The 118,625-nt window shown below is 38.2% G+C and overlaps 6 protein-coding genes, 2 long non-coding RNA genes and 2 pseudogenes across 14 annotated transcripts; all 10 read right to left on the minus strand.

Annotated features, from left to right (window-relative positions):
* Positions 1-9,588: 9,588 nt before the first annotated feature.
* Positions 9,589-13,128, minus strand: LOC131527001 (polymeric immunoglobulin receptor-like). Of its 4 annotated transcripts, none has more exons than XM_058755790.1 (8): positions 13,045-13,128; positions 12,551-12,868; positions 12,108-12,435; positions 11,866-11,928; positions 11,542-11,639; positions 11,357-11,409; positions 10,530-10,589; positions 9,589-10,305 (listed from the first exon to the last, which is right to left on the minus strand). In XM_058755790.1, the coding sequence occupies exons 1-8, from the start codon at positions 13,103-13,105 to the stop codon at positions 10,246-10,248; spliced, it is 1,041 nt and encodes a 346-aa protein (XP_058611773.1). In that variant the 5' UTR covers positions 13,106-13,128; the 3' UTR covers positions 9,589-10,245. The 4 variants fall into 4 exon arrangements, with proteins under 4 accessions (XP_058611773.1, XP_058611786.1, XP_058611795.1 ...); XM_058755803.1 differs by having other exon boundaries at positions 10,530-10,603; XM_058755812.1 differs by having other exon boundaries at positions 10,530-10,608.
* A 2,939-nt stretch (positions 13,129-16,067) lies between these two features.
* LOC131528709 (polymeric immunoglobulin receptor-like) lies at positions 16,068-23,266 on the minus strand (annotated as a pseudogene).
* On the minus strand, positions 17,486-19,632 carry LOC131527037 (uncharacterized). The gene is made up of 4 exons (XR_009267597.1): positions 19,049-19,632; positions 18,041-18,105; positions 17,785-17,886; positions 17,486-17,597 (listed from the first exon to the last, which is right to left on the minus strand). It is a non-coding gene; the product is annotated as an uncharacterized LOC131527037 (long non-coding RNA).
* Positions 23,267-24,061: 795 nt separating the features above from the next.
* LOC131527015 (polymeric immunoglobulin receptor-like) lies at positions 24,062-27,121 on the minus strand. Of its 4 annotated transcripts, XM_058755842.1 has the most exons (7): positions 27,039-27,121; positions 26,634-26,951; positions 26,512-26,528; positions 25,072-25,131; positions 24,931-24,990; positions 24,748-24,845; positions 24,062-24,639 (listed from the first exon to the last, which is right to left on the minus strand). In XM_058755842.1, the coding sequence occupies exons 1-6, from the start codon at positions 27,097-27,099 to the stop codon at positions 24,786-24,788; spliced, it is 576 nt and encodes a 191-aa protein (XP_058611825.1). In that variant the 5' UTR covers positions 27,100-27,121; the 3' UTR covers positions 24,062-24,639; positions 24,748-24,785. The 4 variants fall into 4 exon arrangements, with proteins under 4 accessions (XP_058611825.1, XP_058611833.1, XP_058611815.1 ...); XM_058755850.1 differs by having other exon boundaries at positions 24,062-24,842; XM_058755832.1 differs by having other exon boundaries at positions 24,062-24,845.
* A 2,705-nt stretch (positions 27,122-29,826) lies between these two features.
* Positions 29,827-36,043, minus strand: LOC131528718 (polymeric immunoglobulin receptor-like). Its single transcript, XM_058758042.1, has 10 exons — positions 36,037-36,043; positions 34,764-35,075; positions 33,024-33,332; positions 32,885-32,933; positions 32,087-32,122; positions 31,916-31,996; positions 31,274-31,374; positions 30,974-31,020; positions 30,679-30,741; positions 29,827-30,480 (listed from the first exon to the last, which is right to left on the minus strand). Exons 1-10 carry the CDS (start codon positions 36,041-36,043, stop codon positions 30,400-30,402), a joined length of 1,086 nt encoding a protein of 361 aa, XP_058614025.1. The 3' UTR covers positions 29,827-30,399.
* A 611-nt stretch (positions 36,044-36,654) lies between these two features.
* Positions 36,655-62,639, minus strand: LOC131528957 (polymeric immunoglobulin receptor-like). Its single transcript, XM_058758442.1, has 7 exons — positions 62,570-62,639; positions 58,050-58,355; positions 57,629-57,953; positions 57,091-57,191; positions 56,894-56,946; positions 37,047-37,106; positions 36,655-36,962 (listed from the first exon to the last, which is right to left on the minus strand). The coding sequence occupies exons 1-7, from the start codon at positions 62,628-62,630 to the stop codon at positions 36,843-36,845; spliced, it is 1,026 nt and encodes a 341-aa protein (XP_058614425.1). The 5' UTR covers positions 62,631-62,639; the 3' UTR covers positions 36,655-36,842.
* Positions 62,640-79,044: 16,405 nt separating this feature from the next.
* Positions 79,045-80,209, minus strand: LOC131528726 (polymeric immunoglobulin receptor-like; annotated as a pseudogene).
* A 1,270-nt stretch (positions 80,210-81,479) lies between these two features.
* LOC131529009 (uncharacterized) lies at positions 81,480-85,066 on the minus strand. The gene is made up of 3 exons (XR_009267973.1): positions 84,953-85,066; positions 82,301-84,323; positions 81,480-81,883 (listed from the first exon to the last, which is right to left on the minus strand). It is a non-coding gene; the product is annotated as an uncharacterized LOC131529009 (long non-coding RNA).
* Positions 85,067-85,097: 31 nt separating this feature from the next.
* Positions 85,098-87,176, minus strand: LOC131528967 (polymeric immunoglobulin receptor-like). The gene is made up of 5 exons (XM_058758451.1): positions 87,055-87,176; positions 86,564-86,881; positions 86,149-86,454; positions 86,011-86,047; positions 85,098-85,626 (listed from the first exon to the last, which is right to left on the minus strand). Exons 1-5 carry the CDS (start codon positions 87,113-87,115, stop codon positions 85,566-85,568), a joined length of 783 nt encoding a protein of 260 aa, XP_058614434.1. The 5' UTR covers positions 87,116-87,176; the 3' UTR covers positions 85,098-85,565.
* Positions 87,177-100,798: 13,622 nt separating this feature from the next.
* LOC131528738 (polymeric immunoglobulin receptor-like) lies at positions 100,799-115,436 on the minus strand. Its single transcript, XM_058758079.1, has 10 exons — positions 115,405-115,436; positions 115,093-115,237; positions 112,067-112,166; positions 105,872-106,207; positions 105,493-105,771; positions 105,376-105,420; positions 105,264-105,297; positions 104,987-105,070; positions 102,124-102,212; positions 100,799-101,970 (listed from the first exon to the last, which is right to left on the minus strand). The coding sequence occupies exons 1-10, from the start codon at positions 115,434-115,436 to the stop codon at positions 101,942-101,944; spliced, it is 1,173 nt and encodes a 390-aa protein (XP_058614062.1). The 3' UTR covers positions 100,799-101,941.
* Between the last annotated feature and the right edge of the window lie 3,189 nt (positions 115,437-118,625).

Here is a 118,625-nt window from a genome sequence, read left to right on the forward strand (position 1 = left end):
TCAGCAGGGACCACATAGACCAGCCGTTAACGATCTGCATGACTTCGCCAATGTGGATATTTTTTTCTGCGACTAAGCGACTAATAAACTTTTGGTCGACCAAGCCTCTTCTGGTCGACTAACGATTAGTCTACTATTAGGGGGCAGCCCTAAAATGCACAAAGAAAAAACAGCTGCCACATATGAACTACTGTAGGTAGAGCAAATAAGTTTATAAAAACAAATATAAAACCTTGTTTTGAGGGTAGAATTTATTTTCTGTGTCCTACCTGTGGTATGAAGTAAAACACCAAAGAGAATCAGAGAATAAGCCATGTGACGGTTGGTTAAAGATGAACTTTTCACTTCCTGACTTAGGATAAGCAGATAAGCTGTTTCTATTTCTGTACTGATGCAATAAGAACTGAAGACAGCAGAGATGTCACTCACATTTGTTGCGCTATGCTCTTGTCTTGTTTTAAACATTTATTTTGTAGTTTTGCTTGGTTCTTGTTTCATGTGTTTCTCCTCATTTGTCTTTGATTTGTTTGTCACATGACCTGCAGTAAAACTCTAGAAACACCACTTTTTAGATATGAGGTGACATAAAAATGAACAAAACAGACAACCTTTAAGATTAGTGACTTAACTTTTCACGAAAATGTCCTGAAAAGGGATATTTTACATACACTGATCAGCATTAAAACATCAACATTAAAACCATCTGACTAATATGGTGTAGGTCACTCTGCTCAATCAGATTGAGATCAGGGTAATTTGGAGGCCAAGGCAACACCTTGAACTCTTCATCATGTTCTTCAAACCTTGAACAATTTTGCAATGTGGCAGGGCACATTATCCTGCTGAAAGAGACCACTGCCATCAGGGCCAGATAATATCTGCATGAAGGCTCAAGGTTTCCATACATAATATTACCAAGTGTATAACAATACCTCGACCAGCCTGCCTGCTTTCCATAGTGCATCCTGCTGAACTCTCTTCATTTCATCTGATTCATTTGCATAGTCATATATTTTCTTTTTCCACCTTATCAAACTTTTTCTGCAGCAGCAGTGTTTATTCCTGCCTTGTAAATGCATTTAAATTCATTGTATTTTTAATAATGACATCATAAGCAGTAAATTGTGCCAATCATAAGTAAATGTGGCGACTCTCGCAAGAAGTGAGTCAAACTGTTGCTCTCCATGTTCTACATGATTGGCTGTTTGCTCCAGATGCAAACTCTGGATAAAACTCTGAGTTGACAGGGTATGTTTATATCAAGCATTGTGAGCCCCCTGAACCTGGGGGGTATTCCAGAAAGCAGGTTATGTGACATACCTGGGTATGTTTAAAGAGGTCATATGACGTTGCTAAAAAGAACATTATTTTGTGTATTTGGTGTAATGCAATGTGTTTATGCAGTTTAATGTTCAAAAAACACATTATTTTCCACACACTGTACATTATTGTTGCTCCTCTATGCCCCGCCTTTCTGAAACGCGACGATTTTTACAAAGCTCATCATTCTGAGAAGCGAGGCATGCTCTGATTGGCCAGCTATCCAGTGCGTTGTGATTGGCCGAATACCTCAAGAGTGAGACGGAAATGTTACGCCCCTTAACGTATTGTGATGCTGTGTCCTGGTGCGATGACACAAAAACAATAAAACCCATTACAAACGAGGCATTTGTTGCCTCCAGTGGGGACATAATTACTGATTATAATGACTTATACTGTCTTTTTACGCATCGCGCCGTGTAAACATTACCATGTCTGCATGTGTGATCGGAGAAACGACAAACAACAAGCACTACTCTACATAGCTCAAAACTCGCATTTGAATAGTCAGTGGCAAACTCTTTAAATAAGAAAAAATACTTACAGGCTGTGAGTAAGAAGCGCCAGACTGTCCTTGCAAAGTTGGAATTGCCCCACTTTATAGAAACAGTCTTTGAGCACAGCTGGCAGGCTACTCCCAGGCTACTCAGAGTCTTAACTTTTATAAAGAATATCTCTTTGGTTTTGAGACTTTAGTCTTTGCAACTTCAGGGATCTTATCTATGCACAAACAGCTTGTAACACTCCAAAGAGAAAGGAAAACTTGAAATCGCACCATATGACCCCTTTAAGGATAAGTTAAGATAAACTCAGCTTTAGGTAACATAATGATAAAAAGCAGTTGCAAATGTTGTACAAAATGAATATCACCACTACTCATCAAATCAAATTTTCTATCAAATTATATAATATCTAATTAGCCTACTATATTAATATTTAACTTACATTGGAAAGGTTTCCGTGGCTCTCTGCAAAAAGTCTCATGTTTTATTTCCAAAACATGATGAATGATGGGATACACTAAGCTTCGAATAGCACTCCGGAGTGTGAAGTTATGGTGCGTTCCAAATGGGATATATTGCCCTCCGAAGGGCACTTCGGAGTGAAAATAATCATGGCCGCCATATCACTGGCACCCTCAAAGGAACCTTCAGAATGAAGGATTTCGAAGGGTACAACTGATGGACACTTCGGCTCTCCTTGATTCTTTGTGCTGAATCTTTCCATGATGAAGGCACCTCCGTGTGGGCACAGAATGATGACACAGAAGGGCACTTCAAGAAACAGTTGTTTGGTCCCCTGCACCCTTCAACCCTTCAAAGCTCTCACTCCGGCGGGATGAGGGATGAGCCCTTCCAAATTTAATGCAAGGCTAGTGTGCGTTAAGGGCACTGTACTTTGGCATTTTTACAGCCAAACCGGAAGTGTTAGCTTTAGCCGTTAAGCTTTTTCATCTAAAGGTTGCAGGCTTGCCTTCTAGTGGCTTTGGCTTTTCTTAGCGTCTGTTTCCATAGTGAATCATCGATTCGTCGCACTGTTGAGAATGTCTTGTGTGTTAACCGTGAACATACTCTGGGTTGAATGAACTTACTCCTGGACGTGTTTTTGGAACCAGCATACCTCGAGCAAGCAAGGTTTGGGTTAATCAACCGAGAGTTCAGGGTTTAGCAAATGGTACATTTAACCCACAGTAAAATATTCTCAAATTGTGTAGTCACAAAGACTTGATAAATATATATTATACAGCAAAAAAAGCATTTCAAGTTTAGATATTGTTAAAGAATCAGTCGTCATGATGAAACTACTAAAGTGTGCTCCTCAGTGCTAGTTTGTGTTATCACAATTTCTGTCAAAAGTAGAAAAAGAACAAGCTTGTTAGGTCTTGTTTTGTTATCTGAATGCAAAGCCTTTACAGTATTGATTATTGATTGAGCTTCACCAGGTTTTGCCTTCGTTAGAGGTTGGACTGGAGCCTTCGGATCTCCAGCAGAGCAGAAGTACCAGCCAGAATCAGTCAGTCTCAGTCCAGTCATCAGCACAGTGAAGGACCTTCTCCCATCATCACTGATCTGGACTGATGAATTCTGGGATGTGTTAGTCCTCCCCACTGTGTAACAGCTCTGTGTGACGAACTTCAACATCTGTACTGGCCATTTTAATCATCTGACCTGAATATTATTAAACCACTGTGGACAGTTTTAAAGAAAAAAGTGGGAAGCTGATTCTCTTCTTCAACATCTCTGAAGCAACTGGCAGATTATAGACAACTACTATTCAGAAGGTGTACAGATCTGTTCTAAGAAGCAGTTGGAAGCGGTATTAAAGGCAAATTGAGGTAAAACACCATAATAAAGAAAGAGAAGTGCCTATTTCCCAGGTGTTTATATTATTTTGTCCCACTCCTGTATATTTATCATACTGACCCTGCTGTGTCTTTAAGTAGTAAAATCAATAAAATATGCAAAGAAACAACAGCTGCTACACATGAACTCAGAAGAGCAAGGCGGTTTATAAGCACAAATATAAAACCTAGTTTTGGGTGTTTCCCCTCATTTGTCATCCAAGTATGTCTTATTAACATAGTTGTGTATTTATTGCCCTTGTCACCCACAAGCTTACAGTTAAAACTCTAGATACACCACTTCCTAAAATAATGTGAGGTATCATAAAAATGCACGAAACACAATTACAGTTTTCCTCGATCGCTAACACACAATTCATGAAACAATTCATCATTTTCTCACAACTATAAACACAATCTCTAAACTATACACCAACTTATACAAACCTCAAACTTCCAGTTCAAAACCAAATATTCTAATCAAAAACATACTATCTTACAGTTTTTTACAATCACTAGGACACATCTCTCAATACTAAAGTCACTTTTTCAAAACTCTTCACACACTTCTCCTAAACAACTTTCAGCTTGGCACAGCAGTTCATTCCACATTCAAAATGCACCACAACTATCAAAACACTTCATACATGTCTCAGACCAACTCATTCTTTCATAACACTAGCAAGGGTTGTCATTTAACAAACACACTTGGTCATCTATAAAAGTAAGACCTAAAAAACACTAACAACAGGTGACATTAAACAATGTTTTCTTCTGTAAAAGAAGGACACCTACTTAGGACTACTGTTTACAGCAAATTTTATGTTACAGGAATGAATTAGACATGATGCTATATGTTTCAATATATATATATTTTTTTTTTACTTTTCAAATTTATTCCAAATGCAAGAATTTGTATATACATTTGTATATATTGTATTGTAGGAATCCTAATCAACTCTACGTACTGCATTTGGCCACAGATTCTCATCCATCACATCGTATGTCATCTAGGGCAATACACCTAGGAAAGAATATTTTGGCATGCCTGATCCATCCCTGGCAATCTTCTGCTGATACACTATATTGCCAGAAGTATTGGGACGCCCCCTTCTTTAGAACAGAAAAAGCACTTCCAAAACTGTGGCAACGAAGATGGAAACATAATTCATTTACAGTTTTTTTACAGACGCTAGGACACATTTCTCAATACTTAGGTCACTTTTGCAAAACTCTTCACACAGTTCTCCTAACCAACTTTCAGCTTGGCAAAGCAGTTCATTTCACATTCAAAATGCACTACAACTACCAAAACACTTTATTCAGGTCTCAAATCAACTCATTCTTCCAGAACACTAGCAAAGGTTGACAGCCGACAAACACACTTTGTCACCCACAAAACAATGACCTAAAAAACACTAACAACATGTAGCATTATACAATGTTTTCTTATGTAAAACAAGGACACATCTCTGTTTATAATTCACTGCAATATATGTTACTGGAATGAATCAGACATGATGCAGGATTCGTCAATATTTTATGTCGTTTATTTATTTTATAAGTAATTTAGTAATTTCAAAATACAACAATTTGTATACACACCATCCACTGATACAGATACAATAGTAACGCTAATCTACTCGGTCTTCTCCATTTGGCCACAGGTTCTCATCCACATCACATCTCATGTCATCTAGGGCAATACACCTAGGAAAGAATCTTCTGCCATGCCTGATCCATCCCTGGCAATCTTCTGCTGATATGTCCAGGCATCCAGCATTCATTGCGTCCAGGAGGGACATTTGATCATGTGGATGGTGGTCATAAACCTTCCACCTCCATGAGGAAAATAATTCCTCTATGGGGTTGAGGAATGGAGAGTAAGGTGGGAGGAAAAGTGACTCCATTCTGGGATGGGCAAACCACTCGGTGACTGCATGGGAGTGGTGAAATGCCACATTGTCCCATACAATTATAAATGTTGGCTGATTCCTTCTCTCTGCATCCCTTTCCTCACCTAGCACAACCCTTCCATAGAGATCATGCAGGAGCATGAGGAGGCGTTCAGTGTTGTATGGCCCAATTAGTGGTTTGTGTAACAGCAGTCCATCAGTGGATATTGCTGCGCACATTGTGATGTTGGCACCCCTCTGGCCCGGGACATTCACTGTGGCTCTCTTCCCAATCACATTCCTCCTCGTCGCCGTGTTTTGGCCAAGTTGAAACCCGCCTCATCCACAAAGATGAAAATGTGGGGTGTTTGCCTGCCTTCAATCTCCATGACTCTCTAAAATAAATCCATAAGGCAACATAAGCTGTTACAGTAGTAAATTTGTAAAAATGGTCTTTGTGTGTGTTTGGTTTTGTTCAAAAACAGTTCTGTATTTTATTGTGATCTTACCTGGACATATTGGTTCCTGAGTTGCTTGACATGTTCAGAGTTCCTCTCAAAAGGCACAGTGTACAACTGTTTCATCCTGACCTGATGTTTTTTCAGGACTCTAGAAATTGTTGTTATGCTTACACTGTGAATATTTGCAAAAGTAACATTGTCTGCCAAGACTCTGTCTCGAATCTCAGTGAGTTTTATCCCATTGTTTCTGATGACCATATCAGCAATGGCAGTTTCCTGCACATCAGTGAGCATCCTCCCTCTCCCACCTGTGTGAGGTAACCGTTGAGTCCTAAGCAGAAATGCAAAACAATTACACACAAGTTTATTTACTTCTGTAATGTGCAACTCAGTCAAATGCCCTTGCAGAATACAAGTTACCTGTTGGTTTGCCGGAAAACTCTAACAATAGATGCCACTATAGAGCGTTGCAGATTTGGCTGCACTCTCTGACCAGCCTCTCTCATTGAGAGACCATGATTTACTACATGATCAATTACAGTAGCTCTGATCTCATCTGAGACTACAGCCCTTGATCTTCCTCTTATTCTCCTTCCACCACGCATACGTATTCCTCGCCTCCCAGCCACTCTTCTTCCTCTTTCAGCCTCTTCTCTATTTCTGGCTGGGTCCATGTTTACATCACAATACAAAACTATTCAGAAGTTGTCTCCTTTTGTAATGAAATTGAAAGAGTAACACCTGTGTAGATGTTCATCTACAATGAGAATCAGGTGTGGCTGGTCCAATTGTCCAATTGTTTTTATAGCATTTAATTTTAAGATTTAAAATATATTTCATTAAAATATTACTGTAGGAATGTAGCAAATTGCTGTCTTATTCAGTTTTGTACATAATAGTTATTGTTTTGAACATAAGTTTAACAGTTTTGAAAACAGTATGTAAGCATGTGCAAATTGGCCTGTACGTACAAAGAGTTTTGGCAGTTGTTGTGTCTGAGTGAGAAAAGAATTCATGAAATTTGAGAGATGTAGTCATTGAATGCATTTTGTGCCAAAGCAATGATAATTGATCCTCAGTTTAGCCCACATAGACTTCTGTTGTGCTCACTGTGTGAAGAGTTTTGCAAAAGTGACCTAAGTATTGAGAAATGTGTCCTAGCGTCTGTAAAAAACTGTATTTAAAAATTGTATTGCAACAGTTTTGGAAGTGTCTAAAATGACTGTATCCATATGTACAAGTCATTGGTGTTTAGTGATGAATTGGCTGCACTCGCAGACCAGCCTCTCTCATTGAAAGACCATGATTTATTACACGATCAGTTATAGTTGCCCTGATCTCATCTGAGACTACAGCTCTTGATCTTCCTCTTATTCTTCCTCCACCACGCATACATCTCCCTCTTGCTCTTTCAGCCACTTCTCTATGTCCGGCTTGGTCCATGTTTACATCACAATGCAAATTATTCAATGCAAATACTTTTTATAGATGATAATGAAATTATGTAAAGGAGTAACACATGTAGGTCTTCAGCTACAAAAGGAATCACCTGTGGTTGGTCCAACGGTTTTGATAGCATTTCATTTTCTTTTTCTAAATATATTTTAATGAAATATTATTGTAGAAATGCAGAAAATTGCTGTTTTATTCAGTTTTGTATTATGTTATTGTTTTGAACTCAAGTTTAACAATTTTGAAAAGAGTATGTAAACGTGTGCAAACTGGGCTGTAGGTACACAGAGTTTTGACTGTTGTTGTGTCGAAATGAGAAAAGAATTCATGGAATTTGAAAGAAGTAGTCAATGAATGTATGTTGTGCCAAAGCAATGAAAAATGATCCACAGTTTAGCTCACACAGACTGCTGTTGTGCTCACTGTGTGAAGAGTTTTGAAAAAGTGACTTTAGTATTGAGAAATGTGTCCTAGCAATTGTAAAAAACTGTAAGTCAAAATCAAACTTTGGCCTCAGATGATGCACAAACCTGCCAAATACACAGACTGCTCCACTGCCTAGAAAACACAAGTGAGATCAATTCAAAACACTGTTACCAAAACCTCCTTTTGGGAAATAGGAATCCTTTTGATAGTCAATGTCTGTTACAGTATAAAACATAAATAGAGCGGTGCAGATACAGTAAAATTCTGCAATAAACTTTAAGAAAAGTTTACTTTCATTACACAAATGTAAAGAGATCTTACAGTAGATGAAAAGCACTACAAGAGAAAAATTCAAAGACCAAACAACAGAATATACCGTAAATACATATTGGAATATACTGTCAGTTGTTTTACAGAAATAAATAAATAATGGATAAAAGAATAAATAAATAAATTCATTCAGCATCCTCTGCCAAACTGCATTACAGTATTGGCAGTATCCTTATTTGTTATAGCAGTTTCTTAGTCTTCTGAGAAAAGACTTCTCTGCCTCCCCTAGACAGTCGTCTCTCAGTTCTGCACAAATACAGTAAGGACTACTTGGCTGCAAATCAATTCAACAGTAATTAGTTTGAGGGTGTGTGCTACAGTATTTACTGTATACAGAATAATGAAAGTTCTCTCATCTGAAGTACTGTTGCTATGTACTGTAATTATATTGTATGTGTCAGTAGTATTGGAACCTTGTAGATGAGCCTGTAGGCCAACTTCCCTCATGGTCAGTCCATGCAGAAGAACATGGTCAACCATAGTGCTTTGTATTTCATCAGGAACCAATGACCTTTGACCTAATCCCCTTCATTTTTATTTTCTCCTCCTATTCCTCTTTGTCTCCCACAACCAGGATTAATGTTCCAAAACACATAATCACTTGATGTAATCACACTTCCTGTGCATATCATCCTGAGATTCTGACCTGTGTGTCATCAGTTTTGCTATTGAATGTTCACACATGGATAAATGTGTGCTGTTTGAGATCATTTTTTGATGCTTGAGTTAATTATATTGTGTGTTTGTGTTTTCTGAATGAGAACATGGTTAAATCTGTGCAAAATGATGGTGTTTTTGTGTAGAGTTTTGCAGAAAACACTGAGCAAATTGGAACATGTGTGAAAACAGGTGAAATTTGTTAAACATTTTGAGAAACGTGTCTTTGTTTTGAGAACTGTATGTATGGTTTGGAAAACTGGGCTAAAGGAATCAGTTATAGTGTGTTAGCAATCGAGAAAAACTGTAATAATCCAATAAATGCATAAAAAATGAAAGCCTTACTAGTAAGCTTACTGACTGTTAATTTATCATGTAAATGTTTTGAAAAGAGATTTTTTTTTTTGCATATATTTACTATATAACTACTAACTACTTTCAACTTTAAGTAGAGTTCTAAATGTCTTGTGGCTGCATTGGTTTCTGTAGCGTACTAAACTTGTGACCAAAAAAGGAATGTGATAAAGTGCACAGTCAACCAAACTATAAACCACAAAACATTGAGTGATTAAGTCCGCTCTATTTATAATGTTATTCATATGGAAATCAGCAGCAGTGTGCAATACGTTTATACTGTACAGGCAGACCAGAAACATCTCACTCTATTGAGAGGTCATGTTTACAAAACAACTAAAGTACACTGAAACAAAGTCAATGGATTTTTTTATTTTTTTTTTCACAACTGCAAAATATGTTTATTAAATTTCAGCTTTTTTTTTTTTTTTTTACATAAATCCAGACACAAGCAGAATTATATATTCCATTTATACAGTGAAGAAATGAAACAGAGACACTTAAAGGTGGGATATGTATTTTTTCAAAAACGCATTAGAAAATGGAGTCGGGCCGAGTACCAAAACAAACTTGTAGCCAGTCAGCAGTAAGGGGCCTGTCTGCTCATGATGCAGAGGAGAGAGCGCTCAATGCACATGATGGACATTAGTTGAGCCAAGCGACGACAGAAAGAACAAAAGAAGGCTTACACGGTGTCTACACCGGACGCCGTGCCGCAACAGCTAAAGTCTGTCTACACTGGACGCGACAAAGCAACGTTGAAAATCATTTGAAATTTGTGTCAATACGTCATAAATAGAACGCGGCAGCAGTTTACTGTCGGGGATTTGTCGTGTCGAGCTGTGCCGCATCCAGTGTAGACAGCATCACTGATTATAATGAGTTTTGCTTTGTTTCACAGAACTAATCGTTGCCTTTCAAGTTTTGACCCTCACATGTGGGTGTGATAACATTTCTCTGCTGCTGATTTTGTTTCTCTTGGTCAGAAGGATCTGTTCCTGTGTTCTTCTCACTGTTGCTGTTGGTGTGGAGCCACAGTGCTGTATATTGTTCCACCTGCTGGAGGCTTCTGAAAGTGTGAGATCATTTCAAATTAATTGCCAGTACCATAAACACATGATATAAAATGCCAATATTTCTGGAAAACCTATTGCTTCACTCCCAGGAACATGATCAATACTACTGTAGGTGGTTATGTCCTTGTTGGGATCGTGTGGAGAAAGAGATTGGAAATATGCAGGATATATTCATGTCTGATATTTCATTATATCAGTGCATGTCTGGTCTACTTACATTTGGGTTTTCATCATTTATAGTGCTGTATATCACAGGATCTTCAGGTTTAGAGTAGATCTGCATTTAACACACAAAACAATACCAAGAAACAAAAATATCAAGAAATGAACATATGACTCATTTAATAAAAGTTAATTTAATACATGTTCCATGGGTAATATGAGAAGATATATAAAAATATTTTGCTCTAAAATTGGTTTTGATGATGACATCTCTCTAGATGGATCTTAGCATTTTCTAACCTCTGTGTTAACCAGAAGAGGGAGACAAAGTGAGTTTTGTATATTTCTCAATTGCTTTGGCTTGATTCTTGAATATTATTATTTTTTTTCACATATCTGAACTATCTCTGCACACGTTTTGGCACATGTACAAGAGAGCAAATACTTACTACATTTTGCAGAATAACTAAATGCATTTGCTTACTTGATTCTCAGTGAAATTGTCACACTCTTTGCAACCTTTAAACATTCTTTCTTAGTGTGAGCCATCATATGCAAACTGATCCATTCAGTTATCAAAATATGCCACACACACATATATTCCATATATATCTATGACACTGAATGTGTATTATGTCTGCTAAAAAGTGGCAAGTGACCTGTGATGAAACAGGAATCTTACCAAATCAAACTAATTTGGAAACACGAGTATGGAGTGTCCTTGAATGTCATGCAATTTTCTCTTCACTACATGTGACTTCACTTGAAACAAATGTGTAAAATGGACAAATGCAAATGTGAATTTTCTGTTCACATGTAACACAGGGAACTGTTATACATACATCTTCATAACCAAAGGTCTCATAAAATTAAAGGACTTACTGTGTCAATGGTTCTGCTGCCATTTCTCTCTCTGATTTGCTGTTCATCTTGCTCTTAAAAAAAAAAAAAAGGAGAAACAATAATATATGACATTAACAGAATTGGTGAGTGCAGTTGAAATAAATTATAAAATGGCATGGAATTAAATGAATTTTCAAACAAATAAAAATGGAGGTCCAACTGACTGGGTCTCCGTCTCCATCTCCAGATGAAAACAACGAACAGAAAAAACAACAGCAGAAGCGCAGCTGAAACTGGAAGCCACACATTCAGGTCATAATTTCTGTGGGAAATAAAGAAACATTTCAAAATCTTCTCATTCAAAGAGCTCCAAAATTATATGGGACTAATTCAGCTGCATAAAAGGCACCTGAAAATAAGTCATATCTGAAATAAACATTCACCAGAACTTAATTGAACTCTGTTAATGTATTATTTAATGAATGTATTTCAGCCTAATAATTACAGAATTAAGCTTTATTTTATTTTAAACAACACAGATGTAGTACTTTTGTGGATTGCCAGTGACTTCAGTTGTATTATTATTATTCTTGTGATGTCCTGATTTACTTCTGCAAAGATAAAAAAAAAAAAAAAAAACACAGAAAAGAAAAATCAAAGGCACTGAGGAAACGATTGTTAGAGTAAAAGGCAAAAGAAATCAAGGAAATAGTGCATGACAACAAAATGCAGACAAATACAGAGTAATTCTGAGAGGAAGTATGGCAATGAGAAATGTTCGAATACAGACGTGTTTTTCTCTTTGTCTGATTCTGCCTCAGTTACAGTGAGATGAACAGGATTCAGTGCCTCTCCAGCAGAGCAGAAGTACCAGCCAGAATCAGTCAGTCTCAGTCCAGTCATCAGCACAGTGAAGGATCTTCCCCCATCATCATCACTGATCTGGACTGATGGATTCTGGGATGTGTCAGTCCTCCCCACTGTGTAACAGCTCTGATCTTTATATCTGCACCACTGTTTGACTTCATTCTGATATTCAGAACTGTAGAGACACTGAACACTGATATCACCACCTTCACGTCCAGATACACTGCTGTTCACCACAGACACATCAGGAACTGAACACACACACACACACACACACACCATTTATTTGTAATTATAAAATACATATGTGTAAGGTCAGAGAATTTGACATTAGAATTTGATTAAAACAATTGCAAAATGTCTTACCAGACTGAATCTTGAGATAAAGCTTGTATATTGTATTTATCGGTGATTGTTCTCCAGTCTCCAAAACACAATAATAATCTCCATTCTGATTGTTGTGCAGGTTTCTCATAGTCACAGTAAAGAGACTCTGATCAGGATGATCAATTACTGACAGATTCTCCTCTGTTGTGTTTGTGTATGTATTAGATTTATCAATCTCTGAGAACCAGTATTTCTTCTGCTGTGTGTATTTCTTGTCATAATGACATGGGATGGTGACAGATCCTCCAGTCTGAACAGTTAATATATATTTTGACCAACCGCTGTAGCATTCAACACCTAAACAAACAACACACAAACCATTATTAAGTCCAGAATTAACAATGATTCACTTCTTAATTTCTTTAGTCTTCACATAAAACACAATAAAAGCAACACAAACACCATAGCAGAAAATGTGGCATTATAAACATGATCCATTAAAAAACAAACACAGCACAACATTAAATACTCACCTAAAATGAGCCAAAACCCGATTGAAATGTAGAACATTTTTGTCTTTGTGTATGCGGCCATTGTGTAAGTTTCTCTTCCTGTATCTTGAGTTGTTTGACTGTGTTTAACTGCTGCACTTCCCTTTTTCATCCTTTTTCACTTAAACATCTTGAGCCACCTGGCTAAGAGCTGAGAATAGACTCTAGGGGTCCTATCATCAGTGTTGGGCAGTAACTGCCCCCCCCCCACTGTAGGTTAAATCAGATATCACACATAATTTAGTAAGCAAAGTGTTGCATATTTTATTTTGTGCACGATGAGTGTGTATTTTGTAACTTTTGTCATTTTTGCAACTGCTTTTTGTCACTTAATTAGAAGCAGCACAGTTACTAAATGGTGTTGTCTGTTACATATGGACTACTGAACAGACATGCAGAAGTTTATTTTTAAACTGCAAAGTACTGCTGTGCTAGAGTAAATTAATTAATATTAAAATGTAAATTAAGATTTTTCTACCTAAGAACGTTGAACTAAACAACTAAACAAGACATGACAAATCATGACACAAGACCGACATCACACACAATGTACCGATCCCTCATGAACAAATATAATACCTGATGTTTGCATAGGTGCATACAAGTGTACCATTAGGACATCCTTCATGATTCATGGATATGATACGTATAGTATATATCAATATACCATTGAGTCACACATGCAAATAGTTTCAAATACAGCAATTTTTTGGCTGCTCTGTGCGTGTTGTTCCGTCAACACAGAAAAACAGTGCGTGTTGACGTGGGCAAATTTCTTGCGTTCTGTTTAAAGACTTTTGGTCCAGTCCACCTTCCATGGTGTAGGTATTTGGACGGACCCACTGAGAAACACTGAAATTTCTAAACATCATGAAGTAACAAATCCTTGTTTACTGAAATCATGTGACTTTGGCAGTTTGATATGCACTCTGAATCGCTGGCTGTAAACAAAAGACTCTCAAAGGTTTCAAAGCTTCACAAAGCAGTTTTTTATTATAATTTATTTATTGCTGGAAAGAACATACAAAATATGTAAACATCAGTACACACTATGAACACATACCAGGAGCAGTGGGCAGTCCTTATTGCTGCAGCGCTTGGGGACCAATTGGGGGTTCGGAGCTTTGCTTACAGGCACCTCAGTCATGGGTATTGAGGTGGAAGAGCACTGATCATTCACTCCCCCAGTCAGTACTGAGAATCGAACCCATGACCTTCAGGTTACAAGTCCGACTCTCTAATCATTACACAACCAAAGCAAATGCTTATTTAAGCAGGCATCTAACAAATGACAGTGCTGAAGGCCAGCTAGATCTTCAAATATAAATTAAAAGATATCTAACATGAACATGCATGAAAATGAGACACTTATCTTTAAAATACAGAACATAAAGCTCTTACATTGTCAATTGACCCTTTCCAGGAAGTTTGACTGACAGGCGATCTGACCAATCATAATGCTGAATCTGCCAGAGAGTAGATTAACGTCAGTGGACTTGAACTTGAAAAATTATGTGTACTGACTTTCCGCGATTGAAACAAGATACCTTCTGATGTTCATTCATGTTTATTTTGTGCTATAACTTGTAAAGAGGAAAGGATGATTGGTTCATGTACCACTTGAACTGAGGCGCTACAATGATCTGTCACAACACATTGAAGAGCCACAAAACGGTATTTATTGTTTGAATTTCTTAAAAAATGACACAATTTCAAAGCTGAGACTTTGTTTTATAGCAAAAGTAACCTGCTGTCTTGTCTGTTGGTGTGTTGTCAGTGTTCTCTTTACTCCGCAATGTATTTTTCACTGCGTGAGAACATGATGTGTGAGAGTGCCATAGCTTGTCGGACACAGCAACAGTAACAAAGGGGGGCGGGGGCGGGCACACAAAACTACAGAATACATAGAGTAGAGATCACAGTCCTCTGCATGGTTCAACATACAAGAAAGAAAATAAGAAAATGCCCAGGTGCCTTTAATAAGTCCTGTGGGATTGTTCTGACTGGCATGAGATTGGGTGGGTGGAGCTGGATGCTGCCAGGAAAATGAAGGGGCTAAGAGGTGTGTGGCACATGCTCTGAGGAAGCAGCATAGAAACAAAAGGTTTGTTCGACTTCATGCGGCGCTGCGCAGACTAATCGGTGAGAGAAGACATTAATTCGGACACTTTCTGCTTCTTGTATCAATTCATATAAACTCTAGAGCTTTTTTTCAGTGTTAAAGCCTGTTTTATCATCGTTATAGGCTAAACCCCACTTTTAACCATGGAGGTTGGTTAGAAGTACGTATCACATTTATAAGTGGGTTTAGCACCGTTTTTACCCTAAGTTATGAAACAGCGTGTTGTCTAAACAGTGGTTTCAGTGTTTGAGAAGAATGTTACAGAAAACACTTGAATTAAAGTGAAGAGATGGTTTTATTCATACCTTTATAATGCACAGAAAGGAACATACAAGAAAAACTTGATAGTACAGTCAACAATATATCTACGAGGACACATAAACAGGTCGCGTGTTGTGTTCATCCAATCAATGACACTGACACCACAAATATGCAAATTAGAACGCTAACCCAGCTTTAGGAATCACACAGTGTAAAATGTCAGTTTATGAATACCCAGGATTAATCAGGAATAAATTATGAGCAGTGTGACAGGTGAAACAAGATAACCCATGAGTCAAATTATCCAGGGTTTATTGAGTCATGATTAAATATTTCAAGTGTGAAAAGCCCTTCTGTTTATGTATTTTAGAATTAAACATTAATTTTATTTTAAACAATACATGTAGTACTTTTGTGGTTCCTTTGTGTCTTTTGTTTCGTTATTAATATTCTTGAGAATCACTGTTTCATTTCTGCAAAAGCAAAACAGAGGAGAAAGGGAGGAATATCACCAGAGCAATGAGGAAATGACTGTTAGTCATGAAATATACAAAACATAGACAAATAAAGAATAATTCCACAAAGATGATAATGAAAGGAAAGCCATTTTACAAAGAACAGATCAAATACTAACACTGTCACTGACTGTGCCTGTGGACAAAAGTAGAAAAATAGCAAAACAAGTTAATTTGTGTTTTATTTCATGTGTAGTAGCAAAATGTTTATGAATTATTGAAAAATTGTACCTGGTTCAGCCTCAGTTACAGTGATGTGAAGAGGATGCATCATCTCCTACAGAGCAGAAGTACCAGCCAGAATCAGTCAGTCTCAGTCCAGTCATCAGCACAGTGAACGATCTTCTCCCATCATCACTGATCTGGACTGATGAATTCTGGGATGTGTCAGTCCTCCTCACTGTGTAACAGCTCTGATATTTATTTCTGCACCACTGTTTGACTTTATTCTGATATCCAGAACTGTAGAAACACTGAACACTGATATCACCACCTTCACGTCCAGATACACTGCTGCTCACCACAGACACATCAGGAACTGAACACACACACACACACACACATACACCCCCCAGTCATTTGAGATTATATAATGCAGGAGGAATGAGAGAGTATTTAAAATGAAGAGGATTTGACATTAGTATGTGATTAAAATAAATGCACTTATTGGTTATTGGTAGTTGTTCCTCAGTCTCCATAACACAATAATAATTTGGCAGTGGCTATATTTGCACAAAGTGTATTTGCACTAGCGATAGAGGCTATTTACACTAAGAGCAAATAGCATATTTTCTTAGTGATAGATGCTATTTACATGACGCACGTGCGCATTTTCCCCTGAACGTAATCAATGTAATCAGCATCGTTTACATTTATTGAAAAGTGTGCATGCGTTGTGGTACTCTCCAAAATATCGGAAAACGGTGATGCGGGGGAGAAGAAATGTTGAATAAAGTCGTTACCTTTGTTTTCTTTGCGCACCAAAAATATTCTCAAAAAAAAAAAAAGACGTCTACTAGCCGTCCAAACACAGCCCAGACGTCTAGGCTAAAACAAGGCTGAATTTGGGCTGTCAGTGAAAATTTAATAGATGTCTAATCATAGCCCAAGAATAGACTAGTCATCAAATAGACAGCTAATGAATGCCTACATATATACATCTAGACAACAAAATGGCAATCCATCCAAACAAATTAAATATACAGCTTTTATTAAGAAAATGTCATTTTTAACAACTTAGACAATACAAAATGACAAAATAATTAATGACAAAATAAAACATTATAAATACAATACACTTAAATATAAATATTATGATAAAAAATCTGAAATTTAACAACTTAAGACAGTAAAAATATAAAAAATTAACTTTAATAACTTAAGATATTTAAAAGAAAAAAAATCTAATACAAATCAAGAGAATGTTATCACACTTAACATTAAAACATTACGGATAAATGACAACATAAAAAAAAGATTAACCCTTTTGTTGGTTTACTTATTTTAACAAATAAAACAACCAACAGTGAACTTAAAGGAAATTATTATTATTGGTTTTATTTCTTGTTTAAAATGCTTCCCAACTGCATTCCTCAAGTCCAACTCTGTTGCTGCCGGGAAGTTGGTCATCACAGCATCTGCCAAATAATAATAAAAAAAAAATAGCATAAGAAAAGCTTTTTTTGACATAATTTTTTACTGTACAGGGAACCATTCTCTTTTGCTTGGATGCCTACTAAAAACAAAAACAAGATATATATTGTGTATCGCCATTCAGTGATAAAAGAGAGAAGCTGGTAAATGTTGTGTGTTGTATATACATACCTCTAATGACCGAGAACAGTGCAGTCTTTTCAAATGCCTCTTTCTGCAGCGGACCACCCTCCTTCATGTTGACCTCAGGACATGAGGGAATTTTTTAAAACCCTAAAATATAATACAGATTGAGGTGGTTAACAATGGTGGACAAAGTTTGACATTGCAAAATGGCCAGTAAATTTAAATTTCCAATTTGCGTTGTAACTTATTGAGTATTGACACCACAATGTTTGATAGATGTTGCATGTTTTGTAGGCTTTACCTGTTCAGCATCCTTCTGGCACTGTCTTTGAGGTTCCTTCCTTCAATTCTGCACAGCTTTGACACCTGAAAAACACATGCCAATGTCAGGCGGGTAGCATTATGTGTGTCAGTGTACAAGTGTTTATCAACCTTAAACACTGATGCCCATTGACCTGCAAGTTCTCCATCAGTTTTTCCCTTTTAGTGCCCACCCACAATCTGTCTCTGCCTCCAAAACTGAATTCATAACAACACAGTGATAGCTGCTGTAACTAAAAGGTAGCCCAGTACACACATTAACCTCAAATGTGCATTGAATAATAAATTCACCCCTACCGTTTTTATTGCAATATGTTTTCTGTTTATACTGTTTAGGATTTAATGCTGCATTGCACATCTGAGCTAATTTTAATATTGCTGAAAACTTTTTATAATTGATAATTTTATATTGCCATTTTAAATCATTTCTATTTTGAAGCTTTACTATCAATTTGGAAGTTTCAAAATAAATCTTATTTTACTTGTACAATGACAAAGATATTCTATTCAATTAGCTCATGCTCTCTCTGTATGTAACAAGCCAATGTTCAGTCAAAAATTTAATTTAATTAAAATTATGGACTTTGTCAAAGATGGGAGCTTTAGTGAGGAAATGTTGTTTAGGAGAGGTTTTATTATAATTTTTTATTTATTTATTTTTTTACCATTTTACCATTGCTCCTCAATTTCCAACTGCTTTGGAAATTTGGCAAAGCAGTATTTGTTCTATTGTTTGCTCTTTCATCTCTTCTTGCGCTGCAAAATAGCTTGAGTTTGTAAACACGTACAAATGATAAAACTTTTACTCTATTATCTATAAAATTTTGCAATTAATCCTCTGAACTGCATGCTGAACAGTGGGCCTAGTCAAGGATCACTATCAACTAAGATCTGCTCCCTTCACTAAAATGTCACTGTTCCTAAACATGATAACAAATAATACAGATAAATAATGAACACATGTAAAAACGAAACGCAGATACTTTACAAGACCAAGCAGGAATGTCCTTTATCGTTTGTTGTTTGCCCGCTGCTCTCCGACAGGTAAACTTAGGCTGTTTCTCAATTCCAAGAACGCAGAGAACGGACTTGTGTTCTCGTGGAGACCGGTCTTGCAAGGCTTCCTTTGAAGAACGAACTCGGAAGGACGTGAGAACACAGAACGCATCCTTGTGAGAATTGAGACGTGCAGCGTTCTTGCTTTACTGACCGCAGTCTCAGCATAAGCAGCGGCCAATGAACAATAAATATGACATAACATAACATTACACACAAATGTCATAATTATTAAAACATTTCATACTATTATAGATATTATTTTAATATAATTGTATATCGTTTTATTTTACAGCGTTATATGACTATGTTAAGATTCATTTTAATATGCCAATAAAAATACTGCAGACTTTCTCCGGGTCTTACCACTTTATTAAAATTAAGCAAAACAAAACGATAAATGTTTACTTTCAAGAGCCGTCAAGTATTTGCAAGAGCGAGTTTAAATCTTACAGGCTTCCGTACACTGACCGCCCGCAGCGTCTTCTGGGATTTCTAACAGCTCGATTCCCTCGAGTCTGCACTCGATGCATCTTCGATATCAAGAACACATCCGGGAACTTTCATGCGTCCTCTGTTCTTGCGTTCTTGACAGTGTACAGCAGGGGTCACCAAGTTCAGTCCTGGAGGGCCGGTGTCCTGCAGAGTTTAGCTCCAACCCTAATTCAACACAACTGAAGCTGCTAATCAAGGTCTTAATAGGTATACTTGAAACTTCCAGGCAGGTGTGTTGAGGCAAGTTGGAGCTAAACTCTGCAAGACACCGGCCCTCCAGGATCAAGTTTGATGACCCCTGGTGTACAGATACATTTTCTACCAGGCCTACATGTTTGCTTCTTTATCTTTTGCTGGTTTGCGTGGCACAGGCACATTTGTTTAGTTAAAAAAAAAAAAAAAAAGACTCGCTTATAAAGAGTTCTGCGTAATGAAAACGTGTGCATTGAATTAATTAAAATATGTAATGTCATAATTATAAAGTTTTGACAATTTAGGGTAGAGTGGGGGAAAACGCCCCCCTACTGTTTTTCCCAAAATAAGCACAAGATAATGTCAAGATAAATTTTTATTGTAACTATGGACTACGTTGACAAGAGTGATGTGGAAGGTTTCACCATGAAGCTTACACTGGTGATGTACTGGAAAGAAAACGGATTTCACAGTAAATGATCTCATTTTCAGCAGTAAGAAAAAGTGTTTTAAAGCTTGTTGTTTAGTAGAACATCACAGTTATATATGATGTGAGAACAGTAGGGTCTGTAGATAGGGAGAACGTGTTATTTAATAAAAATATAATTATATTTTCATAATGTAATAATTTTTTTTTTCCTCAAACATAGTCTGTGGGGTAAAACGCCCCCAGGGTGCAATGGGCAATTACTGTATTATTCTGTTCTGAACATCAAATCCTTTGTTTTTCCATCAAATGTATTCTAAATAGTTGGTTGACTAAAATATTTGGACTTTATATTTAAAAATTACCTCAAGTTAGCATCAAGTAGCTAATTAGCTAGCCAGTTAGCATCAGCTAACTTTTTTTTTTTTTTTCAAATAGACTATTATAATTTTGTAATTCATAATTATTGATTATATCCTTTTTTTTTTTTTTTTTTTTTTTTAATTTTAAGCTAAAGCTGCCTGTACTCTGATTTTGCTGTAAAGGTTTAAAGCAAATTGCTTTGTCAGACCGGGGGGCATTTTACCCCACCCATGGGGGCGTTTTGCCCCATAGGTGGGGCAGAACAATTACGTATGTAATTGTTGCATTAGGCTATGAATTAATAATCGTTTATTGATAAGAACTATTTCATGTCTTTTCATTTACAGTAGCATGAACCACGAGTAGTCGAGTACTTGAGTATTCTTTTAATAAGAAATCGACTAGCAGAAATCAGTAGTCGTGCAACCCCGTACTATATAGTGCTACACTTGAAAAAGACAAGAAAACTCCAAATGATTTAATAGGAAAAATGCATTAAGTGTTCATACAGATCCTTTAACTTTAGTCTGTTGAATAAGCATAAAGCAAATAAAGAATATCATTTTTTTTAATCAAAACTTTTCTAATCATCTGATCCTTCAATGTGGATAAAATTCCTAGTTCTGTGACAGACAGAAACGCTCCACATGCGATCTGAAAGATAAAATAAAAGTGCACACCATCAACAGACATATAGGCCTATGAGAATATGTTTCAATCTCGCCTTCATATAGATTTGGATACATTTAACCCACATAAAAATATTCACAACTTTTGTAGTCACAAAGACTTGAAGAAATATATTATACAGCAATAAAGCATTTCAAATTTAGAGATTGCTAAAGAATCAGTCTTAATAATGAAACTACTAACGTGTTCTCCTCAGTGTCAGCTTGTGTGATCATTATTTCTGTCAAAAGTAGACAAAGAACAAGCTCATTAGGTCTAGTTTTGTTATCTAAGAGCAAAGCCTTTATGATATTGATTATTGATTGAGCTTTACCAGGTTTTGCCTCAGTTACAGTAAGTTGAACAGGAACCTGTTGATCTCCTACAGAGCAGAAGTACCAGCCAGAATCAGTCAGTCTCAGTCCAGTCATCAGCACAGTGAAGGACCTTCTCCCATCATCATCACTGTTCTGGGCTGATGAATTCTGGGATGTGTTAGTCCTCCTCACTGTGTAACAGCTCTGATCTTTATATCTGCACCACTGTTTGACTTTATTCTTATATCCAGAACTGTAGAGACACTGAACACTTATATTACCACCTTCATGTCCAGATACACTGCTGTTCACCACAGACACATCAGGAGCTGAACACGGACAGCAAAAAATTTGAATTAAATAAATACACTTTGTTAGATCTAAACAGGTAAGTATAAAATCACATATAAAATAATGGAAATGTATAAACTGTTGCGCCACAAAAACCTTCTTTACCTTGTTGAACAGTTAAATACAAACGTTTTTTGTCATCTGGGTTTGCACGAGAGCCGATCTCCACAGCACACCAGTAATATCCAGAGTCTGAGGATGTTGGATTGCTGAGTTTCACAGTAAAAAAATTGTGGGCTGGATAATCAGTTATTGTCCATTTTCCTGTATCGTTTCCACGGGCTGTAATTTTGCAAAATTCCCACGTAAACCCTTGACACCAGTATTTTGGGTTTAGTTTATACTGATTGTCATACAGACAGGGGACTGTAAAACTTCCTCCTTCTGCAGTGGTTACATGATCTAATGTCTTCCAAGTTACTGTAGACACACAGACACCGATTTCATTTGTTATAGGAGACATTTCAGATCATTTCATAAGTGATCAGTGATCCAACCTCATGGTTGTTGAAACTTTTTTTTTTTTTTAAGTTGAAATGAAAACAGGTTTCTTTTGTGTTTCACAACACAACACCACTTATGTGTTAAACTGAACAGCTGGAGTTAGACAAAATAATGAGAACACCTGTTATTATAGGAGTTAATGCAATTATATTTTATTTAGATTTTCATTGTCTATATTCTCTAGTTGTGATCAGCAGTGTTTAGTACAAGCAGTAGGTGAAATGGGTGACTTATCAGACAGAAACTTCAAAAAAGGACAACTCATGGAAGCCCATTTGAGGAACGTCTGTCACCTTACAGGCCACTTGTTTGGTGTTTTAAGAACAACAGTCTTTATGGTTATTTCTGCATACACAAAGCATAGCAAAACTGAAACTGAATGTTATGGACATTAAACACTAAGAGGGATTGTGTCCAAACCACTGTGGACAGTTTTGGAGAGAAGATGATAAACAACATTCAACTGGAGACTATTCAGAATGTGTAAAAATCTATTCTAAGAAGATCTGGAAGCTAAAGGCAAAAGGTGGTAAAACGTCATAATAAAGCACATTATTTTGTCCAACCCCTGTATATTCAACATTCTACTTACTGACCCTGCTGTGTCTGTAAGAAGTAAAATCAGCCAAATACACAAAGAAAAAAAAGCTGCAACACATGAACTCAGAAGAACTAGGTGGTTTATACACACAAATATGAAACCTAATTTTGAGGGTGGAAAGTGTCTTACCTGCAGAAAAAACCAAAACACCTATGAGAACCAGAGGATAAACCATTTTTTGGACAGTGTGAGTAAAAGACAGACCTGAAATGCCTCTTAGAATAATCAGATAAAAACAGTCTGTTCTTAGTACCTGATGCAATGAAAACTGTAGTCAGACACTGTTTTTTGTTTCGTTTCCCCTCATTTGCCTGTCAAGTATGTCTTATTACCATATTCACACTTGTGTATATAGTATAGCTGTTGTCACCCACAAGCTTATGATAAAACTCTAGAAACAACACTTCCTAAAGAAATGTGAGGTATCACAAAAATGTACAAATCACAACCAATAAGCTTATAAAATCATAATAATGAAGGCCTTACTAATAAGCTTAATTTATTGTGTTAATAGCCTGAAAAGAGATGTTTTGCATATATTTATATGCACATATATAACATGTTTAAGTACAGTTCTAAATGTTCCATTTGGTTCCTGTAATTAGCTAATGTGCTAAACTTGTGACCGAAAAAGAAAAAAAAAAAGTGATCAAGTTCACAGTTGGGTGCATGTTGGACAGAAATCAACCACAACAAACTGAAGTCTAAAGCAACACTTCAGCATTCAAGTAGACACTGACTTCCGCTCTGTTTGCAGTGTTAATCATATGGTAATCAGCAGCAGAACACACTTAAAAAACAACCAGACAAAAAAGGGTAGGAACCTTGCTGCCTATGGAGGGACAGAAAGCTCTCGGATTTCATCAAAAATATCTTAATTTGTGTTCTGAAGATAAACGAAGTAGATCAATAGGTTGGCTTTCTCAAGGCAACATGACTGAAGTACATTGAGAGAAAGTCAATGCATTTTTTTCACAACTATAAAATATTTTTATTGAATTTCAGCTATTAACACAGAGACACGAGCAGAATATTCCACAAATGAGCTGAACGTGATTTTTACAAGTGAAAAAATGAAACACACTTAAAAAGAAATTATAACTATACATAATTTTAAAAATAATCCCATTTTTTCGAGAGAGGTCATTTAATACACAATAAAACAGCAAAGTAGGCTAGTTATGAACTATAAAATTCATTTACAATAATCCTTTTAATTTTTGACCCTCGCATCATCTCATATGGGTCCTATTGAAAATAAAATATTCGGTCAATTGGTCACAACCAATATGCAATGAAAATGTCAGTCCTCTGTCGTGTCTGTCATGTGTTCCCGCCTCTTGTGTCCATATTTCGTCTTGTTCCTGTCCTTGTTAAGTGTGTTTATTAGTTAAGTCTTGTCCAGCTGTGTTTTAGTAATTATCAGTGATTGTCATGTGTATTTAGTTCCTGCCTGTTTAGTTAGTTTTTGTCTGGTCTACTCATTATTCTGGTTCCTGTCCGTGTCTGCCTTGCCTTGCCTTGCCTTGCCTTGCCCTGATGTCCTCATTAAAGACTGTTATTTTGAAGTTACTCCTCGTCTGCGTGTTCGTCGTTTCTCCCTGCTGTGTGCACCGTGACAGAAAATCAAGAGGGAAAAGTCAACTGCATGAGTGGATTCATTGTGTTTGTGAATTTAAGCCAAAAAAGAAAGGAGGGAAAAAAAAAAAAACCCTTGTCTTGGTCAGAAGGATCTGTTCCTGTGTTCTTCTCACTGTTGCTGTTGGTGTGGAGCCACAGTGCTGTATATTGTTCCACCTGCTGGAGGCTTCTGAAACAGTGAGATCATTTCAGATTTACTGCCAGCAGTACCATAAACACATGATATAAAATGCCAACATTTCTGTAAAACGTACTGCTTCGCTCCCAGGAACACGATCAATAGTGCTGTAGGTGGTTATGTTCTTGTTGGGATCCTGTGGAGAAAGAGATTGTATTATACATGATATACAGTATTCATGTCTGATATTTCATAACATTATGTTTGGTCTACTTACGTTTGGGTTATCATCATTTATAGTGCTGTATATCACAGGGTCTTCAGGTTTAGAGTAGATCTGCATTTCACACAATACAATACAGAAAAGAAATATAACGAAATCAACATGTGAAATCAAAATGCCAATGCATTTGAGAAGTACGTAGTAGTAGTATTCTTGTTGATTTTTTTTTTTTTTTGTCATTTTCCTCATTTTATTTATTTTTTGGGAATTGCTTCATGGTTGATGACACCTCTCTATGGTGGATCCTAACCCCTTGTGTTAACCAGAAGAGGGAGACAAAGAGAGTCTTGTATATTTCTTGATCACTTTGGCTCAAATATCTATTATTTCTTCCAAAACAATACCTTCAGATCTCTGAACAATTAGTTTCTTGCCAGATACCAGATTTGAAATTCTCTTTCATTTAAGCGAATTTGTAAATGTTTTGGCACATGTGTGCAAACGTGTAAGTACAGTTTACTATTTGCACAATAACTACTGTAAATGCACATTGCTCTCACTTTTAAACATTCTTTCATAATGTGAGCCATTTCATGCAAACCGATCCATTCAATTATCAAAATATGTCAGACATACATGTACATTTCATAAATATCTCTGACATGGAATGTGTATTATGTCTGATCAAAATGGGAAAATTACCAGCCATAGTAACGAATCACTGTCTTACCAAATGAAACGTTCAAGTTTGGAAGCAGAGCTTCCTTGCATGTCATTTTGTGGCTGTTTTCTGTTCACTATATGTGAGTTCACGTGAAAGAAATGTGTAAAAATAAACATACAAATGTGAAATTTGCCTTCCTGGCAACACCTTTAAACTGACACCTGCCATGATGTGTTTCTGATTTGCATCTTCTACACTGTAACACTGTACACCTGCTTCAGCAGATTTTTTAGTTTGCTCAACTTATTTTTGTGGGAGATTCTCAAATATTTGTTGTATAAGCTTTAAACGACAAGTTGAGAAAACTCAAAAATTTGCTGAAGCTGGTTGCCTTAAAATTTTAAGTTGGCTCAACTTTTCTTTTTTTTTTTACAGTGTATAGCAAAACTGACATGTTTGTATACTGTTTTTTTAGTGTAAAAACATCTAAACATTTTGACCAGTACAGGATGACAAATAAACAAAATCATTTTGTCTGGTTCTGCCTCAGTTACAGTGAGATGAACAGGATTCAGTGCCTCTCCAGCAGAGCAGAAGTACCAGCCAGAATCAGTCAGTCTCAGTCCAGTCATCAGCACAGTGAAGGAACTTCTCCCATCATCATCACTGATCTGGACTGATGGATTCTGGGATGTGTCAGTCCTCCCCACTGTGTAACAGCTCTGATCTTTATATCTGCACCACTGTTTGACTTTATTCTTATACTTTGAACTGTAGAGACACTGAACACTGATATCACCACCTTCACGTCCAGATACACTGCTGCTCACCACAGACACATCAGGAACTGCACACACACACACACACCATTTATTTGTGATTATAAAATACATGTGTAAGGTCAGAGAATTTGACATTAGAATTTGATTAAAACAATTGCAAAATGTCTTACCAGATTGAATCTTGAGATACGGCTCATATGTTATATTTATCGGTGATTGTTCTCCAGTCTCCACAACACAATAATAATCTCCAGTGTGTTTGTTCTGCAGGTTTCTCATAGTCACAGTAAAGAGACTCTGATCAGGATGATCAATTACTGACAGATTCTCCTCTGTTGTGTTTGTGTATGTATTAGATTTATCAATCTCTGAGAACCAGTATTTCTTCTGCTGTGTGTATTTCTTGTCATAATGACATGGGATGGTGACAGATCCTCCAGTATGAACAGTTAATATATATTTTGACCAAAAGTCGTAGCTTTTAACTCCTAAACAAACAACACACAAATCATTATGTCCAGGATTAACAATAAATCACTTAAAGTAACAAACACAGCACAACATTTAATTCTTACCTAAAATGAACCAAAACCTGATTGAAATGTAGAATAGTTTTGTCATTGTGTATGCAGTCATTCTAAAGGTTTCTTTTCCTGTATATGAGTTGTCTGACTGTGGTTGTAGTAACTCCTGTACTTCCCTCTTTCTTTCATATAGCACTATTATCATATTACTAATGTACTGCACCACCTGGTTGAGAGCTGAGGATAGACTCTAAATCAGGGGTTTCTCGAGGTCACTTTCCTGCAGAGATTAGCTCAAATCAAACACACTTTAACAATCTAATCAAGGTTTTCTTCAGGATTACTAAATTACAGGCAGGTGAGTTTGGAGCTAAACTCTGCAGGAAAGTGGACCTCAAGGGCCAGAGTTGAGAAACCCCTGCTCTAGATTTCAAGCAATGTTAGGTTCTGGTCACAGTCACATTTCTGTTTTCTGTTTCTCTATTCTCTATTCAATTCTTCTATGCCTCTGTTTCACTAGTACGGGGATCTGACTTTTCGAGAAACTTTATTTCTCAATTAGACTAATTCTATTTGCATTATGTATCAGCTATACAAAACACTGATTTTGATAAATATATTTTACATATATCCAACATTTTTCATGCTGTCAGAAGTTTTGATGCTTCTGAATTTAAATGATCTGTTTTGTCTGTAAACCATGTTGTTGGCTATATGTTAAAGCCACACTATGAAACTTTGTCATATGAGCAAGAGCCATTAATAATGGGAGAAATGAACCTTTAAATGATATGACACTTTGAATCAACAAAACCAGTTGCTCTGCAAAATGATTCACATTTCAAAGTGCTCAAAACACCACATGCTGGTGATGCATGCTCTAAATGCAACCAAAACTCAATCCAAACATGCATAAAACACCTTTTACCAACCAGTTGCAAATGATTTACTGAAAGTGTCATCTATTAATTAACTAAACAGGCCAACAAGAGTCTATTCATTACCTGAAAGCGTGTGCACAAAGCAGGAAATAGTGCGCAAGACTGCCCCAGGTGTTGCATATTTTATTTTGGGCAAAGATGAGTGTGTATTTTGTACAACTTTTGCAACTGCTTTTTATCACTTAATTAGATGCAGTACAATTACTAAATTGTATCGTCTGTTACATAGGGACTAGTGACCAGACATACAGAAGTTTATTTTTAAACTGCAAAGTACTACTATGCTAGTGTAATTTAATTAATATTACAATGCTAATTAAGATTTTTCTACCTGAAAAAGAACGTTGAACTAAACAACTAAATAAAACATGATAAATCATGACAAAAGACAGACATCACACACAATGTACTGATGCATGATCCCTCATGAACAAATATAACACCTGATGTTTGCATGGATTGAGTCACATAGCATATGCAAATATAGTTTCAAATATAGTGTGTTGTCCTGTTAACACAGACAAACATTGTGTTGACAAGGTCAAATTTCATGGCATGTGTTCTGTTTAAGGACTCTTGGCCCCATCTGGCTTCCATACCCATACAAGTGTGTGACTATAAGGGATACAGTTACGGCTGGAAACTAACAATAAATTAAATTTCCATTAGATTGTGTTTTATTAACGTCTACACCTATATGGTATACCCAACCCTAAACCTACCCCTTACAATAATGCAAAAAGAGTAATTATTTTTGTACAGTGTGACAAAAATTACACAGCAGCAATGACCAACCTTCCCAGGGCAATTGTTCAGGCATTTGACGACATCTGCTGATTGACTGGAGCCATATGATTAAACAAAACAGTCTCTCCCCATTACATTTTCCAAAAAGCAGCATCTTCAGTGAAGTGAGTCTCGTGTAAAAAAACACATACGGTTACTCTTGCTTTTTAGAATGCACCCTGGAAGCCTCGCATATTCAAGTTAGTTACAAATGCTGCGCTCTTTACGATGCACATTCTGAAATACTAACCTTGAAACAAAGTCTTCTGAACTTATAACAAACCTTTTTTATTTCTGAAATATAGTTTTTCGATTTGGGACTCAGGATCAAATGAGCTGGATGATTTGTTAAATCAGCTAACTCTCTGTGGACAGTATCATCTTCATAAATACAAAGTCACTGATTCCAATTTTAGGCTTTTCTGTAGCCTATTGATTTAACAGCTTCTATGACTGTTTGCTAATCATTTAAATAGAAAGCTGCTAAACCTGAACTATTGATGAAAAATGGGTTCAGTGGTATCTGTGATATAGGGCCTACTGTATGTTAATTATTATTATTATTTATTTGTTTTTGCATTGGTTAAATTAAACGTAAATGGAAAAAAAAGGCTGCACTGCTCTTACGTCAAAAAAGTTGACTAATAGGCCTACTAATTAATTAAACTTCTAAACTATGCAGCTATGGAAATCTATAAATACATTACATATGAAATAAAGCATAAATGAACTCATTATTAAATTGATTTAACCTGCAACCAGCATTGGTTACTATGGCAAATAATGAAAGGAATTATTGTGCAAAAGTATGAATGAAAGTTCAGGATGTTCAGGCATGACAAATCCATTTAAGAACTAAAATGTTAGAAAATCTGCTAAAAAAAAAACAAAACTGAGATATTAAAAACTGACAATGACAATATCACACATGTGAGATGATTCTTGGACATTTCTAGACATCATAAAAGTTGCATATACCGTGTTAATAAATGTTGATATGGATTTATCGAACAGACAAAGAAATACATAAAAATGATATCGCTCATGCTTTATTTATTTATTTTTTGGGTGTGTGTGCGTGTGTGTGTGTGTGTGTGTGGGGGTAGAGGTAAAATTGTCCAGCAGATGGCGCTACACATACAGAAATGTATGTGGATAAATAAAATATAAGGAGAGTGTGTAAGGTATAGGCTATAAACTATTTCAAGTAGACAATTTTATGTGCCATTGAAATGAATAAAATTTATTTAATATCAAAAATAAAATTATTGAAAAAAATTATTTCATTGCAACAACATAACAAAACTTACTGTAGCCATTTACTGTAGGCTATGTAACCCTAAAAATCATGTAGGACGGATGTGGACTTAAAAGAAAGCGTGAGAAGAAGCATTACAGAATATTTCAAATCTTTCTAAAGTGTTAATTTGGTCATGAATTAATTTTGGAATATACCTGTAATATGCAAATGTACTTCAGAAATGTACTTCAAAACTATGTACAGTAAGGCTTGAATAATTGATTTTGTTTTCACAGTATTGCCAACCAGCATATATTTAAAAAACACTGACTCACATGTTTTAGTTATATACGCTAAGCATTGAACCTTCACACTGTCTAAACTGAAACTTTAGAGATGGATTTATTATCAATTTACAATTATTGACTTTCATTTTCTCATTACTTCATTCAGAACTCACAGCCTTGTGAGTTTGTTTCAGAGAGCTGTAGATCACGTCAGAGTCTGAATTCAGTGATGATGGAGGCTGTGAATAAACAAGATCAGCTCTGAGAATCTCATTTCTGCATCACAACCCTTAGTGTGTCATTTCAGTGCCACAAGTGTCAGATAATGGATATGCAAAAATAGTGATCATTTACAAACAAATTTCCCTTTTTGACTAGACAAACATACAAACCAACTGCACATCACTTTTACAAAAATCTCAAGAGGAGACACTTACTGCTTTACGAAAGGTAATCACAGAACTGTAAATCACTGAATTTTCATCCACTGCGGCAGAAGACTGTGAATAAACAGAAATGATGATGATTCATTTGGAATCAGCATCTCAGTCAGTGTCTAGAGACAGTTACACACATGTGGACTGATGACTTACAGTAGCATCTGGACTGTTGGATGTCATTTGGTATTCACACATTTAGATGGTACTGTTAGCTAATGAGTTTTGGTTGAATGTATTCTTCTCCAAAGTGTTCTTTTCCATCAATATGTTAATAAAATCCTAAAATACTTACTGTATTTCTGGTGCTGTTAAAATGTCCTTCTCTAATTTGACCCCTCGCTGTCAAAGTGAGATATGAAGATTAAATCCCATAATGTTTTACACTATTAACATCCACGGAATCGTTCCATTCCACAAAAAAATTAAATAAAATAAATAATAATATTTCTAGTGTTCTATAACGTTCTATAGATTTTTATGTTCTTCACACTAAGAAAAAAAAGGTTCTCTGTTTACTGATAGGTTATTTGTGTAACCAAAATTAGACTTAACAGGGGTTTATGAATAAAATACACAAATAGTCAAATCTCACCAGGCTTCTTTCTCAGCCTCCATGTTACTATGGCAACAAGAGTGACAATCAGTAACAGCATAAACATCGTAATCAAACACGTGACCAGAAACACATCAGACCTGTAGTGATGAAGAGACATATTTGTTTTTATCATACAAAACAACAGCAGATTAATCTTATAAAGTTTTGTTTGTAATTTAGAGATATCGGGCCTCATTTATAAAGCGTGCGTAGGCTACACTCAGATTTGATCTTAGAGTGTGCGTACGCTTAAATCCACGTCAACGCTCATATTTGTAAAAAATGGCTTTGACGTGGAAAAGTGCTTAGAGTCAGGGTCCGAGTACTGCAGGTTTTAGAAAATGTAAGCTCAGCACGCTGTTCTAAATGAAAGAATTTGGATGATGACTGGTGATCTTTTACATGTTAATGGCATTAATTAGGAGTCATTTATAAGCAGAGACCTGAAACCATTCATTTGCGATTCATAGATTTCACATCTGAAAGAGATATGTATAGGCTACGTGCGTTTTCTGTATGAATCACCCTTATGCATATTTGAGAGATGATCGTAAGATCAATTTTAGAATGTTTCTGCGCAACATTTTATAAATGAGGCCCATCATTTCAAGCAAATGCACATGGAAATGTCTTAAATACTTGTTTTGCTCATCCATGCAGCTGTGTATTTCACTATTAACAGTCTCTGAGGCTGCTGTTGGAGATGGATGGGTTTCAGCTCTGCAATTAAAAATAACATTACCATGGTGCATGTAACAGTTTGGCAGTAGTTACTATTATGAATGACTGAATAACAATGTTTACACTTACATGTCTGTCTCAGGTTTTGAATCGGTAATCATAGCTCTTGGAAATAGCAGAAATGGAGAAACAAGTTTCTTAGCTTGAACGTAATGTTATCATTACAGCTGTTTGTTATGGAAACCCATTTCCAAGAAAATACACTCTTTGGCAAATCAGAATTCTGACATAAAAAGTAGAACTTTTTATCTTGAAACTTTGACTTAATTGTATAATTGTAACTTTTAATCTCAAAGTTATGACTTACGTATGTATGATTTTCAAAAATTTCAACTCAATTTATTTTTGTCAAATTTGAATTTGAATTTAGTTTTAGATTTTCAGTTTTATCTCATAACGTTGACTTTTTACGTTGACTTCTCATCTCATAATTTTGACATTTTATATCATAATCATAATTATGATTTACCAAAACATGATTTATTATGTGGCGGAATTGGGTTTCCATAGTATATTACGTTGCCTTTTATGGTTTTTCAGATAAATAAATGATTTTATACATTTCATATCTTAATTAGCTATTAAACACGTTATTTCTGTTCCTGAGCAGTCTGAAAGACATTCAGTCTGATAAACTCTGTGTAACGGTTCCTTACTGTATATTATTCATTTTAGGTAAAAAAAATAAAATCAGAAGAAAGTTAAGTTTTTATTAAAAAATACTAATTAACAATCTATCACTATAGAGATTCACAGCATATAAACGGAAAGTTTTTGCCTTTTTACAACCCCTGGTTGTGATGTGAAATTAAAATGTTCTGGCTAGAAAAGTATTTGGATGTGAGTGATTGTCAAGTTTACACCTACATGTCTGTCTCAGAGTCAGATGGTGCAGCAGCTGGAATAGTTGTAAATGCTTGAAAAGAGACAAAAAAATATGTTTGTTTTAAGAAAATGTTATAGGCATTATGAATTTCACCATGGCTAAACTGGTTTGTGATTTTACCTCTTTTGGGTTTAGTGACCGTGAGTTGAACAGGAACCTGTTGATCTCCTACAGAGCAGCAGTACCAGCCAGAATCAGTCAGTCTCAGTCCAGTCATCAGCACAGTGAAGGATCTTCTCCCATCATCACTGATCTGGACTGATGGATTCTGGGATGTGTCAGTCCTCCTCACTGTGTAACAGCTCTGATCTTTGTATTTGCACCAATGTTTGACTTTATTCTTATACTGAGAACTGTAGAGACACTGAACACTGATATCATCACCTTCACGTCCAGAGACACTGCTGCTCACCACAGACACATCAGGAGCTGAACACAGAATTTTTTTTTAAATCAAATGGCTCATTGTTTCTAAAATGTAAATGTTGATATGTGACCCTGCATGGACCACAAAACCAAGTCGCTGGGGTATATTTGTAGCAATAGCCAACAATACATTGTATGGGTCAAAATTATCAACTTTTCTTTTATGCCAAAAATCATTAGGATTTTAAGTAAAGATCATGTTCCATGAAGATATTTTGTAAATTTACTACCGTAAATATATTAAAACTTAATTTTTGATTAGTAATATGCATTGCTAAGAACCTTATTTGGACAACTTTAAAGGCAACTTTCTCAGTATTCAGATTTTTTTGCACCCTCAGATTCCAGATTTTCAAATAGTTGTATCTCGGACAAATATTGTCCTATCCTAGATCCTATGCTTGATGCTATCTCAATTTCGAAAAATTGACACTTAAGACTGGTTTTGTGGTCCAGGGTGACATATCATAAAGTATTTACTACAGTTGGGAACCCTTCATTTGAAGCCAGTAATTGTTTTTAACCAATTCTAGAACTCTGTCCTTACGAAAATTAACCGTGTTTTTAATACAAAAAAACAAAAAACAAAACAAAACAAAAAAAACACATAAAAACATAAATGGTTATAGTTAAACTAGCCATGGTTTTCCGAAACTAACCATAGTTTAACCACAGTATTTGTAGTAAAACTGTGGCTCTAAAAATGCAATTAATAAATGCAATTAAATTAAATTAATACAATGCAAATTAAATTAATTAATTAATTAATACCAAAAAAATAATAAAAATACATCATTCATTCATTCAACACAACAAAAAAACAAAAAAAAACAAGGTTACAGCTATCCAACTGGACGTGCATTCTTCCGCCGATGCGCACTGAACAGCCTGTTAAAGACACACTGAGGTTAAATTCGAAACAGTAGACCTCTATTTCAATTTGCCATTCTGATTTCAGACAACGTCGCACTTGTACCACAAAACGCCTATTTAATCTGCATCAGATTAATCCGATCCAGAACGAACGATTTTTACGAGTCAGTTCTGAGTTAAAAACAGAATGGTCCGAATAATTCTTAATTTAGTGGATCAACACACTGAACCATTCGCCACGGTTTCTGTGATCTGATTCACTGCAAACCGGAATCGTTCAGAGGAATTACAGTTTTAATTAGCGTTTATATTAGGTAACTGAAGAAAAATAATGATATCTCAGTAATTAAACACAATTATGGCCTCATCGGTTCACATTAGGCTAGTCATTGCCCTGTCAAGTTCTCACTTTTTTAGTTATTCTTTTTTTTTAGCTACAGAAATAAATATCTAGGCTATCACACAAAATCCAACAACAACCTTTTACATAATTTATAACATTACTTAGCTACATTATTTGTTAGGCCTACAATAATTTGGAATTTGGAAAGATATTCTTACCTGATTGTACCGTCAGATACAAATAATATCCGTCGTCTGGGGCACCTCTGATCTCCACAGCACACCAGTAATATCCAGAGTCTGAGGTCTGCAGATTCTCCCATTGCACTGTAAAAATACTCTGGGCTGGATAATCAGTGAGGGAATATTTTCCTGTCTCATTTGTATATCTCAATATACTGCAAGAGACCCAGTGTGACCCTTCACACCAGTATTTACGGTTTTCTTTATGTTTTTTATCATAAAGACATGGAATAATTCCAGGTGATCCAGATTTCACTCCGATATCCAGTGCATTAATTCCAGCTTCATCTGTAAACGAGATTAAATGTAAACGAAAACATCCATAAACTGCGCATGGCTACGAAACGTGAGAATTAAAAGCTCAAAGAATTCAAGTTAAACAATTTTAAAAATGCAAGTTTAACAAAACACCATGCAGTAGTTTAATAACGCTAATTATAAGAGAGAATTGTAAGTGTTTTTCTAAGTGTTTTACCTGAGATGTGAAGTAAAATCAGAGAGAATCAGAGGGTAAATCATGTCTATAGCGGAGTGCATGTGCATGAGAAGAGCTGGTCAGGTCTTGCAGTGTCTGTTTCCTCATGTTTCAGAGGAAGAGCAGACATATCGCCTTCACCCACATATACACCAACAAGTGAGCAAAGTAGCCAGTTTGCAGCCAGCAACCTCACACTAGCAACAACAAATAAATATTTTATTTATGGGCTCTAATTTGATTTGTGTATATATTAACGGCACAGTAATTTAATTACTCTTGAAATGTTTAAGAAAGAATATATTAAGGCTGATCAGATGACTTTCTCCATTTACTGCGACTGATTGAACGACATTTTTCTATATCAGCCACTAATTTGACACAACTACGAACGCGATTAAAGCACACAAAGTGTCATGTTTAATTGTTAGGTTATTTTTTATAATTGCTTGTTCAATAATTTTCATAATTTGTGCTTTTTTACAACATTAATGAATTTTTCTGTTTATATTTTTTAAATAAAATGGGGTGGAGCTGAGGGAAAGGGTTCATGGGGGTTGGTATAAATTATTTTGAAAAAGCTAAATTTGATAAAAATAAATGCATGTTCAAACTAAACTGTCAAAACATCAAAACATTTGTAGCATGAGATAAAAGAAAATGATATCAGAGTTTGAGAAAACAGTGCAAAAAGTAATTATTATTATTAATTTGACAGTATTATTATTAATTTGACAGTAAATAATGTATGGGGAAACTTTCACCTGATTTCACCAGACATTTTTAATATCTGATCTATTCTCTCCTCTTATAAAGCTATGCTGTACGTTTGTTTAGTTACTAACAAGTAAACTGCAGTATATATTTTTGTAAATGCAGTTATGCTGGTATTTTCATAAGAAAATATCTGCTGTTTGATACCATGTTCGCCACTATTTTTTCTTTTTTTGATGCAGGTTACATTTATTCTCTGTATCTCATAAAAAAAAAAAAAAGATTTCTTTAAGCCTACAGATCTGTGTTGCACTGGTTCCTGTAATGAGCGTGCTGAACTTATATAATAAAATAATGTGAGAATCTGCAGTGTGGGTGTTGGACAGAAATCAACCACACAAACATAAGAACAGAAGCAGTGCTTAAACATTCAAGCAGAAACACTGTGTAGACCGATCAGTGTAGACCACAGAGTGCAACAGCAGCAGGCCGATACAGACATATGAGCACACCACAAAGTGTATGACACACTTATACAGTATGAGCAGACCATCTTTGTTGACGGCATGCAAAAGCTGTGTATACTTATTAGAAAACAATAAGAAAAAGGACAAGAATAGGAACCTGAAACCAAGACACATACAAAAATACTTTTATTTCATTCTAAATATGCTTGTTTGTGTTCATGCAAACAACAGAACACAGTACAATTTAAACTTAAAGTGATTTTTACAGTGAAGAAATTAAACGGAGATAGCATAATACAAAAAAAAAAAAAAAAAAAAGGTTGTGATGACAGTCCTGTGCTGTTGATATTGTGTCTCTTGGTCAGTAGGTCTGTTCTTGTGTTGTTCTCACTGTTTCTGTCAGTGTGGACCCACAGTGCTGTATATTATGCTGTATATTGCTCCACCTGCTGGAGACTTCATCACTTCACTCCCAGGAACATTATCAATAATACTGTAGATTATGTCCTTGTTGGGATTCTGTGGACAAAGGGATTGTATAATAAACATGATATATAATTATGTCTGTTATTTCATCACACCATGCATGTCTGGTCTACTTACATCAGGGTTCTCATCATTTACAGTGCTGTATATCACATGATCTTCAGGTTTAGAGTAGATCTGCATTTCACACACAAAACAATACAGAAAAAAATGTCAAGAAATCAACATGTGACTCATTTAATAAACTACAAGTTCCATGGCCAACCCAATGCATATGAGAAGTAAGGAGAGAGAGAGAGAAAAGAAGCATTTTCTTTTCTCATATTTTGCTCTAAAATGTTTTTTGGTTGGTTTCAATGATGACACCTCTCTAGGTGGATTTGGTAATCCCTCTGTTAACCAGAAGAGGGAGACAACGAGAGTCTTTGGCTCAGTATTTTTTATTTTTCTCAAAACCATAAATCCAGATCACTAAACAATTAATTTCTTGTTCACAGCAGATTTGAAATTCTTATTCATTTAAGAAAACTGCATATTTTAGCACATGTGTGCAAATACAATTTGCACAGTAACTAAATGCACATTGCCTGCTTGATTACCAATAAAACATGATTCATTAATTTTTCAGACTGACATACATGTATATTTCATAAATATCTAAGGAATGTGTATTATGTCTGCTAAAAATTGGTAAATGACCTGCCATAGTAATGAAACAGGTCTTACCAAGTGAAACATTCAAGTTTGGAAACATATAGAGCTTCCCGGGATTTCATTTTGTGGCTGTTTTCCCGTTCACTATACATGAATTCTATGGCAAGCCGTTTTTGACTTTTATTCATTCTCAGGATATGACTTCTTGATATCAACAATTCAATTTTCACTAGTTAAAATGCTAATTCTTGATATCAGGAATTAGATTTCCACTAGTAACAATGGCTATTTTATCAAGAAGTCATATCCTGAGAATGAATAAAAGTCAAAAACGGCTTGCCATAGAATTCACATGAAAGAAATATGTAAAAATGGACATGCAAATGTAAAACACTGCTACAAAAATAAATGTACTGTACAGTGTCAAACAGTGACGTCTTTAACCAGGTATGCTATTTAATTTATCACAGACACAAATAAGAAACACACCATGGTATGCATCAGTTTAGAAGTAGGGCTGTTGCCAGGAATAGCCATCTAACTGATATCTGTATACTACATTTGGCAGTCAGTGCCAACAAAAAAAGTACAATAAAAATTAAATGGTGAATAAACATCCAAACATTTTGACCAGTGCAGCTCACACAATGACAAGTAAACTTAATTTTGGTGGCACTGACTAATTTACTGACACAATAACTTTTGGGTGAGTTACTTCTACATTTTGTGGACATGTAACAGAGTTCTGAAGTCCCATAAAACAATTCAGAAAATTGCACTTAAAGATGTATGATAAAGTCACATCAGCTGCCACCGCTGGGGAAGAAGCACTGATACACACACACACACACACACACACACACACACACATACATACATACACACCCGCCTACTTACCTCATTCATCCTCTGTACCGTTCCTCCCTGCTGTTGCCGCTTTCAGAGTAGCGGGTGCACACTCAATCCTGATAGCACATAGACATTCTCCCATTTCAGTACTCTCCACCAGTGTTGGGCAGTAACTAGTTACTAGTAATTTAGTTACTGTAATAATATTACTTTTTGCAGTAACTAGTAGTGTAACTAATTACTAATAAGATTTCAGTAATAATATTACAGTTACTTTCCATAAGATAGCTTAGTTACTTAGTTACTTTTGATGCCTCAACCCCGCTGATTTAAAATCTAACAATCAAATAATTCCTAGATTAATTTTTTCATGATTTTCATGACTCGCACATGCATGGGAAAAGCTTACATTCAGCAGATAGAAATATAGCATTATATTGATTTTGTCAGGAAAAAAAGATCTGTTGTGTAAGTTGTGGCTTTACTTTACTCTGATCAGCATGTGGTACATTATATTAATATAATTTAAAATATTTATATCACAAACTCATGTGATTTGATAAAATACATAACGAAATTTAAACACATATGGATAACGGAAAAATTACTTCAAGCTACACATGACAATTAATATACAACACTTCTACTTGAATGCCACTATCAATCACTATTGATTGTTTGTAATAACTTCTGACTGCGATCCAATGTGGATTTTGGTCAAATGATGAGGCAGAAATATGTTGTTAGTAACATTCTAGAAGAATTTTATCTGGAAGATACCAACTTCTGTGGGGCGTGAAGAAAAAAGTAATGTAACTAGTAGTGTAACTAATTACTGTTGCCAGAAAGTAATAAGTAAAGTGACAATATTACTTTTGAAAGGAGTAACTAGTAATGAGTAATATATTACATTCTTTGAGTAACTAGCCCAACACTGCTCTCCACTGTCCATATCCATTTCCTGGTCATTTCATACACTTACACTGCACTTACAGGTCAGGACTGGCAGCAGCAAAGTTGGCTTGTCGTGGCTGTCCTCGTACTCAACCACTCAAAGGTACCGTACGTGGCGTTTCTCATAACTCTGCATCTGAAAGGGGTCGTGTTGAACTATCTGGCAATCCACAAGATCCAAAGTCAATGACCAAAGACTTTGCTGCCAGCAGCCGGGCCACAAAACAGCTGTCACAATTCCCATCTCCAGTCACTAAGCCTGTCACCCTTACACACTACATTTCCCATAATCCTCTCTGGTCTTCACCTGCACACCCTTCACAGTCAACACACCTGTCTGCCATTACCCTCATCTACAGATCTATTTAAACCAGCACAGCACACACATGGATTGTCTGGTCTTGTCGTTGTTTCATTGTAAAGACTTACCTGATTACCTCGTTGGATTATTACCTGTCTTCTGCTACAGCCTTGACTCCCTCTCATCCACTCTGCTACCCTGCACCTGCAATGACCTCAGGACAGTTATCATCTCAGCTAAGTAACCTAAGAATTCTATGAACTGGACACTCACCTACTTGCACTGCTGCTTCACTTATATCCTTTAAATAAAGACCTTGTACTGACGTCACCCCAGTTGTCCTCTTCCTCTGGTGATGTGACAGCAGCTGTGTGTCCAGCTCGCAAAGCAAAACTTATGGGGTTTTGTTATGTGCCTAGGACTGTGATTTTGACTCTGTGGGGGAGAGTCAGAATGATGTGGTGTTAATGGATATGAACTGAAAGCACTCTTGGACACTGGAAGTTCTCTGTCAATGCTGAGATCATTGTAAGGAAATGTACAGTAAAGACTCTCGGACCAGGTGTGTTGAATGAAGACCAGAAGTCAAGAGATTCGATCAAAAATGAAGAAAATTTACTGAAGATATAGTTTGCAGTTTCATCAGCAGAAGTCAGTTTCAGGACTCACCATAGAGTTCATAGGCCGCGCTGCGTACAATTCAAAAACACCAGCAGTTACACCCTAACAGAGGTTGCTAATTGCAAAATTCTGATAGGTTCTAAAACCTAGATAAACTTAGACAATCTCCACATATGGATGTAAACGCTTCAAACATATCTCCATCAGATTGGGCAGACGTCAGCGATCAGGGATCATACAAGATAGGTGTCTTCCGGACACCTATTTTTGGTCAGGATGGCGGCAGCTGACAGAGACACAGAGAGAGAGCTACCAGCACACATACATACACACAGAGCACTTATCAGAACTTCAAGGCCGCCTAGCCCTAGCTAGAATTTTATCAATATGGTTCGTTACACACACACTATGAAGTCATCATCTTCGAAAGTAGAAGTACAACATAAAGCAGGATTCTTTAATATCTCATAAGTGCATATAAGGTTACACATTTCACTCTTGCCATAACTTGATTAATAGTCAAACAAGAAATAATGTAATAATATAATTAATAGGATGAAACTGTAAACTCCTTATTTGTCAAAGTTGAGTGTGAAAATACATCAAATCTGTGCAAAGAATATGTAGTGATGAATGGTGCATCATTGCGAACCAATGATGTTATGCGTTTAATTGTACCATCTTGTTGTCGTCCTCTTGTTCTGCACCTTGCACACACTGTTCCATGGGCTGGCCACCTGGGCCAACAGAAAACATACGCACGCATTAGCTCACGATTTTACTGGCCCACAATATACACTGATGTACAAACACACTGTAACACAACACAAGTGCTGTGTCCCAGCAGGGCAGAGCACCCCTGCAACCTCTCCCTGTCATCTCTGCATTTTTTAGGCGGATCGCCATGGACATTGGGGGGTCGTTGGAAAAGAGCAGTGCTGGACATCACTACATCCTGGTAGTCAGGGCCTACGCCACAAGGTATCCTGAAGCCTTGCCACTCCGTTCTATCACCACACCTAAGATCATTCATGCCCTGGTTCAACTCTTCTCCAGAGTCGGCATACCAGAGTAGATACTCAAGGACCAGGGAATGAACTTCACATCACGGCTGATGGGGCAGCTGAACAAGCAGTTGGGCATTACAGCCATCTGAACCACTCCCTACCACCCGCAGACAGATGGTCTTGTGGAGAGATTCAACCAAACTCTCAAGAACATGCTGCGGAAGTTCGTTGCAGACACATGACGAGACTGGGACAAGTGGCTACCATTTGTTCTCTTCGCTTACCGAGAGGTACCCAAAGCGTCAACGGGATTCTTACCGCTCAAGCTCCTCTATGGATGGCAGGTACAAGGACCCCTGGACCTGCTGAAGAAAGACTGGGAGGAGGAAACTGCATCCAATATGGAGAAGAAAGGCATCATGCAGTACATGCTAGAGATGCAAGATCATCTGGAGCAGTACAGAGAACAAGCCAAAGAGAACCTACAAGAAAAACAACAAGCGCAGAAAAGATGGTATGATCAACACGCCAGGCTATGACAGTTTCAACCTGGGTAGAAGGTATTACTCCTGTTGCCAACTTCAACAAGCAAGCTACTGGGCCATACACCGTGGCCTGCAAGATAGGGCCAGTAACGTACGAAGTTTATCATCCAGACAAGGGCAAGACCAGGCAGACCTAGTCAAGTCAAGTCAGGTCATCTTTATTTATATAGCGCTTTTAACAATACAGATTGTGTCAAAGCACTTAACAGTATCAAATTGGAGGATAGAGTGTCAGTAATGTATAATGATAAGATTAAACACTCAATTTTCAGTTAAAGGCATTTCATTATTGAATTCAGAGATGTAATTGTCTAACTCAGTTTAGTTTAAATAGTATCTGTGCAATCAAATCTGCGATAATCGCTAATAATTAAGTGTCCCCAACTGAGCAAGCCAGAGGCGACAGCGGCAAGGAACCAAAACTCCCTCTGTGACAGAATGGAGAAAAAAACCTAGGGAGAAACCAGACTCAGTCGGGGGGCCAGTTCTCCTCTGGCCAGACGAAACCTGCAGTTCAAAAGTTTATATTTATATTTTGTTGCAATTTCTAACAATAATAGTATTATGTAGTTAGGTATTTTATTATATTTTTAGTTATTTTGTTATATTTTTAGTTTTATTGTATTTTAATCGAGGTCTTCACTGGGGATCTGTCTCTGGGGCTCATCTAGGTGTCCTGGTCTCCGCTGACGATCAGGGCTGTAGACATCATCTCTTGGTGCTGATCCACCATCTGATCGGATACGAACTGAGAAACAAAATAGGAAAGAAACAGACAAATATTAGCATAGATGCCATTCTACTTATGATGTAACGAGTACATTGTGTGTTATGGGGAGTGTTCCCGGTTCCGGCTGATCTAATTAATGCAGCCTAGCAATCCTTTAACGGATTTGAATAATAGAAGCGTATTAGTGTGTTACGTGTAAGCCAGGCTAAAGACATGGGTCTTTAATCTAGATTTAAACTGACAGAGTGTGTCTGCCTCCCGAACAGTGTTAGGTAGATTGTTCCAGAGTTTGGGTCCTAAATAGGAAAAGGATCTGCCGCCCACAGTTGATTTTGATATTCTAGGTATTATCAAACGGCCAGAGTTGTGGAGGACTATAGTCTGATAAGAGCTCGCTCAAGTACTGAGGAGCTAAGCCATTCAGGGCTTTATTAGGAATTAACAAGATTTTAAAATCTATCCGATGTTTGATAGGGAGCCAGTGCAGTGTTGACAGAACTGGGCTAATATGGTCATATTTCCTGGTTCTAGTAAGGACTTAATTCAACTCAGTCGGTCTACACAGCATGTGGCAAGGGATTGTTGTGTGTCTGTTTTCACTGAAACATGGCTAAATGACAACATCCCGGACTCCGCCATTCAGCTACACGGGCTAACCTGCTACCGAGCGGACAGAGATTCATCACTGTCTGGTAAGACTCGTGGCGATGGCTAGTGTGTGTGTATATCAACAAAGAGTGGTGTAACAATGCTGCGTTAGTATCAAAACACTGTTCATCACTGGTGGAGTTTATGTTTGTGAAGTGTCGACCGTTCTACCTGCCACGGGAGTTCGCGGCCATTGTTATTGTCACGGTTTACATTCCCCCGTGTGCAAACGCTAAGGACGCGTTTCGCAAACTGTACAGCGCCATCAGCGAACAACAAACAAATAACCCCAACGGCTTTTTCATCATAGCCGGTGACTTCAACCACGCAAACTTAAAGACAGTTTTGCCAAAGTTCTACCAACAAAATCACCTGTGTCCTGTCTAAATGACTATCGACCCATAGCACTGACTCCAATCATAATGAAGTGCTTTGAGAGGTTAGTCATGCACAACATCAAAACCAGCCTCCCCAACACACTCGATCCGCTCCAGTTTGCATACCGTCCAAACCGCTCTACAGACGATGCAATCTCTTCCACCCTCCACCTGGCTCTTACCCACCTAGAAAACAAAGACTCTTATGTTAGAATGCTGTTCATTGACTTCAGCTCAGCATTCAACACAATAATCCCACAACAGCTCATCAACAAACTAAACCTGCTGGGCCTTAACAACTCCCTCTGTAATTGGATTCTGGACTTTCTAACCGGAAGACCTCAGTCAGTCCGTATCGGCCACAACACCTCGAGCACTACCACACTGAGCACAGGTGCCCCACAAGGCTGTGTGCTCAGCCCACTGCTCTTCACGCTGCTGACCCATGACTGCACTGCCAAGTCCAGCTCCAACCACATCATCAATTTCGCTGATGACACAACAGTGGTAGGTCTCATCAGCAACAACGATGAAACGCACTACAGAGAGGAAGTGGCACAGCTGGCAAAATGGTGTGGCACTAACAACCTGTCCCTCAATGTGAGTAAGACAAAGGAGGTTGTGATGGACTTCAGAAGGAACTCCGGTGATCACCCCCCACTGACCATCGACAGCTTGCCTGTGGAGAGAGTCAGCAGCACTAAATTCCTGGGGGTGCACATCACAGAGGATCTCACCTGGACCACCAACACCATGTCACTCTCCAAGAAGGCACAACAGCGCCTACACTTCCTCCGCCGGCTAAAAAGAGCAAGTCTCCCTCCACCCATCCTCACCACTTTCTACAGGGGCACCACTGAGAGTGTGCTGACCAGCTGCATCACTGTCTGGTACGGGAACTGTACCGCAGCAGACTGCAAGACCCTCCAGCGGACCGTGAACACAGCTGCAAAGATCATCGGTGCCCCTCTCCCCTCCATCCTGGACATTTTCCTCACACGATGTGCCAGCAAAGCCAATAGTATCGTGAAGGACTCCACACATCCCTCCCACAGTCTCTTCCAGCTTCTACCATCAGGAAGATGGAACCGGAGCATCAGAACCCGCTCTGCCAGACTGCTCAACAGCTTCTTCCCCCAGGCTGTGAGAGCCCTGAACTCAAATCACCCCGCCCCTCTCTGAAACCCCATACAAACCCCCTACCTCCTGAAACATGGACCATCTGAAACTTATGGAACTTTTTTTTTTGTGCAAGCAAAGTGTGCTACACACAGGTGAGTGGGCCTGTACAAACCACCTGTAGTAGCACACTCTCCTCCTCTATGCGCACTAGTCACTTTTCACACACACTGCTGTGTGTATACATATCCCACAAAAGACTCAGTAATATACGTATGTTTACATGCTCATGCACTACAAATCATCCTGCACTGTTCCCCAGCCAGCTGCTGACTCACAATGTTTCTCTTCACACATGTACAGTATTTATCAGAAGCACTCGTATAGTTTGTATTTTTTAGTTTATGTATAGATAAAACATTTTTTTTATATAGAGTATATTTATATTCAAATCTGTCAGTAGCATAGTTGTGTATAGGTTTATAATAGTCTATATAATAGTCTAACCTTGAGGTCATAAACGCATGAATTAACATTTCTGCATTTGACGTTGAGAGCATAGGTCACAATTTAGATATGTTTTTGAGATGAAAAAACGCAGTTTTACAGATGCTAGAAACATGGATTTCAAATGAAAGATTGCCATCAAACAGCACACCTAGGTTCCTGACTGTGGGATTACAAATTTATTTAAATGTTTAATTTAGATTCCAATGTAATAGTGTACAAACTGAAGAAGTTATATACATTGTATTTAGCATTTATGGTGAAGATGATGACATCAGATGAACGATTCAAGAGGTCCCTGCCAGTTCCTGTTCTCTTATTGTAAGTCTAATGAGCCAGACGACGGAGACTCTTGCCTTTTGTTTGTAAATTGCTCTTGATGCCCCTGCCCCAATCTTTGGGCAGTTAGGCTGATTAGATTAGGAGTGGTTAAATGGGGCAGGATTCTATACCTGAATACCTCATTTGCATGCTTAAAGGTCGTCACCCAGGTGCTTTGTTTTCACTCCTAAGCACTGCCCCCTAAATGTATTTAAAACTACAATGTATCACTGCTTTTAGTTAGATTTTCGATGACTACAGCTACCGACAGCTTGTGTTCTCAATAAAAGAATCCTGCTGAAGATACAACCCGAAGTCTCCTGGTCTTCACTTCTGAGTTGCCTAAACTTTAGAAGATATAGGTTTACAACAGATGGTGCCGTGACCCGGATAGAGTTCCAGCTTCCTCACCTGAATCCAGATTGAAAACTTCAAGCTCAAACAAAGATCTGCTTCCAGACTGCATCTTTTGGAATCCAGTGAAAACTTCAAGCTGAACAAAAGATTTCCAGACTGAATTTTTCTCTCAACCAAGGTTATGGTGAGTGCTGTCTCTAATCCAAAAGAACCTTTAAGACCAGTACAAATTTGTTTATCCTCTGCGCCGACAGAGAAGAGTTAACAGACAGCTGTAGGGTTTGGTTAACTAAGTTTTCCTCTAAAAAAATGAACTTTTAGAGATGAAGTTACCCTCTGTCCAGGCAGGGAAGTTTAGCATCAAGTGCTAATATTGTTTTATCCTCTGTTCTGTGTAGGCAGGAAGATTGGCATTTACGTGCTAGTTATTTTGGTTTATCCTCTTTTCACAGAGAAGTTTAGCATTTCATGCTAATAATTTTGGTTTATCCTCTGTTCTTGTAGGCAGGGAAGTTAAGTGTGACGTGTTGGTAATTTGGAAAGTTAACAATAGTTAAGCTGTGTTAACAAGTGTACCCTCTGTTGATCAGAGAAGTTTTAGTGTTTTGATTGTGTGGTAACAAAGTTAACAATAGTTAAGCTGTGTTAACAAGTGTACCCACTGTTGATCAGAGAAGTTTTAGTGTTTTTGTTTGTGTGGTACAGAAGAAACGTACAAAATGGTTAGAAGGAATGCTAGGCTGATTCCAACAACAGAAAAGGGTGGTCTTGCGACTCCTTTGTGGTCAGATAGCGAATTCAAATCACTGTTAGAGTGCAAATGAACCTAATAGTCACTGAAAAGTTAGACAAGAACTAATTCAGAAATATGAGATCCATCCAGATAAGACTTGGTCTGTAGATGAGTGTAAAAGGTATTAGGAGCATGTGTTCGCAAGAACAATGTGAAAGGCATTATCTGCTGCCACAGAGAATTTGGTTTAGCACTAGCTACACAACAATCTCAGCGTAACTCAGAGCTAGAGAAACAGAACAATGAGCTTCAAGCTAGAGTGTCCTCTTTGACTAAGAAATTGAACAGCAACAAAGCTGCAGCAAAACTGATGTGGAAGTTAGTCAGCGGATAAAATTTACCCTGATTTTCAAGCATTCTTTGAAAGAGATGTAGCTCTCAATCAGTAATTGATGTGCCTGTAAATTCGGTCAATGTTTGTGGTGCTCGGAGAAGATCTCAAGGCATTGAGGAAACTGAAAGTGTTCCTCTCAACTCTTCTGTTGTGCAAATACAAACTGTTGCCAAAACACTAGGGCCTAAAGATATAGAGAGACTGTCTCAGAGCTTACCCTCAGCACGCACACATTTTTCTGAATTTAGAAGAGTATTGACCAGTAAAATGCGCCTTTACGACATGTCGTTAACAGAAGTCACACAGCTGATGTCACAAATTCTAACTGAATCTGAATTCAACAGTTTTGAGTCTGCTGTTACTTCTGAACTACAACATGCCAGTAAAGGCGATTTGAGAGAAGGTGTTTTGAAAATTCTAAAGAATATCATGGGACCCAAAATTGATTGGTCTAGAATTACTACCTGTGTGCAAAAGAAAGAAGAAACAGTGAGTGAATATACTGAGAGATTTTGTCAGTCAGCTGTAATTTACAGTGGAATTGTTGACGACCCTGAAAGTGTGCTAGATGACAAGGGACCCCTAGTTCGTATCTGGTCAGATGGCCTTGTAGCCGAATACAGAAAAGCTTTACCATTCTTAGATCTAACTTGGTCTAACAGAACTCTCAGAAGTAACCTAGACAGGTTATCTACATGGGAAAGAGATGCTGATGTCAAGGCAAAAGTGAGAGTAGCAGCAGCTACGTTTAACACAACAAAACAAGACAAGAGATGGTCTAAAAGAGAAGGCAAATGCAACTACTGTGAAAAATTAGGACATTGGGAGAAAGAGTGTAGGAAGAAGTTGCAAGATAGTAAAAGAAATGCTATGCATAATTCTGCTCCTCCTCAGCCTGCCTACAACCCTGAAGTAGTTCCGCCAGTGACCACTGAAACTTTAGGACAGCTCGTACAGGCTCTTCTTAGATCACAACAAGACCAGGAAAAAAACTAATTGTTGGGGCTGTGAGTAGCTACCTTTCCCCTGTAATCCATCACAATGACAAAATAATTTTTGTGAAAGGTAGCGTAAAAGAGAAAGAGATTGATTTTTTGCTTGATACAGGTGCAGAGTGTACAGTAATTCCTACAAAATTGGCACAAGTTTTAAACATCCCATACAAGAAAACCAAACTTTGTTTAACTGGCGTAATAGGTGAAGATTCTGTTTTGTATGAAACCCCGCCCATAGAGGTACAATTTGGCCCAAAAACTCTGACTACAAAATTGCTATGTGCTCCATTAAATACAGGTGCAATTTTAGGCATGGATCTTCTGAGACAAGTACATCTAACGTTAGATGTGTCCTCAGAATCCGCTAGCATAAAAATTTCCTCCGCACAAGTTTCTACCAATAATGCAATCCCTACTGAGTATACTTTCTTACAGAATCATCTAATTTGGGCTAAAGACAAGGATGATTGTGGTTTGTTAACAGGTGTAGAACCAGTTAAATTGACGGGAAATCCACCTCTGGTCACCAAACAATATCCGATTAATAAGGAAGCTATACAGGGAATCAAACCTATTGTAGAAAAGTTGCTGAAGCAAGGAGTGCTAATTAAAACCAACAGTCCATGTAATTCACCAATATGGCCCATCAAGAAATCAAATGGGGCATGGAGACTTACAATAGACTACAGAGTAGCCAATAAACATTGATAAAATCACCCCCCTAGTGGCAGATCCATCTACAATTTGTAATGGCTTACCATTAGATTGTAAGATTTTTTTCAGTAATTGATATGTCTAATGGATTCTTTTCTGTACCGTTGCACTCTGACAGCCAGTCATGGTTAGCTTTCACAGTTGACTATGAACAATACCAGTGGACACGATTGCCACAGGGATTTCAAAACTCCCCAACCATATATCATCAGGCTGTCAGACGTGATTTGTGTGACCCAGAATGTCCAGTCAAACAGTCCACTATGATTCAATATGTCGATGATATTTTGCTTGCCTCAACAGACCACGAGGTACATCAAATTGAATTGACAGCATTGTTGGACTATTTGCATAAAAGGACACAAATGCAGCTTTCACAAAGCTCAAATTGCTAAAAAGCAAGTCACATTTCTGGGTCAAACAATTGGTGCAGGAAATAGATCCATTACACAGGATCGAGCGGCTTCAGTCAAAGCCATACCTCCGCCTACTACCATTAAAACACTCCGCTCATTTTTAGGAACAGCAGGTTACTGTAGACCTTGGATTGAAGACTATGCCTCGATTGCGCAGCCTCTCTATGATTTGTTGAAAGGCCATGGTAAAGATTCAGATACTGTTTGTATGGAAGAAATTCATCTCAAAGCTTTTAATGATTTGAAGAGAGCACTATGTCAAGCACCAGCATTAGGAATTGCCCAATCAGATAGACCCTTTGTGCTTTATGTCCATGAACACTTAGGCTTTATGACTGCATGTCTAATGCAAGATCATGGGGGCAGCTTACGCCCAATTCATTACTATTCTGGTAAACTTGACATAGTCGCTCAAGGTATGGGCCCATGCCTCAGAGCAGTACAGGCAGTTCATCTAGCGCTTCAGGCTTCATCAGGAATGGTGTTAGGTCAGAATGTAAATGTAAAATGCCCTCACGCAGTGTCTGCACTAATGAATCAAGCAAAAGTCACTTCTGTCACCTCCTCCCGTTGGGGAAATTGGTTAGCAACTCTCACAGCCCCGAACATTGTTATACAGCATGCACCAGTCACGAACCCATCCTCATGTATGATGTCTACAATGACTGAAGTTGTGTTAGAGGGTGAAGGTGAAATGACTCATGATTGTGTTACGCTTACATATGCAGCGACAAGTGAAATAGCAGAAACTCCCATAGAGAACGCAGAATTGGAGTTGTTTGTTGATGGTTCAGCTCAAGTTATTGAAGGTAACAGACGAGCAGGATATGCAGTAACTTCCACCACTGAAGTAGTTGCTTCAGGTCGACTTCCGGATCATTTTTCAGCTCAAGCTGCAGAACTAGTAGCCTTAACAAGAGCATGCACGCTAGTTTCAGGATCAGTTGCAAATATCTACACAGATTCCAGGTATGCTTTTGGGGTAATTCATGATTTTGGTGTTATTTGGCAAACCAGACAATTTCTAACTTCTGCTGGATCCCCCATTAAGCATGCTGGATTAGTGAAAGATTTAATGTTTGCCATGAAACTCCCAAAGAAATTAGCAGTGATCAAAGTGAAAGCACACCTCACAACTAATACTACGGAAGCTAAAGGCAATGTTATTGCTGATGTAGCGGCTAAACAGGCTTGTTTCTATGCAACTGTACAAGTATGTTCAGGTAGTACAGCACAGAAGACAATTCTACCTCCTGAATCAATCATTGATCTGTATAAAGACGTTCCTCTATATGAAGCATGGACATGGTTAGACAAAGGAGCCACTGTGGATTCATCCGGCTGCTGGACCAAAGGGGGAAAGTATGTTGCTCCCGAATCACTGTTGCCATATTTGGCTCAACAAATACACAATTTGGGTCACAGTGGTCCAGCAACGATGAATCACAGGTTCTCAAATCAATGGTGGAATCCAAAATTCAGAAACATAGCCACTGAAACAGTCAAGAGATGTGTAATATGTCAGAAAAATAATGAGGTACCAGCAGCCACCACACCAGCAGCACATACCCCAGCTCCACCAGGGCCATTTCGTCACCTGCAAGTTGATTACATATCATTGCCCCCTTGTAAAGGAAAAACTGACGTTTTGGTAGTAATAGACAAATTCTCAAGATGGGTAGAAGCTTATCCAACAGGGCGTGCTACAGCTGCACATACTGCTAAATGTCTTGTTACTGATTTCATTCCCAGATGGGGATTACCAGATTGCATTGACTCAGATCAAGGTACCCACTTCACAGGACAGGTAGTCAAGGAAGTGTCTAGAATGTTGAAGATTAAGTGGAACCTTCACTGTCCCTATAGGCCACAAGCATCAGGACAGGTTGAACGATCAAACAGAACAATCAAAACCAGGCTAAGCAAAATGCATCAGGAAGGAGTACCATGGGTTGAAGCACTGCCCGCAGTACTGTGTAGTATGAGAGCGTCACCTAACAGATCAGTAGGACTGAGCCCTCATGAGATTATTACTGGGCGTCCTATGCAGATGCCAGGTGTGATTGATCTTAGAAATGCTGATGTTCACATTGCTTCAGATGCCCTGATCGCTACTGTGAAAACCTCACAAAGGCAGTACAGAGTGCCAGAGAGAGTTGAGTCGTGTTGGCAGACTCCACTAGAAGGTGGACACACTATCATCCCAGGTCAATGGGTCATGATAAAGTCGTTCAGAAACAAGCCATTAGAGCCCAAGTGGTACGGACCACATCAAGTGATGTTGATTACAGCAGCTGCAGTATTGTGTCAGGGAAGGAAAACTTGGACTCATGTGTCACACTGTAAAGTTGTTCCTCCACCTACAGGGATAGGTTAGGACACATGGACCAGTGAGGAGCCGCAGGGAAGAACCGGATGCAACAGGCTTCGGGGGCCAACCCTGTGGTGAACACACCCTCATAGGCCTTCCCCATCCACTAGTCCACCCTCACCTCACTGTTCTTTAGGTGTCTCGTGAATTAAGAAATAGGGAAAGAAGGAACAACAATAGCAGACTCAGATTGAACAGAGGATACAACCCTAATGTTTGCAGTCTTTAGAACAAATACTGCTCTGTCTTTTTGTTTTCTTTCTTCCTCTGTGCAGATACCACTTGATGGCTGTTCCAAGACCCATGCGCACCGAACTCCTCACCTGCGTATGAAGCCACAACCTCTAAAAGACAACGAGACCCACTGCCGAGCCAACTGTCACGAAAGACAGAACAAAGAAAAAAATACACAACGCAGAGAATCACATACGAGAACTTCAGTCATCCAGCAACATGATCAAGACATTCTTGATCTTTCAGCAAAATTACACCTGATGGCTGAAGATAATTCTTCATGGTTCGGAAACCTGTTAGTATCAAGTGTTTCATGCAACAAATGACTCACACCCATCACGAGAAATGACAGTTCCAACAAGAAAAGACTATTAAGAACTTCACGGAGCTGCATGTTTGTTTCTGTGTCAGCATGCAGTTCGTCCCTACAGACAATCAACACAGAACAAGTGCTATGTGCCTGTAACGATCACATGTTACAAGAATGAACTTTTAAGTGTCTAAATTTGTATTTTGTGAGAGTTATTAGAACTCTCAAAGGGGGAATTGTGGGATTACAAATTTATTTAAATGTTTAATTTAGATTCCAATGTAATAGTGTACAAACTGAAGAAGTTATATACATTGTATTTAGCATTTATGGTGAAGATGATGACATCAGATGAACGATTCAAGAGGTCCCTGCCAGTTCCTGTTCTCTTATTGTAAGTCTAATGAGCCAGACGACGGAGACTCTTGCCTTTTGTTTGTAAATTGCTCTTGATGCCCCTGCCCCAATCTTTGGGCAGTTAGGCTGATTAGATTAGGAGTGGTTAAATGGGGCAGGATTCTATACCTGAATACCTCATTTGCATGCTTAAAGGTCGTCACCCAGATGCTTTGTTTTCACTCCTAAGCACTGTCCCCTAAATGTATTTAAAACTACAATGTATCACTGCTTTTAGTTAGATTTTCGATGACTACAGCTACCGACAGCTTGTGTTCTCAATAAAAGAATCCTGCTGAAGATACAACCCGAAGTCTCCTGGTCTTCACTTCTGAGTTGCCTAAACTTTAGAAGATATAGGTTTACAACAGACTGATGAAAAAGAATACTCCATACTGCACTTGTGATCGATATGATACCTCTTCATTCACTGCTACGAACTGATGGCGGTCAGATAAGTACGATTTGAACCATGCTAAGGCACTTCCACTAATGCCAACAAAGTTTTCTAGTCTATTCAAAAGAATGTTGTGGTCAATTGTGTCAAACGCAGTGCTAAGATCCAGTAGAACTAATAAAGAGATACAACCACGATCAGATGATAGAAGCAGGACATTTGCAACTCTAATGAGAGCAGTCTCAGTACTATGATACGATCTAAATCCTGACTGGAATTCCTCACAGATAGCATTTTTCTCTAAGAAGGAATATAATTGTGAGGATACTACCTTTTCTAGTATCTTTGACAGAAAAGGGAGATTTGAGATCGGTCTGTAATTAACTAGATTTTTGGGGTCAAGTTGTGTTTTTTTAATGAGAGGCTTAATAACAGCCAATTTGAAGGTTTTGGGGACATATCCTAATGACAATGATGAATTAATAATAGCCAAAAAAGGATCTATGACTTCTGGAAGCAGCTCTTTTAGTAGTTTAGATGGGATAGGGTCTAACATACATGTTGTTGGTTTAGATGATTTAACAAGTTTATACAATTCTTCCTCTCCCACAGTAGAGAATGAGTGGAATTGTTCCTCAGGGGGTCTATAGTGCGCTATCTGATGCGATACTGTAGCTGACGGCTGCAAGGATACAATTTTATCTCTGATAGTATCGATCTTGGAAGTAAAGTAGTTCATAAAGTCATTACTGCTATGCTCTTGGGAGATGCCAACACCTGTTGATGCTTTATTTTTCTTTAATTTAGTCACTGTATTGAATAAATACTGAGGGTTATGTTTGCTTTCTTCTAGAAGAGATGAAAAGTAATCAGATCTAGCAGTTTTTAATGCTTTTCTGTAGGATAGGGTACTTTCCCGCCAAGCTAAACGAAATGCCTCTAGTTTTGTTTTCCTCCAGCTGAGCTCCATTCTCCAGGCTGCTCTCTTTAGGGCGCAAGTGTGCTCATTATACCACGGTGTTGGACTCTTATCCTTAATCTTCCTTAAGCATAAAGGAGCAACCGTATCTAAAGTGCTAGAAAAGAGAGAGTCCATAGTTTCTGTTACAGAATCAAGTTGTTCTGAGCTATTGGATATGCTGAGGAACTGAGATAAGTCAGGAAGATTATTTATAAAGCAGTCTTTTGTGGTAGAGGTAATGGTTCTACCATATTTGTAACAAGGAGTTGGCTTTACAGCTTTAGCTATAAGGAATATACAGGAGACTAGATAATGATCTGAGATATCATCGCTCTGCTGCCAAATTTCAATGCCACTGATATCAATTCCATGTGACAGTATTAAATCTAGAGTATGATTTCAACAATGAGTAGGTCCTGACACGTTTTGTTTAACACCAGTAGAGTTTAGAATGTCTATAAATGCTGATCCCAATGAATCTTTTTCATTATCAACATGGATATTAAAATCACCAACAATTAGGACTTTATCTGCAGTCAGCACTAACTCCGATAGAAAATCTGAAAATTCTTTAATAAAGTCTGTATGGTGCCCTGGTGGCCTGTATACAGTAGCCAGTACAAACATCACAGGGGATTTATCATTAATACTTGTTTCTTTGGATAATGATATTTGAAGCACCATTACTTCGAATGAATTATACTTGAAACCCGACCTCTGAGAAATAAGGAAAATATTGCTATAAATTGTAGCAACACCTCCCCCTTTACCTTTTGGACGCGGTTCACGTTTGTAACAGTAATCTTGGGGTGTAGACTCGTTTAAAGTAATGTAATCATCTTGTTTTAGCCAGGTTTCTGTCAAACAAAGCACATCTAGTTTATGGTCAGTGAACATATAATTTACAAAAAGTGCTTTTGAAGAACGGGATCTAATATTCAATAAGCCAAGCTTTATCATGTGTTTATCTGTATTATATCGGTTTTTTATTTGTTGAACATCAATTAAATTGTTACTATTACTTTGGTTTGGATGTTTTCTGTATTTTCTAGTTTGGGGAGCAGACAGAGTCTCTATAGTGTGATATCTAGATGAAAAAGTTTCTATGTGCTGAGAATTATCTGACTTCTGTGACGTGAGACGGCTAGCAGACGGTCGGTTTAGCCAGACCTACCACGTGAGCCTTTTAAAGGAGTGGAAGGTGCCATCCGGTAAGGGACCGGAAACATCACTTCTGGTAAGGAAGGTGGAGGTGGAAGAGGAAGAGGAATCAGAGGATGCAAAGAGACAGCCGTCTGTGGTGAGTCTAACTCACCTAGAAGACACCAAAAGGAAAGAGCTGCAGCACCTCCTGAGCCAGTTTCCCGCTTTGTTCTGTCAGAGGCCTGGACGGACTGAGCTGACCCAACACACCATCAACCTTTCCGATCCATCACCTTCATGCCAACGTCCTTACCGGGTGCCTGAAAGGCTGGTGGAACCCTTGAAGGAGGAGATCAAGATGATGAAGGAGCTAGGAGTGATTGAGCCTTCAACGAGTGAGTGGAGCAGCCCAATGGTGATCGTACCCAAGAAAGACGGATCCCTGCGTGTCTGCATCAACTTCCGCAACCTCAGTGCCCAATCTAAGTTTGATGCGCCATGCCAAGAGTGGATGATCTCCACTAGAGTCCAGACCCTACACTGCATACCGAACACCTCTAGGACTATTCCAATTCACAGTCCTTCCTTTTGTCCTTCACGGGGCCCTAGCCACATTCCAAAGGCTGATGGACAGAGTACTCCAAGGCTGTGAAGACTGGTCTGTGGTGGCATACCTGGATGACGTGGTAATCCACAGTAACTCTTGGGCAGAGCATCTTCAACATCTCCAGCAAACCCTAAAGAGGATGTGAGTGGGCAAGGCAAGAGGTGAACTACCTGGGGTATCACCCGGGCAACAGATAGCTGAGACCACAGATGGACAAGGTGGAGGCAATTTGAAAGAGCCCACTACCAAAGCCTAAGAAGGAAGTGAGGTCATTCCTAGGACTGGTGGGCTGGTACAGGAGATTTGTGCCAAACTTCGCCTCCATCGTGGCTCCTCAAAGATGGTGACAAACCCTATTCCCTGGAGTGATGACTGTGAGACAGCTTTTCCAGACTTCCAGACTTCTCCCAGAGGTTCCTGATGCAAATAGATGCGTCCGCAACAGGGATTGGGGCGGTCCTTACCCAGGGAAGCGCAGGAGAAGAGAGGCCAGTCGTCTACCTCAGCTGCAAGCTACTCCCCAGGGAGACAAGATATTCGGAGGTCGAGAAGGAAGGTCTCACCACCAAGTGGTCCCTGGATAGCTTGCGCTATCTAACGCTCCTTGGTCAAGAGTTCGACCTAAAAACTGACCACCGGGCCCTAACCTGGATCCAGTCCATGAAGGACCACAATCCCAGAGTCACACGATGGTACCTCGCCCTGCAGCCGTACCGCTTCAAGATACGGAATCGACCTGGCAGTCTCAACATGGTAGCCGACTACCTGTCCAGGTTTCTGGCCAGTACGCGGCTTGGAGAGGGGGAAGGTGATGTGATAAAGTCACATTAGCTGCCACCGCTGGGGAAGCAGCACTGATACACACAAACACACACACATACATACTGTACATACACACCTGCCTACTTACCTCATTCATCCTCTGTACCGTTCCTCCCTGCCATCGCCGCTATCAGAGTAGCGGGTGCACACGCAATCCTGATAGCACATGGACATTCTCCCACTTCAGCACTCTCCTCTGTCCATATCCATTTCCCAGTCATTTCATACACTTACACTGCACTTGTTGTGTCGTTTCGTCCCTGTGATGTTTGTCTATGTGGGCGTAGTCAGTCTTCCGGCGACAAACACTGCGCTGGCAAAACCGAACGAACGAGTGGCGGCCAATTATGACATCACGGGCTCGTTCGCGTTGGCGCAACCTGCCAGAAGATTGATCAGTTTGGCTTATCAAAAAATAAGCCAAACTTAACACTGATGTTGTCATACAAACATTTTCATAAGTAGTTTCTCATAAACTTACTCTGTCAATGGCTGTGCTGTTGTTTCCCTTTCTGATTTGGTGTTGGTCTTGCTCTTCATTTAAAAAAAAAGAGAAACAATAACATTACATTAACAGAATTGATATACTACATATAGAAATTGTGCTTTTGAAATATATTATAAAATGGAATTGAATGAAATGAATTATTAAAAATAAAAAATGGAGGTCAAACTGACTGGGTCTCTGTCTCCATCTCCAGATGAAAACACCGACCAGAATCAATAACAGCAGAAGCACAGCTGAGCCTTGAAGCCACACAGTCAGGAGTTCATCGTCTCTGTGAGAAATAAAGAAACATTTTAAAATCTTTTCAAATAGTTTTAAAAATTATGTGGGACTAATTCGGCAGCATAAATGACCCCAGAAAATAAGTAATATCTGAAATATTTCAGCCTAATAGTCGTAGAATTAGTTTAAGGTTTATTTATTATAAACAATACAGATGTAGTACATTTGTGGTTTGTTAATGACTTCAGTTGTATTATTATTATTCTTGTGATGTCCTGTTGCACTTCTGCAAAGATAAAACAAAGCAAAAAGAAAAAAAGAAAAATGAAGAAATGATTGTTAGAGTAAAAGGGAAAAGAAATTGATGAAATAGCTCGGGAAAAGAAATTGATGAAATAGCTCATGACAACAAAATGCAGACACAAACAGATCCATTCCACAAAGATGATTCAGAGAAACATCAATGAGAAATATTTGAATACTGACATATCTTTCTCTTTGTCTGGCTTTGCCTCAGTTACAGTGAGATGAACAGGATTCAGTGCCTGTCCTACAAAGCAGAAGTACCAGCCAGAATCAGTCAGTCTCAGTCCAGTCATCAGCACACTGAAGGAACTTCTCCCATCATCACTGATCTGGACTGATGAACTCTGGGATGTGTTAGACCTCCCCACTGTGTAACAGCTCTGATCTTTATATCTGCACCACCGTTTGACTTCATTCTGATGTCCAGAACTGTAGAGACACTGCACACTGATATCACCACCTTCATGTCCAGATACACTGCTGTCCACCACAGACACATCAGGAGCTGAACACACACACACACACACACACACGTCATTTGAAATGATAAAGCACATATTTAACATTAGAATGTGATTAAAATAAATACAAAATCTCTTACCAGATTGAACCTTGATATAAAGCTCATATGTGACAGTCGGTATTTCTTCAATGTCCACAACACAATCATAAGGTCCAGTGTCTTCATTCTGCAGGTTTCTCATAGACACAGTAAAGAGACTCTGATCAGGATAATCAATTATTGATAGATTCCCCTCTGTTGTGTTTTTGTATATTTCATCAATTTCTGAGAACCAGTATTTCTTCTGCTGTTTGTATTCCTCATCGTAATGGCACGGGATGGTGAAAGATCCTCCAGCCTGAATGGTTAATCTATGGTTTGACCAACCGTTGTAGCTTTCAACACCTAAACAAACAACATGCAAATCATTATTATGTCAATGTCACGCTATGGTGGTATGAGGAGCCCACGAAGAAGGAGATGAATTCAAACAGTATTTCATATAATCCACACATGAGGGTAAATCCACAAAGGCAGACAGGAGACACACATAGCACATCACATACAGCAACATCAGACATTCAATACCATAAGAAGACTGACGGAACAGACTGGACTATAAGTACAGACGCTAATGAAGATAATTAATGACACACACCTGAACTATATGACACAATCAAACATGAGGGAAAACTAGGTCACACAGAGCATATGGGGAATGAAAACACAACAAACAGTCCTGGGGTGTGACAGTTCGCCCCCCTCCCGGAAGGCGCGGCCTCGCACCACAGGAACAACAAAGGGAGGGACGGAGGGAGACTTAGGACGAGGACAAAGGAGAGGATGTGCGATGGTGACAGGGGATGGCAAAGCATTGGCAGGAAGGCAGGCAAACAGTACAGGTGGCGGCTTGGGTGGAGGACAGACACCTGGGAGGAGGACGTAAGACAGAATCCAGGGAGGAGACGATGGAGGAAGGAGCCATGGAGGAAACAGGAGGAGGCAGGGCGGATCGGACGGAGGGAGGAGCCAGGGAGAAGACAGGAGGAACTTGGAGCAGGAGGAGGCAGGTGGGACCCAGGTAGCAGCCAAGAAGGCGACCCATGGTGGAGCCAATGGAGAGAGGAGCCATGGTGGAGGAAGGGCTGCTGACTCTAGGGGGCTGACTGACGGCGGCTGAGCAGGTGGTGGAGAAGCCCAAAGCGGATACAGAGAGACAATGAGCCAGGGCGACGAGGAGGATCCAAAGGGCCAAGGTGGAGCAGATGGCGCTGGCGACCGAGGCAGAGCCGGGGAACCGGTAGGCCGTGGTGGAGCCGGAACGACAGAGGACCACGGTGGAGCCAGAGGGACGGAGGGACAAGGTATAGCTGGAGGAGTGGAGTCCCGAGGTGGCGGATGGATGACGACAGACCAAGGCAGAGCTGGGGGGACGAGGGAGCCCAGCGGAGCTGGTGGACTGATAGGCCACGGCGGAGTGGAGGGAGCTAGGAGCCATGGTGGAGCTGCTGGGTCGAAGGGCCGAGGCAGAGTCCGGGACTCAGAGGCTGGAGGCGGAGACAAGGGATCCTCCAGCGATGACGCCGATGGAGACTGGCAGACCCGTGGCGAATCCAGCGCACAGATAGTGGGCAGAGGGTGAGCAGAGGGGCTGACAGAGGACAGCGGTGGCAATAGTGAGGACTGGTGCAGAGGTGGTGGGAGAGGGAGGTTGGGAGCGGGTGTTCAGGATGCTCAGGGTGCTTAGGAACGGTGTGTGCTGCCCACACACACCACAAGGCTACTTCCAGCACCGTGAGAGCCAGCAACAGAGGAACGACCTCGGTGGTCGTTATTACACTGGCATGTGATTCAGGGCAGAGAAATATTTCCAGACAGATAGACAGATCAAGGCAGACAGACCTCCATGGTCGTTTCAGGACAGGCAGACAGTTCAGGGCAGAAGGATGAAGAAGGGCAGGTAAGACACAGTCCGCTGAGCTCAGCTCACCCTCAGCCATGGTACAGTGGGTGGAGCCTCCCTCTGCACTTTCGCTGTACACAGCATATTCCCTCGTGGCGAGCTCTGTTGCCGGCTCTTGCACTTGGACTGACGTCACATGAGGCTCTGGTTCCGGGTGATCCTCAGCACTGTTGCTCCTATGATGGCTCGTCGGTCGCGGCGGGCTCTGGCTCTTCGTCAGCAGTGGGCTCAGGCTTTGTCTCCGCGCTGCAGGGTGATGTTGGGCTGGGCTCTGGGTCAGGAGTGGGGCTGGTGTCGTCGTCAGCAATGTCCACGGTGAGCTGTGATTTGCAGGACACCACCACCCACTCAATGAAGGCGGCGAGGCTCTCTCAAGGACCCTCCCCAGACAACAGTGCTCGTGTGGTGGTGTTTAGTTCAGCTTGACAGAATGAGCAAAGGCAGTTGTCTGGGTAGTGTGTCACTGTCAGGTTAGGAACACAAAGTCTTCTGTGTGGTTCTCGAGAGAGCGGTCCCCTTGCTCCAGCAGGAGGACGAGGACAGCAGGGTCATCCATAACAAAAAAGAAAAACTTTCAAAACAAAAGCAAAAGGGTGCCGCTTACTATTTTTTGTTGGTCCGGTATTCTGTCACGTTAAGGTTGAATAAGGAGCGCACAGGGCCGGCGCTAGCTATTGGCATAGCAGTCGATTGCCTAGGGCCTCGGGCTTTGAGGGGGGGCTGCTAAAACCGTAACATCCCCTATACGGCAGTCCATGGACAGCAAAATACTAGCCTCATTGTTCATTGGATATTGTTGAATTGTCACTCACCTGCAATTAAACCAGTTAATGTTGCCATTTCAAAGCGGGTCCCTCCTTCTGAATGTTTGCTGTAATGAACGCATCCTTCAGGTGCCGAAGAAAAAGGCTAAATAGGCATGCAAAGAAGCACAGCTCCTAATGCAGGTGTGTGAGTTGTCATCACTTATTTTGGAGTGATTGCAAAGTATTCTAAATATAACCTTGTTCTGTCTATCAGCGTAGTTTCTGGACCGATCATTCACTAATTTATTACGAGTTTAAAAGAGCGCAAGCGCCACCCAAACGCGACGCTTTGAATTTGCACCTACAGTAAATGACATCGCTTCGGGAGCTGACTAGCAAAATAGCTACAAAAGTAAAAGCAAAGAACTTTGTATTCAAATCAAAAAGCAAACACACTAGACCATTTTTTTAATGTTTCAAAAAAAGTACCTCAGATGTGTGTAACTTCTAAATTGTGCTGATGTATAGGCTATTTAAGGTAGCAATACAATAGGTAGGCTAAAATCATATTTATTAATATGAATAATATGACAATATCATTGTTAATATTGGTTAAATGGGAGGGAGAAACCCTGTCCATACCCAGCTAGGAATAAAATATATATAAAAGCACTGATGTTCATTTACTGAAGTGGGATTCAGGAACTGTGAATAAATTACTGAAAATATTACAGCAAAATAATCACAATTTTATCATGCCTATAATAACATCCTCAACAAACAAAAATAGATTACCTTAGATAAAGTTTGATTAATATGTACGTACAGAACCAGTCAAAAGTTTGGACACATTACAGTTTTTGAAAAAAGTATCTTATGCTCATCAAGCTATAAATTTATTTGATCAAAAATGCAGAAAAAAAATAACATACTGTGCAATAGAAAAGTAATAAAAAAAATAAAATAACAGCATTTATTTAAAATAGAAATCTTTTGTAACAATACTGTTCAAAAAGTTTGCAATTCAATGGGTCAGTATTTATTTATTTTTTTAAGAAATTAATAAAAACTTTTATTCACAAGGATGTGTTAAAATGATGCTGTAAATTCAGCTATGACTCACAGAAATAGATATTTTAAAGTATGGTAAAAAAAAAAATGGAACACCATTATTTAAAGTTTCACAATATTATAGTTCGTTCTGTATTTCTGATCAAATAAATGCAGACTTGATGATCATATAAGTGACTTCTTTCGAAAACATTAAAAATAGTAATGTGTCCAAACTTTTGACTGTACTTTTTGAAGTAAAAATATACTAATTTAAAATGAAATATTGTATAAATAAAACGGTTAGGAATCACATTTGTTTAAAGTGCTTTTTATTGGGGGTGGGGGGCCTCCAACATGAATTTTGCCTAGGGCCTCTAAATGTCTAAATGGCCCTGGGAGCGTAAAAAGAAGGAGATTTAATATAATCTATAATCTTAATATAAAAGATATAATAGAAACAGTATTTAATATAATCAACATGAGGGTAAATCCACAAAGGCAGACAGAAGACACATGTAGCACATCACATACAGCAACATCAGACATTTAATACCAGATAAAGATTAACGGAACAGACTGGACTATAAGTACAAAAGCTAATGAAGATAATTAATGACACACACCTGAACTAAATGACACAATCAAACATGAGGGAAAACTAGGTCACACAGAGTACATGGGGAATGAAAACACAACAAACAGTCCTGGGGTGTGACAGTCAAGAATTGACGTCTTAATTTGTTTAGTCTTCCCAGAAAACACAATAAAAGCAACACAAACAGCTTAGTATAAAATGTGCCATTACAAAATGATAAACATGATCTATTAAAACAAACATCAAAACATTTAATGCTCACCTATAATGAGCCAAAAACCTACTGAAATGTAGAATATTTTTGTCTTTGCGTATGCGGCCATTGTGTACGTTTCTCTTCCTGTATCTGAGCTGTTCTAACTGTGGTTGTAGTAACTGCTGCTCTTCCCCTTTCCCCTCATGTAGCGCTATTAACATATTACTAATGTATTGCATAACAAGGCAAAGAGCTGAGGATAGACTCTAGATCAGGAGCAGTGTTGGGTAGGTTACTCTAAAAAAGTAATTAATCACTAGTTACTAATTACATCTTCAACAGTGTATTTAGATTACTGTACAAATTACTCTCTCCAAAAAGTATTTAATTACTTATTACTAATTACTGTAGCATTTGGACCAATCAGACACACAATTCTGCATTTGATTTAACAAATCAATTAGTTATTAGATTAACAAATAGTCACAGACCCCTCACCCAATACAAATACTCGGTGCCAGTAGGTCTGTCAATAGCCATTTTCCACTGTCAGGCCAGTGCGAGCCAGTGCTTTAAATGGGCCGGGCGGGGCTAATAGCCTCAGACCTGTAGCACCGAGCCCAAATTGATCATAATGAATTAATTTATCAGGATTGAAAATTAGTCACACAGAAATAAAGCAATGTGAACCACTATTTCACAAAAGAAAGAGGACAAATAGGCCTACCCTACTTATTTCTGATTTCTGTTTATTTGTAGTCACAGTATACATCACGTTAAGTAAGAATGATCATTTCTATATTTTTTCATCAAAAATACGACCTGAGTAGCAGAGGGAGCTCCTGAACAAAAACCATTATATATTTTTATGACACACACGGAGCTAAAGTCTCGAGACGAGACTTATGACAGATAAAATATGTTACTAAATAAATACACGATTGTTATAGAGAATGAGAAGCTGACGTCTGATTTCTTCAAGCGGTCGTATTTACCATGTTTAGTATGGTAACGTTAATGGCTAGCGTGCATAGTCTTTTGCATCGCTTATAAATATTTCTTCCTTGTATGGTGATCATAATCCACATCGGATCAAGTGAGTTTTGAGCTAAAATTATTTTAAAAGTCTTTAATGCTGGTGTTATAGCTGTTAACTTTATGAAATGATCTGCAGCGCTGACACTCTCAAGACGTGGAGAAACTCTGCCTTTGTTCATAACCACTCCTCTAGTCCCAGTTGGCCCGCTTTGGCCCAAGGTTTTCGTTGGGCCAGAAAACCCCGGCCGTTGGCCCCGAGGAAGCATCAAGCCCCGGAAGTGACAGTGGAAATGCGACTGGCCCTGGCACGCACTAGCATGCCTGTTTTTGGCCCGACAGTGGAAACATGGCTAATGACTTCAGGCCCCCGGTTCCATGGCAACCCATCAGATAACACTAGTTTTACTGATCAAAGAAATGCAAGCAGAGCAACTCTTACTACCTTTTTCCTATAGGAAAGACATTATGCCATAAAAATGGACTCTTCTCTAACTAATTCATAGAAAAACATTTATTTGAACGAACACACATATCATTCAGGTCATTGTGTATATTATTACTGTTCTTGTATATGTTTTTGTGTATTGTATACTGTTTTATGCATGCTTATGATATATCACTTGTTAATATCACTTTAACTCATACCATGTCTGATTTCTATCAATTCGTCTTCGGATGATCTAATTGAGAGTGAATATTACATGTTGATACCTATGCAACATATTAGTGTCCTAAGAATCTTTAATAGTTTGTATATCAACTTCCAATCCAACCCCTTTGCAAATTACCATGCTCTCAGACAAAGGGTCATAAAACTCCCCAGTATTTCCAAACTCCCGCTTGGAAATTCAGCCTTTCTCATTGGTCAAGCCCATACTGAGAAGACTCTTCGCAGACCTTAAAGGGCTCACGCACAGTTCCGCTTGGTTTCGCTTCTGAAAAAGCTCTTCTGCTAAATCTCCGGATTGCTGCCCATGTGGAGAGCCTGAGCCGGGACCGGCGTGCCCGGTGGGCTCCAACATATCTCAGTCTGCGTTTCTGTTAGATCCTAAAAGGATGTGTGCTAGAACTCTTCTGGACCCTTAAGTTTTTGCCCCAGGCCTTGCGGCCTTGACTTTCCATTCAACCAAAGCTCCTCGGACCTCAGATGATCTCTTTCTTAGCCCTTTTTCACTTTCTACCTGGGAAGGAACTCCCAATCACCACCGAGCCAGAATAACATCTTTTGGAATTCATCACTCTTCAACCCAGAAGAATGTGATCGTGAGTCCAAAACCTTGAAACCATCCAGACTTTTCATCTGAGACTGCATTCTGGACACTCGCCAACAGCCAAGGAACTGCAAGTATGGTACATCTAACTAAACTAAACAGAGGTTTATTATAAGTTATAGACCCCGTTATAAACAGCGCTGATGGTTTAACTCAGGTGGGTCACTGACTCTTTCCATAACTGCATTCTGTTTTCTCTAATGGCTTCATTCATCCACTTTAGCTCCCCTTTTGTATATACGCGTGAGTGTATGTTTGCTTGTTTAGATTAGTTATGTGTGTTAGCATTTAGTTAATAAAAGTTGTGTGCACAAATTACATGAGTTTCTGGTTCTACCTTGCAAATTAATGTCCCTTTACGATTTTTGATCCTTACTACATACTTTAATGTATTAATACTTAGGAAAGTATTTTCTGTGGCCAAGAAAATATCCTTTCTTAGAGTTGATATGAACTTACACTGAATGTTCGCTGGAAGGACAGATCAGTTGATGGCAAATTAATTCTGCTACAGTTATTACTGTCAGCCGATATAAATAATCATAATTAATTGTAATTATTTATATACATTTTCATTTTTAGCTAATTTGCTACATTACTTTCTAAATCATATCAAAGTTAATGAATGATACAAGGATAGACATGAAACGGTTCTTTTAATTATTTAAAATAAATAAAAGATAACTTCATAAAATATTCTGGTCACACTTTAGATTAGGGTCCAATTCTTACTATTAACTAAATATTAACTATGAACTAACTATACTTTTGCCTCAGTATACTCCTAATTAATGCTTAGTAGTTGTTGACAATTAAGTTTAAGTATTGGGTAGGACTAAGAATTTAGAATAAGGTCTTGCAGAATAAACATTAATATGTGCTTTTTAAGTAATAATAAACAGCCAATATACCAGTAATATTCATGCTAATAACCAACTAGTTAATAATGAGAATTGGACACTAAAGTGTTACCAATATTCTTATTAACTCACCAGAGTATTTAAAGTGAGATGGGTACATAAAAAGCTACTGGTTTTCTCACAATAAGTTAATATACAGCCTATTATGATAATGCTGTAAATAAGAATCTGAAATGAAATAAGCTTTAAATAAATATTTTAACGTGCGTGAATAAATCCAGCCACCCCTAGATTTAAGTCTCACTTTCTATGATCCATGACCGACAGAGGAGCATCTTGGCGGCATGGATTTAAAATTTTAACAAGACTCAAACTGACACAGGCAGAGTAATTGACACGAAAAAGTATGCAAAAAAAGAAAAGAAACAATTTCTTTAAACTTCAGTGCCGTTGTGCTCATATTTTGCTCTCATGTTTAGTGGGTTTCACCTGTGATTAAGAAATTAAACAGTGAGATGAAATCACATATTCAGTGTGTGTGTGTGTGTGTGTGTGTGTGTGTGTGTGTGTGTGTGTAAAACATCCTGTGATTATTAACTGTAACTAACACTGTAACATCTCACCTGTTTGTGCACAGAGGACTTCTACTGGAGATACGAAAGATGATTAAGAAGAAAGCTGACAATTACATTAGTACAAATTAAATTAAGATAGTGATTTATCATTTAAGAAAATGTGGAAGTTACTTCATGTTATACTACTCAGTTGTTCAGTTTTACTCCCATTTTAGCTACACAAGTTCATAAAGTTCTATCAAATGTGGATATAAAAAAAATCAGAAGGGTCTGATAAAATTTCGGCAGATCTTATAACAGAGCCCATCACTTCTATTTTTAACTTGAGTTTAACTTCCGGTGTTATTCCTTGTGCATGGAAATCAGCACTGGTTCTTCCTTTGTTAAAAGGTGGTGACCCATCAATTTTGGATAATTATCACCAATTTGTAGGTTGTCGGTGTTGGCAAAAGTATTTTAATCTTTTGTTAATGATCAAGTGAAAATAAAGTTTTAAACGAATTTCAATCAGGCTTTAGATCAGGTCATAGTACTATTAGAGCAGATGCTGCTACAAATGATATTGTTCAATGCTTGGATAGTAAACAACATTAAGCAGCATTTGTAGATTTCTCTAAAGCATTTGACTCTGTAGATCATAAACTTTTATTGCAGAGGCTAAGGCAAGGCAAGTTTATTTATATAGCACATTTCATATAAAGTGGTAATTCAAAGTGCTTTACATAAAAGGAAGTGAAAAAGTCATAAAAAAAAAAGTCACAACAATAAAAACAAGGAATTAAAAAAATAATAATAATAAAAACAAGATATAAAAATTGATTTAAAAAGAATTTAAAACAGTTAAGAATAGAAAATGATTATACATAGTGCAGTCAGTTCGGACGTAGCACAGTGCTCATTCAACAAATGCACAGCTAAACAGATGAGTTTTGAGTCTGGATTTAAATGTGGCTAATGTTTTAGCACATCTGATCTCTTCTGGAAGCTGGTTCCAACTGTGGGTGGCATAATAGCTAAAAGCGGACTCCCCTTGTTTTGTGTAAACCCTTGATATTTCTAACTGACTCGATCCTAATGATCTGAGTGGTCTGTTAGGTTTATATTCAGTGAGCATATCTGCAATGTATTTAGGTCCTAGGCCATTGAGTGATTTGTAAATGAGTAAAAATACTTTAAAATCAATCTGGATGAGCTGCAGCTGTCTAATGGTCTTCTTTGGAAGGCCGGTGAGGAGACCATTACAATAATCCACCCTGCTGGTGATAAAGGCATGAACAAGTTTCTCCAAGTCTTGACAGGACACAAAACATCTAATTCTTGCAATGTTTTTGAGATGATAATATGCTGATTTAGTTACTGCTTTGACATGACTACTAAAACTAAGGTCTGTCTCCAGAATCACCCCAAGATTTTTGACTTGATTTTTAGTTGTTTGACCCCTAGAGTCAAGGTATGCATTCACCTTGAGAACTTCATCTTTGTTTCCAAATGCAATGACTTCAGTTTTCTCCTTGTTTAACTGAAGAAAGTTCTGGCACATCCAACCGTTTATTTCATCAATGCATTGGCAGAGGGAGTCAATGGGGCTGTAGTCATTTGGAGATAAGGCTAGGTAAATCTGGGTATGATCAGCATAGCTGTGATAGGCAATTTGGTTCTTTCTCATTATTTGATTTAGTGGGAGCATATACAGGCTAAACAAGAGTGGTGCAAGAATTGAGCCTTGTGGGACTCCGCATGTCATGGACGTCCACTTAGACTTATGCTCTCCTATACTCACATAATAACCTCTCCCTTCTAAGTATGACCTGAACCATTTGAGTACCATCCCAGAAAGCCCGATCCAGTTTTCCAGTCTCTCTAGAAGTATGTTATGATCAACAGTGTCAAACGCAGCACTAAGATCTAGTAGTACCAGCACTGATATTTTGCCAGAATCAGAATTGAAGCGAATATCATTTATTATCTTAATAAACGCTGTCTCTGTGCTATGATGCGCTCAGAAACCAGATTGAAAATTGTCCAGGTATCCATTTGAGTTGAAGTAGTTGTTCAGCTGATTAAAAACTACCTTTTCAATAAACTTACCTATGAAAGGAAGATTTGATATTGGTCTATAGTTGTTCAACATTGTGTTATCAAGATTGCTTTTTCAGAAGGGGTTTAACGACTGCAGTTTTCAGGGAGTTTGGAAAAGTCCCAGAAAGAAGTGAAGCGTTCACTACTTCTAAGAGATCTGCTTCTAAACAGTTAAGCACACTTTTGAAAACAGATGTGGGAAGTGTGTCAAGATAGCATGTTGACGATTTAAGGTGCTGTACTATTTCTTCTTGCTATCAATTGCTTCAAAAACAGACATAGTCACTTCTTTTTGAAATTGCGGTCGAATCTGCGTGACCTCTTAGAGGCTAAATTGTATAGGATTTAGTGAAATGGCTCTGAATTGGTTCAATAATTATTTGTCAGAAAGAACTCAGTGTGTTTCAGTTGAAAATTGTATTTCAACTGAACTAAAAATTATAAAAGGTGTTTCACAGGGTTCTATTTTAGCACCAGTTTTATTTTCTATTCATATTAAAGGTGTCATAGGTGATTGTCTTCAGAAACATTTTTTGTTATTCTGGTTGAAAGTCTCTTCACATCCTGATAGCCATCATTAAGTTAAGTGGTCTAAATGTATTTATCTGTATTTATATATTCTGTGGAAGGCATACACTGTCAGAAAAAAGGGTACGGTTGGGGTCCGTTTGTGAACACTTAGGGTACAAATGGTGAAGTTGTACCCTCAGTGGGTCGTAGTTGAACCTTAGGGTACTCATATGTACTATTTAAGTGTAAAAAAGGTACAAATATGTTTCCAACTATCAGAGGGTCCATTTTTGGACCATTTAATCCCCAAACAAAGGTACAATCACTTGTGACACAAAAGAAGTCAGCCAAAGTGTATGAAACGGTCACCCAAAGATAACAATTTTCATGAGTTGTTGGTTGTTTGGAAGAGATGCACAAAACAACCAAATATATTTACTGACTAGTTCTGAACAGTACACAAGCACATGCCATTTTGATTATGCAGAGCATCAAGATAATAACTTTTAAACATAAAGCGAATGTATTAAAGTATGCCTGTATTTTTAATTGTAATTTCAATCTGATATAAGAGCTGTTTTAAGCTTTGCTTTTAATTTAGAGTTAGAGAATACATGTACTAATCTTTCTTAGCAGAAGCACAATGTAGACAAAATTATTTCACGTTTATTTAACATTGGTGTACTTTTACTTTGCCTCAAATTTCAAGTACGCATTTTCGCAGCCGGTCTTCTTTAAATTCATGTCGTCCAATGGGATTGTAGCCCGCGCGGTGCATTTTATGCGCGCACAGAAGAAGAGATTGAGCACGTCGGTTATGCGACATCACGGCTGTCTCACTTCAGATGTTGTCGAAGGAGGATCTTCTTGAAAAGTTCAAAGAAGCTGGAATACGTCGCTGAAGACGAAGAACAGACATTCAGCGGTAAGTTTAGTTTTAAGTAACGTTACTGTGAAAATCTGTTGGTTCTCTTTCTATTCATGTTTACTTGACATTGCCTCTGTAGCTAGGCCTAATTTACCAGGTGCGTGAGTGAAACCTTTCTTCGAAAACACTGACCTGACAAAACCAACCCAATTGTTATTACATTGTAAGCTTATTGTTGTTATTTTATTGTTTAGCCAGCAATTAAGATAACTTTTCGCATAACTTATACTCTACCACGAGACAGTGCTCGAGACGCTGACAAAACGGCGGTGAAACGGCCATAGAAACCGTTTAAACCCATCGCGTTTTGTGTGAATCGGCTTTTACCACAGATTTATAAATTTAGTTTCGCAGAATTTTCTTACTAACGTAAGTTACTCTAACGTTAAGTTACCAGTGTTCACTCCGGACGCGAGCGAACGCCTGTCCGGTTTTATTTTAACGCCTCTCAGTCAGTCTGAAATTATACGAATATCATCCGTGTTGGTTTGTATCAGTTTTATTTGGTAACGTACATATTTAAATAACGTTCTAAGCGTAAGTCCAGGAGAGTCCTAATCACTTGTCCTGTCAGATCGAGGTGTACGCCGGAATCGAGCCCTTACAAGGACAGCAGTGAAATTTGTTTACCATTATTTCTCAAAACTAGTAAACTTGTGAAATACGTTTCTAGTCTTTTAATTTAAATAACTTTGCTTCTAATCATACACTCTCAGAAAAAAACAAATTACATTTCTCTGTTAGTAGCGTACATATTAGTACCTTTTAGCTTTTGTACCTTTTTAGGGTACTACCCCAGTGATAGTTTTGTACCTTTTTCTGAGAGCGTATGACAGGGGTTCTTAACCCCAGGCCAGCGAGATCCATTTTCCTGCAGAGTTTAGCTCCAACCTTGATCAAACTCACCTGCCTTTAACTTTCTAGTGATTCTAAAGACCTTGATTAACTTGCTCAGGTGTGTTTGATTAGGACTGGAGCTGAACTCTGCAGAAAAATGGGTTTTGCAGGCCAGAAATTGTGCCTTTTTTTTTTTTTTTAATTAATGCAATGTTTTTATACTGATAAATGTCCATTGAAAAAGACATTGATTTTGTTGTTGCTGTTAACCTCGAGCTCACACTTATGTTTTTTTTTTGTTTTTTGTTTTTTTCAGAAAATGAGGTGGATGGGGAAACAATAGAGTGTGGCCTCAGAGAGAACATGATCACATATTTATTTCAAGGCTTTTCTAAAAAAAACAGGCCAAGTTTAACAAATTTGTACACAAGATGGAGGTGGTAACAACAACACTAGAACCAGTGCCAGCAGAATCCTATCAACAAACTTCGACTACAGAAAAGTAAGTATAACATTGTGTATTATATTTGTCCTATGTTTAGTGGTTGATTATATATTTATTTTTTTTTTTATGCCTAAATGCCGATATATCTTAGAAAGCAGCGTGGCCAAGCAGCACACACAAAGAAACACAGTTAACAGAGTTTTTATATTTATAATATACTGTATGATACAGTTAAGTAGTGCTGGAACGATGCGTCAATGTGATCAATTATGTAAATTAGTCGATTTGCGAGAAATGTGTCAATTCGTCGCACTGTTTATATTCAGCTAATATTACAAAAAATATCTGGTCTGATCTAAAGTCTGCACGCTCTGTAAACTGAAATGGCAAACCACAGCAGCACAATTTCTATGCAGGGACATTTGAAAAGAAAGAAAACATCCCGGGGCCCTCTTACTTTCAAACAACAAGATGGCAGTGAAATTATTGGATTATCGTTTAAATTAAATTAAGTGATTAAATAATTTAAAAAATATTTTGGACTACTACGGCAAATTTTTACACTGCACATTGCTGTCATTGATTAGGATGCATCATCTGTTGATGGTCGTGAATGTCCTGCATATCCAGTACAGCAAGGTGCGACCAGACACGACACCAGCAGCGAACTTTTGTGTGACGAAGAAGGAGATAAGAGATGGAATGACTGTGGAGGATATACTTAAGAAATACCCTTTCTTGAAAACACCCTCAGGGGTCAGTGACATCACAGATTTTTAATCAGTTCTCAGCTTAAAATAAATGTTGAATGATAAACCAAACCGTATGCTCAAATGATCATTTATAGTTAACTCTTTTGTAAAAACAGTGTAATTTTCTAAACCTTCAGGTAAACAAATATATGTGCATTCAAGCTTAGAAATATTTAAACAGTAATATTACTATAGGGAAATGGCAACGAAAGTGGCAACAAAGAATATTAGAATGTCTGATTTTATTTTTAAGTATTTTTAGTTAATGTGAATGATTAACTTTTTTTTTGTTTTTGTCAATTTTCAGTTGTGTTATGAAGTTGACCGAATGCATTCATCAACTGTCAGTTTAAGCCAGCGCTTCAAGGACGGCTTTACCAGTATTGTGCCAAAGGTGCTTGAGCTTGTTCAAAGAAATGCTCCATTGGCCAAAGTCTACAAAGAAGCAAGAGAAGAGATGCTTGCAGAATATCTACCAGGTATTGACATAAAACATAGTGGTTTTGTGATTTATCAGTTCTTAAAAAAAGCTCAGAAATAGATTGTTTTGTTAATTAAAAGTATAGGTGCTCAACAAATATATTTGTTGAAAATTTGTGCTTGGTGTCCATACAGTATCTCCATGAGAAACTGATCTAGCAGTGGGTGACATAACCAACATCTTGTATCACGATATGAGTAATTTTATTTCATGATAACAATACATCACATTATAGTTATTCTTGCAGGAAAAAAAAGTTTAAAGAAGTTCATTTCCAGAACAATTTACAAATAATGTGCTCACACCCTTGTCATCAAAGATGTTCATGTCTTTCTTTCTTGTGTCGTAAAGAAATTGTTTTTTGAGGAAAGTTTTTTCCATATAGTGGACTTTTCTTTGGTGCCCGCGAGTTTGAACTTCCAAAATGCAGCTTCAAAGGGCTCTAACGATCCTAGTCGAGGATGAAGGGTCTTATCTAGCGAAATGATCAGTTTTTTTTTTTTTTTACAAATTACAATTTATATACTTTTTAACCTCAAATGCTCGTCTTGTCTAGCTCTGCGACGCGTACTCTGTGCACTTCAAGACAGTTAAGGTAGGTTGAAAAACTCCCATCTCATTTTCTCCTCCAACTTCAAAATTGTCCTACATCGCTGCAGAAGTACTGACCCAGTGTTTACAAAGTGAACGTGCGAAGAAGGTCAAACGCCCTTTACAAAAAAAGGTAAAACAGTGATGTAGGACAATTTTGAAGTTGGAGGAGAAAATGAGATGGAGTTTTCGACCTACCTAACTGTCTTGAAGTGCACAGAGTACGCATCGCAGAGCTAGACAAGACGAGCATTTGAGGTTAAAAAGTATATAAATTGTAATTTGTAAAAATAAAAATAAAAAACGGATAATTCCGCTAATCAAGGAACCGGCTTTAGATGCGCATGAATATCGCATGAGATATATCGCCCAGCCCTAGTTTGGGTATGCCCTTTCATTCGCAAATTGTATCTTTGGTAAAACATGTATTCACTTAAAACCAGCTTGTAAACAATTTCATGCATTTTATTCAACATTTATTGATATTTAACATTTATTGGTTTTTTTTCTTTTGTTTGTTTTTTTTTTTGTTGCAAATTGCTGAAATGACTGACAATGAGTAAATGAAACCACTTATGGAGGGTATACATGAATATGAAAACAGGCAATTTATATTAAATTATTGAAGAGTACTTTTATTTATTTTTACAATAGATTCTGACTTTCATGCAGCACTGATTCTGCTGCCCCACATTTTTAAAGAGAAAGTTGAGAGCTTAATCACATTGGGAGAGGTATGGAACTATTTGTTAAACTCACTTTATAATGCTCTGATACAGGTCCGGTTATGCAGTTCTGACAGATGTTGCATTGTTTTACTGATAGATGTTTAACATTTTCTTTTTTCACAGTGTGATGCTGATACTCCATACCCAACCATACAGTTGGTAGAAACTGACTGGAAGATGGCTTTCTCCTTTTCGAAGTGGAGGTGTGCAGGGGAATAGGAGTTGAAGAAGGGATAATTGCAGCCTTCAGTGCTTACTACGTTTTCAACTTTGCTTATCCACCCTACATGAAGAATACGCTGACCTTCCTGCAGCATGCCATAACAAAGATTACTGAGGTGGGTGGCAAGCCCCTTCCAATAACTGTCACCAGAATAATGAATATTCTGTGCTAAAATTTTGAAAACATGGACTGTCACAATGATCTGGAGAATACCAATGAGCTACAGCCTAGGACAGATGAAATCGTCCACCTCGTAGGAATGAGCTTTTGACGAACTTTAAAGAAAATCTCTTCGGTTTCATTCTTAAATGTAGAGAGAATAAAAATCACATTCCACAGACTGTCCAGCAAGAAATGGTGAATGGCATCATTTTTAATTTTTAATTTTATTTTGTTATTTTAAAGAGAATTACGACTATGATTCACACTTCCATGCGTACGCAGTAAAAGTTGACTTTGAATGGAGTGTTATAAAACCAGGCCAAGAGATGGACTTTCAGGCCCCTTGACACGTACTCTGCTGATGATAAATTGTTTGTGATCCTCAAGAATGTTTAGAAAGTTCAAATTTGTGTTTGTGATGTTTTAAGGGTATAAAGTTACAATCAATGAAATGTGTACTGTTGGAAAAAGATTGCTTTGAAATTCTTGATGTTAAAAACTGTTTTTAGAGAAAGCAGAATGTAGTAGAAAAAGTACTTAAAATGAGATCTAATGCTGTTTTGAAAAGTGAAATTACTTGTTTTATTACATGGTTAAAAAAAAATTGTAAATGAAATGCAAAGGAAAAAAAGTTTTAATAGTAAGCTTAATATTCTTGCGGTTTACAATTTTATAAAACATTTAAAAAGTTTGAGTATAAACAACTGTTTTTTAAAAAAGTTAAATTGCTCCGTGTATGCATCCTATTATGACGCATTGTGATAGAGCTTAAAACATTCAACCTGTGAAAAATGTGAGAATGTAATAGTTTTGAATATTTAATAAATGAATAAACAACATTCTGGGCTTTTTAATGTGCTGTATGGAGTACAAATTTGCCATCAAAAGGTACAAAAGGCTTGTCACTGGGGCAGTACCCTTAAAAGGACAAATTTGCACCTTTTTTTGCAAGGTACATTATGGTACCATAGCACTATAAGGTACAATTTAGTCAGCAGAGGTACATATTTGCCTTTGAAAGGTACATACTGCAAGGGTACAGATACGTACCCATGTGCAAGGGTACAACGGGTGTACCCTTGAGGGTACTGCCCCAGTGACAAGCCATTGTACCCCTGAAGGTACAAATTTTGCACATTTTTTCTGACAGTGTAGGTATGGGATCAGATTCCCGCCTAAGTATTTCAGTCACGGATAAAAAAATAACAAGCGTGAAAACAAAATTTAAAAACGCAAGTAAAAATATATTGCACAAGATTTAAAAATGAAAGCAACATTTTCAGAATAGCCTTGATTATATTTCTCTTTTTTTCTGCTCTCAGACATTTTCTGCTCATATTTTTATTTTTTGTATGCAACAGCCCTTCGCTCTTGTTGAGGGTGGGATGTTCGCTTTCAGTGCTATCAGGCTAAAGTTAGCATTTTCCGAGACCTCCAACTGCACCTTTAATGATATTGGTTGTGGGATAGCCTCAGCTAGAGTTCATTTATATGCTGATGACACAGTTATTTACACAATAGCACATTCATTGAATCAAGCTATAGAGCTCTTGCAGGAATCTTTTCAGTTACTGCAACTGTCTTTGTCCAACTTAAAATTGGTTTTAAACTCAAATAAAACAAAACGCATGCTTTTCACTCGTTGCCGTACTGAAACAGATCATTCTATTTTAACTTTACAAGGAGAATCTATTGAAAGAGTAAATTGTTACAAATACTTGGGTATATGGTTGGATGACAAACTGGGATTTTATGTACATATTGAAAAACTTTTTAAAAAGCTTAAACTAAAATTGAGTGTTCTTTGTCGCTTAAAGAAATGTTTTCCTTTTGAAGCAAGAAAGAGAATTATACAAAGTTGTTTCCTCTCAGTGTTAGATTATGGTGATGTGATCGATATGCATGCAGGTTTATCTTCACTTAAAAAGTTGGACTATGTATACCATGCTGCTTTACATTTTGTGACGAGTGTTCCTTCACACACTCATCATTGTATATTGTATGAATTGGTGGGATGGTCCTCTTTGTTTCAAAGAAGGAAAGTGCATATATTTATTCAATATTTATAAAAGATCCTTTGTACCTGCTGTGATCGGATTTATTAATCAAGAAGCTATGTGATTCAGTATGATGGTTTTTTATGTGTTTTGTAGTATGTGTCTGTATGTGTATCTGGTTTTCGCTGGTGTGGTCAAAGACAAATTTCAACCATTGTTGACAATAAAGATGTATTTTATTATGCTGTTGTTTATCGCTAAGGCATTGTTAGGTAAATTACCAATGTATATCTGCAGTCTTTTATCATTTTACACTTGTAATTACAGCACTAGATCTTCTGCTAAACTTATTTTAAATGTTCCAAGAGTATTTTCAGAGCTCCGCAAAACTGCCTTCTCTTTTTTTTTTTGCCCCCTCGTTATGGAACGAGTTGCAGAGGGTTATTATGCTGGAAACACTCCCCTCTTTAAAATAAAAAAAAACAAAAAAACTTTTATGGTCTACTCAAAAAGAAAACATGTATTTGCTATGAGTAAATTAATGTTGTGAATGTAGGGACAAATTGGCCATTTTGGCCAGGACTCCCTGGAAGAAGAGATTTTGCATCTCAATGGGACTATCCTAGTAAAATAAAGGATAAATAAAAAATCAAATAAATAAAATTTAATATAAGGTAAATGTACTTATTAAGCTCACGAACCCATTAAGCACACTTCCATTTTTGAGATCAGATTATAAAAAGAAAAAATAATTTATTATCCAACTTGATGTCTTAATCAATTGATGTGTTTGTTACTATATACCTCGTATAATTTCAAGTCAGTCAGATCATTGCACATTGAGATATGAGTCCCCATGTGTTCACACTGTCTGGCGGCCATTTTGAAAGCTGTCTAAAAACTTTCACCAACAGAGGAGCCCCTTAAATGTATATTTTTTGGATGTTTAAACCTTTATTTTGGGTAAGTTTGACTACTTATTGTAAAATTAAGAGATTAATGTTCAGACTTTTGCATATTATAACCTGGAACTTGGATGTGGAAAATAATTACATTAGATCCAAAAGATAGTTTTAGCAACATAGCGCAGATGCTACAGAACACAGTTAGCTGACTAGCTGTATAAAACTCTGTGCTACGCTAACATATTGCTTCACAGGCATTACTGACTTATACTTTTACATCCATAATATTATAAATTGACAGTTTATTGCTGGTCTGTCGTTTTACAGTGCTGTAATTTTTAAAGATTTCATTTTATTTTAAGGTGAGCTTAAAGGGTACATTACTATGAAAATCACACAGCTTCAGTGTGACATCAATAAGAAAAAGTATAATTTCATAGGTATTGTTAATAGTTGTTCATATTAAAATATGTATAAACTTAATACATGACCTAGACTATTTATTTAGCAAAATCCTGTCATTTTAATAAATATTACATGAAATTTATTAAAAATTGTTGCTGCTCAGTGTGCTCTCTTTAAGCTCTTCCACATTGAACATCTGTGTAAATACTTCATAAACAGACTTTAAATATAAACTGATGGTTGTCACTTTTAAGTTAAATTAATCGATTTTCTATGGATTCTGTCAAGTGGTAACTCAAATCTGCAGACTGGCTCTGACCTTTGCCAACTAGCATCAACTTTTCCAGACTGTAAATATGTGGAAAATCGGGGCAAAAATCATGTATTCCAGCCTTAAGAGACTATAGCAACATGATAAATTGACATCCATTTATAAAGAGGTTTTATAATGAGGCTAGTTTTTGTGTTCATCCCCATGAATTAAATGTGTTATTGGTTTGTTTTATTAGATTTTTGAATGTGTTACTTAGCTGAACGTGGACTAGATGTTGCAATGTGCTAAGATGACACTTCATTATGAATATATAACTGATCGACTTGAATGCCTTGTTGCTTGATAGTGTTCTGTTTTTTTTGTGATTGACTTTGTACCTTCAAAAAATGTATTTTTTTTTTTTTTTTTTTTACAATTATTCTTTAAAAATGTTCCTTAAAATAAACAATATTTTTAAATAAATCGTGATGTGAGCTTAATGGCAACAGGGGTGTGCTTAAAGGGTACAAAAATGCACCCATTAAGCACAGCCAGACTTTTTGAATTTAATCATGTATATCTTAATTGAAATGATTTTGTCATTCAAAATAAAATAAAATATTTTTGTGTGAGAGATTAATATTTTATTTTAACATAACTTTTTGTACTGAAACCAATATCTTGTGCACTAAAAATGTCTCAATGTAGATTTTGGTGAGCTGTACGTTTACCCTAGATTTAGGACACATTGTGAAAAAAGATTTTGTTAAATATGTTGCTCATCTTTTAATGAATGTGAATAATGAAACTGTTAATGTGTGTTTCTCAGAGCTCACAGCTGCTGTCAGAAAAGAAAAAAAAAATGAAGCAGAATTGTATTATTTGATGTATTCAGTCTATATCAGGGGTCACCAAGTTCAGTCCTGGAGGGCCGGTGTCCTGCAGAGTTTAGCTCTAACCCTAATTAAACACACCTGAAGCTGCTAATCAAGGTCTTAATAGGTATACTTGAAACTTCCAGGCAGGTGTGTTGAGGCAAGTTGGAGCTAAACTCTGCAGGACACCGGCCCTCCAGGATCAAGTTTGATGACCCCTGGTCTATATTACCTGCTTTTGGAAAACTAAAGAAAAAATAAGCAAAGACAACACCATGCAAAAATAGACAATAAACAAATATATGCAAATCAAACTAATCAAACCAATTATAGAAAACATGAATCTTGATTAATATTTTAAAAAGCTACAAACCTGTTTCTCTCAAACTGCTGTCAAATAGAAAATAAGAAAAAAACAGCAAATGATTCATTATGACCTTGTTAGAACCTCCAGTAAGAGTCTGTATTGCCTAGTTCTAGTTCAGTGAGAACAGAAACCCGTGGATCTTTTGAGGTATCAGGAACTAAAAAAATAAAAACTATTTTAGTCTTTTCCCCCTTTACTGTAATTGTCCAGCAAGAAATCCAGTATAGATCTGATAAGTGAATGAGTTTTACCAGTGACATTAAGTTGAACAGGATTTTCTCCCATCATCACTGATCTTGACTGATGGATGTGTCAGTCCTCCTCACTGTGTAACAGCTCTGATCTTTATATCTGCACCACTGTTTGACTTTATTCTGATATCCAGAACTGTAGAAACACTGAACACTGAGATCACCACCTTCACGTCCAGATACACTGCTGCTCACCACAGACACATCAGGAGCTGAACACACACACATGCAAAGTCATTTAGGATTGTGATTTATTGGGAATTGAGAGAATTTTTCATTTGAATGTGAAACTTCATTCATACCTAATTGAACTGTGAGATGAAGCTGCTCTTTCACATGCAGATGTATTCCTCCAGTCTCCACAGCACACCAATAAGCTCCAGTATCTTCATGCTGCAAGTTACTCATTGTAACAGTAAAGAAGCTCTGATCTGGATGATCAACTACTGACACTTTTCCTTTGGTTTCATTAGCATATGCGAGAATAGAGCAATAATAGTATGTTCCTTCTGCATCAAAGCACCAGTATTTCTTGTGTTCAGTGTATTTTCTGTCATAATAACATGGAATAATGAGCGATCCTCCAGTCTGAACCGTTAACACTCTGTCTGCTGATCCAGTTTTGCACTTAGTACCCGAAAAGAGAAAAGATCAACATTAATTGCCAATGTTAATGACATATTCAGATGACTGCACAGATGCTACAGTAATATGATTTCTTTTGCGGATTGTAACATTAAATGTTTTTATATAGTTATACTGTACATGTAATTGATGCATAACATGCCCTCAGACTTTTTTTAAAAAATACAGATTTTAGGTTTTAATCACATTTTTGAAAGTCTGCGACAGTATCTATGATAACATAAGATTATTAAGCTGCAAGAATAAGAATTAGCAAAATGCTTGTCATACAGCAGGACACGTCAGCCACCCATATGAGTGAAATTAATTATAAACAAACACAGAACACTTGTCTTTCATGAGCCAAAAGAAAAACATAATGAACAACTTAAAACTGACAGTCCTTTTGTTAAAAAGTTGTAATGTGTCTTCAGGCATCTTAATCATTTCAGTCTAAGTGTTCTTATAGAAACAGCTTGTTGCTCAAGGAGACATGTGACATAATGATCTTAAGTCATGGGTTTCTATGGTGTTTCTTACTTCCTGCATTCATTCTCTGTGGTTGTTTTTGTCAAAACAGCCTCCCTGCTTAATTGTAAAAGTTGCATACAAGTTACAAATGTGTCTCTTTCAGAGATCTAAAAGAGTGAGTCACTGCAGAAACTGGTTATTTTTGTTCTGTTTTTTTTTTTCTTTTCTTCCTGTTTTACACACGTAAGAAAATACAATCAGTCTTCTCTACGGATTTTAATATGACTTGAATCAACATATGAATGTATGAAGCATGTTTCTGTACAGAAGTCAGTGGCTTTTCATCAAAAGCACAACAAAACAGCCTCTAATATGATTTAAAAAAAAAGTGAAATAATGTTATATTCACAGTGCTTATATGTTTCTGTAAACTTTCACACATCTTTCACACATTTTCTGCACCGTGTTAGTTGAGAATAACTGTCACTTTGTAGTGCAAAAAAATCTGGAATCATCTGCATTATAAACAGCACTGATGAGAAGAAGAGATAATACCAACATAAATTTCTTTCTTTTCGAACTACACATCATCAGCATTACTAAAACGTATGGGGGCGGGTGAGGGGTTCCTTATAGTAATAGTTTAATTTCAAAGGGCACCTACACACTCAGAAATAAAGGCACAAAAGCTGTCGCTGGGGCGGTACCTTTTCAAAAGGTGCACTTTTGTACCTATTAGGTTCAAATATGTACACTTTAAGTACTAATATGTACCTTTAAGGTACCAAAATGGACCCTTTAGGTACAAACATGTACCTTTTGAAAAGGTACCGCCCCAGTGACAGTTTTTGTACCTTTATTTCTGAGAGTGTATTATGCAAAATTCACTTTTACATGTTGTTTGAACATAAATGTGTGTTGGCAGTGTGTGTACACAATCACCCTATAATGATAAAATTCACCTGCTTCTTTTTTTAAATCCCCATAAATCATAAGCAGTGTCTCAGAACAAGCCGTTCACAGAATGCGTAAAATGTGACATTACATTTTCAAGCCCCGCCCACAACCCTGAGTGAGTTATTGTAGGTATTGTTTATTACGCTGCTGTCACTTCATATACATATCTAATATAAACATGCAATTTCTTTCCCATCATTTTAACTGCACAGACATAATCGACTGTGTTTTTGTAACTTCTGCATGTAAACTGTACTTCATCTGTGTATTTTCCCTTTGGTCAAATTCACCCACTTCGGATGTTATCACTCTATTGAATAAGCGTTATCAGTGGATATCAGCTTATAGATATAGGCCAGAAGAGGTCTGTTATCATTGATCATTGATCCACATGGTTAATCCCCACACACATGTATGAAGGTATAAAATTGTTAATTCTTGATGAAAATTGTAATGGTCAAAAACAAAATTATAATTGTTAACAATTTTAATTGGTCCTGCATTTACTCACAATAGATGCAAACAATGATTACAGGAGAATAATAATTGTAAAATATTTCTTCATTAAAGGTAAGAAAATAATATATTTTCAACTGGAGCCTCAAAACTCCCGGTTTGTAAAATATTATGTTTTCATTTCTACTTTACAGTCGAAATTAAAACAAGTAGATATGCTAAGACTGGACGTTGGCAGTAAAGGGCTGAGAGCAGAGGTGCTACACGAGAGAGAGAGATGTGGAAGCTTTTGAAAGGGCTGATATTGTGGAGAGCTGATGGAGTAGTATGTGAGAAATCCTGCAACACAGAAAGAAAGAGAATTTATCACATGATGAACAAAAACATTGACAATAAAAAATAACAGACAACATACTGTAACTGCCAATTTGTAAAGGTTAATAAAGAATACAATGGACTTAATAAAAACTTTATGATATAAACACTCTGACTACTTACAATGGGCACAATCTGCATGAGAGTTGAGGCAAAGGCCAATGACAGCAGTAAGAGTAAAAGTCGTAGAATTTGTATGAGTACGTTTGTACAATATCATATGAATTTGCTGATTTAGTAAATTGTATGAATTATTACTCCTTCAACATGACACTTTGTTGAGGGTTCTTCCTGACGGGGCCGTGGGGTATGTAAACCAAAGTTAAAGAAACATCAAATGCTGTACAAATAGTCAAGGTGCTCAGACCAACACGGACATACCATTGGAAATGTTTTCCTTTGCAGCTTTCGGTCTTCTCCGTAAATGCACAATACGGCCAAATTCAAATCCCATGACAGGCCTTGCTTTGGTCTTCCCTCTCAGCTGAAACGAAGAGAAATATATACATTGTGACGGGAGGAGCCAACGACAGACACAGTGGGTGTGGCGTCAGGCCTCGGAGAGGCTTTTATTACACAAAAAGGATAAAATAAAGTGTTCAGGGGGAAGAAGTGTCCAAAGAAACAGGGGGGATCTGGTGTCCTCGTTGTGCTGCGGGGCTCGTGAAGGAGGGCAGTGTTCCGGGAGGAAGGAGGGGTTCAAGGAAGGGGCGGAGTCCGGTGGCCGCACACGCTCCCGCGGTCCGGGGCACGAGGGGCGGCGGCTTCTCCTGAGCGGCGGCTCTTCCTCTTCTGCCTCTTACGGGCATTGGCGGGACTTTAGACGCCCCGACATCTCTGGTCCGACGGCCGTAATACGGGTGCGGCTTTTCTCCCGGACTCTGGATCCTGCTGCTCACAGCTCCGGTGGCGCGACGTCCCTCAACGCACCCTTCCTGGACCCACGAGGACACCAGCGTGCATGCACGGGGGAAGAGACCGGTCTCCCGAGGAGAGGCGCGCTGGGCATTTAACAGCGGCGGTGATGAGGCTTCATTCAGTCCAGCTGTGCCTCATCACACGCCACCAGCCCGCGTTGATCCCACGCCCCTCCTCTCATCCACCCACTCCAGTCGGGAGCCTGGTGAAGGGCGGCGGATAAGGGACGGGGTGGTGATGATGATGAGGGGGAGGGCCACCGGTCCGTCACATTTCCCCCCCCAAGCGACATCCCTGTCATCGGTCGCCGCCCACGCAGGAGTGCTACCTTCCTCAACCAGGCTCCATACGGTCGGAGTGGGCGGAGCAGGGATTCCTCTCCGGGCGATCCTCCCTCTCGCACCGCGCCGGAACAGGGACAGAGAAACCGGTATTAGTCGACGGCCTCAACCAACCACAGGGTAAGATGATAAATGGGGAAACGTCACTTACCCCTTTAGTGGCTGGGAGGCCGTCTCCGTGTTTCTCCGTCCCACACGCTTCTCCACGAACTTCGGCGAGAGGGGATGACGTCTTCAGGTGTTGCCCAACTGCGCTGTCGAGGCTCCGCCTTGCCCGCATTCTCCACCACTGTAACGGGTGGAGGAATCACGCGACAAGGGAGATCAATGAATGCCCCGAAGGGTGCATTTATTGAGTGAGTGAGTCGTGCCGTAGTGTTCGTGAGTGAGGTCTTCGTGCTCCAGGATCTGCTACTCTCTGTGCTCCACGTGAGTGAGGTTCTGGTGTCCGTGCGTTGAGGGGATCTCGGGCTGGCCGGTCAGACGCTGCTCTCTGCGGGAAATGGAGAGGAAAGTTAGCGATACCCTAACTGGAGTCATGCCTCACCCGCTCTGAGCCTTCTGGCGGCTTATATAGGCGGCTGGTAACGAGCCTCAGGTGTGGCCGGCCAGCCCGTGGTGATGACGAGCAGGTGTTCCTCCTCTGTTTCCAGGGCGACGCTGATGAGGCCTCGGGACACGCGTCACAACATGTTGAGACAGTGTTAAAAATTATCTGTGAGCAAAATATTTGAGAGGAAGGACTATAAGGACAGATATTATCAACACATAATATAAAGATGTGTTCATTAAAGCAAATCAGTTATTACTAAATGTGTTAAAAAAAACCTGTGAAGGGCTGAACCTTTGAAGGATTTGTTCAGCCTCCTTGGCAGCTTCTTCAAGATCAGCATCGACAGCTTCGAGTTCAAGTTCCCTGTTAATTCCAGCAGCTTTCTGAAAGAATTGGTCAAAATTTGATGATATGTTTTAAAAATATGCCGATATACAGAAAGAGAGCGAGCAAAATATGTGTAAATGAATTACGAATTACAGTTTGGAAAAATAGGAAAGGAAAAGCTGAGAGAGAGAGAGAGAGAGAGAGAGAAAACCTTTACAAGAGATGGCTTCTTTAAAGAGCTGTTGGAGTATGTGATCTGACGTAACTGCAAGACAAAAAATATTGAATTACAATTACTTCACAAAAACATATTAAAGGCATGGAAAGCATTGTGGTTACTGTGCTTTACAAATAGTATACTGTAAAAACAGTTACTGTGGTAAAAACATGGTAAATATCGAGGTTATTGTGCTTTAAATACAAATACCACAGTAAAACTACGGTTACTGAGGTAAACTCATAGTAAATATGTAAGTTATTGTGCTTTAAATACAAATACCACAGTAAAACTACAGTTACTGAGGTAAACTTATCGTATCAAGGTATTGTGCTTTAACTACAAATACCACAGTAAAACTATGGTTACTGAGGTAAACTCATAGTACATATCGAGGTGTGCTTTAACTTCAAATACCACTGTAAAACTACGGTTACTGAGGTAAACTCATAGTAAATATTTAAGTTATTGTGCTTTATCTACAAATACCACAGTAAAACTACGGATAAGGTAGAAGCATGAAGCATCGAACACACATGACATGGTCGAGCGACAGTTACTATGGTAACAATACAGTAAATGTGTGGACTTGTTAATCCCTTTCCCACCATAGGCAAATTTTAAATTAATAACTTGATTCATAAACACGGAACATGGAGTATTTTATGAGACTGTACCTATATATGTGTCCTGAAGTCATCTAAATCCATCTTTTAATGCGCTATTTCGCTGGTCTTTGGTCCGTGTGCAGTTGTTGACATTGGGGAAACGATCGCCTCTGCTGGTACTCCAGTGGTAAATTGTGTACATGTGTGTGGGGATTAACCATGTGGATCAATGATAACAGCCTTCTGAGCCTACCAGTAGGCGCAGCAGACCTCTTCTGGCCTATATCTATAAGCTGATATCCACTGATAACGCTTATTCAATAAGAGTGATAACATCCGAAGCGGGTGTCAAATTTGACTTTTACGTCCAAATATTCAAAAGTGTGTTATTTTATTTTTTACTCCACTACATTTAGTAAAAAGAGTATATGTATATGAGGTCGAGGTAATCAAAAAATCTACTGATAGGCTATAAAAGATGAGGGCTAAATAATAATAAAAACACCTTTTTCTAAAATTGTGTAGCTTTATTTGGTATATTGCTCATTTGTAAGTTGTTAGGATTAAAAATATATATATATTTAAATACATTTACCCAAGCATTTAGAAAATGTAGACATCTAATGCATTCACACATATACACGCTGAAGAGCAGAACATAAATCTTTTTATCAACAGATTTCTAATCATCTGATCTTTCAGTTTGATGTGGTGAAAAGTTCTGTGACAGACAGAAACGCCATCTGAAAAATAAAATACAATAGCACACAATCAATAGGCAAATATTAGAACTGAACATGTTTCTGTGTCACATTATCTATATTTTGAACACCTTCCATTCCAGAAAATATTTTTATTCATATATTTTATTACAACATTTTTTGAGAAGTTACAACAGTGTGCAGACAATTAATTTGCTTTCTTTGCTTGTAATTGCCCTATTTTTGTCCTGCACCTGAGCCTTTTTTAGGTTTGTGGGATGTGCATGCCTTTTTTTAAATTTGCATTCATATACTTTGTCATTTTACACAAAGATTAGCATAATATATTATGGAACATTACAGACAACTGAAGTTTAGATGTTGCTAAAGATTAAATCACAATAATAGGAATTTGTTAATACTAACTTGTCCTTCTCAGCGCCAATGTCTGTGTTCACACTTTCTGTCAAAATAAAAATATATTTTTTCTAACAGCAGAACTTTTATAGTATTGATTATGGATTGATTATTTGGTATTTGTAATCAGTGTTAAATAAGTTTTACCTTCTTCTATTACAGTGAGTTGAACAGGATTCAGTGCCTCTCCAGCAGAGCAGAAGTACCAGCCAGAATCAGTCGGTCTCAGTCCAGTCATCAGCACAGTGAAGGAACTTCCCCCATCATCATCACTGATCTGGACTGATGGATTCTGGGATGTGTTAGTCCTCCCCACTGTGTAACAGCTCTGATCTTTATATCTGCACCACTGTTTGACTTCATTCTGATATTCAGAACTGTAGAGACACTGAACACTGATATTATCACCTTCACGTCCAGATACACTGCTGTTCACCACAGACACATCAGGAGCTGCACACACACACACACACACACACAAGTCATTTATTTGTGATTACAAAATACATATTTGTAAGGTCAGAGAATTTGACATTAGAATTTGATTAAAACAATGACTTACCAGATTGAATCTTGAGATACGGCTCATATGTTATATTTATCGGTGATTGTTCTCCAGTCTCCACAACACAATAATAATCTCCAGTCTGTTTGTTGTGCAGGTTTCTCATAGTCACAGTAAAGAGACTCTGATCAGGATGATCAATTACTGACAGATTCTCCTCTGTTGTGTTTGTGTATGTATTAGATTTATCAATCTCTGAGAACCAGTATTTCTTCTGCTGTGTGTATTTCTTGTCATAATGACATGGGATGGTGACAGATCCTCCAGTCTGAACAGTTAATACATGGTTTAACCAACCGCTGTAGCATTCAACACCTAAACAACATACAAACCTTTTTCATGTCCAACATTAACAAATCATTTCTTAATTTGTCCCATCTTCACTTAAAACACATTAAACAAAACATGAACAGCATAAAATGTGTTATTTCAAAAGGATCAACAGGATCTAATACAAACAAACACAGCACAATATTAAGTACTCTCACCTGAAATGAGCCAAAACCCGACTGAAATGTAGAATATGTTTGCTTTTGCGTATGAGGCCATTGCGTTTGCACTTGCTTATGTTTCCTGTATGAGTTTTTCACTCCAGTACAGCGGTACAACTGGTCAACTTCTGTTTCTATTCTTATATTATCTTAGAGGGAAGAGGAAATGCTCTTAGATGTCATGCACCTTCAACGATAGGCAGTTTTAAACTGACGCAGAAATGCATTATGGGTGACCACATGATAGTTTAACATCCAAACATATAACAGGATTTAATGACCATAAAAGGACAATAAGAAATCTCCCCAAGTACTGACGTTTCATCAGTACTGCTCCCAGTCCTAACATGGAGACTGATGGAAATGATGGGATTTTTTAGGAGAAATGACTGAAAAGAGATAAAATTTGAGATAAAAAAAATATAGCATCTCAGATATACAGGAATCAGATATATAACAAATGAATGAATGAGGCATTTATATAGCGCTTTCATTGTGTATTACTGTACACCCAAAGCACTTTACAATCAGTCACAGTAAAACAGCGCCAGTGCGCTCACCACACCAGCTACAGGTGGAGAGGAGAGAGAGTGATAGAGCCAATTCAGTGGATGGGGATTATTAGGAGGCCATGTGGCGGGAATTTGGCCAGGACACTGGGGATACACCCCTACTCTTTACGAGAAGTGCCGTGGGATTTTTAATGACCACAGAGAGTCAGGACCTCGGTTTAATGTCTCATCCAAAGGACAGACAAAATAGCTCTTTTTCAGTTTTCAGCCTGATTCTGCTAAAAGTCTCAGAAAATTCACATACTAAATTCATACTGTGTTCATGAAGTCCTGCACCAAACCAAAGTAAAACCACCTTATTTTTAACACAAGAGCAGTGCTGCTTTTTGTAACTTGAATGTGTGAGACTTCCAGTTTCAGTCACTTCCAGTTATCTTACCTGTACAAAAACAGTCTGCTATGCTGCTTTATACTGCAAACTGGCATTTTGTTATCTTATTTTAATTTAATAGAATTGTTATAAACACATTGGTTAGTAACACAAATAGTCTTACAGTTTGCTGCACTTTATGATTCCTCTAGATTTTTACTTGCAGTATATCCAGTAATACCTATACAGTATTTTACCTACAGGTGGATAGTGTTCAGTCTCAGACAACTGCAGTTTAGCTGGAGTCAGACATCTAGACACTCAGAAGTCTTTCAGGTAAATGTGAGACCAGCCTGAGATCTCTAATGACTCCAATGACCTTTATACAGTACTCCAATGACTGTTAGTTGACATGTAGTTGCAGAGTTACTTAGCAACAGCTGTCTAAAGGGTACCATCAAAAGAATCAAACAGATATTAAAATAAAAATAGTTCAAAGCAATCTGATCTGATATCTGATCTTATGGCTGTTTGAGAGAAAACAAATTATTACTATTATTATTACTATACTTATAAGTGGTCACTGATGGCTTTAATTAAAGTAGCATAAGAAAGGTGGCAATATATGAGACTTATAATACATTATAACTATGAGAAATATAATCCATTGTAATTTAAGTGGATGCAACGTGTTCACTCTGTGTTATAAATCATCATACTCTTAAAAGCTATAACCATGAATAAGTAAATATTATAATACATTAAATATGTTCTTATGAATATTTATAAGATGATATAACATATTATAATGTTTTTTATAATGCATTCATTACAATGCCTTAAAATACCCTTCTAATGTATTATAAATATGGGCTTCATAGAAAGTGTTACCGAATTTGTTTATAATTCATTAATTCTGCAGAATCAAAACTATTATTGAACTGCACTGAGTCAACATTGAACTGACTTCATTATATAATGACAGTATTGTTCTGCTACTGTTGCTTTACAGCAGAACTCTAATTTTTTAAGTTTCCATAATTGATTGTGTTACTTTCCTGATTAATACTGTGAAGTTGCTTTTGAAACAATCTCTACTGTATAAAGGTGAATTGACTCGATTAGCCATTGCATTCAAGAGATCAACAGAATGCTGCAAAGAACCTTTTTGGTTTTTCAATCTATTTAAGTGTAGCCAATGATGCTAATCTCTCTTTGGGGCGTGCCTTATTTTACGTGGCCCATAAAGATAACCGTAGATGTGGTAGGAATGTGTGTCTCATCGTCACGGGTGACGTCATCTATTTCCGGTGTGTCGCGGGAGTGTTTGTTTGTGTGGACTGAGGAAGCCTGCGGTGCAGCGCATGTGGTACCCGATTGCTTTTGCGTCCTGGAATTTGAATGTCCTGTGCCTTGCAAGCCATTTAAACCGTTACAGACCGGGGGAGAAACATTGCAGTGGGTTTCTTGACGGAGCTTTTGTGGCTGTCTTCGCATATGCCGACTGTTATACCACTGATTGTTGTTCAGTAGTGCCGCATACCGTCACGTTACGGACCCTCGTCTCGCGGTACTTTACTGGCTCGACTGCAGGAATGGATGCGTAATCTGCCGCGAACTGCAATCACGTACTGCTATGGTATGGTGTTTATTTAAAGCTGGACACTTGTATCGGCTGTCTGGTGGTCGAGCGTGCCGCGGATCCGCTACGATGGCCTCCGTTGCTCTCGCTTAGGGGGATCAAGTGACTCAACCATCCAGCAGTCATTATTTTGATCTGGTTCCTTTTTTTGAGTGGTATAACGTTATATAATTTGAATTATCTTTTGCTTATTGTGTTTTGCTTTGTTTATGAGTCTATTGCTTTAAAACTTAGTATTTTTTTTTTTTGTAGATTTGTTTTTTTTTTAATTTATTATTTTGTTGTCAACCAAATTTCTGTGAATTGGTTGTTAACTGAATGGTTTGTTTTTGTTTGATTATATTTGTTCATTATTTTTTCTTGCATTCACCGTTTTAAGTACTGGTTTACTAGCGGATGGTGACCATATGTGTGTGTAATTGCTCTTAATGCATGGAGTACTCAGTTTTATAATGTGTGTGAGTGTGTATATTTGATTGGATGTTTAATGTGTAATTCTGCTTCCTCTCCAGTGGTTGGGGTGATCAGGATTCGTGTCTGTGTGGACGAGTCTCTCTCTCTCTCGGTGGTGGTCTCTTCCGATTGCAGTGTTCCACATTTGTGGTCTGAAGTGTGAGTGCACGAGTGTTTGCGGTGTCATTTTCAGGGAATGAGCGAGTAGTCCCCAGCCCTGGAGTGGAGGTTGAAGTGTGTGTGTGTGGCGGTCTTAACATAGAGGCATAGGTAGGCGGTTGCTTGGGGCCCCCTACCGGCGGTAGAAGTAGGGGGGCCCCCAACCAACCTAAAAAAAAAACAAAAAAAAAAACCTTATCATCATGAACGCTTCAAAAGCATGATGAATTGTATTAATATTCTTAAGAAATACGTTGAAACATTGAAGTAGTAGTTAAAATGTCCAGTACACAAACAGAGACGAAGCAAGACGCGAAAATGAAACGATGTTACCCAAGCGGCTCAAATAAGAGAAAAAAACGAAAAGACACCGATAAGTATTTGGCAACGCTGCCGAAGTTGACACACTTTTTTTTACGGCTACTGTTGTTGGGGTTGGGGATGCAGACAGCCCAAAGCGTTGAACATGCCGCTACAGCAGCATCAGCAACAGCTAGTTGTAGTTGAGGATAACATTAACCAAGAAATCAATGAAAAGGACATCACGTTGTTGCCGCCCGCCGTGACCGACAGTGTTATCGACTTTGACACAGATGAGGTGGAAGAGTTGTCCAGTGATGGCCATTTTGACACCGATGATGGGGCTTTGGTGAGTCAAATGCCTACTTCTGCTAGTAATAGCCCTAGCCATACCCTAATAAAAATGATTTTGTGGTGAAGTAAATACTACAGAAAAAAAAACATGTAATTTCTACATGTAAAACGGTCTCATTCTCCCTCACTCACTCACATACACTCACGTGGATATACATGGATTTGCTTGGAGCCAAATGCAACCTCACCTCTCCCCAGTTTGCCCCTCTTACCCCCTCTCACTCACTACTCACTCACTCACTCACTCACTCACTCAGACAGACAGACACACACACACACACACACACACTTTCTGTCATACCCTGCATCCTGTACATGGGTCTGCTTATGCAATGGCCCTCTCCCCATACATACCTTCGCCTTGGGCCCCCAATTTGCTAAATCCGCCACTGGTGGTAGTGTGTATTTGATTCATATATTTACATTTGCTAATGATGTCCAAATAAAAACTGTACTTTTGTATTCCATCTGTCTCTGGTCTTATCTCAGCCGCAACCGAACCTGTGTGCTTTAAAGTTAATCTTATCAGGCGATTCCCCGGTAAATTTGCCTCCGGGGTGGCGTAGTCGGGTATCCTAGAGGGCTAGAGTTTATGTCTGCCTTTTGGGGGTGAGGTAACTCTCTCTCTCTCTCTGGTGTAAACTTTCAAATTTATGCCCTTTGTAAACGAACACGCCGCTACATAAGCAATGAACATCCTATTTCAGTACTTATTCTGCTGCTCTTCACTGCTGTCTGTGATTGGTGTTAACTGAAACAGGTGTTGTAGATGAGAGAGTATTTGCATCTCTGCTAAGAAACAACAAAAGAACAATGAACAAAAATTAATCTGATTAGAAAACTAAAGAAAAGACGTGAATATGTTTGGTAACTTAGAAAAATACACTAAATACTAAGAAAGACAACAAATTAAAGTATATTGTACAGATAAATTAATATACACATCTAAATAATCTTGATTAATATTAATTTGGTACTAACCTGTTTCTCTCAAATCCATCCGTGGTCGCAGCTGCTGTCAAATAAAAATTAAGAAAAGACTAAAATGATTTATGATTCTGGACTGATGGATTCTGGGATGTGTCAGTCCTCCCCACTGTGTAACAGCTCTTATCTTTCAATGTTTGACTTTATTCTGATATCCAGAACTGTAGAAACACTGAACACTGATATCACCACCTTCGTGTCCAGATACACTGCTGCTCACCACAGACACATCAGGAACTGAACACACATGAAATACATGTGTGAAATCAGAGAATTTGACATTATTGTGATTATAACAGTTGCAAAATGTCATACCAGACTGAACCTTGAGATAAAGCTCATTATGTGACAGTCAGTTGTCCTTCAGTCTCCACAACACAATAATAATGTCCAGTCTGTTTGTTCTGCAGGTTTCTCATAGTCACAGTACAGAGACTCTGATCAGGATGATCGATTACTGACAGATTCTCCTCTGTTGTGTCTGTGTATGTTTTAGATTGATCAATCTCTGAGAACCAGTATTTCTTCTGCTGTGTGTATTTGTCGTCATAATGACATGGGATGGTGACATGTCATTATTCAATTATATTATTCACACTTTCAATTATGAGGCCATTGTGTTTGCTCTTGCTTATGTTTCCTGTATGAGTTTTTCACTACGGTACATCGGTACAACTGGTCAACTTCTGATTTCCATTCTTACATTATCTTGGAGGGAAGAAGAAATGCTCTTAGATGTCATGCAAATTCTGGCTAAGGGTGTACATATTCATAAAATAAAGTGAATATTTCTTTTACTGTTTGATGGGTGTTCAGTTATCAAATGTATTAAAGTTTCAATTTGTTAACATTAGTTAATGCTTCAGGTATTATGAACAATATTGCTATCTACGTCTAGGTTAATATTAATTTTGCATATACAGTACTAACGTTATATAAATTAAGAATAATGAATTACGAACAAGCATTAACAATGAACAATAGCATATTTACACTCAGAAAAAAGGTACAAAGCATCACTGGCACAGTACTGTAAGTTACAAAAGATAAAAGTTACATCATTGTACCTTATTTACACCTAAATGGTACATATTAATAGTAGACTAAACAATAAGCTTAGCAGACAAATACAAGATATAGGGTACAGCAGGGCTAAAGGCACACCTTAAAAGAAAAAAAAAGACAATAGAAAAAAGTTCTTAAAAGAATACATTTTTGTTCAATAAATACTGTCATTAAAATATGCTGGTATGTATGGTTTCATTCTAAACGTGATTATGGACACCCAGCATTATATATGAAATTTACCATCTGAATCATGTCAACAAAAGAAAAATTCAGCCTTCTATTAATTATCATGTTAATTACTGTAGGCTACCTTTAGCCCCAACAGCAGGGGTGCTTTTTACCCCAAATACCATACTTTTACATATTCTTTCGTTATTTAAAAACTGTTGCTTTAATTATCTTAAACAAAACTGAAAATCGTTAAGAAGACCTTTGTCTCAAAATATATGCATTCATTTTAGCAATTCTCATTTGCTACTTAAATCTAGAACATTTTATAAAACATAAAATATTAGATCAAGTAAGAACAGAATCAATTTTGCGCTGCTGCCCGAGATTGTGTCAAGGATCAGCCTAAGGTCAGCCATGAAGGCCTACGGGGTGCCCTCGGGGGGGAAAGGCTTCCCACATCCAATCATTGCTCCTTCTTTAGTCCCTTCTGTGATAAATGAACGACAACTCGAATCTTTTTCATATGATGTGGGAATGTGAAAAGGTTCATACATTTTGGATGTGTGTGCTTATCCAAAATTATTAAATATCCTATACAGGTGAACCCCTCTGTATTATTACTGAATGACGATTCTCTGTTGAATTTCTCTAAGCTGCAAAACATAATTTACCTGGCCGGCTTAACATCTGAAAAAAAAAAAAAAAAAACAGCAGCACAACACCAATCATTTAATGTAACTACATTAAAATCATTTAATTAAGAGACTGAAATATTTTAATATTTAAACGTATCTTTTTAAATGCTTTACATTGTGCAAAATTATCACAAATTATTACTGATGCTTTATTTTCTATTGGTATGTCTCCTCGTTTAGTGTTGGAGCAATGATGTGAACATGAGTTCCATCAATGGCTCCAACAACTCCAGGAAAGCCCACAATCCTCAAAGAAGTGGCTTAATTTTGCAATATGGTTTGGCGGTCAGTTGGAAAGTCAATAAACTGCCATATAGTAGTGACCAAAAGTGATGTCCGTCCTAGTAAATTTGACATCTTCACCTTTAATTTAAAAAAAAAAGTTCAAGATTTTGTAAGCATATTTCATAGTTGCTTAGAGTCAGTTGTTTTATTTGTGATAATAATGCAATGAAACATGCCAAATTGTGCGGTCATAATTTTCGGCTATGCTGTCATACAAAGAAATTATGAACACAAGAACAAAAACAAGAGGACCAATGAAATGTTAATAACTTATATTGTAGTTAGTGTGCCAATGTTGCCAATTTAATGATTTTATCTCTAGATTTAGTGACTTCCTCACCCCTTTAGAGACTTTTTTTCAAAAGCCTAGCAACAAAATCAATTTCTTGGACAAATCTTATCTTTTTTTTGTTTATTTGTTTGTTTGTTTTTTGTCCTTTGTATTTTAATGGTTTAAGTGAAATGTGATGTAATAAAAAATTTTTTTAAAGTCCACACATCACTTTTGGCCACTGTTGTGTTTTGTGGGGTTAGTGCCACAATATGTAAGACTAACTAAGCCAAAAAAAAATTTATTACTACTTTCATTTCTGCAGTTAGAGCACTGATTTGTAGAGTGGAAGAAGTTATAAAATTTCTTACTTTGTCAGTTACAAAAAAAAAATTGACTATCATAACGATCAAGTTTGTATCGTTTTATCAACTCCATATCATCATATACTGTAACTCCAATACATCATATCTTCATTGGAAAGTGTGTGTCTCCTCCTCTTTGCTGCCACATTGTTACTCTTAACTAGGTTAGGAGACCTCTCCAGCTCTCTTAAATAATTTAAGAGCTGAGACCTAGTCTTAACACTTAGGAACCTTTATGAATCACTCTTATTCTTAAGTCTAGGAATGAGAGTAAAATTACGTCATTCTTAGAATTTTGACACACTTAGGACTAAAATTTTACTCTGAGTGGCTTTATACATATGGCCCCAGGGGAATCTCTCTGTTATTTAGACGCTCAGAAGTCCTTCAGGTAAATGTGAGAAGAGCCTGTGATCTCTAATTCTGTGACAGACAGACAGAAACGCTCCTCTGTGTGCCACCTGAAAGAGAGAAAAGGTAGAAAGATATGACAGCAGCACAAAGATGCAAATGTGAGTGCTGAACAGAAACCTGTGGATCTTCTAGAGAGATATCAGGAACTGAAAAGATGCAAAACTATTTTAGTCTTTTTCTCTTAATGGTCCAGCAAGAAACCCTGTGTGGATGTGATTAGTGAGTTTTACCATTAAGTGACATTAAGTTGAACAGGAGCCTCCTGTTTTCCTACAGAGCAGAAGTACCAGCCAGAATCAGTCAGTCTCAGTCCAGTCTTCTTCCATCGTCATCACTGATCTGCACTGATGAATTCTGGGATGTGTCAGTCCTCCTCACTGTGTAACAGCTCTGATCTTTATATCTGCACGATTGTTTGAGTTTATTCTGAACACTGATATCATCACCTTCATGTCCAGATACACTGCACTGTAAAAAATAAACATTTTTTTACAGTTTTTGTCAATAAATTTTACAGTGTTTTCCCTGTTTTTTTAAATTACAGAAATGTTTTAATGAAATTACAAAAAAAAAACTGTTTATTGACATGTGTAACGTAATTTAACAGAGAAACTTTGTATAAATGGAATACAGTATATATCTGTTTTTAAACATATTTTCAATGATAATTTTAACGAAACTAACTGTAAAAATAAAGTGATTTTTTTATTAACCTGCTGGCCTCTTTTAACACATGAAATACTGTAACAACTGTATTAATTTCTGACACCCCTTAGCTTGTCACAGATTATCAGAGATCTGTTAGAAATAGAGATATCCTAGTTAAAAGTATATCTATCGACTTGTGTTAAGCAGGCCTCTTTTTTTGTTTTTAAAACCAGTCTTAAAACCCATCTTTTCTCTTTGGCTTTTGACACCTAAGATGTCGACTTTATTTGCTTGTTTTAATTTGTTACTTTGAATGCTTTTATTGTGTGCGTATTAATTGTACTTATGTTTATATTTCTGTACAGCACTTTGGACAACACTTTAGTTGTTGTAAAGTAATTAACAAATAAAGTTGGTATGGTATGGTAAGTTTTGCTGTTTTAAAAAAAGACCGTTGCAATTTAAATAATAAGCTAAGAAAACCAATGCAAAAGACAAATCACCAACCTCTGTGTTCAGCAAATCATTTTCACGGCAATAATTATCTAAGCCAATCAGAATTGACACCTCTGCTACGTTGGTGGCGCACGCAGAAAGAAGCGCGCGACATGATGAAGAGTGAAGATGGCGGCGCGCTGGTGAACTATTCTGCTGTTTTCGAGGAAGCAACAGTTGTGAGAGGTAACGTCGAAAATATTTACTGACACATTCAAAAATTCAACGCAATACTGACATAGCTAGAGTATACATTAAGATTGACGACCGAAAACAAAACAACTAATGTATGTCAGATGTTACATTAGCTAGGTTGCAGATGCATTTTAGCTTTGTGTTAACGTTACCTGAACGCAATTTAACGTTGCATTTTTAAGAACATTATCTTTGTGTTGGCTTGTATTTTTGTGGCCGTGACTGTGTGTGGCTGGCTAACTAAAAAAGTTAGCTAACTAAAGTTGACCACTGCTAGCAACAGCTTTCAAATATGCTGCGCACGTAAGCGCATTAACTGGCCCAAAACATCGTCAAAATTATTAGAAAAAGATAATTGTTTGGCTTAAAGTGATAAGTCAACGTTGACTTTGGTTTCAAATGGTACACTATCAGCAGTCTCTAGCAAAAGCATCCACGATTCTCAAAAAAAAAAAAAATGTCAGCAAATTTAGTGTAATTGATATACAGCTAAAATGACATAAGGAAAATACTCGTAGTGTGGTGCTCGATGGTCACATTGTAAAGGTTTAAGAAACAAACACACTTTATTTCAATTTGTAAAGGCTTAACACAGTGACTGTTTCAGAAATGCCTAAATTACTGATTTTTTTTGTGACTGAATCTGAGACTCAATTAAATAAAGAAAATCAATGTTGCTGTGTTACAATTTATTGTAATGTAATTTTGCACAAATATTATGCAAATATTTTTTTTATTTTTCAGTTTTTTGATTCAATACCAGGAATTGGAACAATAGCTTTCTGGAATAGTAGTAGAATAGTAAGATTTTCTTGTTGTGCTAATATGCAAGCCAAATAATGTGGTCTTTTGACAGTCGTGATGTTAGACTTTTCTTTTAACCTAAGGTTTTTTGACTTTTCTTATTTTCCTATGTACTGTAGGGAGTTCTCCCCTCACAGCTGAAAACTTGATGATTGCTGTGGACCAGACCATCGTGAAAGATGGGGTTACAAATTGTGTTGATGCCCTTGTAATGATGTTCGTATACTACTACTGCCTCAACATCAGTTATCCACTGGAACTTGGAGCAACTCTGGAGTTCATGCAGAGGTAAGACTTAAAGTTTAACCACAAAATGCATTTCCTGAAGAACAAAAAGTGTGTATATATGGCCCAAAGATGGATAGATAAACAATTATCCATTTAGGAAATTAATGGACATGAAACCGGTAACAGAAGAAAGTCTAGATACATTTTATTTGGTGGCAAGATCATTACAACATTTATTCAATGACAGGAGCAAAATGAGCAGACGCTGTGCATTTCTGGCATCTGTGGGAAGACAACTGGTATTGGTACATTATGAACTGTCTATTTTTTAGAATAAGTGACATACGGCCAAGTATGGTGACCCATACTCGGAATTTGTGCTCTGCATTTAACCCATCCAACGTGCACACACACAGCCGTGAACACACACCTGGAGCAGTGGGCAGCCGTTTATGCTGCGGCGCCCGGGGACTTGCTCAAGGGCACCTCAGTCATGGTATTGAGGTGGAGAGAGCGCTGGACAGTCACTCCCCCCACCTACAATCCTTGCCGGCCCGAGACTCGAACTCGCAACCTTTGGATTACGAGTCCGACTCTCTTGATTAGGCCACTACTTCCCCCTTGTTGACTTATTTCAACTTATTTCGATTTAATAGATCACAATTTTTTCCCTGTTGGACATTACATTCTCACCTTCCATCAATCTTGTGGTGCGACTATCACTGTGTCCTAACCAGACGCGATGCGATAAGATTCCAGCGACAAGCCATTTGTCGGTCCACGCCAGACACGATTACAAGATGCAACAAAATCAATCAAAAACCACAGCCAATCAGAACAGCGTGTGGGTGGGCTCCCGTGGCAAGTGCACGGCCACAGAGATTAATTTTGTTAAAAACAATAAAACAAAATGTATTATTTTACACATTACACCATTTTAAACTATTAAAAATACATACTGAGTTATTAAAACAATCTTTGCTATAGAATCAAGTTTGAACATTCTTGTTTCCATTTGTGTAATTGTAAGACCTGAGGTAGTACGGCTACAAGGCTGGGAACAATAAATGATATTCAAAGTCACATTACACGCTTTTAACATTAAATAAAGCACATAAACAGTACCTGAGATTATCATTGGCATACTTTGTGTTGTAGTTCCAGCCGCGATGTTGCGGAAAAATAAAAGCAGTTTCTAAAATAGCATCATTGTGCGTCGCCGTCACGGCTGGTTAGGACATGGTGTAACATTTCCTTTATGATCTATGGAGATGTTGACACTGGCAGCAGATTTTAACACTGGTTGTTGGAACGCATCACAGCCATTGTAGGCACAGTTGCTTAATGGGAGATACTTGTTCGACCCCAAAATAAAATTGTCATCGTTTACTTGCACTCATGTTGTTCTAAACCTGTATGAATTTCTTCTTTTGAACAGAGATATTTTGAAGAATGTTTGTAACCAAACAGTTGATGGACCCCATTGACTTCTAAAGTATTTTTTTTTTCATACTATTGAAGTCAATGGGGTCCATCAACAGTTTGGTTACAAACAAATCTTCAAAGTATCTTTTGTGTTCAACAGAAGAAATAAATGTGTACAGGTTTGTAACAACTTAAAGTTGAGTAAATGATGACAACTTTATTTTGGGGTGAACTATACCTTTAGATATGTCTGTCACCTCTCTAGCTCAAGTTAAATACTTTTTATATGGCTCATCAGAATTGCTGATTATGAAAAATGTTTGTAGCACTATATTCAAGTGTATTTCTGTCTTCACAGATGCCTTTTCCGGATAAATCCAGATAGGGGGACCAAAGTGGAGAAGCAGCAATCTAAAAAAACAGCAGTCCATAAATCATAAGGTTCTTTCTTTTTTTATTACAAACATTGCAGACTTTGAATGGCGAGAGTAGACATCTCACATGCCAGCTTCTTTCCGTTTCATACATTTCCATTTAGTTTATATACTATTCTGTAATGTGTAAAGGGTTCATTCTGCTTGTATTTTGTGGCTGACTGTTATCTTGAGTAAGTTGCAGCGTTTTAACATGTGTTTACACATTTTAAATTGTGTACATTTCAAAGTACAGGGTTAAAAAAAAGCTCACAGTAAAGACCAGTAGTTTTAACCAGTGGGGAGAACCAGTTTCATAAAAAAAATATGCTGCTAAACGATGCTTTGTTAAATGTTGATCACAGGATGTATTTGCAGATAACAAATAAAACAAAATTAAGATTACTGGTGTTGTTGTTTTTTATTATTAAAGCAAATCTTAGTTATTTTTGCAGTTTAAACCGCTTAAAGTTGAACTTAAAGTTGAGTGAACTTTATTTTGGGGGGAACTATCCCTTTAGATATGTCTGTCACCTCTCTAGCTCAAGTTAAATACTTTTTATATGGCTCATCAGAATTGCTGATTATGATCTCTTAAACTTTTTTCAAAAAGAAAATCATTCTTTAAATAATTTTTCTGTTTGAATATTTTAACAATGTATGTTAAAATGAAAAGATTTCATGGTATTATAAGGATATTTTTGTGTAGAATAACGGTAATAAACCGTAATTATAGGAAAAGAAATTACCGTTTTTTTACAGTATATGTTATTATCTGCACTTAAAACTTTTTTTAAAGACAATTTTCTGTGTTTTAGAGGTGTATGACTGTATTTTAACAATTAATTTGTTAAAATTAAAAGATTTCATGGTTTTATAAGGATATTTTTGTGTAGAATAACAGTAATAAACCGTAATTATAGGATACGAAATTACCGGGGGTTTTTTTACTGTTTTTTTTTTCCTGACAGTATTTTTCTGTTTTTTAACAGACATTTTCTGGCGCCCCTGCTGCCAGAAAATTACCATATTTTTTACGGGTTTTTATTTTTTTACAGTGTGCTGCTGCTCACCACAAACGCATCAGGAGCTGAACACACACACACACACACCAGTCATTTGAAAATGTGATTATCAGGAATTACAAAAGATTTTGATTTGAATGTGAAACTCATTTTACCTGATTGAACTGTCAGATAAAGTTGCTTTATTGCATCCTTTACAAATATTCCTCCAATCTCCACTGCACACCAATGAACTTCAGTGTCTTCATTCTGCAGGTTTCTCATAGTCAATGTAACGAAACTCTGATCTGGATGATCAAATACTGACACACTTCCTTTGGTTCATTAGCATATGCCAGAATAGAGCAGGAACTGTATGATGCTGTTGCATCAAAGCACCAGTATTTCTTATATTCTGCATATGTCTTGTCATAACAAAATGGAATAATGAGCGCTTCTCCAGTCTGAACCGTTAACAATCTGCTTACGGATCCAGTTTCACACTCAATACCTGGGTGAAGAAAATATTGATAAATAGAACTAAACGTAACAGTAATTGTAACTTGTTTTTACTTTTTTTTTTTTTTTATGATAATGACAATATGATGTTGAGATTACGCTGGCAAGACTATATTTCTAAAACAAATATATGAAGAATATGAATATAGAAAAAATATAAATAAATAAAAAAACAGAATGAGAAAACACTTGCCTGTTATGAGCCAAAGAAAAATCAAAATGAGCTGCATGGCGCTAATAGTTTGCTTGTGTGGAAGCGTTATAACGTTTCTTCTCTGCACATTTCTGTGCTATTTTGTTCTATCGACTTCCTCTTATATTCTATGAATTTCAGCGTCACACCAAATGGAAATGGTCTGAACTTCTTGCACAAATCAGTCAGTTTCTAACTTCTCTCTCTCTCTCTCTCTATATATATATTTATAGATTTCCATTACATATGCACACGACTGTAAAGTGGAGTCTTAAAACTCATCCCAACAGAGAGCTTATATGTCATAAAACGTTTTAATTGCATGCTTTACAAATATTTACGCATATCTATTTTTGTGTATTTTTAAATAAATGCTTTGATTATTTTATGTTTATATATACATTTTATATGTAATATTTAAATAGATAACATTTTCATCAGATTAATGCAACAAAATTGAAAAATATATTCAGAAATAGACAAATATAGATTTTATTTATTGTCACGCTTAAAAGCAAGCACATTACATCTTAACATTGCAAATATATATTATTGATTTAAGCTTTTTACAGACAACAACAATTTATTTTATTTTTTTTAAAGATGTATTTTTGGCGGTTTTTGCCTTTATTAGGACAGGACAGTAATTTAGACAGGAAGTGAAGTGGGAGAGAGAGGGGGGGATGGGATCGGGAAAGTCAGAACGCCCAAAGCACCTAAACAGTAAAATACTAAAACTCCATTTTTATCTGGTTTTTTTTACAATCCAAAAGTACACAATGCCACTACTAGGGATACTGATAGAAAGAGACATAGAGATAAAAGTATAATTTTATCACAATTAGTATTTTGCATGCTTTGCATTTGTAATTATTCCTGGAAAATAACAAACTATATATTGGCTTGTTCCAACTTCAGTTGCTCACGTGGGTGTCATTTCTGTCTGTGAGTAAGAGAACAAATAATGTTATCAGTCATTTAGTGGAACAGTTCATCAACAACAAGCTTATAAATATACATATGGGTACATAAACTGACCAAACACTAAATTATTAATGGAATGTATCAAATAATAAGAAAAGTCATTAATACTGACAGCACTTCTTTCTCAGCAGTATGACTGACACGGCAATCACCATCAACAGCACAACCGCTGGAATCCACGCCTCCAGATGCAAATAAAGCCTGTGATAATCAACAGTGCAAAAGATTTAGAGAACTTCCTATAATGTGACCAAAAAATATAGTGTGACCATAACTGAAATATTCCTGTTATATACGAGTTGTTAAAACCCCCTAAAAGTTGTGCTGGGTGGTTTGACCAAAAATCTGTATTACTTTTCTTTTTGTTTGTTTGTTTTATTGGATTGATGGTTTAGCATAGTTATTTCTTGACTGTGCTTTTTTATTCATCAGAATGCATTAAACTGCTGCAGAACCACTGCATTTTAATCACGATCCAAAGAAACATGCTACATGTAGCATGTGCAGTTTTTGATGCAAATTAGATTGGATAATTTCTCAAGCAAAAACAGAAACCTTAACTTTGTGATATACGCTACATAAAACATATCCAAACAAAACAAAAACAGCAGATGGGCTGAATGAGAACACAAATTTACTCTCTGACAGCAGGTGGTGCTTATGGAACAGCAGCCATACAGCGTTTCCTTGGTTACTGCTGTAAACAAAGCAGCTGTGCTTTTAAATACTATAATAATATGCATTATACCAAACTAAGGTAAGATGAAAAGAAAATACCATCTAAACTTTTCTGAATACAGTCAGTTCCCTTCAGAGCTACATTCATATAAACCTCTGATTCAGTATTTAGAATTTTCTTCCCAAATTTTGTGCATTGTTAACAGTGAACTTGATCTGCATGCTACATTATTTTCTCCTTTTGTGTGTTCCTCTTCACTGTCAACGGCCATTTACAGTTGGTTTATTTGTCCAGTTAAAGAATTAGTTGTGTGTTATTATTAATAGTACTAAAAGTTTTCCAACCATTAGTCAGAAGTGTATGCAGTTAACAGGGATGTCCTCACAATTCACGACGCTATGTACGTTGCTTAGCCACTTGTGCCAGTATGCCGTTTAAAAAAAAATTCATAACGTTTGTGTAAGTCAAACTGGTTTACCGTTTGAACTGGTGTATCGTCCAGCACTACCTTAAAGTGGTGTTTTGTTTTTTAACCCATGTCACTCACAAAGACATTACAATTCCACAAAAACTAAAATAGACATACATGCAAAGAAGTTGAGCTTACTCGTGTAACTTCTTTTTTACTAACTTTTTTACTTAGTTCTAGATAATTAATATAGATTATACTGTACAGATAATTAATCTCAAAAATGCGAAACACATCAAAAGAAAGATTGAAATACACTACAGGGACCTCATTTATAAAACGTGCGTACGCACAGATTTGATCGTAGAGTGTACGCAAAAATCCATGGCAACGTTAATATTTATAGAGATCTGAAACTGTTCAGCTGCGCACAATTTCAAGATCATTTACAATTTGTAGATTTCACATCTAAAAGAGAGGCGTACGCACGTTTTCTGTGCGTACGTTGAATCACATGTATGCACTTTGAGAAATGATCGTAATATCAAATTTAGGATGCTCTCTACACAGTATTTTATAAATGAGGCCCCAGAAGTTTAAATATCTGAAGACATTTTAAAATGCAAGACAACGGAATCATAAACTTTGATAAATTGTTACAGAGAACTAACAAACTGAGCACCACCAAATCAAGAATAGCAATGAACATTGAAAAATATACAAGATTTACAAGTCATTACTTCTACAAATAATTGCAACAGAATTTTGAGGGCGTGAATATTTTGGTTGCTGACTTATTTTGACATGTCATTTTTGTCATTTTTTGTCTCGCCCACTGCTATGTCTATCGCTCTGCTAATCATTGCAATTTCGAGAGTGAATCCTGCATTTAAATGCAGATGTCACAAAACCTTGCAGCATGTATGTGGTCGTTGGTCCTCTAAGCAGCAATAAAAGCAAAACTTTTACTCAAATTATGAATGATTAATAATTATATATAAAAATCCCTTAATAATCACTAAAATGGCACTCACTTTAGTCCATCACAATCTCAGAGACTTCTGCTGCACTCTTGCAAAAACTTCCATTGTAACAAATGATGCTAACTGCTCTTATTTACATAAGTCTCTATATTTTATTTGTTATAATGAGATGATTTGTGAGCATGCAGAACACTGAACAAAAACTCCGGTGTTTTGAGCAGTATTGAGTGGACTCTTTAGGTTGTTACAAAAATCTCCCAATGTTCTGGGAAGGACATTTTATGGTTATAAAAAAACAAAGCCAAAAATATCCATTAGATAACATTCTGTATAGGTTATATTTAGGTTATTGACTGCAACATTCTGGGTTAGTTTTTGGTTAGAATTTTTTCTCCAAAAACAAATAAATAAATAATCAAAAGGGAACCATATGGGAATGTTCTGTGTTTGCTGGGTCACTGATACCTTCGGTTTACTTAGTTGAGGTTTTAAAAGACACTTTATATTCAGTAATATTTCAGTTTGATGGCACTGGCAGTATTGGATGAAAACAAAACTTGAAATGAATTGAGCTAAATAATAACTGTTGTCTTCTGCTTTATAACTGAATTGAATTTGTTTATGTCTCATTAATTCTGAATCAACATCGAACTGACATCGAACTATTAAATAATGACCGTATTGTTCTGCTACTGTTGCTTTACAGCAGAACTCTCATTTTTAAAGATTCCATAATTGATTGTGTTAATACTGTGAAGTTGCATTTGAAACAATCTCTACCCCTGATTAGCCATTGCATTCAAGAGATCAACAGAATGCTGCAAAGAAAGAGATCAACAGAATGCTGCAAAGAAACTTTTTGGTTTTTCAATCTATTTAAGCAATGAACATCCTATTTCAGTACTTATTCTGCTGCTCTTCACTGCTGTCTGTTTGATTGGTGTTAACTGAAACAGGTGTTGTAGATGAGATAGTATTTGCATCTCTGCTAAGAAACAACAAGTGAACAATGAACAAAAATGAATCTGAGTAGAAAACTAAAGAAAAGTTGAAAGATAAACAAGAACACCACAAACAAAAAATAGACTAAATACTAAGAAAGGCAACAAATTAAAGTATATTGTACAGATAAATTATAAACATCAAATTAATCTTGATTATTATTTTAATAAGCTACTAACTTGTTTCTCCCAAATCCTTCCGTGGCCACAGCTGCTGTCAAATAGAAATTAAGAAAAGATTAAAATGATTTATTATGATTGTGTCATAACCTCCAGTAAGAGTCTGTATTACCTGGTTTTGATTCAGTCACAGTGAAAACAGAAACCTGTGGATTTTCTAGAGACAAAGGAAAATATTTTTAAAATATTAAGCAAGAACCCCTGCATAGATCTAATTAATGAGTTTTACCAGTGACATCAAGTTGTACAAAAGCCTGTTGATCTCCTGCAGAGCAGAAGTACCAGCCAGAATCAGTCAGTCTCAGTCCAGTCATCAGCACAGTGAAGGATCTTCTCCCATCATCACTGATCTGGACTGATGAACTCCTCACTGGGTAACAGCTCTGATCTTTATATCTGCACCACCGTTTGACTACATTCTGACATCCAGAACTGTAGAAACACTGAACACTGAGATCACCACCTTCACGTCCAGATACACTGCTGCTCACCACAGACACATCAGGAACTGCACGCACACACACACACACACACACACCAGTCATTTAGGATTGTAATTTATGAGGAATTAGTAGAATTTTCAGTTGAATGTGAAACACATCTCATACCTGATTGAACTGTCAGATGAAGGTGCTCTTTCTCATCTGGTTCAAATATTCCTCCAATCTCCACAGCACACCAATAAGCTCCAGTGTCTTCATACTTAAGGTTTCTCATAGTCACAGTAAAGAAACTCTGATCTGGATGATCAAGTACCGACACTTTTTCTTTGGTTTCATTAGCATATGCCAGAATACTGCAGTAATTGAATGCTGACTTGGCATCAAAGCACCAGTATTTCTTGTGTTCAGTGTATTTACTGTCATAATAACATGGAATAATGAGCGATCCTCCAGTCTGAACCGTCAACACTCTGCTTGTTGATCCTGTTGTGCACTTAGGACCTATAGTTGTAGGGGGGAAAAAAAAAATCAACTTTATTTTGAGTGTGTTTTTCGGTTTGTTTTTTTGTCAGTAGCCACGTTTACATGAACGCTTTTTTGTCATTCCGATTAAAATAATTCCGATTGAAAGATTCAGTGGACTGTTTACATGAGACGTTATCTAATTCGATATGGTGTTTACTTTACATGTGTCGCAGCTTTCAATTTCCACAGGGGGTCCGAAAACCAGTCAGTATCTGGTGTGACCACCATTTGCCTCAAGCAGTGCAACACATCTCCTTCGCATAGAGTTGATCAGGTTGTTGATTGTGGCCTGTGGAATGTTGGTCCACTCCTCTTCAATGGCTGTGCGAATTGCTGGATATTGGCAGGAACTGGAACACGCTGTCGTATACGCCGATCCAGAGCATCCCAAACATGCTCAATGGGTGACATGTCCGGTGAGTATGCTGGCCATGCAAGAACTGGGATGTTTTCAGCTTCCAGGAATTGTGTACAGATCCTTGCAACATGGGGCCGTGCATTATCATGCTGCAACATGAGGTGATGGTTGTGGATGAATGGCACAACAATGGGCCTCAGGATCTCATCACGGTATCTCTGTGCATTCAAAATGCCATCAATAAAATGCACCTGTGTTCGTTGTCCATAACATACGCCTGCCCATAACCCTACCGCCACCATGGGCCACTCGATCCACAACGTTGACATCAACAAACCGCTCACCCACACAATGCCATACACGCTGTCTGCCATCTGCCCTGTACAGTGAAAACCGGGATTCATCCGTGAAGAGAACACCTCTCCAAAATGCCAGACGCCATCGAATGTGAGCATTTGCCCACTCAAGTCGGTTACGACGACGAACTGCAGTCATGTCGAGACCCCGATGAGGATGACGAGCATGCAGATGAGCTTCCCTGAGACGGTTTCTGAGAGTTTGTACAGAAATTCTTTGGTTATGCAAACCGATTGTTGCAGCAGATGATCTCAGATGGTCTCAGATGATCTTGGAGGTAAAGATGCTGGATGTGGAGGTCCTGGGCTGGTGTGGTTACACGTGGTCTGCGGTTGTGAGGCCGGTTGGATGTGCTGCCAAATTCTCTGAAACGCCTTTGGAGACGGCTTATGGTAGAGAAATGAACATTCAGTTCATGGGCAGAAGCTCTGGTGGACATTCCTGCAGTCAGCATGCCAACTGACCTATCGGTAAGCCCCGCCCCCCCTTAGTTACTGTTGCTCCCTCGGACAAACAAACGGAGCTGCTCACTTTCTTTCAATGACAGCTGCAGTGTGAAAACCTTGTCCCACAATGTTTTTGCACAATTTTGGACACAGAAGGCCACCAAATGGGAATTAAATATTCCATGGAGGGATTTATAAAATATTTAAAAATAAATATGGTGGGTAACTCGAAGCAAGGGTTTACAGATCACAATGTAAACGGGAGAAGTCTCATATTACGGTCGGTCATCACGGTCGCGGATCAACACTGTTCATGTATCACAAGGAACGATTAAATTAATGTACATTTAATCAGTTTCATATGGAGAGGCACTGAAGTGTAGACCTCCATTAGCATGGATTCATTGACTTTAACGTTAGCTAGTTTTAGCCAGAGATACCTTGCTAAAGCACAAGATAACATTAACGTTCTGCTTGAGCAGATAAAAATTGTAACTTAATGAGTGTATGACAACCAGAAAATGAACGTTTTTGTCTTCATTTGTATTGGGGTGAATACTTAGGGACATTTTGCTCTGTTTTGTTTGGATTCAGGAAATGTAATAAAATAAATTATATCGCCCATCCTCTCAGGATACCTGGAATTAGTGTTACAAGTACCCCAGGCACATCGTTTTTCCATTTTTGAAGCATAAACCCCATAAAACCGATGCAAGCTTCGGATCTTCCAGTGTTTCTCTATGGCGCTGAAACCTAAAGATGTCCGAGTTCCGCTCCCCGTGCAGCTGATACTCGACTGCCATTGGCTAGTCTGCGTTCGAGGGGAGGGGCTTACCGATAGGTCAATTGCACTCTCCCTCAAAACTTGCGACATCTGTGGCATTGTGCTGTGTGATAAAACTGCACATTTTAGAGTGGCCTTTTATTGTGGCCAGCCTAATGCACACCTGTGCAATAATCATGCTGTCTAATCAGCATCTTGATATGCCACACCTGTGAGGTGGATGGATTATCTCGGCAAAGGAGAAGTGCTCACTAACACAGATTTAGACAGATTTGTGAACAATATTGGAGCGAAATAGGCCTTTTGTGTACATAGAAAAAGTCTTAGATCTTTGAGTTCAGCTCATGAAAAATGGGGGCAAAAACAAAAGTGTTGCGTTTATAATTTTGTTCAGTGTAGCTTGATCTCCGCCGCTAATTTCTTAATGTTAAAGCTTTAAGGGATAAAATAACAGTAAACTACGAACCTCTGTAATGCAGCTCTGAAATTAATTGTACTCTGATATTACAAAGTTTTACTGTACTTAAATGGAACAAATAAAACAAATAAAGATTCATTACCAAGAGTTGCTGAACAATGAATCAAAGGAGCGTTGCTTTATGAACACGGAGAGTGATCGCAACAAGCTATATATAACATTTCCTTCCAAGCGTGTTTTCGTACACTATTGCGTGAGCACTTATAAATTCAAGCAGATTGGAAATTATGACTAAATAATTAATGATTAATAATTACAAATGACAAAGGCAAATTTTGGTCAAGTTGTTTATTTTCATTGAGCTATACTTTCACTATCATCATTGTGTTGTTTCTAAGCTGAAAAGCAAAAAATTGCGCTTCATTCAGATCTGTTTTTCACTCCGGCCATGAGAGCAGATAGTTCATAACACAGCACTTGTTCTCCATTCTCATGTGTTTTCAAGTGCCCCTATTATGGGTTTTGAAAGGTTCATATTTTGGTTTTGGGAGTCCCCAACAACAGGTTGACATGCATGCAAGGTCAAAAAAACACTTTCATTGTCTTAAAATATGAATTAATTTTTTCCTTTTTTGCTCAGGACTCCCAAACGGTTCGTTCAACGATTCATTTTTCCAAACCCCACCTTTGCGTGACGCTAATCTGCAGTGATTGGTCTGATGACCCAGTCTGATGACCCAGTCTGTTGTGAATGGTCTTCTGCTTGCAGCGCATGTCAATAACGGAACGCCCATCGCCATTACTTAGCCCACAGCTCAGTGGTAAACACCCAAACAGCCATGGCATTAGCCCAATGCAGAAACGTATTGATAAAGCACTGCAGTGTATACACCAACTTATTCTACTCTATATCAGAACTCCAAATAATAACAACGACAAACATTCACTATTCATCGACACATTTCTAGACAATTGCGAGTGAGCAGATATTGCTGTTAGCTGGATAGATGGAGACCTACAAGCTGCGCGTAGTGAACACAACACATTAGGGGTGTCCCCGACTAAGGATTTTCATAGTCGAATCGGAATTTTCGAATCATGCCGATAGTCGAATCATATATTTGGGGGCGGGGCAAAATACATTACCAAGAGTCAAGTCAGACATTCGACAGTCATAAATACACAGGGAAAATGTGTAAAGGACGCCTCGCAGATACAAACGGGGTAAATAATGTTTTATGTTTTGATTAAAAGATAGTTAACATTAAACGTCAGCGACACCCTTAAGAATTCACAACATTTTTTTTACAATAGTGCTCTCATTAACTAAACACTAAAAAAAATCACAGCCTTTTATTATAATAGTGTTCTCATTATAATGCTATGTATATGACAGTCCCAGTCATAGTTATTATATTCTGCATTGTTGTCCTGCTCGCACCGCGCGCTGAAGAGATATTCACCATACAATGAAGCGCTTTATTGCAGCGTAACTCAACCAAATGCATCTTATACGAGATAAATAATATAATATACACGATATAAATAAACCGACTGAGACGTTTTGAAAACACTTGTTGTACCCTACCTGATCGAAAAAAATTCGTCCAAAAAAGTCTTCCACTCTGCCTGTGTCAATTTGAGTCTTGTTAAAGATTTAAATCCCTGCCGCCAAAATGCTCCTCTGTCGGTGATGGATTAGAAAGCGAAACTTTAATCTATAGGGGAAGTTGGATTTATTCACGCACGTTAAAATATTCATTTAAAGCTTCTTTCAAGATATGTATATTAACTTATTGGGAGAAAACCGGTAGTTCTATGTGAAATCAGACACTGAGCACCCCCATATAGCCAAAATGGCATGATCATAACACCCTGCGAATATTCGACTGTGAGATTGGGAGTCGAATCAGGCTCCTCGAATCGAAGCATCGAATCGTCGACTATTCGGGGACACCCCTACAACACACACAACTAAATATGTATTTTGCATGCTACAGTACAGAGTACATGACAGCAACAGTTTTTAAAAGAATTACTTCACTTTCAGAATAAAAATTTCCTGATAATTTACTCACCCCCATGTCATCCAAGATGTTCATGTCTCCCTTTCTTCAGTCGCAAAGAATTTATCAGTCACAACTTATCTAGCAAAACCATCTGTAATTTTTTTTTTTTTTTTAAATGTATACACTTTTTAACCATAAATGCTCGCATGCCTACTTTGTCTGCGTACAACGGTTCAAGACAGGGTATGTCTAAAAACTCCCAACACTTTTCTCCTCCAACTTCAAAATCATACATCGTTGTTTTACCTTTTTTGTTTGTTTTTTGTAAAGGGTGACCCTCCTTGCACGTTCACTTTGTAAACACTGGGTCGGTGCTTCTGCAGCGAAGTCGGATGATTTTGAAGTTGGAGGAGAAAATGAGTTGGGAGTTTTTCGATATACCCTAACTGTACCCTAATGGATTTCCCATAACATACTGCTGTGTTGTTTGAGGGAGGGGAGGTTCAAATTCTCTTTCATCATCTCGTGTTCGAGATCCACCTATGGGAAGGGCATCCGCGCCTGACCTCTGCAGAAGCATCCAATTGCACCAAGTCTGGCTTGACAGACAGGAGCGCGTGCCCAATGGCAGGTAAGGGGCCGCCCGTAAAAAAGCGCATAAGCTACCTTTCCTCAATTGAAATTCGCTTCTCGCGTCTACAGGAGGACACATCTCTTTACGAGGTCAGCTGTTTTTATTCTGCAAGCCGCCCACGCTCGCACTATTACTTGGCTGCCCGCCTCTTACCTGTCCTTTTCCATTGTCCGTTGTTATTGGCACTTTCCAAACCGAGTCCGGTTACCACCGTGGACAACCTGTCGCGAGCCTGCCCGGGCTTTTTTTTTCGGCCTCATCGCCGCTTGGGATCCCCATCCCCTTTTTCGCGTTGTTTGCATGGGTCTTCAGCACGCTCAGGAAGCCATCGATTTAAAAATATATATAAATAATAATCGTGCTCCTGCGTCGGCGGCTCAAAGGTGGCTGACACACAGGCATATTTTGCCGGCCGGTCCCCATTTCATTAATGGGCCGCTCGGCTCCGGGGGATGCGGACAATAAAGGCCTTCTCTACAGCTCGCTGGACGTATGGCTAATGCTTCTGCGGCTCTGCCCCATCGGTCCTCCTCGAGTTTTATGAGCGAGTGGCCGCTCACCTCAGTATCGAATGGCCAGCACCTCTCATGTGTCGGACCAGGAAAAGGACTAGTTTTCTCTGCATGTGCGAAACACATGTGCGTTACCATCATATGGATCGTTTTTCTGTGTCCATTCATCAGGCCTCTTATTAAGCCCCGGCTTTGGCGGTAATAGCCCTCAGCGTCTCCTCCCTGCCATTCGCTTACCAGCGAACTGCTGGTCGACATGGGATAACAACCGGAGAAAGGGTCGCCATCACCCGCATTCTCTGGTAGGAGTTACTCACGGTGAATGACCTCGTTCTCCGTAATGCCCGTCAAACTGTCCGGACAAGCGGGCTCTCTTGGTGCAGAGAGCACGCGCTGGGGCTTAATCTTTCCTGTCTCCTTGACAATGAAAAGCGAAGCGCCTGTCTAGCCTGGCCAGGCTCTCTTCGGTCTTGCTGTCGCGCTAATACAGCAGCGCTGAGACGATAAGGAGGACTAGGGTTTAAAAATGTCCCTTCCAAGGAAGTCTGCGCTGCGCCAGATACTCACAACCGGCGCAACGTCATAGAATGTCTCCGAACAGGTTCACGCCCACTTTTAGGGGAAAACAAACGGCCATACGGCATCGGATCGAGGAAGTGAACTAACCTTACAACATGCCAAAGAGTTGTTGTGTGGTTGGGTGCACCAATAATGTTTGTAAAAACCCAAATTTAACCCAGGCTACCTGCCATCATCATCCATATCTTGCTGTTATGGAAATATTATGAATTACGGATGCTATGGAAAGCTAAGCCAGGCTAGTTGTATGGCTGGACAGAAAAGTGCACTCAGTACTCTAAATATAAGGACATAATATATACATTTAAAGATGTTTACTTTCAAACGAAGTAAAATCATTCACTGGTTTACCTGGTGATTAGATTTGGTACGAGTAAATGTCCGGCAAGACACCTCTGACCATTGGGTGGGGTTGTTACACCAATTTGAGGCTGGGATAATGAGTTTTTAAATTGACCAAATTAAGTTTGTGGATGTATCTTTCACGCTCTATGGCAGGCAGGGTGGACATAATTACTTGACATGATTAATCCTAGTGATTACTTAAGTTGTTCACGTCTGTCGGCTGTGTACAGACGTTTCTTTTTTCTGCTATTTTGTATTGAAGCCTATGGGAAGTCTAGTTTGTTTTCCCCCAAAAAGGGGCGGTAACGAAATTGACAGTTAAGTTCCCGGATGTGCCGGTAGTGCGTATACCCTCTGTGCGGCGGGAAAAACAAAAACCTCCTTTGAGTACGCTTGTTGCGTGGCCACAGGTGGCTTTAAGTTCAAGTTCACGGGTGGCCAGCCCTCTGGACACCAGTTCTGCCCCTTGTATTTCCCCGTCTAAAAACGGAGGTTATCTGTTGGCGCAGTCGGGGGTACCTGTTCAGTGTTCACACGGGCTTCACTGTTCCCGGTGTAGCCCAGTGTGCGTTTCCCCGTTTTCAGAGGGGAATACAGTGAGAAAAAGTGCACAAGCAGTGTCGCCACACAGCTCCCTTCACACTAATTTCACAGATTATATAAAGACTTCGGTCTCAGTGTTGCCCAACACATAAAAAGACAATAAATAGATAAATCAAACGAATCACATGCATTCGTTAATAAGAGAGAACATCTCTTTAAAAAGCCCCACGTCATCCCTTTTTCACCCACTAGATGGCGCCATTGTACCACAAATGAGCGAACTACTAGCAGCTCGAAGCAGTTCTCCGGTGTGTGTGGGGATGGCTGTTTTTATCAGCTCCTGAAAGGGTGATTCACACTATGACGAAGGGGCTCAGACTTCAGTTTGCAAAAGACCCTACGTTTCAACGGAGTTCTCTCTTCTCATCCAGAAGAGAGCTCTGCTCACATTCTGAAAGACGAAATCTCCTTCCTCATCGAGAAAGGGGTTGGTCTCCCCTGCACTTGAGCAGACAGGGACTTTCCTATTTTCTAGTTCCAAATCTCAGTGTTGAACAAACATTTGAGGAAATACAATTTCAGAATGTTAACACACGGCTCTCTCTTACGTTCAGTAATAGATTGGTTCAAATCATTCGATCTAAAAAGATGCTTTTTCCCACATAAGCAGTTATCCTCCGTGCAGGGAATTCTTTCATTTCGCCTACCAAAGCATGTGCTAAGAATTCACAGTTCTCCCTTTTGGGCTTGCTCAAGCCTAGGATGATCTGTCTGTGAGCGTAAGCCGGCATGACCACGCTGAGAATAGAGGGTCTCAAGATCCTGACATATACGATTGGCTGATTATAGCCTATTCAAGAGAGAAAGTGATGAAAATCACTCCCTGTGTGCTCACTCGCATCACTGCCGTTAGAGTAAATGTGAGCGAAAACATTTTCACTCCTGCCCAGAATGTGATATTTTTTTGTGTCTGGAGCTAAACCGCATTACAAGTGATGCAAAACACGGCCTGTGTGCTCACTCACGTCACAGCCCTCGGCTAAAGAGTGAATGTGAGCAAGAGGGACTTCTCTCCTGCCCAGAATGTGATATTTCTGTGTCTGGAGCTAAACTGCATTAGTGCTTGCGTGCTGTTGAGAAAGAGATGCAAATCACAGCCCGTGTGCTTGCTCACATCACAGCCCTCGGCTAAAGAGTGAATGTGAGCAAGAGCGACTTCACTCCTGCACAGAATGTGACATTTCTGTGTCTGGAGCTGAATTCCAGTACAACGTGCGCGCGCCTGTCGCAAGAGCGTTTTCTCTTCTTCATGAATTGCCTCTCGCAATTCAGGGAAGGAGCGAGTGTGCAGTTTCGCACATGTCTCAGAACAAGGGGTCTTATGGCTTCGGCTGTCCATGTCCTACCTCTGGGCCATCTGGAAATGAGGGTGTTCATGAAGTGGGTTTTATCTCTTAATTTCAGCCCATTATGCGATCTCTGCCACTCTGGCACAGTGATGCGCTTGTGCACAGTAGCGCTGCATCACTGGAGGAATGCAGAGTGTTACGCTCATGGGACCCACTGGGGGCCATCATGTTGCGGAAAGTGCAAACGACAGATGCGTCCTTAACAGGATGGGGAACCATCCAGGAGAGCAGAACATTGAACTGTATGTGGCTGAGCACACTCTGCTCCGCCAACATACATTTTTTGGAGCTCCTCACAGTTCGGAAGGCTCTAAAACATGTTCTGCCCTGCCTGCAAGGACTTCACATGCTGGTGCATTGTGACAACACCACAGTCATATGAACCGCCAGGGGGGATGCGCTCCTCCAAGCTTCATGCACAGCTCACAGGCTGTTAGCATGGAGCAGACGGCTCTTTCTGTCCTTACGGGCAACCCATGTCCCGGGCATTCTGAACAGGGGCGCAGTCCTTTTGCCGTGGTGGAACCCACTCTACGGAGAATGGCACCTCCACCCTCAGACAGCGGAACTGCTATGGAAGAGGTTTGGTCAGACAGCTGTTCATCTCTTCGCCTTATGCGAAAATGAAAAAGAACAGAGTTCAATGCTGATTTTGATAGCACTGGCCTAAAGCTCTATGGCTGGCAGAGATAATCCCTCTTCTGTATGCCTAGCCATGGTCCCTCCCATTACGCACGGACCTCCTGTCCCGAGCGAATGGGGAAATCCACCACTCTCACCTGGACTGGGTGGCTCTCTGGGCCTGGCCCATGAGAGGACAATCTTAAACACATTGGGGCTCTCCCCACGTGTTATTGCTACTATTTAGAAGGCTGAAGCCTCTTCTGCATGCTCCTTTTATGATTGCAAGTGGCATGTATTTGAGGAGTGGTGCAAGAGGTACCAGCTAATATCATATCAGTGTTCAGTCACTGATGTTTTGGGCTGTTAGCAGCTATTGCTGCATGCCATGTTGGGTTTGACAGCACTACGGTGGGGTATAGATTCATAGATTTATGAAGGGCGCTCGCCTTTCCCTTCCAATCACTAGACTGGGGACTCTCCATAGTGCTGGATGCCCTTTCTCAACAGCCCTTTGAGCCCCAGGGAGATATCTCCTGTAAGCTTCTGACTTTCAAGACAGCTCTGCTCCTGGCCTTGGCTTCCGCCAAAACATGTCAGTGATTTGCACGCGTGCTCTGTTCATCCCTCGTGCAATAGACCTCTCACAGTGGAGATAGGTTTTTCTCTTTATGCCACAATGCTTCCCAGCTTTCACTTGTAAAGTGCTCTTCACCCTCCTCCTTTCTCCTCTGCGGAGGATCAGAGGTTAAATGCTTTATGTCCTGTTGTGCAAAGACCAGCCGATAGGACCAGCCCTTTCAGGAGGAGTGATCAGCTCTTCAATTCTTGGGCCCCTTTAACACGGGGAAACCCTTTTTCTAACCAATGCCTCTCTCACTGGCTCGTGGAAGCCAGCTCTGGCATATGAGTCTAATGGAGTGCGGCTATGTGGGCCTCAGAGTGCAGTTCACTAGGGCCATAGCGGCCTTGTGGTCTCTGTCTAAAGGAGTTTTTCCCTTGCAGGACATTTGTGCCACTGCAAGCTGGGCCTCTCCACACACATTTGTCATATACTACAAGCTTGATGTTACCCACACCCTGGTAGCAAAAAAGTATTTAGTCAGCCACCAATTGTGCAGGTTCTCCCACTTAAAAAGATGAGAGAGGCCTGTAATTTTCATCATAGGTATACCTCAACTATGAGAGACAAAATGAGAAGAAAAAAAAAAAATCCAGAAAATCACATTGTAGGATTTTTAAAGAATTTATTTGCAAATTATGGTGGAAAACAAGTATTTGGTCAATAACAAAATTTCATCTCAATACTTTGTTATATACCCTTTGTTGGCAATGACAGAGGTCAAATGTTTTCTGTAAGTCTTCACACACTGTTGCTGGTATTTTGGCCCATTCCTCTAAAGCAGTAATGTTTTGGGGCTGTCGCTGGGCAACATGGACTTTCAACTCCCTCCAAAGATTTTCAATGGGGTTGAGATCTGGAGACTGGCTAGGCCACTCCAGGACCTTGAAATGCTTCTTACGAAGCCACTCCTTTGTTGCCCGGGCGGTGTGTTTGGGATCATTGTCATGCTGAAAGACCCAGCCACGTTTCATCTTCAATGCCCTTGCTGATGGAAGGAGGTTTTCACTCAAAATCTCACGATACATGGCCCCATTCATTCTGTCGTTTACACGGATCAGTCGTCCTGGTCCCTTTGTAGAAAACAGCCCCAAAGCATGATGTTTCCACCCCCATGCTTCACAGTAGGTATGGTGTTCTTTGGATGCAACTCAGCATTCTTTGAGTTTTTACCAAAAAGTTCTATTTTGGTTTCATCTGACCATATGACATTCTCCCAATCCTCTTCTGGATCATCCAAATGCTCTCTAGCAAACTTCAGACGGGCCCAGACATGTACTGGCTTAAGCAGGGGGACACGTCTGGCACTGCAGGATTTGAGTCCCTGGTGGCGCAGTGTGTTACTGATGGTAGCCTTTGTTACTTTGGTCCCAGCTCTCTTCAGGTCATTCACTAGGTCCCCCGTGTGGTTCTGGGGTGAGATCTTGCGTGGAGACCCAGATCGAGGGAGATTATCAGTGGTCTTGTATGTCTTCCATTTTCTAATAATTGCTCCCACAGTTGATTTCTTCACACCAAGCTGCTTACCTATTGCAGATTCAGTCTTCCCAGCCTGGTGCAGGTCTACAATTTTGTTTCTGGTGTCCTTTGACAGCTCTTTGGTCTTGGCCATGGTGGAGTTTGGAGTTGGACTGTTTGAGGTTGTGGACAGGTGTCTTTTATACTGATAACGAGTTCAAACAGATGCCATTAATACAGGTAACGAGTGGAGGACAGAGGAGCCTCTTAAAGAAGTTACAGGTCTGTGAGAGTCAGAAATCTTGCTTGTTTGTAGGTGACCAAATACTTATTTTACAGAGGAATTTACCAATTAATTCTTTAAAAATCCTACAATGTGATTTTCTGGATTTTTTTTCTCATTTTGTCTCTCATAGTTGAGGTATACCTATGATGAAAATTACAGGCCTCTCTCATCTTTTTAAGTGGGAGAACTTGCACAATTGGTGGCTGACTAAATACTTTTTTGCCCCACTGTATGTCAATATATTCATATGTATAATTCTATAATATATGCCTTTGCCATTATGTGTGTTGTCAGGTTTTGTACGCATGTTACCACATGTCATTTCTTACATGGCCAGTATTGCATTCTCACTTTGTGTGGGGTCAGATCCTTGGTGACGTGTCAAGCACCGCCTTGCCAGGTTGGGGGGGGGGGGACTTTGCACAATGGAACGATGGATTAGAAGTGGCATTATAATGCATTATAAATGTACCAAATCCTTGTTATCGTACTAAATAAAGTGTGTAAGATTGTACCTTTTACATCCTAGTCTACATTTTAATATTAGAAACAGTTAGTATTAGATGCCAGATATTAGCCTATTTATTAAGACTCTGGATAATTGATTTTTAGAATAGAGATCACGGTTCTCCCAAGATTCTGAAACAAAACATTAGACAAATACAAAATATGTAGGCTAATTCACTTAGGATTCTTACAAAATGTTTTATTTAAATCAGTGTAAAATTAAAAGTGCCAATTAAAATAAAAATATGTAAAAATTATTTGAAATATATGAACTTGTTTCGTTTTTGAACGAATCTCTTGATTGAATGAATTAGACATCAGATACATTTTAACAGTCACTGTTCGCTACCTTCTGGCATAACGTAACATTTATAATCGGGGCGGCGCCAGAGAATGTTAAAAGCGGGTGCTCAGGGGATGCTAGATCAATGACAGGGGGAGCTGGGCAATAGTACATATGACCAAAACATGTTATTGTTATTATTATTATATTAATAATAAAATAG

This window comes from Onychostoma macrolepis, chromosome 02, assembly GCF_012432095.1.
Source record: "Onychostoma macrolepis isolate SWU-2019 chromosome 02, ASM1243209v1, whole genome shotgun sequence".
Lineage (NCBI taxonomy): Eukaryota > Metazoa > Chordata > Actinopteri > Cypriniformes > Cyprinidae > Onychostoma > Onychostoma macrolepis.

Bases quoted from the DNA above. Each gene is read 5' to 3' on its own strand.
- LOC131527001 (XM_058755790.1), bottom strand. From the start codon at position 13,105: ATGGCCGCATACACAAAGACAAAAATGTTCTACATTTCAATCGGGTTT. The intron at 11,929-12,107 runs GTCTGTATTCGA...TTATCTTTGCAG, and splicing joins TCAGACAAAGAGAAAAACAC to AAGTAAATCAGGACATCACA. The intron at 11,410-11,541 runs GTCAGTTGGACC...TTTTTTTTTAAG, and splicing joins GAGATGGAGACGGAGACCCA to AGCAAGATGAACAGCAAATC.
- LOC131527015 (XM_058755824.1), bottom strand. From the start codon at position 27,099: ATGACTGCATACACAATGACAAAACTATTCTACATTTCAATCAGGTTT. The intron at 26,952-27,038 runs GTAAGAATTAAA...TTGTTTGTTTAG, and splicing joins CAGGTTTTGGTTCATTTTAG to GAGTTAAAAGCTACGACTTT. The intron at 26,529-26,633 runs GTAAGACATTTT...GTGTGTGTGCAG, and splicing joins GTATCTCAAGATTCAATCTG to TTCCTGATGTGTCTGTGGTG.
- LOC131528718 (XM_058758042.1), bottom strand. The intron at 31,375-31,915 runs GTATTTAAGACA...TCATCACTACAG, and splicing joins TGCATGGATGAGCAAAACAA to GTCTGATGTGTTTCTGGTCA. The intron at 30,742-30,973 runs GTAAGTATTTTA...GTTTATTCACAG, and splicing joins TTAACAGCACCAGAAATACA to TCTTCTGCCGCAGTGGATGA.
- LOC131528957 (XM_058758442.1), bottom strand. From the start codon at position 62,630: ATGGCCGCATACGCAAAGACAAAAATATTCTACATTTCAGTAGGTTTT. The intron at 37,107-56,893 runs GTAAGTTTATGA...TGTGAAATGCAG, and splicing joins ACAGCACAGCCATTGACAGA to ATCTACTCTAAACCTGAAGA. The intron at 36,963-37,046 runs GTAAGTAGACCA...CTTTGTCCACAG, and splicing joins TAAATGATGAGAACCCTGAT to AATCCCAACAAGGACATAAT.
- LOC131528967 (XM_058758451.1), bottom strand. From the start codon at position 87,115: ATGGCCTCATACGCAAAAGCAAACATATTCTACATTTCAGTCGGGTTT. The intron at 86,455-86,563 runs GTAAGTCATTGT...GTGTGTGTGCAG, and splicing joins GTATCTCAAGATTCAATCTG to CTCCTGATGTGTCTGTGGTG. The intron at 85,627-86,010 runs GTTAGTATTAAC...TTTATTTTTCAG, and splicing joins ATTGGCGCTGAGAAGGACAA to ATGGCGTTTCTGTCTGTCAC.
- LOC131528738 (XM_058758079.1), bottom strand. From the start codon at position 115,436: ATGGGCCAGGCCCAGAGAGCCACCCAGTCCAG. The intron at 105,772-105,871 runs GTATGAGATGTG...GTGTGCGTGCAG, and splicing joins TCATCTGACAGTTCAATCAG to TTCCTGATGTGTCTGTGGTG. The intron at 105,421-105,492 runs GTAAAACTCATT...CTTTGTCTCTAG, and splicing joins TGTACAACTTGATGTCACTG to AAAATCCACAGGTTTCTGTT.